The sequence below is a fragment of the Plectropomus leopardus genome, chromosome 6 (genome assembly GCF_026936395.1).
Source record: "Plectropomus leopardus strain MGB_pleo_1.0 chromosome 6, ASM2693639v1, whole genome shotgun sequence".
In the NCBI taxonomy this organism is placed as follows: Eukaryota; Metazoa; Chordata; class Actinopteri; order Perciformes; family Serranidae; genus Plectropomus; species Plectropomus leopardus.
Genome location: NC_142181.1, coordinates 30,971,659 through 31,076,646, shown reverse-complemented (window position 1 = coordinate 31,076,646; position 104,988 = coordinate 30,971,659). Strand labels below are relative to the sequence as shown.

Sequence of the window (104,988 nt, the reverse complement as noted above, 5' to 3'; positions counted from 1 at the left end):
TGCTGAGATAATAATCAAAATATAACATTAGGCGACTTGCATCAGAAACAAGTATGAAAGTAGAGCTCACACCTCTATCCTCAAAGCAGTGATTGATTTTTTTAAAAAACATTTGATGACTTTCCATTATAAATCCATTTTTTTTTTACCAAATACCAGGGTGGGCACTGCAGTGCACATTGTATTTATATCCTTTATTTAACCAGGTAAAAGACTCATTGAGATTTAAAAATTCTTTTCTAAGAGTGACCTGACCAAGAGGGCAGCTTAAAACATGTGTAACATGTACACTATGTTTATTCAGAAAATGTTTTATGCCCTTTGCCCTTAAGAGTGCCCCAGGGATGACACTTTCTGTAGGTCAGTCTGGAGATTAATGTCACCCCGGGTCCCTCGTCAAAAAGCCTACAGGATTTTTACATTGGATTTTGGATTATTGAAGAAAAAAGGTTCTATGGTAAATTAATGTTTATGATACTTTATGATACTGATGTTTTGTTCAGCCAGATAACCTTCATAAATGAACACCACTTTAGGGATTTCTGAGTCCTAAATGTAATAGCCAGAAGTAAAAATCAATCGTAGTGAACACTACGGTTGCATCGCCTCCATTATTACGAGGCTGTTCAGCGTGACCATTTTCTGTAGTCTCATTTAGCTACTTTTAGCAACTGCCTTTTTTAAGACACATAAAAGCTTCAAAGTTTGTGATTGGGGTATGTATTAACACATTTTATTTTGTAGAACAAAATGTGAAAGTCTTAAGCTTGTATTAACAACATACTTTATTTAAGGCTTCTAACCAAAAACCCATTCAAAACAACCCAATGACTGTGAGGCAAGAGAACTGTTATTACTGGGGTTCTTTATTTGATTGTTCAGCTACAGAGTGAGTGGAAAGGGGGAGATGGGGCAACATGTACCAAAGGGCCCCTGGGTCAGAATAAAATCTGGGCCACTGCAGCAAGAGCACAACCTTAGAACAGGGAACACATGCTCTATCAGGTGAGCTTCTGGGGCGCATCATTGTGTCGGTTGTTGCAGCTTGTTGTAATTCCAAAGTCATCAAATACTGCCACTTTCACAGTCCTCTCAGCATTTGATCCCGATGCCAAAACCACCACAGAGTCCACATGATACGCCTCTGGACGGCATCAGTGGAGAACGTGGCCAGACAGAGCTGGCCATGGCGTTATTAGACGCCACTGGAGGCCACCTACCACATCAGCCTGATATGTGGACAGGCGGTGTCACCTGAGAATGTGGACAGAAGGATTGTTGTGTCCGTGTAATAGAACGCCGTCAGGTTGAAACGCTGCAGGTTATGACATATTATAATGAGCATGACGGTAGACAGAATAGGTGGAGGATGGGTCCAACAAACCCCAGACTTTGTTTTCTTCACCTTACCATGTGCCTCCTTTCCCTTATCTCAACCATCTGTGGCTGCATCTGTGTTTGTTGACATCCCGACATTGGTTGTCATGTGCTTGTGTTGCTTAAACTTAACTACATTCAGCACAAACTCACTGTGTGCTTTGCTTTGACATCATAGTTATGGCATCCCGGAAAGTAATTAGCAGACACAGAAGGACACCTAGAGCATAATATGTAGACGTAGAAGTATACAGCAAAGCAGCAATATGTGACATCTTGGGACAAGAACATGTTGATTGTTTAAGTGCACACAACAGTAAGTAACAGGAGAGAAGTTAAGGCAACAAGCACTGGATTTGTTAATGACAACAGAACTTTGTGCACATAGACAGTTTTACTCTTAAAATTCAAATGGGTACAATGCAGAAGAGCTAAACTGATCACTTTTTACTTCAAAACAAAAGAATCATATCTGCAATATCAATATTTGGGTATAAATCCACCTAATAAAGACACCACTCTAATATTTGTCTGGACGGCTTAGCTTTGCTTAAAACAGGTAGAAACAGCCTGCTTGACTCTGTCCAAAGGTTAAAAAAATCATTCAAGCAGAAACTAGAAAGCTCAGTGTCATATTATTGTAATATCATAATAACATTCCTTGTAATAACTGAGACGCTTTAGTTTTAAGTGGATGAGCTCAGTTGGCTTTCAAAGATACATTTTTTCTCACAACCGAACTAGAGAGGATTTGATGATCACTTCAACTGCACAAAACTTAAATCATAGCAAGTCCTTTAGTTTAATATTTAGTGTTGACATCTTGTTTTTCTCAAAACAAGAAGAAGAATTTGTCATTGGGGTAAGATTATTTAACTTGTTCCCAATTAAAATCAACTTGTGTAAACGACTGACTTGAATCAAGTGTTGTCTCTTGAGACTAGTGGGGAGATATGCTTATTCTACTTTGTTTCAAGATGTTTACACTCACACAGAGTTCTGTAACAAGAGAACCCACATTGGATCGAACAGGAGTCTCACTCCGCTGACAGAAGTTTTATTGTGGTTGCAGAAGGAGGATGGATGGAAGGATGTTAAGACTTAGTGTAATGCTAAACTGGGTCTGGCTGTGGTCATTTTTTACAGTGTGCTGGTCTGAGTGGAGCTTGCGACATGCTAGGTTGGATATGTAAACCACAGGACTACAGAGGGCCTGGCACTCTCCCCTCCTGTGAAGCAGAAAGCAGGTCCATGTCAGGGAACGTGTGTGAAGTCCTGGACAAGCTGACCGGAAAGAGCCAGATGGGGATTGGGGTTTAAGCACCATAGAGGCCTTTTGCAAACAACATGTGGAAAGGCTTTGGCGGTTAATGTAGCGTGGAGTATTTATGTACTGAGTGCAGACTTGACCACTGTCCATCAGGATCTGTAGAGCAGATATGCCACATACAGCCACGACCTCCACAACCATTTCCACAAGACCACCTCGTCTGGACCAGCCGACTCCCAACCCCATCCCCAGCACCTCCCCCCTTCTCTAGTCTTTCTCCCTATGGGACTCTCATACTGCTCCTGGTTCAGCTGTTTAGTGTACAGTAGCTCATACCCACAATCCTCTCTGAGCAGGTGGTCTGTCATAGGCCTCTTTGTTTTCCAGAGTCTCGCATGGCAGCTGAGGGCAGAGAAAAAGAGGAACATGCGATAATCCAGCACTTGAGGCTCCTTTGGCTGCCATTTTTCTGGTTTAATTCATTTAGTCAGAATGTCATCAGACTGGGAGGGCAAGTTTGACACTGTGGTTTTCTCAATGAATATTTAATTTAGTGGTTTTACATACGGTGTTTTATAAAGCTTATAGGGCCATATTGAAACCAGCAGTGACTGCAGCAAGTTCAGCTTTGATGTTACTACAACGAAATGTGTACATTGTACAACATAACGAATTTAAACTTATTCCTCTTGATCTTAATGATTTTTGAGTGTGTCCTGTAACTATTGTAATTTATTGGGATGGAGTGGTGGTGAGGTTAATGAGACGTACCAAAAACTCAGAAACCGAATACCTGTTTATATTCACAAGATGCCAAAAGATCAGATGAAAAATTTTGCCCTAGGTTAAATGCGTTTGTGCCTTATCAGAACCTGCACGGATACCCACAAAGGATTATTTTGTGTAACATCAAATTCCTACATGAAGTCTCATTGTGAAGAAATACCCAAGTTGGCACAAAAAAGTATTGTAATTGAGACTGGTGGGCATGGTGATAATTTAATTTTGCATGTTTTAAATGAATAGTTTTGGCATGGCTTTCTCACTGAGAGTTAGATGAAAAGATCACTTTTGCTTTAATTCATTTAAAGTGTAAAATCACCTAAATTCACCTAAAACGCCTATCCAAGGCTTACCCAAAGTAAATTGACAGGTGCTCCATTTTTAGTACGCATTTTCTCATTAGAAATGCAACACTCACATTTAGCTGGGAGTTAGTTTAGTTAGCTGGGGAACACAATGGGGTCACAGAAGAAAGCCTTACCATTCCAAATTCATAATCACAGAAAATTGACATTTTACACAAGTTTTCAGGTTTTTTCATAGGCTAGCTGTACAATAAATTTGACTATAGCTAGCAGCTGGTTAACTTAGCATAAAGATTGTAAACAGGGGGAAACAGTTACATTTTAATTGAAAACATTGAGATTAAAACATTTTAATGACATCAAACTCTTTCTGGAAATATTACATTAAGTCATAGTATATTGATTTGTTTGCAATACTTGTATGATGCATAGTGCACTTTACTTTTAAACTCAGGTTTTTCAAATATTTGTTTCCAATATTTGCAGGAGGTATAATGCACCTTGATTTTAAACTCAGGTTTTAAACTTAGTTCATTGTTTCTGCTTATTTTTTTTTTTAATCTAATGTTTATACTACTTTTATTATTGCTTTGCATGAAGGAAGACTGGCATTTTAAGAATTTCATTATACCGCTGTGATTTTATTGTGCACATGACAAAACACTTCTTAAATCTTGTTGCTGGTAGTGCACTCAATATCCCTTTAGGGCAAAGTTGTCTGTTGAATGACAGATGACAATGACTTCATATTTTATTTTGTATTGTCTGCAACTGTGATGATGATGTGTGTAATGCAGACTTTTTTAGTCAATCTGCATTACCATCCAACAGTATGACAAAGCTGAAAGCCTTTGCATATTGATTTTTATTGTGTTCTGAAGTGAAAAGGGCTAATGGGAATACCTGGAAGTTGGTAAAAACAGTTAAAAAAAAACTTTAACTATAACATTTCAAAACTGGTTAGCAGTAATGTTAAATGTAAAGCATTTGATGTGTGGTAAATGGGATAAAACATGGAGAAACACAAGTGTTTAAATAGCTTTGGGCAGACACTAACTTAATTTTTTTCCTTCAGTGTCAGACAACATATTTCACTGTCACCGTGACCCTCGTTTTCTTGTTCAAACTGTTTATATGACAACATTTGGGGAACACTTTGTATTATTATCCAATTTATCACCAGATGTACAACAGTAAATTATCAGACTCCCTCAACAGAAGCCAACACTGTAGCATGTCGACAGTTTAAATGTTGAGACGTTTCCCTAAAACCAAAAATTAGCTTCAAAAATGCTTCAAACATGACAGTGAAATTACTATTTTGTTTCTACTGGTGGAATGGAGTTGTCAAACATGGTTTAACTCCTTCGTCCGATGGAGAAAACTATATTCTGTGTGTAATTTATGAGCACACTACTAATTTGTGCAAGCGAGGGTGTGAACGTGCAGGATGCTGGCTGGCATAATGCTTGCTTATCCCGAAGTGGCAGAAATCTGAGAGTCCCTTCTGCAGAGTCTTAATAACATCTCCCATGAGTTCACAGTTCACTTAATATGCAGATTGAATTCGTTTCTGAAATTTCTCTCTCTCTCTCTCTCTCTCTCTCTCTCTCTATATATATATATATATATATATATATATATATATATATATATATATTCATTTTATCAAAAAAAAGTTTAAAATGCATCAAAATAACAGTCTTTTAGAACTTCTTCCATTCTCTGGTTCTCCACACTCAAATTCACAGGAGGACAACTTTACACTAATTACGGGTTCATGTGAATTTCCGGACCTAACAACACGTCTTCAGGCTAGAAAGTGTTGAAGCCTTTCCAGCATTGAATAAATATATCTGTAATCTATAGTGACTTAATGGAACCAACTATGATCTCAGCTAACATCAAGTCCCTTCATAACTCCCAAGCTGCTAGCTGCTAATGTGTGTATATATTTCCCCACCCATTTGTTGGCTCACATCTGAAGTACTACGACTAGTGATCAACTTTCAGGCTGAGATATTAATAAAATACAGCCGATGCTGTTACTGTGAAGTAAAACTAATGAAATCCCTTTTTTTCTGCAACAAAGGGAACATAAGAAAATGATCTTTAGCATTTGAACCATATCGTCACATTTAATGAGTGAAAGCAGGATAAACACACACGCCATTTTAAAAGAAATCTGGACAGCAGGACAACAGGGGATTGCGTTTCATTAATTTAAATTTTAAACTGATGCTTAATGCAGAAAAAAGAATATTGTCATATTCTGTTTGACATTTCAATACTGATGTTAATGCACTTAGCTCAACTAATTGATGACTCAGCCTGTAACATCTAATATGGAGGTGCCTGTTCTGCTGCTCTCTGCCTTTTAATTTTACTGATTAACATCATAAACTTAAACAGAGGCGAGGCTGCACGGTTTATGGCAGTATTTTATCAATGTTTAAAAAGTTAATGGCTAGCTGGCAATTTTGAATTTAGCTGCCAGCTTATTATTCTCAACTACAGTAAGAGCTTAACCCTTTGAAACATGGATCCACACCACTTTTCTTGAGCTCCGTAAGGATTCCTCCGTAAGTATTTGAAACCTTTAAACTTTGAGCAGATTGGTTTTATTTCTTTCAGAAAGATGAGAAATAAGGCAATAAGCAACTTGGCAAGAAATATGCTGCAAATTGCAAGAAATTAATAGATTTAGAAAATTAAAAAGCTAGAGAAACATTTCCAGATAACTACATTTAAGAATATTTTATAGAATTATCATTATTGTTGTATTTATTTATTTATTTTGCAAATCATTTAGTTGTTTTTTGTTGTGGCTTTTACTTTCCCATTTGTTTGTTTGGTTTTTTTTTAAAAATCTTCTAATTTTCTTGTACTTTCATAATTTCTCGCACATTTCTGGGTAATTCATTAACAGGTTCATTGCCTTCTTCCCATGTTTTAAAAAAAAATCAAGCCAGGTTCCCATGTTTTAAAGGGTTAAAAGCTATAAAGCTTCTGAAACTACAGTTGTACATTGTAATTATACTTTTCAATGAGTATTGCCTCAAGGAGTTTCACAAAGACCAGTATACAGTGCATTATGACTTAAAGTAATCCTCTGCACAGTCATTTATACATTAAAAGAAGATGTTGATAGTGGGAAAAAAATCACTTTATTGTCACATTTATCTTCAGGACTCTGCTGGACTCTTTCTTGTAATCTAAAACACATCAGTGTAACACGTGACAGATGTTTCCATGTAAAACAAAGGTTAAAACCTACCATAGATTCCTCCCGTCTTTTTGTTCCCTTTAGCTGCTTTACAAGCTTCTTAAATGGATACTTGCTCATTCTGAGTGGTTTCTGCCATTTATATGAAGGAGGTCGCGAGAGCCTTTTGGGTGGGAAAGGTGACTGTTAAGTGGTTGGTAACTGTTGCTTTTATTTCTCCTCTTATTATTTGGACCATACGAGTGCCAAGAGACTTATGTTGTCACAGATGGAAAATGTGTATATTGTTTTATCTTTTGAAAAACTGAACTTTGAATGTTTCCCAGCGTGGATTCCACACTTATGAATGAAGGTATAAATATAAATTAGTGGAGCTGAAGTCTTTTTTACAGTCCAGTAAGTAAAGACACACATCTTACTTTTATGTTCAACACCTGGATTGCCATCACTTTTCTTGTGCTGTGTTCAGATGCCTTTTACAAGCATTTAAATCTCTAAAACCTGGGAAAACTGGTTTGATTTCTTTCAAAAACACAATGAACAACTTGAAATGTAATGCAAACTGCAAAAAAATAGTTAAAGGTGATAAGGAAACGATCTGTACATTAACTGTGATGATTATTAGATATTATCAAAAAGGGGAGAAATGTCCAAGAATATTTCATTTATAATTCTATTAATTATATATTTAAAAAGAAAAAAAACATTTTATAGTTCTTTTTGTTGAGGCCATTTTAACAGAGTTAAAACAAATTAAGTTAACAAATCTGGAAGACTTTTAACTTGATGTTTTCTTTTTCTTTCTTGCTTGCTTATTTTCAAGTGTTTTACTATTTTCTTGCTATTTTAAGGCCATTTCATGTTAAGTTGCTTGTTGGCCTCCCTCCATGTTTTTGAAATAAATCAAGCCAATTTGTATTAAAGGGTTAATGTGCCCTTAAGATGAAATCTAAAATTAAAGATGTGGATATTGTGTAAATAATTTCACCAGCACCTTAAGTGTGCACAGCATAAACTGTACTCAAAGAGGCTGATCTGTTCCAAAAGCTCGTAAACCTTTTCCATAATTACTTACACAGTCACCAGGATCTTCTGTTCACACGTACAGTAGCCATGTAAACAAACACCAACAAGGATAAACTGAACTACATGGCCCATGAGTTCAAGAGAGAGACAGTTCTGTGATTGGCTGCATCATGTAGGTTTCTCCTTTTGCTGCACGGTTTTTGTAAGGTAAAGACATTAAAGCATTACATTTTTTTTCAAAAACAAACTTGAACCCCAGAGTGCCTTTCCCATCTGGAAGCAGTAGAGGGCTTGTCTAAAAGATAAAAACGATATGAATCGCTGCTGGCAACTCAAATGTCCAGTCTGGGATCAATTACCTAGACAGTATTCAGCGAAAGATAGAGAGAGAGAGCAGGCAGCACAGATTCTATATCACAGCTACAGCCTGGTCCAGCATAGGCATGTAGCCCACATACACCCACAAACACCCCCCCACCACCAACACACACACGCACGCACGCACACACACACACACACACACACACTAAACAAACTGCTCTGTGACCTGCAGCTTGTGCACACGGCTCCCAGTGTCTGGTTATGGATTGGCTGAGACCACATGCTGCCATGTTCCCGCCCCGCTCGCACACTGCATTTAACAAGCGACTGATGGCAGTGCCAGATGAGGCCACTCTCAGCCAGCTGCTCTGTCATGTGGGTTGGGGCAAGGATTTCTGCTAGGATCAATAGAATGAGATGGCTGTCTCTTTTACAGTTCTGTGTGGCTTTAAAGTATAAAAGTAATCTCATACGAACATGTTAATTATTCAATTTTAAGGATTATTTTCCGGCTTTATGTTCAATATCCAAGTTTGTCTAACATTTCTGTGCAGAGGATTCATATGGTTCAGCACCATGAAAACATCTGCCCAGCAGCCTCAGCGAAATGCATTGTGGGATGCTGTGAGATGGAGGGGAGGAGGGCCGTAATGGAATGAATATGAATAACACAAAGTAAAAACAGACAGCACAACCAGGAGGGGAGAATGGGAGAGAGACAAAAGGATTTAATAGGATCCAGATTGTTTTGAGCTCTCACTGTTTCAAAAGGAGACGCTGCCATATGTATGTCTACACTCACTGGGTTTGTTGCAGGCCAATCCAGGCATTCAGAGCTTTACAAAAGGTCACGGCAACACCTCTAGTCCTCATAACCTTTTTAGGGTCAGGCTTCAATTCACAAATAGTGCGGGACCTCACCTCATGTGGCCCCTTTAAACTTCATAGGCATGGCCTGCATTGTGTCTCCTATTACCCTCACAAGTGAAGATACACAATTGCAATCAGTCGGTTGTTACACATTATCGCACAGTGATATTTTGATTTGTATGCCACTTACATGGACTATCAGATTTGTTAGATTAGTCTGAGTTCAAATAAAACATAGCCTATTAGTATAATGAGTTATTCTAAAACAGAGCTACACCTGCAAAGCAAATGTCCAACAGAGGATTTATATCCCTGTCTTGTTTTGATGAATAATATTTATACTATAGGTATATTTGTTTTATTTTTTAACCTCTTCTTTTTCATAACTTAAGAAAAATGAGTTCAACATTAGTATTTATACATCTTAATTATTTGTTTAAATTACCGGCACCTGTTGATTTTACGTTTTTATTAATGGTAACAGCTTTATTTATATAGCGCCTTTCAAAATAGTGTTACAAAGTGCTTCACATTACACAAAACCAAAATCCCCCCCACCTCCAACCGCCCAAGAAAGAAACGAAGAATTAAAAAATGTTTCAGAGGTAAGTTACAGAGAAGCAAATTTATAAAAATGAGTTTTAAGTAAGTACTTAAAAGAAGCTAGTGAAACTGCAAGACGGATTTCAACAGGAAGACTGTTCCAAAGTTTTGAGGTCCTGATAGCAAAAGCACAGCCTCCTTTAGTTGTAAGCCTTGATCGAGGGACTGTTAGTAGGCTTTTGTCGAATGATCTTTTCACCTTTTCACTTCATTGTTTCAAAACAGTTTAATATGAATTTATCAAAAACGTCTAATGTTTGTGAACTAGTTATTAAGTTTATCCTCAGATATGTTTGTGTACTAACCCAAGACCTAGTTTTGTGCAGTTGGATTTTTAGATGAGGAATTCTGAGCTAACATGGCACCAAAAAAGCAGTTTATACAAAATCTGAATTTGCCCACTTTTGAAAGACATTTGGATCCTGATGTGAATATTTTTGGAATCTAACTTTTTCTGCTTGTCAGTGAGTCATACCTGCAAAGCAAAACTGTCTCTACAGAGGGAATGAATGTGGCCATGATGAAAATTCACCAGAATAACTCCACTGCCATCTACTGTCTGCTCTGGTTTTCCACAGTGAGAAGTGTGCAAATGGTCTATTGTGTTGTGGAGTTGAATGTTGAACATTAAGTAGGAGGAGAATACTAAAAGAAGAGCAGCATTGGTTTTAACTGACTGTTATGATATGGAAGAGCCTATATAAGCTAGTTGTGCCCAAATTGGACAGAGTATATGTGTGAAAGGGGGAGAGTGGGGGGACAACATGCAGCAAAGGGCTGAGGTCGGAATTGAACCCGCAACTGTTGCAGCGAGGACTCAGCCTCTTTACATGGGGCGCCTGCTCTATCCACTACGCCGCCCCACCCCATCTGGGTTCACACTTGAATGTGTTCCTGTAGTTTAGTTATAGTTAGGGATGTACAATATTGGATTCTTTGTTGATATTCGACATGCAACCATGTAACAACTCATCTGGCCAGTAACTGATGCCAGTATAGATATATTCACTTTTATTCTAACACTAATTTTAGTGATCATCAAGTCTTGTCTGTAGTGGAATTCATCATAATATGCATGCATGCTCTCATCATAATGAAATAAAATAAAATGAATAAAAAACACAATAATTTTCACTGTAAATTCTATTCATTTATTGTGCACAAAAGAAAAATACTTCAACTTGTTTTGTAGATGTTCACTTTGTCAGTTAAAAAAAAAAAAAAACATAAAATATTGTTTTGTCATATCATTAAAAATTAGCATGTCCGATACTGATATTTCATTTTAAAGCCAATATCGGTTGATACCGACGACCTGCCAATATTATTGTGCATCTTTAACTGTAGTAATTGTGTAAAACATTAACATTCAATCCTATCCCTATGAGGGAGTCAAAATTTGAACCTTTGTGTTTTAATGACCACTGTGCTGTCAGTGTGAAAATCACTGAGCCCACAAAAGCAATCTAAAATTTCCTTCATTCACCTCCTACCTGGGCCTAATCCAAAAACAAGTTGGCCATTTACTGCAGAGAATTGGTCACATGGGTATTTACGTGTGCCAACAGCCTTGATCATAACACAAACAAGACTGTGGAGATTAGATTGACTTCCTCAAGAACCCAGATGCTTATCTCCCCCCCGGTAATCAACAACACTACCTCTTGCACACAGCTGAGACGATTAAATGTATCCAAGACTGAAAGATGCTCTTCCTGTCTCAAACATGTCATAGCAATTTGTCCAAGTTCTTAACAATCATCATCATCATCATCATCATCATCATCATCATCATTCATCACTGCTCACTCTGGATCTGCCCACTTCCTCTCTGAGCAGTTTGTCATTTCTTTGTCTGTTGGCTGCCCTCCATCAAAAAGCTGCATGATTTTAGAGTAAGAGCAAGAGGAAAACATGATTGTTGCTGACTTTGCCCATCTGGGAAACCACCTGTTTGAGATATTGCTCCTGTGCATCCGTGCCTGCACTAGCCGCCACGGCAACCGCTTCTCCCCAATTACAATTACGCTCTCACCAAAAACATACACACCCTGCCATCAGACTGACTGAACAAACAAACAAATCTGAACATGACTGCTGGTTATTAGGTTATTCAAGCTATTTATCAATGTCAGCCACTGACGCACCATTGCCACTTTGTTTTGTGCTTCACTGCATACTCAAGTTGATCCTTTTCTGTTTGACATATTTAGGATTATGACTGATAATGGCAGCAAAGTATGTCAACATCACTGTACTGTTTCTGTTTACTCCAGTATTTTACATGTACCTACTGAGTCAATTCATGCCTTTGTTACTATCTTGCATGTTATGTGTTTTGTTATTATACGCACATCATTTTCTGCAACTATTGTCGATGAAATTCAGCATTAACCTTAAATATGAATCTTATGCATAAAGACGTGCACTGCATAAAGAAAAGTGTCTTTTATGCAAAATAAATATGACAAACTAATCTGCAAATGTTTGATACTTTTGCATGCACACACACACACAGACGCACACACACACACCAGAGCACAAGCTATTGTCTATCGAGTACATGCTGTTCTCAGATGTACTCTGTTTTTCACTCTGAGAGCAGCGGTAGAGATTGTAGGTGAGGGACTTGACTTCCTACACTGCTATACACAATGGCATGGCTAGTGTTTGTCACCACGGAAACCATTAGTTTCTTGGCAACATTCCTATCATCTCTAGCTGACTAAAATCAAATGTAATGATGGGATTCCAGCAGTTGACTGAAAGATTGCTGGGAAATGCTTTAGCAGTGGGTAAAAGTGTACACAGGTGAGAGGGAAAATGATGAGGTGTTGCAAACTTTCTCTGTTTTGGTCTCTACACAATGGGTTTGCACAGACTTCCTGCTGACAGGTGGCTTTCTAAAGCACAGACATTTAGGCATGAATCCTGTCATTTGTAATGTTCTTCAATGAAAAGCATGAGCAGACTACTGGTAAACTCCATCACTAAATGTCACCCGACACAATACATCCCTTTCATGCATCTTGGTCACTAGTGTGGACAACTATCTCAAGACCATTTTCTTGTATATGCATGAGTTTTGATTTTATAGGTGCATGTAAGCTGCTACAGTGGATCATGTTACATCTTTCCATACACTGCCACCCACTGGCCAGGTGTTGGAAGTGCATCACATATCTCTTAAAATGGCCAAAGATATTAAAAAAAAAATTTGCAACTTAAAATGATCCTTCTTTAACAAGCAACTCCTGCAGGTAAATCACATTTGGCATCAGCAAGAAACATATAAAGACTAAGACAGTTGTTAAAATTTCCAAATATTGTTTTATGTTGGAAGGAAACAATGATTAATCATCTGTCCACTGAAGTGGACATCATGCATCACTGGCTGTATTCAAACTACAGAGAGGTTCCCACCTGGTCCAGTCATGGGGTCTAGATTTTGAGCTTAGTCATGATTTCAAGGTCTACACATAGGACAAATTACCACATCTTCATTTTTATTTCACCAAAAGTATGCAATACGTTGGGCTTAGAATACAATAAAATAAAACATTGCAAGAATAGAGTGAGATTACTCAAACCTTGGTAAATAAAAAGCTCTGCAACCAAAAAAGTGCATGTTAAGGCACAGCATGTTAATTGTACATATAATACCAAGAACATAGCAATACAATAGCAGCTGATCAGCACAAAATGGCCATTCAAAATAAAAACTGTGCTGCAAATTCACTGTACTTTGAAATAAAGTGTGTTTTTTTACAAACATGATATAGTAGCGAGTCATTTACAGTCCATTCAAAATGACACATGCCCCACTTTTGGACCATGACCCACCATTAGGAACCACTGAAGAACAGTTAATACTATTTCTGTACCTTTGTTGTTCTTGAAAATACTATTATCTACAGTGACTCTTCGGCTTTTAATCAAATGTATCGCATCATTAGAATATAACTACCAGTTGTTATTTTAATATTTTAATATTTTTTGTGTTTTAGTGGAAAATGTTCACTGAAAAAATATAGATAGTTTAACAGGGGGAGGTGTGAGGGGTGGGCTAAGGAGTCAAGCAGAAGGTTCAAGGCTTTTGATTTGCTTTGAACACTATAGAATATGTTAAAATATGTGATACACAAATTTACAGCATTTAAAATATGTTTTTAAAGTTTCACATAATATATTTCTGTTTTTCTTTGGTTTTTATTTCTGTAGTTGAAAATTTTATTCTATGTTGTCCACCCAAGTGGGCATATGAAAAACTGAAAAATATATTTTTAATTTTTTTTGAATGTATACATCATAACTAAAGAGCAGTAAAAAAAACTCGACTGAGGTAGTCATAAATCATGCATGAAAGCGATACAATTCCTGACATGCAGCAGTAACCGAGCCACAAGTTGCTTCCCCAAATTAGTAATTCACACAACCACACTGACCTCTGCACCTCACAAACTGATACATTTTTTAATTAGTCATTTGTAAGTAACTGCTCAGACAGAGATTAGGGCTGATCCTCCCAACTACCACCATCTCCACCTACTATGGAGTCACACAAAGCTCTACATTTAAAGATCTATCTCTCTGTCATAAACATTACTAATATACGTTTTTTTGTTTCACATCTCTTTGTTTTCATAAAATTTTATGGAGGGTCCTCTCTTAAATACATCTCCCTGCTTATTTCTTCCCTGTAGCACCATCACATTCCCTAAGGGTAAACCAATTTACATTCTTGTTTTGCTCTTCAGATCCATGCCAGTTTCCATGACAACATAGTTTCACTTTCTCATCCTCTCTGTCTCACTCCCTCTATCTCCCTCCTCTCTCTCCCCTGTTCTCTCATTCCCCACTGCTCCTTTCTTATGTTCTCTTGACCTTCCTCCAATGTTTCATTTTCTTTCTCTCCAAATACTGGGCTCCAAATTCCTCCTCTCCTCTCATTTCCTCACCTAATTGAGCTCATTCCTCTGCTTGCCATATACCAGCAGAGAATAATGGACTCAGATAAAATATATCTCAGGGGGGAACAGTGGGATGGAATTCACAGCATCTTTTTGTATTTTCGTCATAAAATACAAATGCAGGCATACTCTGTCTGCAGGCTGTTTTATTTGCTCTTAAATATCCCTGGGCTGGTCTGTTTGGCAGGAGTGATGCCTGGAACCACTATGATGGAATCAAAACAATGTGCCACAGAGTATTCTTTCCTTTGATTGAAATAGTATTTTTGTTTGGCAATTAGTGTCCACACAATAGCATACACAACTCAAAGACAATGAGAAAAACAAGATGCCTCTGTCAAATATCCATATACATTTCGTAATCCTTTAATTTAGTTATTCAAAGCTTTCATACTAAATCCAGTTTATTTCCATTTTGATTTGGCATATGACAGAACAATGTCTAGTGCACATCTCTACCCAGTGGCATAATTAAAATCTCAAGCTTTTTAATAACTCAATGATTAAAAATGTCTGCTGCCAACAGGTGTGATGGTCCTTCCTCGGCTGATTAATACCAGTCCCTTCTGCCTTATCTGAAAAGAGAAGGTCATGAAGACAGTGGTCCGTCTCCTGCACGTCTTTGACCAGTCTGGCTGCTCTCGCTCTGTGTCTGCAGGTCAGAGTCTCAGTAAGTCACCCCTGTGGGCTGTGATTACTTTCACTGCTCCATTCTGACCTGTCTTCACTGCATATCTGCATTTTATTCCTCTCACTCTCAATAGAAAGCATTGCTGCTTCCTCCTCAATTATTTATGATTTTATTGTATGTGTCCTTCCCTATAATCAGCTGGTCACCTCATAAAAAAATTAGGATTTCTTAAGAAAACGGAAACATCCTTACACTATCATCCTAGAGCGGTCATGTCCATAATCTGGCCTGGGGGCTACTTGTGGCCCTCAGACTAATTTCAAATGGCCCTCGGCTTGTCTTTCAAAATGTTCTATATGATTAACACAATAATTGTTAATAAAGCAAAATCACTTTATATTTTTTTTATTAAACTCAAGATGACTGGACAATCATACACTTTGTAGACATACACAAAGTAGAAACTATGGGGCAAAACTAATGTGTCTTCATAAACAGACGGTAAAAAAACAAATAAACGGTTACCTAACAACAGATATTTCTTGCAATATAGTAAACATGGCCACAACAAAGAAGCATAAAGTTGACAGTGAGGGCTGCTGCTTTCAGGAGCAATGGGAAGGTAAATACTTTTTTACTCAAAGATGAAACTGTTGTGTTTGTATCATTTGTATGTGATTTTTTTTTAATAACCCAAAATGATGCAAGATGCAGTCGGCCACCAGGTATTTTCACATTATCTAATCTGGCCCTTATTCAAAAAGATTTAGACACCCCTATCCTACATTATGGGTGGTCTATAGACCTAGATCCTAGAGATTATAAGCAACTGTTGCAGGTGCAAATGTGGCAACATCGTGACTAAAAAGCATGTGAGATGTGCTCTTTGCCCAAACAATGTCACATGTTGATTTGATTATGGCCATTACCTTGGTAGGGCTTAGTATCCAGCAAAGGAAAGGTATTGATGTCTTATACTCCTAGATATAGCCTTCTCTAAGCTCTAAGTTCTTAACTGTATAAATTGCTGAAGTAAAACAAATGTCAGCATTTACTTTGTATCAAACAATGTATGACTCACATCTGAATTTAAAACACAGTCAGTGCACCTTTATCCCAAGTTCACTTGGATGCACGTTGCGCAGACTACTCCTGCTACCCACACCACCAGAGGGAGTATTAAACTGAAAAAGGGCTGGTTTAACAGTGCAACAACTGGATCTTCTCTCTGATTAACTTTATAATGGTTCCCCCAAACCTTAAGCTCAGTTCACAGTGTTTCTGATTTACATTGAATTTGAAATCTACTGCAGGATGGTGACTGATTGAAATATGGAATGAAGTGGAAAGAGTGTTTATTTTGATTAAGATATGCTCAATTAAATGGAAATAAAACATGTACAATCTGTTATTTTAATGATTGATTGATTCTCCCAAGTTTAGAAAAAGGAATCTACAGTGCATTTAAGTTGGAACATTTTATATCAGGATGTTGCTATATTCATCATCTGAAAATATCATAAATATTAATTCTGTTTTTCAAGTGTCATTCATGTAACCTTTAGCAAGATTATAGTTTCAGTTTCAAAGATCTTTAATAAACAATAAAATACAAAACATATAGAAGTGATATAAATCAATCATGATTATATCACAGGCTATACAGTAAACAAAAAGAGAAAGACAAATGCCAAAAGACAATATTCATTCACACAAATACATAAAAGACTAACACTACCAACATCTTAACTGCCTTCTTGTTTTGTATGTATTGTTTGGTTTCAATTTCAAATGTAAAGAATGAGGTTATTGTACTTTGTGGATTTGTGGATATGATATTTTTGCCCAAATATTTTTTGAGTTAATAATATATTATTTGATTTTACTGCCACTGTATCATTGAAACCAAACAAAAAAATATCTAGGCATGAAGTGAAATCAGATCACAATAACAAATCTTCTCAAGTCCAAAAAAAAAAAAAAAAAAAAGAAAAAAAAAACCAAAAACTGAGCCACCACAGAAGTCCAGTATGACATATCAGCACAGTGACATACGGATACCCGTGTGGCCACACTAATTATTGTCAGCGGCTGGGAGTGATATGGACTCGCAGAGAAATGCAACGTCCTGCCCTTCTACATCTTGAATAGTGGGAGTCATGAACCGCTGCAAGGTGACGCGTCCCCTGATTTCAACCGAAACTTCAACCTAGACACGCCGTGTTATTTATCACCATCTGAACCTCCCGTCAAACTGCACCAGCTCCTTTCTTATCAAACATCGGGATCGGGACCATCTTGCGCAGTGGTACGGCGAGCGGAGCAAGCAGTGGCGGCGGCGGCCACTCCGGGGAATGTCGACTGGCCGTCAGTCCTGACATCGGCCTCTTCTGATCTCACACACCAGGTAGAGTACACAGCATTTCAAAAACACTGTCACTGCCGAGACATGCTAGCTCTTCGCCTATTTCAGAGCTGTCTCCCTAACGTGTGGACTCGTGTAACTTTCTCTTCCTTTTATGAAGTCTTCGGCTCGCTAGCAAGCCAATAACAAAGTTCAAATCCCGTTAGCTAGCATTGGTTCGCTTGCAGATGTGTGCTACGTCAGTTTACAAGCAAGTAGCCTAGCGAAGACATGAATTAGCATGCTAAGTTAGCCCGTGGACCTGGCTGGCGCAGCAAGTCTCCACTCAGGAGCGCAGGGGTTCACACCAGGGGCATGTGTCCTTAAATTCTCCTCACAAGAATGCGGTGCTTGCTCAACTTCTGTGCTTTCAGGTGCCGATAAGAGCGTGTTAATCCATGATGTGTATACAACTAATATTAGCTTGTCAGGAGGCTAATCTGACAGATGCAGGCAGAGCAGCATTTGAATGGTTTTTGTGCTAAGCAGCCACACTGTGTTCAGTAAGGTGACAGACTGCGTAACGATACCTGTCACTTCAACACAGACTCAGCGTGGGCATGTGGAGACCAACATGCTGTTAATAATACTGCCACTGCTCAACACTATCTGCCTCTTTACTGCTGCCGTGGTCAACCTTAGCTTTAATGTAGAAATATTACATGCAATTCTTGTTTTAAAAATCTATATTTTAGTAGGCATGTTCTGCTCCCGCTGTGACTCCGTTACACACAGCATAATGTGCAGCTGGAGTTAATACCGAAAACGTTTCCTGGTTAGCTGTCAGAATGTATATGTTGAAATAATCATTACCACAATAAGGATTGTAGTTATTTTAATTATATAGCTAAATGCTGCCCCACAGACTGTGTGTTTAATCACACAAGTCGAGCTTATTTATATAGCACATTTTATATGACAGGCTCAATGTGTGTAAGATAAAATAACATCATAAATGACTAAAGTCATATAAAATAAAAGCATGTACGATAGGAAAATATTACATATATAAACAAAAAAGATTTTAAAAAACACAGCACAAAACATAACAGTTAGGACACTATAAAGGAATCAGATAAAAAGGCATTATTATTATTATTATGCCTGTTAAAAAGTGAATAATAATGTGGCAACTTCAGCGAATGTAGAGACAGGAAGCCATTCTATGTAGGGATACACGATATTGGATTTTTTGCTGATATCCTTTATCAGATATAGAACAACTTTTTGGGCCGATAATCAATACCGATATATAAACTTTTTTCCACACCCAATTTTAGTGATCATCAAGTCTCTTCTGTAGTGGAATTGATATCATATTAAGAAATCTCTTATCGTGATGGACCACCAGCAGATGAAAACATAACACTTAGTGTTGATGTTTTGTGCATGTTCATTTTATCAATTAAATATTAATCTGTCTGTGATATCATCAGAAATCAGCATGCTGTTCAGTTCCGCTATTTCATTTTGAAACCGACATCAGCCAATTCTGATAGCAGGCCTACATTAATATTCAATCCAAATTCCACCTGATGGTAACTATGTATTGATAAACAACACAATTAGCATTGAAGTCAAAATGTAATGGGAAAATACAGCTGGAGAAATGAAAGGCAACCGTCAACTCACTGATAGCGTGAACTACAATTTAACACAAAAATTGTATTATTCAACATAAAGCACAATGTTATGTATAGGCACATAACTAACACTAACAAAAGTGCCTTTTGTATTTTAGAACATCAAATGGCAAACCAAAAAGCAACCTACAAACTTCTCCGTCCAGCACAAGGCATGATGGGAGCTGTTGGCATCACTACAATAAAACAATAATAGTATTTATAATAATAATAAAAGTAATGTTAATAATGACTACAGTACTAATTCTTAATTAAAGTGCCACCAGTTATACAATCATTTATGTCCTAGCAAAAACACGCTTTTCCCTTTTCACCCTTTCTCTCTCTTTCAGCGTATTTGTGTGTGGTCTTAGTCCAGTAACCTTATGACAACCTATGACCCTGCTCACTTCAGCCTGTTGAATATGGTGTGACAATGCTTCACTTGAACCAGTTCACAGAGACATACTACAGCTTTTCTCTTTAGCTGCACATCATTTCCCTGTGTGTGTGTGTGTGTGTGTGTGTGTGTGTGTGTGTGTGTGTGTGCACACACGCACGCACGCACAGGCGCTTCATGCTGTTTGTGTATCTACAATATCCTGGTGAGCTATATATAGCACCTAACAGAGTTTGCAACTTGATCTGAATTGTCTTTCAGGGCTACAGTGCACTGTACGTTGCTTTCCACTGGAAGTGAGATGTCTTTGAGTTCAGAACATCTTTTTCTTTTTTGACTTTTTGTCAAAACGGACAGTCCACTGAAGACTTCTAGTGCAAGTTTCAGTTTGTGCTTTTGTTGTGTTTTATTCTTAGGAGTTCCTGTGAATGAGGTTGAAGTGGATAATAATGGAAACTTAATCTAATATGTCAGGGCTTAATGGAACAAAGTATATTTTGTTTTTGTCCATCCAGTACTCAGCATTTTGCAAATTGACATTTTAGAAATCAACTATGTGCGCTTATGTGGGCTACATTTTTCTTGGATACAACACATGACAGAACAGGTGATTCTTATGACAACAAGAAGGCTAATGTGTCTATAATTGTACAGTAGAACAAAGTTTAAGCCTGCTTGTATTGACCGACATCCTCTAGGTGTGACTGAAAAGTCTATTTCCTGCGTCTTTTGTGTTTGTCCAGAGTTGATTTGAATGAATAAGCATGTGGCGGCTGCTGCATGTCCACACAGACTGCTACAGTGCAAGCAGAGACAGATTTGGTGAGCTGCTGACAAAGTGTTTCTTATCTGGTTAGGTGATCTGAGAACTTTGGGGTGAGTTACAGAGAGCACTGCTAAGGTGTGCTATGAAAGAATAATGTGACATTGAGAACGATTCCACATGACAGAATATACTAAGACACGTAAGCACTGGACTCTGTAGGCCTAGTGAAAAAAGCAAGGCCTTTCTAATCCTTAAATAGGAAGCATTTAGTCCAAACATTTTTATGTCACTTGCATTATGGTTCACATTAATGTCCCGGTGTCTGGTTCTGTGCCTTTCTCTGTGCTTATCTTTTTGCATATTTTTGCATACAGTCTTTGTAGACAAAAGTACTCTGTCCACACTGTTGCTGGTCCTCAACCTTTCAAATTGCATAATATATTTCGTCACACCAGGCGGTGTATTCAGGCTCTTAATGTTAGCTTGTTTGGTCAGGTGAGAACAAAGCCATTTGAACTCAGGTGTGTTGCAAATAACCACACTGAAACCTTGCAGGTCTTTGGTAAACTGTGCTGCTGTTCACTTAAAGTGAAACTGTAATATGAACCAAATATAGGATTTAACCCTCAGACAATGTGCACAGCTTTATGGGTGCAAGAGGACAGATTTTCACCTCTCTCTCGAGTCTGTCAGCAATTACTTGCGCTTGGAAAGCCTTGTGTAACAAATTAAGTCTCAGTGGAAGATATTAAGATATAAGATATTAAGATATTTTTTCATGTGCTCAAAGCTGATGTGAACCCGAGAAAATGTATGATTTACAAAAAAGCAGAGCCAAGTGCTTACTTGTTCCGCATTCCCACCAAAATTAGCGTGTGCACATAGGAGTTTTAAATATGGGTTAACCCGCTAAATATGAGTGAGTGGCTGGATTCCAACTGCCACTGAACTCACCTCTGGAGAGTGTGTTGGCCTTTCTGTCAGCTGGCATGTGTGTTGTTTTGTTTGTGTGTCTGTGCGACGTCACAGACAGGCAGGAGAAAAGGTGAACAGTAGACAGCAGCAGTAACAGAGGTCTTTAAAAACATTTTACAGTGGTTTCTTCCATTTAAATATCTCTTGCATGTTCAGTCTCTCTTTCAAATTTGGTGCAGACTAATTTGGAACATTGTTTTAGTGCTGCTTTGGAGGACACAGACAGTAATTGGTGATGGTACGTCATTGCATCTTGCCGGTTAAGGAGCTGAAATTACCGCGTTCATGGTTGTCCCATCAAAGCTGATCGGAGCCAGAGGCGATAAAAACCTGTGCACTGTCTACTGCAGAGTCAATTGACCTGGGTGTGAATGCTGTTCGTACGCCTTCCCATTGCGTTTAAAAGCCAGATGTTAGCAGATGTTGGTGGGTTTTTTGTGCAGTGGGAATGAGGCTTTGGTTACAGGGAGAGGAATTTTGATTTGTTTCAACTCCTGTCACAGCCACAATGTCCTAATATCCAATAAATATCATACTTGATGGTCTGTGTGACTTTTGTTTACAAGTTTGAAACATGTCTGTGTTATTAAACTAGATGACTCAAGCAGGAAAATGCGTCAAAGTAAACTTTCCAGCTACAAACCCAACCGTAGGTGTGATGATCACAGGCTTGGTGACCAACAAGGTCACATTCCTCCTTTACCATGAGGCCTGAGCTCTGATCAGATATAACCAGTCATCACAGCCACCTTTTTAAATAATATTATAAACTGGGTAAGCTAAGTTTGCTCTGTTAAAGAAAAATGTGGGAACTGAGTGTTGCCATCACATTTCCCAAGATTGATATAATGAACACAAGTGTGGTTGAGTATGTATAGAGGATCTTGTTTGCTGTGAAACATTATATTTTAAAGTGACTCATTGATGTCAAAACAGGTAGCTTCCAAAACTTGAGTATTTAAATTACTATGGCATAATATCACTTGGATTTTCATCACCTAAAATCATTTGCAGGATTCTGTGACAGCATGGTGCTGAAAGCTGCTTTAGAGTGTTTAAGCAATATTTGATAACTGTGCAGTGTGTATTCTTTGGCTTAACTGTCGGCTAGTCAGTAATCCTTTATCAAAGAAAAGAAAAATTGCAAATATATTGAAGGCCCCTTTAGAGTCTTCTACATTCTAGTGGTGCTTCTTAGGGCCCTTTCACACTAAGCTGATGATCGGCCATTGGTCAGTGTCAGGCTGTCTGTGAGGTTCTGTCACACCTATTTAGGCCTACACCGTTTGCATTGCTTGGCCCTTGTTAGCCCTTGTTAGGCCTTGTTGGTCCTTGTCATCTTTTTAGATTCTGCCTGTTAAATCAGCGTCTGAGATGGCGGAAACCTTTGGTGAGTGAAATCACTGATTGGCAGTGCAGCTCAGTACGCAATTGCTCGAGTCAAGAGGGCATGAGATTGGAACAAACGTTTCATTTTAGGTAAGACTATTTGAGCTCTTCAGAGGAAACAGAATGTAATTGTTTTTGATATTGTTCGCTATCTCACCATAAATATCCTTTGTGCTTTCAGGTTGTTTTGTGAATGTGGTTAACTAGAAGCTTGAATCAATCCTGTTGGTCTCGTGGTCTCCCTTTTTGAATGATGAATACAGAATAACGTCGCCCGCTGGAGAGTTATTTCCTCGCAGTTGGAGAACGTATGTGCTAGTTGGCCATTAGCTGTAATCTTTGCACTTTTCAGGTGCAACATTCTAGTCCAGACACAGGTGACGATAGCAGATGCAGCAATCATCACTAGGGATGTAACGATGCATCGCAAGGCAGTTAAAAATTGATAAAAAAAAATATTTGAGATTCAAAATGGTGAGATGAAAAATGAACCGCTATTTTTTTTAACAGCTGAGGGCGTAATCTACTTTTGGCTTTGCTTGCTCGCTGTGCACGTCATTACGTGTTTAACGTCCTATGTCATCACCGAGACAAGAGAAAGTTCGCCAACATAAGTAAGACGAAGCAAAGGCTCCACCACAGGCGATATTGAAGTAGAAGACGCACCCTCCAGTTTCAAACGGAAGTGTGGTGGCATGTGAGCCGCATCATAGTGAGGAGCTCCGGTCAGCCCCGCCTGCACAAGTTACTTGTAACGACAACTATGCGGCCAAATCACATTGACAAGCGCATTTGCAACCCCACTCGCACAAATGAGTGCAAGAGCCAGAGAGAGAGCCCGTCTCATCACCCACGAGTAGGAAAGGGCCAACTTAGTTCTTCAAACACGCCCTCTCTGCTTTCGCCTCTAGCAAAAGCAAACCTTTCCACACCAGCCACCTCAGTCCCATGTGAAAGGTTTTTTTGTTTTTTGCTTTTTACCAGCAGGGGACATTGTGAATGTCCAGAATGGCATTTATTGCATAGTTTGTTTTGCATTTATACCCTACCTCAGAAATAATAAGGGACTCTTTAATTTTATATGGAAAAAAAGAGAAAATGCAGTATTTTGTACCATTTTTGTTTGATTGAATAATTAATAGAATATTTTTCAGTCATAATTCTTGTAATCTCATTTTATATTTAAAAAAATCATGAGAAAATCATATCGTGAAGCCAGTATTGTGGATTGTATTGAATCTTGACTTGAGTGACATGTTACATCCCTCACCATCGTCACAGCTAGTTCTTTGATGTCGGTTTGGTGTGTGCCTTTACACCCAAACCAATCTCAGTGTTTTGAACAGAGCAGCTAACAGTGCCATTATAATAATAATACCCATAGCAAGGCTAAAAATGCTTAAGAACAGAAGCTGTTGATAAACATGTGTAGGAACTCTCTGGGTGAAGAATGGGTTTGCTCAAGTTTAATAACTGTCTGACTTTTATAAAAACCAAAGAACTGTAATTGCAAGCGCTGTTGGAGAATCAATACACAACATCTTAATCCTGCTATGTGAATGCTGAATTCTTCACAAGTTGACTTGTGCTGCCTGCTGTATGAATGCACAATAGTATTTTATCTTTGTGTGGGTCTCGTGGAGCTCTGTGTGGCTTTAACAGTGGGTACCATTATTCTGTCTAAGCAGTGTGTTCTACAAAAAATGTATTACAAACAGACGTACAAACAAACAGGCTCCAACAGGGATTCTACACCCGGATATTGCGTCTGTCAACACCTCTATCCTCCTTAAACTTTTTAGTCCTATGCTTTTGTAATTATGCCATTACTTACAGTTGGTGTGTAATTGGCATTTGTTAAAAACTCTTACCCAGTGAGTATGTTTTTATGAAAGAACACCAGTTTTGAACAAAGGTTTGTTACTCTACGTAATCTCTGTTGGAGTGCATACTGTAAATTGGCCTGCAAAGGCCAAACATATGTGAACACTTTGATGATTTGGAGGTAATTTCCCACCTTGTTTATATCCACTGCAATAATTACAAGTATGCTTGTTTAATCCAGGTGATTTTTCCTATTTATTTTGCCTTTTAAAAAAATATCTTTTACATCTTAAGTTCCTCACAGCTTGCATCTTTTCTTCAGTTTAGGACACTTACCTTTCTTTTCTACCTTTACCTCTTTTCACTCAGTTATGCCTTGTAGTAGGGCCATGTCTGGGTTGGATGCAACTGGTGTCAATTTTTACGTTCCTCTAATTGGAATCCTTCTCTCCCCCAATTTCTTGAATTCTAGGGCATGTTATTTTAGTTAAGTTATGTTTGGGCTAATGTGTTGGTCACTGTTTATGGTTAGTCTAGTGTTGTTTTGGGAAGAAGATGCTGTATTTAATGCTCCACAGGCATCCAGCAGTTAAACCTTTAGTTATATTTGGTTAATTTGCCAAATCTGAATAAAAAGGTTCAGATGTGAAAAACATCTTCTACAAACCCATATATTGTATGAAAAACCATGTGTGGAGTGCATTCTTAAATTGCTGATTATGATCATTGACCTGTGGGACAAATCAAGACACTATCTGGTTGAACAGACTGGTCATCCTCTCTTGAGCAGACTGGAAGGTGTGTGTTCATTTTAACACTTGATGGCTTCTGTCCATCAGCTTACTGCCTCTGTGCCATAATGCCTGCCTTCTGTCTGTTCTAAGGCTGCAGTTTGGTCTTTTTCCTTGCTCTAGTTGGCTTTTTTCCCAGAATGTGTTGGAAAGGATACAACCCTTGACCCTCTGTACAAAATGAGCCCAGTACTTCCCTGTCCCTGAGCTGAGGCAAAACCAGGGACTAGATGCCCACAGTCTGCTTACTACTTAATATCCAGCCTGTTGGGGAGGTCTTTATCACTGTTTGTCTGGAGTAGCCAACAAATCCTGCATAAATTGTCCACATTTCCATGCCTACCTCAATTCAGCCAGTCCTGAACACAAAAGTTACAAACATGTCCAATATATAAACCACATATAAACCAAAGGTGGCTTCACTGAATCAGATATTTTAGCTTAAAGCCATTTTTCTTCCTCTGCTCAACTCTGTACTTTTTGTACAGTTCACAGTGTTTCCACTTGGTGTAAAGAGAAACGTACATCTTAGGTCATCTCTTTTGCCATCAATGTTCAGTGAGGCCGGTTACATCAAAAGACAGCGATGCTTTAAGATCTTTACAAATGTCTCACTTTTCCTTTTTTCCTTTGGCCTTTCCTCTGTTGCAGGCCCTTCTCTCTGCACATCGCCTACTGGTTAGCCTATATTTACTCAGCCCCATGACATGTTTTGTTGCCACAGCAACCTGCCACAACCCCCCTAGTGTGCTGATTTTTTTGTTGGCTGTCACCTGTGTACTGTCCCACAATGCACTGCAGTTACCCCCAGCAAGTGCTATGAGCAGACTGAGAAATGTGAGTGCAGAGAGAGCAGCAATGCAGATCACAGACTTACATATAGAGTTTGTGGGTAAACTTCTCCCAAAAGAAAAACTACCTTTTAACACAATAAATGAACGAAGCAACTGAATACTTGGATGCTGACCTTCTGTAACCTCCTGTTATGCTTGTAGACTAATACATTCCAACAACACCAGGCTGCAGAAAAACAAAGTGTTGGAAGAAGAGAACAAACGTGTGATTGAAAAAAAGGCGAGAGGAAAGAGAAAAAAGTTATGACAAGGACTATAAAAGCAAGAAATAGATATGGCTATTGGGCTGAATGTGGTCAATAATCCATGAGCAGGGTTCTCCCGCCTGTTACACTCTTAGCAGGCCCACTTCAGTGCTCTGACCAAAAATGCCAAACATCCAGTATTGTTTTTTTTCCTCCTGCAAGACTTTTGAACAAGTTCCAGTTGTGTCCTTTCCTTGCCTACAGCCCCTGACAGCATACAAATATAGACTTCTCTCTACTTAAAAGTTCTGAGTTTTGAGTGTACTGCCTCTGTGCAAGAAACATCCACACAGTCTGCATCAACACCAGATCATTTCCACAAGAGGGATAGTAGTTTCTGAATTTATCTTCTGGAATCAGCTGCTCAGTGTGATCAGACATGGGTTGGGTTGGTTCCAATTAAAAGGGTACTTTTTAGTGCCATTAAACTCCGTGCCTCCCCCTGAAAAGGCAAATTTTATTTTATTTTATATATAGTGTCAAATCACAACATAAGTCATCTAAGATCACTTTTCACATACAATAGGTCTAGAACATGTTTTTTTATTAAATAAACCAAATACATTTATGTTATTTATCAAATATATGTTTTAGTCTCTACGTCGTTGCTGTCATTTTCTCCTCCACTCTGTCGGGGCTTCCCCCCCAACACGCACACACACATGCGCACATGCCCACAGTCAGACAGAGAGTTGAGCGGGGCAGAGAAGAGGTTCTACATGTGTTGTGTAAGTCTGTTGCAAAGAAGTGCCATCCATCCATTTTCTTTCGCTTATCCAGAGTCGGGTCGCGAGGGCAGCAGCCTAAGTGCAGCTTCTGCGATTGATACGTCACCTGACAAAGACCCAGAAATCATTAATGGAGAGATATCGACCCCAACCATCTGAAAAGAAGGCAAAAATAAATGCAATTATTGAGACACACACAGCATGAAACTAGCATCATTGGCAAAGATGCAAACATTAGCCCTGTTGCTATAAAGTACCAGCCTGAGTGCTAGCAGCTCTCTTGCTGCTGGTTCAAGTCCTGCACAGAACACTACCAGTTCTCCTGCTGGAACTTCATTCCCTGGCAAGCACCACAGGACTCACCACAAGATGAGGACAAGAGAGGATGAGGGACTATCCTCAGTCAGCCCAGCCCCTTTTTTTTCAGTTTTCTCTGGTCATTTAACACCATTTTTTGAACAATACCAGACTGAGAATTACGCAAGTCAAATGAGATTTGGCTGTTAAATACGAATACTCGACAGTTTGTTTTGTTTCTCCATATAAAGTTTTTAAGTTTGAACAAGCTCTGCGGGACATTCAGTGTGACAGCAGCATTTATGTCATATAGTAAATTAACAAACTAATGGTGCTAATGATGGGCCATGAATGTGCAACAACATTTTTTTCCAACACTAAATATCAAACAAAAGCCAGAGTCTGTTTTTTACTACGTTGCTGTGAGCTGTAAATTCACCACTTCTCTCTCTCTCTCCTCCTTTGTGCCACTGCCTGCATGTCTGCTACTTCCCTTACCAGAATAGCATTAAAGTTAAGAGTACTCACTCTGCAGCAAAAACTCAGGGCCAAAACATACTCAGAGGCACACTATACAGCACACTGACTCACAAAAAAAACACCAAACAAGCAAACAAAACCCTCCGCTCGACTTGAAGCTATCTCACTCGATTTAGGGCTCTCAGACTGATGATTCAGATCCCTGACTTTCATTGGGTGGCACTAACTGATTTCAAATGGATTTCCCTTTTTCAACTGCATAGGCAGCTCAGGTTGGTGAAAAAAAATCTTTCCAGCAGTGAAATATTTCTTAAAGTGCATTTTCAGTGGTCACATTGTTGTCCATTAGAGACTTTTTTTGCCTGCAGAATCTGAAACTGTAGTCATTAAAGAGAGTCTGAAGGTTTTACTTTACTGGATGCTGGCACCAATGATCTCTCAAAAAGTACTGACGGCTGTCACTTGGAAGCAGTGTCACGTTATTGGTGTCAGTTGGTTTTTCCATGAGTGAAAGTTGGCAGGGGCTTGATAGCTAATTCAACATCTTTAAACCTAGCAGAGCTCGCCTGTCACCATCCTTGTTGATTTTTCTAAAGTCGCATGGCTTGTAAATCAAGCCGGCTTTTGCATCAGAATGGTTGCTGACAAAACCATTTCAACTGCAGTAATTTTAATGCGGGAAAGTACAGCTCGCTATAGATTTCAAATCAGTTGTGATGTTTGAAATTCATTAGCAGATCTCTAGACAATTCTCACTGAGTTGAGGGGTTTATTTTATAAAGTGTTATAGTTTTATGGCACTGAAGCATACTTATTTAATATGCAGGTGGGATTTGAACCACAGGAGACAGTGACAGCACTCTTCTGTATTCTTTGTCCACAGGTCTAATCTAAATTAAACTCCTTATACCAACAACAGACTGGTCATAGCTTTGTTTTCTGTTTTACTGCAGATAGATTGACAATCCTTTTTTCAGTTTCAGTTGTGTGCTTTAGCTTTGTTTAGCTGTGATCAAGGATTGTAAAGGTTCTATTGCTGATATGTGTTCACCTTCACTCGTGCTGCAATCTGTAGTTTTGGTATTTTCAAAAGTAAGATATGAAGCAGCTTTGCCAGTAACTTACACAGTTTTGAGAAGTGACTCCAGTCATTGCTTTCCCCCTTAATTTTATAACACTATATCCCATGTTATAGCAGTGTGTCCCAATCAAACTGTTCTCTCACAGAAGCTTCAGTGTGGTCATGGTGGATATTTCTAAGATAAAAAAGGTTCAGAGCTGTCCGCGTCACATCACATTTCCTAAAATTTGTCATGGTCCTCTTAAAGGTTGATTTAATTTATTAAAGAAAGAGCACAGGTAGATCCACCAGCAGAAATTGAAATATTCAGCATGTCTAACTCAGTGGGAAGTGGAGATAAAGGTGACAATTTGGGCTTGTTTGAAACCTTTGTGTGTGGACATGAAGGGAGTCATTACACCAACCACACAGCCCACATTACATTTGTGTAACTTAAAAGCAGGCGAAGAAAAAACCCCTTCAGAGGTGTGTTGTGTGCTCCATTTGGGCAGGTTGTGATGAGCCCGACCAGCATGTTAATGTTTTAGAAAGCGTCACTTGAGCAAAGGAATTTCAGTTTTTGGTGGCACATACAAAAATTTAGTAGCACAGTAGATTTACAGTTAAATTAATGCTTTGTCTAAAAACCAGTCTTTAGTTAAAAAATTTAACTGTAAAGAAAAAAAAACAGCAGAAGATGAAAGTTTCAAACTTGATTTAATAATCAAAAATGTAAGTAAGTGCACTTAAAGTATTCAGTGATAAATGATAAATAAACAATAAAACCGTTTTGTAGAATGTCCTGCAACTCAGGATTTTGTGTTTAAAACTGAGATTTTGTTAAATATATACTATCCAAGATTTTCCAAAAAAACAACATATTGACTCATACAAAAGTAGTCTCTCTTAACTACCACTTATGATCCACTAGAAGTGTGTGGCAGTGTATTTATCTGGAGAGACTCTGCCCTCTGCCTGCATTTTCTTATTTTCCTTACTATATTCCAGACATTCCTGTGTACAGTGCACAGGTGAGGTTGGGACTTTATAAAAAGGTAGCAACCAGCTGCCAGACTGTAAGCAACCCCATCAGACAGGAAGCTACGACAATCGCAGACATAGTGCTGAAAAAACATATATTGCAAAGCGAAACACCAAGCAGATAAATTTCATTCCAAAAGGAATCTGGTGTTTGCTTTCACTTTCACTTTTACTGGTGATACTGTTAACGAACAGTAGCCGACAGTTCCTGCACAGTATAACATTAAGTCCTGACTGAAGTCTTCTTGAAAGTGCAACTCAGACTCAGGGACTTTCTCATTAGTTTCAAAACAACGCATTTACCATTTTCTGCAGTGCATGTCCCGACAGGTTTTTCAAAAATAAGGTGTTGGAAAATGAATGCAGTCATTCCGGAGGGTGCGACTAGACTTCAGATGAAGAATGGAAATATTTTGAACAACTTTATGATATGGTTAAGTGGAAACTATGCCTTAGATGGTGAGAATTAGCAGTGAAGACTCATAAACACTTGCCAAATATGAATGAGAAAAAGTTCAAATAGATAGACTTAAAAAAAAGAGTAAGAGCATGCTTATAAAAAAAGATAAGTACTGAGAAATGCATATTGTCACCTTAAAATTGTTTTGATATAATAGGACTGAACATTAAAAATATTTGGGCAATCTTTTGTTTTTAACAATTTCATGTGTTGGTGCTTGTCGCATTAAAAAAAAATCCTCAATCAATCCTGTTGCATACTAAGTCAGTTATAGCCGATAACTCACCACAGAGATCACCACAACAACTGATAAAAACTGAAGGACTTGGTTGACCCTGCAAAGTAACATTTTTATTCAAGAAGTCCTTCACAGAGCATTTATTTTGGTAACAGTCATACATGTTGTGTTAGCCTTGTGCTAAGTTAGAGAGTAAAGTGGCCAAGCACATTTAACTTATTTTCCTTCTCTTGACTGGCGCCACGAGCAAATGCAGTTAAACTGTCAAAAAAATCTGAACTGTGTATCTTTGTGTAACCATGTGCGCTCCTGCGTCATACACATTATTCATTCATCAGTACTGTTAAACACTTTGGCCTCAGTGTTTACTGGTGTCAATCCACAGAGCAGCACTGTGGCATCTGTGTTTTGGACTTGGCTTCATATTTTGTTCTCACTGTTGGCCCTGACTTCCCAGGACTCTCTGCCTCTATTAATACCAGCTCGCTCTAAAAATACACAGTACTGTGTGACCCACTGGGACTAAATAGGAGCTCAACCTCTTACCGTACCGTAGGTACACTGACATACGCATAAACAGCAGACATAAATTCTGACCTGTAATATAGTTGCTGTACTGTTGTCCTGGGATTCACACTGAAACCTAGTAATGAAATCACCCGTGAGTTTTCTAAAATACCCGAATGGTTGGCTGAAAAAAATAAACAGAACAAGTATTTTCCACACTCAAAGACAAATACCATTTGGCAAATTCATTTAAATCATTAATCAAACCTTCAGGCCAACAGTAATGTTTGTTTCAGTTGATGTTAAAGGAATGTAGGGGTGTGTCTTAGTGTGTGTTGGCCTGCTTTGTGTGCACATGTACTTATCATGGCCCTAATTGAGCTGGCCTCATACGTAAAGACCATGTGCCATGAATTTTAAAACTCATTGGATTATTTCCTTAATTTGTTTGAAGCGATGGTTGGATGCATCTGGAGAAGGTCCATCTGTTAAATTAAATTCTTTTCCCAAACAACTTGTGAAAATGTCAAATGAGGAAAGGGAAAAAGAGAACATTTTATGCCCCAACACATTTCTTGATTGGATAAGAGCTCACCTTTGCATAAACATTTGGCCACCTGATTGAACGGGAGCAACATGTTTTATATAAGGCTAAAAATGTATCTCACATAAAAGATGGCAATAACACAAAACATGTACATCAGGATGTAAACATGGTAGTGCCAGCCATCATATTTCTGTTTTCAGTTTGTCTGCTGGCTCAATGTGTCATGGACGGCGATTTATTGATTCAGAAATCTTTAAAAGGAGGTCAGTCCGACTGGATTCTCTTTACTAGATACATTTTGGTAACTTTGGCAGTTATACGTAGTCATGAATAATTTTTGTGTGGTATGCATAATGCTTTGGTAGGTGTAAGACAATAACTTTTTTGTTGCATCTAAAGGCACCAGCATATTTAATACCATTTGATACCAGCAAACAGTGATTATCTCTAATGCCTCAGTTGGAGATATCTTCTTTAAAGAATTGGCTCCCCCTTGACATAACGCCTCCAGTGCTGAAATATGTTCAGTTCACTAATGGTGTAAACTGTTCTCCACATACAGTTTCTTGTACATATGCTGCACTACACAGGCTGCTATGGAATGAACAGGGATGACTTTAGGTGGTCTGTTTGCAACAAATCACCTTTTGCTATCTAAAGATATAGCAGAGCAATGGTGAGCCGTTTGGGACAGTTTTGTTAGTTTCGATTGAAAAATTTCTGTCGGGTTCTAGAGAACATGAGAATCATTTCTAACAAGGGGAGACTAATTGTAATACCCCTTTTCCACCAAAATTTGGTACACAGTTTTTACATAATCATGTATACATGATTAATTTCACTAAAAATAGGCTATAGATTACTTTAACATTGGTAGACTAGAGCTGTGTTCACGGCTCTACAGAGGACCAGCATGTATGTGTGGGTTTTTTGGTGTGTCACGTTTGATGTCATGGACAGGCTGGAACACAGGTTAGTAAACATTAGAAGGCAGCATGGAGGCCTATGAAAACTTTATGGTGGTTACTTTTCTTTATATCTATTCCTTATTCAGTCTATCTTTCAATCGGTGTGCAGACTAATTTGGATCAATGTTTGAGTGCTGCTTGGGCCAAGACGAACAGTATTTTGTGTGTGTCATAGCATCTCGCCGGTTAATGGGCTTAGATTAGAGCATTCACCCAGGTGTTGTATTTCCATCAATGCCAAGCCAGAGCTGATAAATACCTGTGACTGCTGCAAAGTCATTTGACCCTGGTGTGAATGGCAATTATAACCTTTCCCATTACATTAAAAAGCCAGATGTTAGCTGGTGTTTTTGTGCAGTGCAAAATCAGCTTAAGAAACACCTTAAGATGATGCAATATAATTCAACAGCACCATGCACTGCATGTCCTAAAATGACCATTCCAGCCGAAATTGAATATTATAATCTCCACATAATCTTCATTTATTGTTATAGACTTCTTAAATTTAAGCCAAAAGTGAAATTTTCAGAGATATTTGACTTGAGAGGATTCAAACAAGAGACACTATTCTAGACTGAAAGACTCCACTGTTCCAGTCTAGTGTTGTCATAACAATTGACTGATACATATGGATTTTGATATTTGAAACTATTTCAGTACTCATTTTGTGTATTGATACACAGGTGCCAGCTGCGTTTTCTCACTCTCTTTTATTGTTAATGTTTTCTACAGTCATTCTGCTCTGCTACTAAAAAGAAAAATAATCATTGTCATGTTTTAGCCATGTCATATTTGTCTCTAAAAAACATACAAATTGTATGCCCCCAATGTCAACCTTTCCCTGTGGGATCAAAATATTATCAAATGTCAATATTTTTCAAGGCAAAATTCCAGTATGATGACAACACTATTTCAGCCAGTCAGTATGAGTCTGTAGAGTGTACATTCTATTGAAGTAGTAGTACATTCTGGGATGACTGAGCAGACGCCTGAATGAAAAGGTAGTATTTCTTGGTTATCTGGAAAATTCCTCTGTACCCAGGTAGGTGTCAAGGGTAACATTTTTTGAATGTGTGTAAAAAAACAGTATTACCCTTAAATTACAGTAATTGTTTGCACTGTCAAATTCTTTTTACAATGTGAATGTATGTTTATTCATCGTTTTTCTCAAAAGAATACCATCAAACTGTTCGGCAGTAAGAACTGAAGAGACAGTTTCCACTCAAAAACCCAGAGCAGTTCTTTTTTTCTTCAGTTGTGAGTGCCAGACTTTAGGGGATCCAGATAACCAAGAGTTTGTCTATGGTAGATTGTCTACATTTTGAAACACTGTTTTTGAGTGAAAACACAATTTTTCAGGTAGTTTTTGTCGAGACTTATGTCCCCTGTAAAATGCCTGAACAACATGAAAACTGCTAAATCTCCTCTTCACCCTCTGTTCATTTGGCAAACAACAAAAATGCACATCACAGAAAACATCTGGTAAGGAGTGGGACAGACCGCCCAGCTGTGCAAACCATTATTTCATGGTCGGGACATCATCTGACAAGATCAACAAAATATCTACAGGTTAATGACAACATCTGTGGTGTATGATCAGCTATTTTGATATTTAAACAGTGTGATTACAGAAAAAGTTAGAGACAAGAGAAAGTTGGCTTAACTTTGTTGTCTTACAGCCTGTTTCTCTGTCGAATGGCCGCCCGTTGCACCTCCATTCAGTTTCCTCCTGCTCACTGTGGTTACCTATACTGTGTTGTAATACAACCAAATTCATAATATTGTTCTCATTTACAGTTTTTTTCTGTTTCTGTTTTCAGATAACTAAGCATAGAATTATTATTTAATTGTGGTGCTTTAAACATTTATTGTTAACAAGCAGTGATTTCCAAGCTGTAGCACTACACTGATAAAGCCTTTATTTTAGAATTGAGAAAGTTTAAGACAACTAAAGGTTGCCTTTTTGACTCTTTTGACTTTACTGCTACACAGCCCCTGACCCTCAGTATGCTGGTTTAGGTCATCGTTTTGCCAAAGCTCTGCATACTCCATTACATACTGAAACACAGAGCCGGTATTTCAAGATTTACTTACTCTTGAGGCTTTTATGGAAAAGGTCCCTTTTTGGGAGAGAAAATGCTTCTTTAGTCAACAAAGAGTTGAAACTGAGAAAAAGATACGTTTACAAATTGAACCATCTTAAAGTGGACATAATTCCAGCAATTCTGCTTTGAGATAGGCCCCTAATCTTTTCTTCTACACAGCTTGACCGCTAATAAAAGTGGCCTCTGAGCAGGTGTGACCAGGTCCTGTATTGCTATGATATAGGTAGGGCTGTACCTGGCTTAGAATTTGGCAAGTCAAATCAGATTTGGCTGTTCACTGTGAATATTTAAGAAATCTTCTGTTTTTTCATTATAAAGTTTAAAGTTTAAACAGGGCTCCGCAGGATGTTCAGCATGTCAGTGGCATTCACTTAATATAGTAAACACGCCAACGCCACTAATGATGTGTGCGCAACAACATATCAAACAAAAGCAGAGAATGGTGAATTTACCACTTCTAAGCAGAGGAGAGAAGATAATGTTATCACAGAAAGTTACAGTCCAGAGCGCTCCCCCAGCAGCAAAATCTAGGGAACACCCTTAGAGGAGGGCAGAAGGATAAATTATTTTATGAAATGCATCAGATAAATGGCTGTGCTTGCAATTATTAGGTAAAGGTTAGTAGATAGTCAAATAGTCACAAAAAAGTCCTAATTTTCAGAGCATTTTTTGTCAACTTTTACTAATTTCCCCTGTCTTTGAAAGAAATTACATCATTTTGTAAGTCATGAGATTTTTTAACGGGCTGTGACCTTCAACATGAAATGGTGATGGCACATACAGTTTTTCTTGCACAAGAAGAGCATTAGATTTCCATAAAAAAAAATATTTTTGGTAACTGCTATCTATCAACTACAATACAAGACTATTTTTCACAGTTGTTCCCATGAACCAGTACGGTACTTGGCAGTCGTGCACCTTATTAGGAATTACTTTCTTATTTTTTTTCTAGCTACTGGGAGCTGACAGTGTGTTATCTACTGAGCGATGTACATTTAAGTAAATCCAAGAGTCAAATGTCACCTTACTTTAGCTGTAATTATTTTTTTAAGCTTTTAGAAGTGTGAGAAACGATTACAGTGGTGTCTTTTCTCAGCAATTGGTCTGCTGCGAGTCAATATGGGTGATGCCAGATTTTTGATTAGTCAGTCTCTGTACATACCAGGTACTTGTGATTATTAATCATAGGAGCCAGTGTTCTTTACATACCAAGCTAAACCGGAATTTGTGCATTTCCAAGTGTGTCAGCATGCATCTATCTATCCATCTGTTATCTCCTCTTGCTTATCCTTTTCACGGTTGCTGGAGGCTGAAGCTGATTCAAGTTCAACTTGGATGAGAAATTTTTCAGAGACTTTCACGTCTAGTGTCAGATATTACCTCTTGTCCAAACTATCTTACCCATTTGTTAAATGATAGTCTGAAGAAGTGCAATAGGCATTTTGGAACCACAGATTCAAATAAATGCAAGCAACATATTTTCATTGTCACTGAGAAGTTGTTAAACCATGAGAAGAAACTGCAGGAGACCCTGTTTGATAAGGAAAGCTACAGTCTGTCAGGCCAGATGGAGATCTGCAACCTTGTCAACATGAACACAAAAGCTAGACTTAAAATGAGTGTTCCAACCTGCTTTGGCAGAAACAGTTTGACTGGGTAAGGGGGAGGGAATGTGAGAATGCCTCCCCTAAGGGACATGAAGTTTGATTTTACAACCTTGATTTTATTGCAGATTAATTGCATAGCAGCCAGGCTGATTTGATTTAATTAATCATTCAAATGTCACCATGATTAAGTACTAATCATTTCTCAAGCTTAGGTGTTAAATGTCTTGTTAAGTTCACGTGTTGAGGTCAGGATGTAATGAATGCAGATGACACCAATTAGGTTGAGTGTTGGTTCTCCAAGTGTGTCTAGTTAGTCAACGTTGATAAACAAAAATCAGAGCTGAACATGCAAATCAGATTCTGCTTGTATCTTTGCTACTGTTCAATGTACAGAACAGTACATGTAACAACTATTGAAACATGTGGCATTTTCTTTTTTCAGTTCTACTGCATTGAATCAAAGTGGGTATAATTTGGCTTATCATTATCATTATCAAAACAAACTGATGGAAATTAAGGACAAATACAATACAGTAGTACCATGACACACCCAAGTCATCACAGGTGCAACCAGTTGTTTTATGATGTTGCATAATAAATTAGATGGAAATCACTCATGTGTAATAAAGGTGTGACAAATGAGTTTTGAATTCATAAGCTTCAAATTAATAACTTGTTTAGTTAATCATTTGTATTAAATTTGTTATTATAATACTTTGTAGGATTAGTGTGATATATTGGCAGAAATTGAGTATATTTTCTTCAGTTTATAATCACCTGAAAATAACAATCAATGTGTTTTGATAATGAAACGTCAGCACCTAGTCCAGGTACTCCTGCAGAAGGTCAAGGAATTACATTTTTGTAAATATTATTCATAAAGGTCAGAAATAGTTGTAGTAATTTTCATATATTACAGAACCTAAAAAAACGCTTATAACCCTCTCAAACAAAAACTCATGCAGTTTGAAAAAAGCTTTAGCTGTTCTAAAGTCACTGTAATGTTCCTTGAGGCTGATTACTTAAATACAGACTCCATACACGTGGCATGGAGTGGGGATAATAGTAGTGCAAGGCCTAACTCCAGGTTTACAAAATGGTCAAGTGAAACAAAACATCAAGTGCCTTTAACCCTTTGAAACCTGGACCGACACCTTCATAAGTATTAAAACCCTTTGAAGTGTGAGCAAGTTGGTTTGCTTTCTTTTGGAAACATGGAAAAAAGGCAATGAGCAACTTCGCAAGAACTGTTGTGCAAATTGAAAGAAGTTAGTTGATTTAGAAAATTGTTCTTAAAAAAGCTTGGGAAAAAAAATGGAAAAAAACCCACTATATTGATAATTACCATAATGATATATTTAAAATAATTTATAAAAGTATTATTAGCATTAAGAATTTCTTTAGGGTTTTTTTTTATTTGTTAGTTGTTTTTTTCTTTCACTTTATTTTTCTGTTATTTTTTTCCTCTCTAATTTTCAGGTATTTTAAGTGTACTTTTTACATTTGTTCTTTGCAAATTTTTGGGTCATTACTTCCCAAGTTTCTCATTGCCTTTTACCTATATTTTCTGAAAGACATCGAGCCATTTTGCTCATGTCTTCAAGCCTTGAGTGACTTGTTCCTGTTTCAGTGTGCTTTTACAGCCTATAGTGGACTCAATAAGACTTCCTCAGGCTTCTCCAATGTTGATCGTATCAAGTACAGCAGAAATGACTGGGAGTCTCCTGGATATCTCTTAGACTGGCATTCACTTTAGATAGGCCTATCTTTTCTTGACTGTCAACTCGAAGGTCAGCGACTCACCATATGATTAGTCTGCCTCCACTCTGTGTCGCACAAAGCAAGTGAGTCACACTTTGTCAACAGGAGCGACGTCTGACTGTCCCCGTTTGAGTTAATGAGTGATGAAATCCTCAGCCAACGAACAAGGCACCTTTCTGTGCTGACATGAGCCGGTGATAGTTAATGACTAATTACAGCATTGTGTTTATCATTACCTGTCAAGGTGAGTGAGTGGTACAGATGGTTCTGTAAGAGCGTGACAGCTGACCTGACTGACTACGCCGTGTGGGATTGTGTCATTGGCCAAAAATGGAAACCAGTGGAAATGTTTACATGAGATCTGCAGCGTGTCAGCCAAATATCTTGGCTAGATGTTTTTGAGCAGGCTGTGATGACTGTTTTGACCAACTATTGTTCACCAGCAACAGGTGTGGAAGGGTTTTGTTCAGACCTGCAAATACTGAGGAACTGTTTAATGCTCTGTGCACACGCAGCTTTTGTGGGATGCACAGCAAGAAAATGTTGTGTTTAACAAGTTTGTTGCCTACATACAAATTCTTTGACACACAGAGAAGCACACCCCAGTTGCAAAGGTTAAAATCTGAAGCTTGGGGTTATGGACACAGGCAGGTGGTGGTGTCAGGAGGGCGTCAGCTTGCAGCTATGGACTTGAACCCAGAATGAAGCCTCGTGTGCTGCAAAGTGTCGTCCATTCTTAAAGTTGAACTTGAATCCTGCTCAGTTTAAGGCTCATTTTGTTTCCTCACATTACTAGTAAACCTAAAATGAGATATCTGAGAGCTGAGGACTTATCATCTGGGCTCTTAGGTCACACTTAAATAGTTTAAAAACAAATGCTGATAAACCCATGGGGTCTAAACAGGCCTAAATTAAAATCTGTTATAATCAGGTAATGAGTGCTTGCCTGTTTGTGCTTTACACAAGTGTGAAACTGAGAGAAAGAGTCTCTCTGAGTGAGGGAGGGAGGGAGAGACAGGTATTGCTACAGACAGTGTTGTGGAATGTGTGGTGGAGTTTTTGTGGTTTGCAAAGTGTTTGGTAGAGGGAGGGACCTATAACACTGCTGAGCTACTTCTGAGCTGCAGATCCCTCCCCCCAGCTCAAACTCACTCTTTGCTCTCTTTCTCTTAAAGGAACAGTCACCTCACAGTAGTCCCTTTTACACAGTTCGTTGAAGGTGGGACTGTGGTGCTGTTATTCCTCCACTCTGTTCTGTATGAAAGCTACGGACACAGAATTGGGCGGTCGTAGTCACAGGGCCAAATCGGCGTCTATGTAAAATAGACAGTGGGCATGAAGGGACAACGCACACAGATAGATGCTGATTGTTGTGTTTACACTAGGGTTGCAGCGCTCTACTGGTTTTAAGGTATACAATGATATGAAAGTTGAAGATGATTAAACTGATCAAGCTTTGCGCATTTGCATATCTATGATTTTCAGAAAAAATGCAGCCAGATAGAAAATTTCACCTTTATTTTAGTTATTATCAAAAGGGAGACTTTTTTATAGTGATAAAACATTTGTTCAACTAAATTTAAGCCTTCTGTTTTCATTCCGTTAATGGTCCTTCTGAAAGATAATAATGATAATAATACCACAATATTTTCTGAGATGGCTATCATACCATGAAAATCTCGCTCCGTTGCATCCCTTGTTTACAAGTTACACCTCTTTTTGCTTCTTAAACACCGGCATGCTATCTAAAATCACACACTGGAGCAGCATTATGCTGGCATTATTTGGTTCTGTGCAACCAATTTGGTTCTTTGCTCCTGCTCTCTTATCAATCTTTTGGTCCCTTCTCTCTTGTCTGTCTTTGCTCATGAAGTTGATGTTGACCCACAGATAAAGCTGACTGTAAAGGCTGCTATCCGGCTCCAATGATGAAGTTTCTCATTTGTTGTCCCCAGGTCCATGTGTGGTCAGTGAAGCATCCTGGAGAGCAGCATGGCATTGTATCAGCTGAGCGTCTGGTTGAGATGAGGTGAGTGAACAGGCGAAAAAGTTTGCTCTCAAAGCCTAACCTGGAAGCAAAGTGTGTTACTAATCAGCCACTCAGTTAAGGCACAATATCAAGTTTATTTTTTTGAAAAACGTAAGCTGAAATAGATCTATAAACCAGGGTTCAAACGAGGTGCTCGAGATGCTTGAAGTGCTTGAATTTGACACTCAGAAATTCAAGTTCTGGATTACTTTGAAAATCAGACTTTTTTAACTTGCTCCTTGAAAAGCTACTTGAATATCAATGAGAGGAGGGCAGAAGGATAAATTATTTTATGAAATGTATCAGATAAATGGCTGTTCTTGCAATTATTATATAAAGGTTAGTAGACAGTCGTAACCAGGATGTTTTGGTAGCCTCCACAACACACACAGTGTTGCAGTCAGCCATTAGCACAAGGTTGAGCTTTGTCAGTAACATGCCTGAAAATTAATAACAAACTGATTAATAATTACTCAATTGTAGGCCTTGGTAGCATGTTTGCTAAATTTGCACAATTCTTTTGCAATTGATAGTTGGGTGGAAAAAATTTCATCCCTTAAAATAAGTGCTTAAACAGTACTTGAAAGTCCTTGAATTCGACTTCCCCCATCTGTATGAACTCTGATCAACTCTGTCCTGTAGCAACTGTGTGATTAGTAGTTTTCATTTCCAAATTGCTGCTTGTGCAGTGGTCAGATTTGTATTTACTCCCAGGTCAGGCCTTGTGGAGAAATGGTCTTAAATTTTCTTTCAACTCCTAGAGGATTTATGTCTGAAATACTGTCTCTTGATTTTTCTTTTCTTCATCAGTGTCGCTTGTAAGCAATGTGAGCTTCACTGACAAACAGCTTTTCTCCATACCAGACCTCCACCTCAATCACCAGCCAATCAAATGCACCCAGACAATAAACTGGCCAATCATGGCAAGCAGGTCACCAGTGACGGCCGATCCCAAATACCCAGTGTAAACCAGCAGGCTCAGCAGCAGCAGGGAGCTGCTGGCCACCTGGGTCCAAAGGGCGTTGGTGCCGGGAGCCATGGAGTCAAAACCAACCAGATTTCCCCCGGCAACCCTGGACTGAAGGCTGTAAGCCAATCAGTGAGCAGCATCGGAGGGATGCTGAAAACCAAATCCAAGCGGGAGCGGAGCGTCTCAATTGACTCTGGCGAATCAAGAAATGCTGTTCCTCCAGCTCTTGAGACTGATGCCAAAGGAGGTAAGACATGAACACACAGATGAAACTGTGTCAGCGTCTGGGACGTATACACAGTGTGTCTCTGTTCTAAGTATGCACAAGTTCACTTCCTTTGCCTTCCTATCAGCCAAATCTTTACCCGAAATAAAAGATTACGTGCATTCACCTCCTCCACAGCAGGAACTTGTTTTCTTTCTCGTTGAAATGCCCTGACCTTTCAGTGAAGCGTCAAAATTTCCCCCTGGCTTTTGATAGTTTTTGCTATGCCCGCGCTGCAGTGACGTGCCTCAGATGAAAAAGCATCTGGGCTTTCAGTAGTGCTCAGAGGGAGAGACAGGTCATGAGGTTGCGAAAACTTAGTAAGCCTAGAGAGCTTGTTATTAAAGCAGAGACGGTGAGTGGGTGGGAAGAGTTAAAGTTTCTAAGTTCCTTTTGTGAGTGTTTGGTAAACACTTGTGTTCATGTGGTTCAGTGCAAAGTGTTTGATTTGCATTCGTTTGCTGTTGCTTATTTAAGCCTCCTTGTGTTCATGCGAGTGTTTGACTGTAGTTGATAATATGATTTTGTGAAACTCATCTGGGCTTCCTGTTCATGACTTGAACTTCATTAAACACACACACACACACACACACACACACACACACACACACACACACACACATGTTGACGCACTGTGAGGGAGAGGTGTGGTTCCAACACAAAGAGCGGCAGAGTAAAAGAGGGAGAGAAAGAAAGATAGGGTGGATCATTTTAGGGAAAATCTTTTTTGGCTCTATTTGACCTCCACACACACACACACACACACACACACACACACACACACACACACACACCCACACACACACACACACACACACACACACACACACACACTCTCCTGTCTGTCTGTCTTTGTGTCTCACTCCCCGCGATCTAATTTCTGCTTTTAGAGAAGTGCAATCAAATAAACCACAAGCCTTAAAATCACTCTGCCATCAAACCTGTAGAGAGTCAGTGACAAATAGTCTAGTTAGGTTTCTTTTCATACTAGGTTTCTTGTTAAGATAAACCAGTAAATGCTGTAGCGAAAACATTCACAGAAGACAAGGTCAGCTCTTTTATAGTGCCTCTCTGTGTCAAGGTAGCAGCAGCCCTCCCTCTGCTGTCCTTTTCTCTGTATTGTCACTGCACACTTCCTTCCTCCCTTACTGTACATTTGTACGTCTTTTAAGTCTGTGGTTACCCGAGCTCATCTGATGTGTTTACTGCAAGGTAGTTTTCTGCCACAAAGTCAGCAAGATGTTGAGTAATGAACCTGAAAAATCTTCTCTGTTTTGTTTAAAGAGCTTCTCTAAATATGTGACAGTAATCAGGGACATTTCCAGTGTGCTCTCCTCTCCTGTCACTATTTAGAGTTTAAACCCGCCGTTGTATTTGCTGTCAGAAGTTGGTTCTTCCTCTTCTCCTGCCAGTTTACCTTCTGGAAATGTTAAAGCTGCTACATGTTTCCTGCAGCTGCTAGCAATCACTGCTGCATAGCAGCTTGTGCATCCACAAAATCGTAATTGCACTATGTGAGAAGGCTCAGCACATGCTTCTCGAAACATTGCATCTGCAGATGTGATTAGCATGCACGGCATTTTGTTGGGAAAAGAAAAAAGAACCATAATAGAGAAGAGCAGAACTGCAAATGATTTCTAGTGTTTCATTTTTACCTGTAAGTCCTTTGATAATTCAGATGTGTATTTTTTTTTATTATTTTATTTAACCAGAAAAAAACTCCTCCTGGCCAAGGCAGGCAGCAATTCAAGTTACAGACACAAACACAGAACAAAAATACAAAATCAAAAAAGCAAATCAAAGCAATTAAAACACAAAAAGAACACAAAACGAAATTCCTACAAAGAAAGACTGAGAAGTACAGTACAGTACAAGTACACCCTGACATTGGCATGAAGGTGATGATTTACAAAATTCCTGCAACAGTGCTTTGAAACACCCTAGAGGAAGCAAAAAGAGCAACTTCAAATCCTGCTGCAGAAAGTCAAATTTTTAGGAGCTCTAGTTAACATAATTCATAATTTAACATGACTTTGGTACATTTTACTAACATGACTTCATGATGCAGCTAATTGCCTTTTTTTAAAACTTAAAGCATTGGATAATGCTTTAACTGATTCTGACATCCTTTTCAGATTTAAAGTGATTTGTTGCATTTGTCAAGACAGCTGTTAGCTGGGACGAAATAACTTCTAGCAAGTAATACAAACTGCAGCAGTACATTACCCAGCTAGCAGGGAACATTCCCACAACATTGGTGTACTTTACCACTTTACCTACTAGGTGTAACAATGTTTTAAATAAAACATTTTAATCCAATGTTCAAAGAACATTCTAAGGATGCTTATCATGCTGAATAATGTTCCTGTAACATTAAATGCTGAGTAAGACGTAACGTTTTAACTGCAACATAATGAGGATGTTTTGGTGATGTTGAGAGGTGGCAGATCATAGAATGTTCTTTTTATTAAACAGTCCCACAATGTTACATGAGAACAAAGGAAAAACATTTTCAAAGCAACATTCAGAAAAATGTCTGTAATGATGATAATGATAATTATAGAGAATGTTACCCTAACCATGAGAAGAACTTTCTAGGAACTATAAGAAAACATTACTAAAACATTGCATAGTACCATTCTTATAATCTTTTTGTAACCAAAAATTGCAAGCTGGGTAGCGTCTGGCTCTGGAAAATAAAAAAAGCAGTGGGTTTTGACCTTTTGTGGTGAATTATACAAACAAAGTAGTTTTGATAATACCCTTTAAAGAAACAATACTATAGAAGTTAATGTTGATGTGTGTGTTTTATCCTTTAGAGGGTGTTATGCGCAGTAAGCGGCGCTGTGTCCTGGAGAAGAAACAGCCGTACAGTGGAGATGAATGGTGCTCTGGACCTGACACAGAGGAAGATGATGACAAGCCGCACACTGCGACCAACCGTGAGTCTGCCTGTCTCCACAGATAGGGAAACACACTGCCAGTTGCTGTTGTCTAAATGTAGTGAAGTCCTCCCTAACAATTGTGTCATTGTAACCACAACTTTGAGGTTAAATCCATAAATTATCCATAGCTGTTTTTAGGTCCTATACACACACTCAAAGGAAGATGATGTAAACTTGGAGTGCCATACTGTTACTTTCCACTGATTTGACTTTACATGTTTTTTAGCTCCATCTAGTGTTTAGATGTTGCAGCCAAAAGGATGTACTGCTATCACAATTATAAACCAGGACACCACTTAAACTAAATTAAACCAGTGTACTGCTGATTTTTCTCAGGAGAGCGTGGGCTGGCAGGTCCTATCCAAGGGCTCTCTGACCGCCTGTCTGCAGGACCAGTGTCTGAACCTACTGGTGCTGTAATGGGATGTGGAGTGGGAGCAGGGCTAAAGACAGAGCCACCTCAGCCTTCACAGCAAGTGGTGTATGTTTTCACAACCAGCCTAGCCAACAGGTGATAACCATTCCCAGGCCCGACATGCAGGTTATAATTCTCAGAAGTGGAGAGGTCTAGATTTTATTTATCTAATCAACCAGCCTATTTGTTTTGGGATTTTTTGGATTCAGATAAGATCTTCAGTTCAAAACTGAAGTATTTAACTGCTGTGATCATATGATTTGTAATACTGCTCTTTGTTTGACAGTGCTGCAGAGGCAGTAATGAAAGGACAGACTGATTCCATCCTTCTGTTTCACCAGCAAAATGTTTCACTCACCAAGTTGGACCAGGTCAGAGGCAAATTAAACAAAATGTCAAGTTTGTATTAAACCATGGGGGAGTTAAAAGTGTTTTCCACAGTACAGACCACATGTGCAAAGTATGTGGGGAGGTAAATTTGTTAAGCTATTTTGGTCTTACATACCTCTTTGTTCCTGTTTCTATTAGCAGCTGATATGACTGCTGTTGGTGCTTGCACTGAGAAAGTCAAATGCAGTGTGTTGTTTTGACAAATAAAGTATATCTATCTATCTATCTAAAAATACCAAACAGACAATTTACAGTGTATAATAACTACAATTACTGCTGCTATTGCTACTGAAAATGAAAATAATACACTTAATATAAATGTTTCTTTTTTTGTCTGTCACAGGGCCACACATCAGGGAAGCTTGCTAACCAGTCTGAGAAGGTAAACTCCAGCAGCTCTCCACCCACAGGCACCCCAAAATCCCAAAGTGGAACTCCGCGGCCGGCCTCTGCAGGAGTTGGAGGAGCGTTACATCCTGCAGGGACGCCATCATCAGCAGGACACTCAGATAATGAATCCTCTCAGACCAGACCTGGCGGAGCTTCCAGCAATAACAGCATCAGCGTCCATAGGTCAGAGGGAGGGAGCACGGCCGCACCTGCAGGCTCAGTCCCAGGAACTGGAGATGGGGAGTGTGCAGGAGCTATGTCACTTCCTGTTGCTACTGTTTCTCCCTCTGGGAGTCCCTCCATTCTTTCTGCGCACCTACAGGGTGATGCAGGCCAGAGGGGGGGGTCAGGGCACACGGATGGTCTGTCCAAAGAGCAGCTGGAACACAGGGAACGCTCTTTGCAGACACTGAGAGACATAGAGAGGCTGCTTTTGCGCAGTGGGGCAAGTGGAGGTCCTGGAGACACAGGAGGCCCCAACAACAATGCAAGTAATAACTCCTCCAACCTTAATAATAACAACAATACTGATAGGAGCGGTATTCTAGAAGATGGTGACAGTGGTACTAATAACTCTAATATGCTATCGTCAGCCTTGGCTCCGATGGGAGGTATGAAGAAATATGAAGAACCCCTGCAGTCCATCATTTCTCAAACACAGTCCCTTGCCGGACCTGCCCTTGACAGCCCTCAAATGGACTCTCACCATAATTTACCACAACACGCCCATCACCAGCTGTCTTCACCTGGGGTCGACATGGGTCCTTTACTCGGACCAGAAGGGCTGACCCCAGAGCAAATGGCATGGAGGAAACTTCAAGAAGAATACTACCAAGAGAAGAGACGGCAACAGGAAATACAACCTCCAACGCATCCACAGCACTTTAGAATGATGAGTGAAATTGGTATGCATGGAGGTCCAATGATGATGAGAGGACCCCCTCCACCCTACCACAGCAAGCCTGGAGACCAGCAGTGGGGTCCTGGCAATATGATGGGAGGAGGAATGGGTGGAAATGCACGAATGGTAGACATGCACCAAGAAGGGCCCCGTGGCCCAAGGTTCCTGGGACAGATGCAGAGAGGGCCACCTGGAGGAGGTGGTTTTCCTGGTAACACTTTATCAGTAGAGGGTTTAGGGCCCCAAAGGCCCACCAGGTCAGGGATGATTTGGCTCGATGATATGTCCAACAACATAGGTGGTGGAGGTCCCTTTCATGGCTGCTACCCCGGTGGACCTCCTCAGCACTTGCAGGGCGACCCAGAACATCTGTTAACACATGAGGAAATGTTTCGCCTCATGGAGAAACGGCAAATGCAGGGGCTTCCCAGGTTTGAACTTGACAGATTAGCTAAACAGCAGCAGCAGGGCAACCTAGGCTCAAGAATAATAGATAATCCCGGGGGCCCAGACTTTCACAATTTGGGAATGGGCCGAGGTCCACCCTCTTCACGAGGTGATCCAATGGACTTTCCTAGTTCACGGGAGATTATGGGCTCTCCTGGAGGGGGTCCTCAGATAAGAGACCTGGTGGATTCTCATCTGGGGAGCAACCTCACAATGAACATGAACCCGCAGATGAATGTTCAGCAACAACAGCAGATGATGCTGTCTCAGAAGCTCAGAGGAGCTCCTGTAGGAGGGGGGCCTATAGGTGACATGTTTAGTCCTGGAGAGATTTCGCGAATCAGGGCATCACAGAATGGAAGAGGGGGAAATAAGGGAATGATCCCAGGACCTGATGGCCCCTTCCAGTTTCCCAATCAAGGGCCCTTCTCTGGAGGACAGGTGGAAGGGCCCTATCTTCAACAACCTGGCCCTGAAATGTTTGGGCCTGACCAACAAGGTCATACTCAAATGGGAGGTACGTCCCGGCTTAGTCATATGCCGATGACTGGAGGCCTCAGGGGAATCGACCTCGTTTCGAGGCACCCTTCTGACCTATCAATCAACGTCAACCCCCTGACCTCTCCTTCAGTGCCTCGTCCTCATCAGCTCAAGTCTCCATCCCTCAACCAAGAGCCATCTCCTCTCCTACCTTCCCCCTCTGCTCCAGGACTGAAGTCACCCTCACAGGTCTCCTCCGCAGGGCATCATGCCACTCTTCCCCCTGCTTCTGGTGCTGGGACTCCTTCCTCCTCTTCCATGAAGTCCCCCCAGATCATGGGGTCTGTCAACCTTGGGTTGCACTCTCCGTCTGCCTCTCCTGGAAGACTCAAGTCCCCTGCAATGGCTGTGGGCTCTCCAGGGTGGGCATCTCCCAAAACAGCTCTTCCAAGTCCAGGTGGTCCAACCAGTGGGAAAATTGTGGGCAATGGAGGAAGTAGTTCCACTGAGACAGGTACAGTCAAAATCCACAATGACATTTGATCATTTTAAATGCTTTTTTTGTATTGCTATAGCATTAATCAGTTATTTTTAATGTTCTTTGCAGGCCAATCACTTCCCCCCAGGAGTTCCAATTCTACACCTATAAGCCAGCCAGGCTCTATGAATCCTAGTATGCCATTTACTTCCTCCCCCGATAATCCTCCATCTCAGAATCCTTTATCTCTTATAATGTCTCAGATGTCCAAGTATGCCATGCCCAGTTCTACTCCTCTTTACCATGATGCAATCAAAACAATTGCCACTTCAGATGATGAGATGCTGCCAGATCGACCTCTTCTATCTGGTGTCAGCATTGGAGGTATGAAAAAAACAAAACAACGACCCTCATTTATTAATCAAACGTGAAGCCCAGCTCAGATCTGAGTGCTGAAATCATGGTGGGATAGGGTTCATGTCCGATTCATCAAATGTTCTTATCTCACCAATCAGTGTACGAATGACTCGCTGTTGATAAATGTGGTCGCTGAAAACAGTCGTCATTTACAAAAAGTTACCCCAAAAGTTTACAACAGGGAGAGGTATAATACGTACAAAAACAGAAACTTCTCTGGGCTAGAAATGGATATGCCGAGGTCCAATTTAACCAACTGGTTCTGTTTAGCAGTCAGAAAAGTGTCATCAAAGGAAGTCAAAAAAACACAGTATGGAAAGAAAACAGAGCTGCATCTGATAGCGTTACAGTGGACAATCGAACTCCAGCTGAGGTTTAAGTATTTAATTTATACATCCATATTTACCAGTCGATAGACAACATATATTAATAATATTAGCCCATATATTTTATAACACTGATATTGTTGTCGAGTTCATATAAAAAATTTTAACTGACCAAGAACGCAGATCGTGTGGCCATGCGTATCAGGGTTGCATTCATAACAGGTAACAAAGGTGAAAGACGCACCGCTTGTGTCTGAGCCGGACACCAGTAAAAATCTAATTGCCTAGGCTGCTGAAATTTAGATAATTACAATGTTTCAGAGTTTATTTCCTTGTAATGAAAAATGATATAGATATTTTTTGGCTTATCAGTGTTCAAAATAAAAGTTTCACATAAATTAGAACAGGTTCCAGTGCTTTTCAGCTTTCGGTCAGCATTTGCACAGAGCCAGGATACTGCCAGCTGTGATACAGACCGCACAGATGCAGGCCTTTACAAAATATATTTTCTCAGTTAACTCTACATTTTCCAGTGATTAATATGTGACTGCAAGTACTTAGATGCCAGTCAGAATGTGGTCTAACAACAATTCTCCAACTCAGCCAGATTTACTGTGTTGCATCTCATGTCCACGCTGACTCAAACCTGCGTACACGTGTTGACTTCACTCACATCCATATTGAATTTTTTTTTAAATTTTATTTTAAAGGGCCCATGTACAGTAAAAAAAAGTAAAACATAAATGCTACCATTTGATGCACCGTACCAGATTATAGCTTAGAGCTAATGCAGCTCTGCAGTCCCTTGGCAGGTCAGTACAATAACATGATTATATAAATTTGTACAAGAAAAAAGATGAAAAAAAGAACCACACAAGACAAATAATACACACAATAGAGTGGTGAAGTAATGAGTCCTAAAACGCGGCAGTCCGTCAGCCTCTTAGCACTCCCGGTTCCCTCATCTACAAATCTTTGGGGTTTTTAAATGGGTTTTCAGTAAAATGCCTTAAATACGGTCTGTGGTTAACAGGCTAAAGGTATTGAGATGTTTTGTTCTACAACATAAAATACGCCCGCTTAAACCCAATTTTTGCTTACTTCCTGGTTGGCCTACAAAAATACGTTATTCCTTCACCACTCTATAGAACATGATATAAAATGATACAAAGACAAAGACACAAGGCAGACGATACCTAATAAAACTACACAAAAAAACACATCTCTTACAAAACACAGAATAAAAAGCTACTCACAATAGCGCATCACAATTGAAATTGTCGATTTTAAAACAAGTTATAAAGTCCAGAGTTCAAGGTCAGTGAATACAGCGCTGAGTAGCTTTTAAACGTCTTTTCAAGGCGGTTTTGAAAGTCCTGATAGAGCTTAAGCTCCTCACATGGTCAGGCAGTCTTCCACTGACTTGTAGCTCTTAAAGAAAAAGATGATTGCCTAAATGCAGTGCGACAAAGTGGTATGTTAGAGTCTTGTATAGAGGATAAGCTAGAGGATTGAATAGAAGCTCAGTACATTGTATTTCTCCAGTATCCCACAGTGATGATAGTGCAGGGCCTTTTGCCCAAAGTTTTTAAGGTTTGTAAAAGGACTCAAGGGGTCTCAGGCTGTTTTGCCAGCCTGCCGCCAGCACATAATGCAGTTAGAAATGTGTGAGAGGATCATAGCATGCATAAACACTTTGACTGCATCAACAGAGAGACAGTTTCTAATTTGTCTGAACTTTATAGTTTTCACCATTGTATTTATATGTTTCTTGAAGTTGAAATTTTTATCCAGAATCACACCAAGATATTTAAAATCAGTAACTATGTGATAGAGAAACTTTGCATGGAAATGACTAAAGCCCAGTTTTGTGTTGTACGTTCGTTTCATAAATGAGGGCCATTGTGACATAGACAGAAAACGCATTATACACTATACACTAGCAGCATGTAGAAGGGTGGTAGTAGAATGACTCTGCTTCATTGTGTCATTTATAGATACCGCCATGCCATTAAAGAAAGATTGCCTGAATGTATAAATAAAGTGTGTTTATTCTTAGATCTATTTAGCTTTTCCTATGGAAACCATCTCTCAGTCTAAACCTTCATATTAAAGTATTGCTGAGTGAAAATATGAATACACCTTCATTGATATTACATCAGCATAATGGGTTAAGAAAAGGGCAGTCTATTCTTGAATGTTAATGGTGTGATTTTTCTTATTTTATTACCAGGAAACATGGGGAACCCCCAGACCTCCCAGATACTTGTCTCCCAGGGCTCCATTGGTCCCCACAGTGATCCCCAAAGCCCCATGAGTATTGTAAGCCAAGGCCAGCAACACCTGCCCCATGATGCCTCAGGACCTGTGCTCTCTTCCCCAAACCAAATGGGCATGCCTGCCATGAATTCTGCCATGATGGGAGGAGGTGCACCTGATGGAATGGGGCCCTGCAATGTCTCACCTATATCTCAGAACCAGATGACTGGTTTCCCTCGCATCCAACCGCCACCTCATGGGCACATGCACTCACCTATTGGAGGAATGTCACAGAATTTCTCTCAGTCTAATGAGGATATTCTCTCTCCTCAACAGTTACACCTGCTTAGAAAAGGTCATCCTCACCAGCGTCCCTCTCATCACTCAGACTCATTTGCCTCTGTGCCCATTGGGGACGGCCCCGATCTAAGCGAAGTCATTCGGCCCTCTCACACAGGGATACCAGAGTTCGATCTCTCCCGCATCATTCCTTCTGATAAGCCCAGTAGCACTCTTCAGTATTTCCCTAAGAGTGAGCCACATCAGAATCCACATCAGGGGCCACCATCCCAGCAACCTACTCAACAGCAGCTCCTCAAGCAGCTGTCGTCTTCTGGCCCACCGCACAGCAGCGGCCCATCATCCAACCCCCACTTAGCAAACCTGCAGAATATGATGGCTGAGCAGCAGCTGCCACTTCATCCCTCACATGGTGGAATACGCCAAAACATGGGCATTCCTCAGGGGGGCTCTAGGGGTATGGTGTCTGGTGGGGGCATGGGCCCAATGTGCCCCCCTGGACATATGATGGGAAGGACAGGCATGGGGCCTCAGCAGCAACTCCAGCAACAGCAAGCCATGATGGCAAACAGCCTTCTCCACCATCCTTCCAATCCTTACCCCGGCATGATGTCCTCCCAGCAGCACCCACACAATCTGATGGCACAGCAAAACATTATGATGATGCAGGCGAAGCAGCGAAGCATGCCAATTCCAGGGGATCCCTTTGGCCCCCAGGGTCCTCTCATGTCCCCTCAGGGTCCCATGATGGGCCCCTCCCACCCACAGTCTGGTATGATGGGCCCGCAGTCTCTCAGACAGCGGGGAATGTCTCTGGACAGTCCCATTGGCTATGGCCCTGGAGGTATGGCCAATATGCCGTTTTGATCCAGCTTACATAAAATGTAAAAAAAAAAAAAAACACAAAAAACATGTCCACTAGGTCACCTTCCCATTGTGTCTGATTTTTTTCATTATTCTTGCAGTTATTTGAAAAGAGGAACTGTAAAAACAATATATCCAATGATAATCTTTAAATTTTGGAATACAGCTAGTTAAAATTGAATATTTAAAAGCACTGTAACACAGTTCAATAACAAATCTGAAGCCATTTTCTAAAATACTGTAAAATATGTATATTTCAAAGATGTGTGTACTTGTCATGGGAACAGAGTGGCAGTCGGGAGAGGAGTGCCTCAAATTTCTATTTGTTTTAATATCATTGATTTATTTTCTCCAACTACCAAACTGTTGTGCAAAGGAATTATATATAATATATACTTGCTGTATATAAGATGCAATTTGTGATTGTTTGCAGTTGTTCTGTATAACAGTGTTTTAATAGAAGTCTAAAAATAGAATAATACTGATCTCTAAGGTGGTTTTAGTTTTGGTTATTGTGTTGTCAATTATTGTTGTTTAATAACATTGACAAAGGGACACAGTGGCTGTGTAATATAATGACATCTTTATTAAATTCAAGCAGCAGAAGCTAAAATACAAACAAAAACCGATTCCATGCAACAAGAATTTTTTTTCCTTGACTGGGTAAATAAGACATATTTTAAATGCAATCATAAAGTTGTAATGGGTGTTACAATGTCAAAACATCTGATAAAATTTAAAATATAATTCCAAACGAAATGCTGAAGAACAGAACAAAGGCATTTAATTACAGCTGATGTAGTACAAGAGTTAATTAGATGAGGATGGTGCTGCTGGTTGTTGCTCCATCAGAAATGGACGGTCGACTGTGACCCTGAGCTCTGATGAAAGGCAGGCAAACGCGGCTGCAGCCCAGCTTATAAAGTAATTGTATTAAGTCTTTGCGGAACCGCACTCCCACAAAGGCATACAAGAAAGGGTTCAGGTAGCAGTGTGAGAATCCCAGTCCCTTTGTCACATCAAGGGCTGATAGCAGTTGGACAGAAAGTTCACAGGTTTCAATTAATTTCAGGTCTACCATCGTTTTTATCAGTAAGGTGATATTATAAGGTAGCCAACAGTAGAAAAACGCAAGAGTGACAAGTAAAGCCAGTCGAATTGCTCCTTTTTTTGCATGGCTTCTTTGACTGCTGCGCAAAGTAACCACCACTGCCGTGTAACAATAGCTCATGACAGCCAGAGGTAGGAAAAAACACACATGATCAAAGACTCTGCTGGCCAAAACCCAGTTGTTTGCATTTATGCCATGAAGATGATAGGAGCAGGAGAGCCTGTGTGCGTGTGTTTCTTCTACAGAAAGAAACACAACATTAGGTATTGATAAACCAAAACACACCAGCCATAACAAAATGCATGTTTGGTGCACCGTTCTTGGACGTCGGCTCTGCATACTAGGAATAGCATGAACAATAGCCAAATAGCGATCAAACCCAATGCACGCAAGAAGGAAACACCCACAGTGGAGGTTAAGATTTCTCATCAGGCCTGTCAGCCTGCAGAGGAACTCCCCAAACAGCCAACCTTTGATACTGTCAACTATATCAATAGGAAATGTAATAAGGAGCATGAGGTCAGCCAGGGCGAGGTGCATCAGGTAGATCTCAGTGATGCGCAGGAGGCGCCAGCGTCTCAGGAGGACGGTCATCATCAGGCCATTCCCTGCCATACCCAGCAGAAAGATCAAGCTGTACAGCAGGGGCTTGAACACGACACGAATGGTCTGCAGGCCGATCCCCTCATCCTCTGCACAGAAGGTTTCCTCTGTGTCGTTTAAGTAGTCTGTGGAATTCCCAAGATCTATTGTATCATTCAGCTGTAAAATATGAAGAGAGACATGTTCATTTGAACTACCTCATCACAGTTTGAGAGTTATGTTGCTTTGCAATAATACACAATTGCACACTCAAATGATTCAGGCTAAATTTGCATATCTTTTTAAAACTAAATGAAATAGTAATCGTAACATAATCTTAAATCAGCTTTAAAAGCACTACCTTGATTTTTTGCTTTTTCTTCCTTGTGGTTTTCTCTGTAAAATAATTGGGCAGGAAACAGGCCAGATTTTTTTCACTTCCCCTTCGCAGTAGTAGTAACATTTAATGGCATATATGCCAACACATCCTACTATGGCTGTATATTAATAAAGTAAAACTTAAGACTGTTTACCCCCATTCAAAAGCTAAGTTAATATTCTATCTGTTGGAGAAATCACAGCTATTAAAACTGTTGAAATATCAATTTCTTCTTTTTTTAGTGATGGCATTAAGTCAGTAGCTGAGGAAAACACCAAAAATACATTTTTTTGTATCCTCTTAAATTTAATTGCATTCAAATGTAATATTAGTAACATATCTGTGCTAATTACTTTCTTACTTTCATGTAATTTGTAATAAACAGAAAATGTACATGTATGCATGATAATTTTCTGATACATCTCCCTTCTTATAAAGTGAAAATTCTGTTTGACGAAACAAAACTTTACATTGTAAACTATATAAACTAAGTAGAAGTTACATGAACTAATTATTGATATTTCAACTTATGTTAATATTAATCCTTATTAAGGAGAAAATATTAGAATAGATTTTTTCGACAATCAAGTTTATACATTTGATTTATGTTACAAGCAATAATTATTAGGATAGTATAATACGTACTTTTTTTTATACTTAAATCAGTGCGATGATGAATGAATGATGAATGAATTGCAAACCATTTGAAGCCTGCGATTAGACTCTCCGTTAATGACAAACCTCTAGGATGCATTACAGTAAATTTCTTCCTCGCTTATTTCCCTGGTGAGTCAACAGGAAAGAGGCAGTATGTAACAAACCCACATCTGTTTAGGTGCATTTTTACGGTCCAGTAATTCAAGCCAAGGAAGTTTTATGAATTATGTTTCTCAACTTCGTATCAATGTATAAATATCGTAGTTTAATGTTGATCACAGAAAGCAGCTACAGGTTGCATACTAACTTAAAAACTTGTACTTTAAAATGCAAGATGCTGCAGTGGAGGCTTAGAAAATGTTTAGTAGTTAAACTGTCTAAACAGCAAGCTGTAGCAACTGGAAGGTGTCAACTAGCAGTCAAAGGATAATTGACAACAGATTAAATTAAATTAAGCCTTTTGCTATAACAACCAATCAAAATTACAAAGTAAATATACACATTTTACACATCAGAGAGAAAAAAAATCTACAGCAATTTACCATTCACTTCAACAATTCTTGTCTTACCTCAAAAACTGTAAAAGTGGTTGTTACAGCCATGTGGGTAAATCTTGGTCACTTGATTGTATATCTTAATAGTGCCGTAGTGAAATATGATTGCACTTCCTGATTCTTCTAAATGTGCTTTGCTGATGTCTTCGTTAGGGGGTGCACTTGGAAGAAACAGCAAGTCAAATCGGACAAAAGCTTTAAATATCAGGCTTTCTGTAGTAAACATGAGTGAGCACTAGTGCAAATCCAAGTAACCACACCCACTACACACTAGTATAATCTTACCATTAACAAACGAGAGGCAACCATACAGAACTAGGCAGATTTTATTTATTTTTGACAACTCTCACACACTCATATAAATTTTACAACATCCAGCCATCCAAACAAGAATAATATGTGGGTGTGAAACATCATCCAGCTTTGTCACTGGTATCAGTTCAATGCTTTTGATTGCAATAAATAATGTACCTCAAGTAGCTATTTTGCACATAATTGGAGGGCAGTGTTTAGAGAAATTGGTTTGCGACCAGAAAGTCAAATTTGTTATAGGTTGTTGGTTTGCAGGATACATTCAGGTTGGGAAAGCCTCTGAGGAAGTCTTTAAGAGGGCCCTGAACCCCCAGCTCTGCCTTAGAGCTGCTCCATGGCCAGCAGATCAGACTGTGGTTGTACTGGACTGCTTTTAGGTGTGAGTATGTGGGTATGAACGCAACATTGACCACATTTATTTCAGTGATGTGGCCCTAAAGTTTTTTTTTAAAAAAGAAGCTGAACATGAATATTCAGTAAATGTCACATACTGATTTCAGCACCGTTATAAAACTGTCCCCCTTATTATCTGCATGCTATTTAGGAGTTCTGAGCTACTCAGCTGTTGAATCAAAAAACTACAAATGTAATATTTATGTAGACCTTGAAACGTTTGGTAATATAAGTGACAGAGCAGAGTGAAGGTTAGGCTACTGAACTGTAAGAAATTTGAAATACTGCCAAGGTATTTGTCTATGGAATAGCAAAATATGGTGTGTGAAAGAGATTTAAAAAAAAAAAATCAAAATATACAAACATAATCTACCTTAATCACCTTAGGGTGTTTCCTGTGGGTTTGCCAGATATTTCCATCATATTTTTTTCTTCACAGTTTTCAAAAACATTTTTTTTCATCTCAAATGTTGTTACAGATAAATACTGCCATGTTGTGTGTGTGTGTATGGAGTGTGACAGAGACAAAAAAAATACTATATATATGTGTGTATGTACTTTTGTGTAAGTAGTGATATAAGTAATAATAGCGGTTAAAATTATGTTGTTTTTGTTGTTATTCTCACACTTATTTTATTTGGCAAAAACCCAAAGAAAGTAGATCAACATCACGTGCACACATTTAAGTGAAAGAAAACACTGACAGTACAACAAAACTCGTAAGTGAGGTGGAGTTAGTGAATTAAGATGGTTTTAAAGTATAATTTTGGCCGGACTCTCGATAGTAAATTCCTGATTTGAAATGAAATCAGCTGATCAGTTGGTTGGGGGCGGGCTCAAATACGAGTGGAAGCCATCTTGAACGCTTGGTTGACAAGACTCTTTCGTAGTCAGCTAAAAAATTGAGTACATCTTACAAACACCGCACAGGGAACCGGTTATTTCAGTTATCCAAGGTAAATGCGTGTACATCAAAACAAGTTGTACTTCTGGGGATGCCTTAGCAAGATATGTTATTATTTTGTGGCGAGTTTTACAGCCAGCGTTAACTGTAAATGTTATTTCGCCATCTTTAGCCAATTTGTTAGCTTGCTAGCAGCCTTAGCACGACGGTCGGGTCGGCTGAACTAGCTAATATTAGCAAGTAGATATCATGTTTTGTATGTTAGCTAACAATGTAAATGGTGCCGAGTATTACCTACACCAGCATTGTAACCTGCCGACTGGATTACAATAATATCATTTGGGAATTTCAACGTTAGTTCACGGAACCAGCACAACGTAAGCATGAAGCTAAAGCTACGTGTGCTAGTTAGCCAGATGTCGGTGGCTAGCTAACGGGTAACATTAACTTGGCTCGCCACTAGCTGGTTGGATTTAACAGATAGAAAAGACTCCTTGCCCTTCATGTGGTCAAAATATTTATCTGCTAGACTTTTTAGACTACAAAGTTGGGGGTAATTGTACAGACTATGCATTTATTTAACTAACTTTTCGAATATTTACGTTGTCTCCACTATTTTGGCAATGGTTACCTAAATAATACGAGCCACCGCTGTGTCGGTTAACTTCTTACGCTAGGCCATCAATTTACTGATACCCTTATTGATCAGCGAAATATTAACTCGACAAGTATAATTTCCCCTCAAATACAGTATATAGTTTTCTGCCACACAGTATCATGACATTGTTATTTTTCTCTGTGTCTCGTGTGTTTCAGGGTTGGAGAAACCTGAGAAAGGACGCAGCGGCTCAGTCAAGCTACACAAGCCGGCTTGCTTAACAGTTTGCCAACACTTGAAAGCTAGCTAAGCCCTCCTGGTGTATGGTTTTCCTTTATAACAATGGAAGATTACTTCCGTATTAAACCCGAATTTGTTTAATAAATCCATGCTTAGAAGATTTAGAAAAATTGTGAGGAAGAATTTGTTTTTTGACACTAGATGTCTCAGAGGCAACAGTATTGCTGAGTAACCTGCTGAAGCAAAATATTTGGAAAACCTGTATTTGGATATTTACTAAAGTCTCATCAGGGAAGGACAATCTTGAGTTTTGAGTGGTCCGGGCATATTGGACCCACTTCAACCATAGGTTTTATTGCTGTTGTAACAGAAAAGTTAAGCTAGGTAAACATGAGCACCGCCAGGACAGAGAACCCAGTGATTTTGGGCTTGTCCAACCAGAATGGACAGCTCAGAGGCTCAGTGAAGCCTGCTGGAGCACCAGGTGGAGGTGGAGGAGGCCCGCAACAACAGCAACTTAATCAGATGAAAGGCACAATCAACAATGGCAATTCCCAACCAGCCCCCACAACTAATGCTGTCATCAAGTAAGATATACAATGCTATAAATCCTGAATTTTGATTGTATGTTTTCTGCATTTTGGCGCTATCATTACTGTCAGTTCTTTGTTATGCTTATTGCTTACTATAACTTAACCCCTCACAGGCCTGGAGATGACTGGAAGAAAAGTTTGAAATTGCCCCCCAAAGACATGAGGATGAAAACTTCGGTTGGTACAAGAAAGCTGTCCTTAAATTGAGTTGAGAGTCATCCAGTTTGGGACTAGAAATTGCAGATATGTTACACTTTTTGCTTTTGACTTGTCCCTCGCCAGTCATGTCAATGATATGCAGTGATTTTAAAATTGTGTTCATTAAACACCATGCAAATTATGTGGTTTTTGCTGGCCTCTAGCCATGCTAGACAATCCTCCTAAGCTTGGCTCTTTTAATAAGGAGACATATTGTCTGTAGTCTTAAAATAAACAAGGCACAGATGATAAAACTTTTGCTTTAAAAAAGTGCTGAGCAATACACAGGTGTCATTTTTATTGGGATCACCGTACCTTTGGTGTATGCCTTAGAGGGAATTCTGTACTATGATTCCTGTGCTTTACTATGGATTTTTTAAAGTATATATTTGCATGCCACTGTTGTACTCACAGTCATACAGAAAAAAAAACAAATTTTTTTTGGCTTCTTTGCAATTGTTGCAGTTGCCTGCTAAGTTTTCCTAACATTGCCTCTCGTCGAGCTCTAAGAGAAACATGCTACATAACAGCAATTTACAGATTTTAGTCAAAAAAATATTTCATTTCTATTGTTGTCGTTCAACTCATGAGAATTGAATTGCTAAAATTGCTTTTGTTTTGGGGGGGGGGGTTGTTTTAATAACATTAGTTTACAAGCTCATGATCTGTTAACATTTGTTGTCACTAAATGCTAATTAATCTACATTTTATATGATGATTACAGGATGTGACTGCAACTAAAGGCAATGAGTTTGAAGATTATTGCCTAAAGAGGGAGCTGCTCATGGGAATCTTTGAGATGGGCTGGGAAAAGCCCTCTCCAATTCAGGTACATTCAGACACACAACTCAAATTTGATCTCTTTCAAAAGCTTAATGAGAAAGTGTCTTTGTGCTTGAGGAAGGGCATGCTTTCATAATAACAGAATTGGGTGTATTTGACATATCCTGGCAGTCATTCCAGTACGTTGACTTTAGCATGCTACCAAGCTTTTCTTTGATACCTTTGTTTAATTAAAACAATATGAAATGCTACTTTAGTAAGTCACACTCTAATTGTCTATCATTAAATGACTTCAGTGTCTCAACTAAAAAATTAAAATATAATATAATGTACTGGGTTTTCATGTGAAAGAATTGTTCTTTTAGTTCAAAGTTAATCCTAGCGATGGGGGTTGTCTAAAATCTGGTTAGTGTGGGGTCCAAGGCTAAAATTTTTTTTAAAAAAAGGTTAGACTTAGGTTTGATCCTAAATCAGACTCCAATGCAACAAATAAGAGAGATACTTGAAGTTTATCTATTTTTAGCCATGCTAGTGAAGTAGCAATGTAGGCTGGCTCAGACTTAAATCTCAAAAGCTATTAGATTGATTGCCATGGTTTCTAGGTTTTCTACATGAATGTTCCCCAGGTTATGTATTCTTCTATCCCATGATTTTTCCTCATCTGACCTATTCAGATAGATCCTCTAAGCATGTATAACCTACATTGTGGAGTGATCTTAATGGGGAATTAGTGAGCAATTGACCCCAGATTTTAAAAACGACTTTTCATTCTGTCAGTACATGCCATTAATGTGGCCAAACCTCTGAATTAAATATTTGAATATATTTTGTTAAAGCAGACACCATCTGGTATTTACCAAACATGCACTGTCTGTACCAAGTTAAAAAAACTAGTATTGTGTATGAATCTGTTGTTACTGATTTTGTGCAGGAGGAAAGCATTCCCATTGCACTGTCAGGAAGGGATATCTTGGCCAGAGCCAAGAACGGCACGGGAAAGAGTGGAGCCTACCTCATTCCCTTACTTGAACGCATTGACCTGAAGAGGGACTGCATACAAGGTGAGAAACTCATTTTATGGCACAATAACTGCTGGGAAGTTGACTTTTGGCTGTGACCTAATCTCAGTCAATGTCAGTCATAATTTTAAAGGCAAAATTTTCAGCTTTTTAAATATGAATATTTGCTGGTTTCCTCATTTTTGTGTATACTCAATATCTCACAAAATCAACCAATAGGTGTAAAACTACTTTCTTTTGGCACTGTATTTAATATCTAAGTAAAAGCAATAATCAAAGTGTCTTTGTGACATTGCTTGTTAAATATTCAAGCAGTTTCTACCTGTAGTTGTTGTAATTTTATAGTTTTGAAAAGCTTTGTTCATGTGTCCACTAAGCCGGCTGGTTTGAGGGCTCTATCACAAAAGTGTTTCTCGTTTTTTCCAGCTGTTGTCATAGTGCCCACCAGAGAATTGGCTCTGCAAGTAAGCCAAATATGTATCCAGGTCAGCAAACACATGGGTGGAGTGAAGGTAATGGCAACCACAGGTGGCACCAACCTCCGCGATGACATCATGAGACTTGATGAAACGGGTAACTCCACAATTTTAAAATTTTGTAACGTTCTGTTGGGCTGTGTTTTTTTTTCTTTGTCTGTTTTCTAAAAGCTATGTTTGTATCAATCAGATGTGACTAAATATTCATGTGGGTGCTTAAGCTGTCAGTCTAAGCCATCCTGTTTGACAAAAGCCAATCAATGTGTAAATAATATTTCAATGTAAGCAAATAGAAATGGCATCTTATCATTTAAAGCATAATTCCTAATTTCTATGTATTGGCACTGCACTGCGGAGAAGAGTAAAATTAAATGCAGGGTAGATATTTTGAGGTCCAGATGATGGAGGTCAGTCTGGCTCATGTATTATGTCTGGAGTCTGGAAAGTCTGTCTGATCTGTCAGTATCAGACACAGATAATGAAGGGGCTCTGTCTTGTTTTCTTGGATATTGGCAATCCAAGTCTCCCAAAAAGCAATCTATTTATAACTTACTGACCACATCACAAAATCACAATGTGAGGTGGTTGATTCTTTCTATTGTTAATTATTGACCGTACTGTTTGTTTTACTATGGAATATCAGACAACTTCATCGTGATTTTTTTTTGTTTTAATTACTGGTGGATATACAGCTACATTTTTGCCAGACAAGGGGTGCTGACTATTGAAATATGTCAGCTAATAAAAACACATGCTCTGTGGCTGAGTGAGCTGTGCCAGATAAATGGATTTCCCTTTACTGCACTTTGATCATTGTCTATATATTTCCAAAACAGACACAGAATCCTTGACATTCAAAATGGTACTCTGTAAGCTATACAAGCTATATTAGTCCTCAGCCAAGTGGTAACACTGCTATTATTTTCTGCAAATCCCATGTATATGTGTGAGTGTATTTATTTGCCAATGTTTTTATTTTACAGTACATGTGATCATTGCCACTCCTGGGAGGATTTTAGACCTCATCAAAAAAGGAGTGGCCAAAGTCACTCAAGTTCAGATGATCGTTCTGGATGAAGTGAGTTAAATCGCTCAGTTTTTCATTTTGTTTGACCCATTTTGCTTTTTTTCTCCCCTAAATAAATCAGAGTGCCTTTGATATTTAACAGCTGCTTAAGGCAGCTCTCAATGTGTCTTACCCTCGTGTCCCTCTGCTCAACAGGCTGACAAACTCCTGTCTCAGGACTTTGTGGTTATGATGGAGGAAATGCTGGGCTTCCTGCCCAAACAGAGGCAGATTCTGCTTTATTCTGCAACCTTCCCTCTCAGCGTGCAGAAGTTTATGGTGCATATTGCTCATTTTTCATTTAAGTACTTGTTTCATCATTTCTTATTGCTGATAAACAAACCAGCCTTCATAATGTGTAGCACAAGTTGAACATAACTCCTTTCTTCACCTGCTCTGTAGAACGCACACTTGCAGAAACCCTATGAGATCAACCTGATGGAGGAGCTTACACTGAAGGGTGTGACTCAGTATTACGCTTATGTAACTGAAAGGCAAAAAGTCCATTGCCTTAACACCTTGTTCTCCAGGGTAAGTGGTGCCTTATGCGTGTCATGATCCTGCTTTAATTAATTTCAGCTGTTAAATGCAAACAGCTGTAAGAGGATTTTAATGCAGATGGCTGCTGTCATAAATCAGTTATTTTTGATTCAGTTTAAACACTTGTGCTTTGCATTGGACATTGAAGTATTTATTATTAGATGCTTAAAAGCATTGGCTGGAATCCTCTGTTCTGTTTTTTCAGCTCCAGATCAACCAGTCTATAATCTTCTGCAACTCTTCTCAGAGAGTTGAGCTCCTTGCCAAGAAGATCTCCCAGCTTGGTTATTCATGTTTCTACATTCATGCCAAGATGAGACAGGTTAGCTCTAACTACTGCCTCAAAAATACCAACTCTACCCGCTTCAAGACCAGAATACACACAGGTGATGATGGATGCATGCCAGAACAGCTGCTGCAGTTACTTTTGGTGTGCGTCAGAGTGGTGCATCTTGTAGATGTGCATGGACCTCTACTTGATGTGTTGCTACAGTTCACACCAACAATCTATTTCTGGAGTGTTGCTGTTGCCACTGCCAGTTTTTCCCCAATGAGACAGTCCTGTTGACATCTGAGTAACTGGACGACATGTACTATGAACAACAATTTTTGGACTGTACATTATTTGTTATCAGCTGTACTCTCATTTGACCCTAGTTTTGCAGCTTATCTTGTGCTCTACATAGTTTTACAGTCTATAATTTTAGGCTACATAGCACGGTTCTTTTCCAGAGCAAAAAACAGAATTGCGCTGCAGAATTCACCACATACGAGATTTACATGACATCTCTTTTCTGCTCTTCAGGAGCATCGCAACCGTGTGTTCCATGACTTCAGAAATGGCCTCTGCCGGAATCTTGTCTGCACTGGTAGGTGTTGAAGCCATGTATCAGGGTCCCGGCCGATCCTTAAAAAGTTTTAAAAGGCGTAAAATTCATGAATCTAAAAATAAGGCATCGATTAGTATTAAAATATCTTAAACCAGTCTTTTCCAAAATGTCTTCTTAAATACAAAGACACTGGAAGAAAAATGCTATGAATTGCTTTTTTCTGATGTTACATTGTAAAATCAAAATAATTCATAACAATTCCTCTTTTTAGATTCTTCATGATAAGAATTAAAGCAGTGTCAGGTTTTTAAACTTCACCACTAAGATGCATGTTCAGATGACTTTAGTATCAACCCTGCTTGCCACTGATTTTTTTAAAGTGTGTCCAATCAGATTACATGTGACCTAGATTCTGAAAGTGTCTGAGATGCCAGAGAATTAACATTTGTCTGTTTAAAAAATTAATATTTGAGGTGCTGGAATTTCAGTTCTTGTTGAAAGTGATGTGATGACATATCAGTGTTGAGCTGAGCTAATGGTACCAACATAGTCCAACGCAGCAGCGAGTACAGCTCATGTGTGAGAAGCTGAAGTTCACCCAAGGGGTCATCTACCCTAAAGTTAGGACATAGCGTGATTGATGCATCACTCAAGGTGGTGGGTAAATCTTTGTAACTGTGCTGCTCCTACTTGTAAAAATATAAATATTTGTTGAAGCTTTTGCACAGAGAAGAAGAATAAAGAAAACAAAGAACACGCAGATAGTATTGTAGTACACTCAAGGCCGCATAGAGATCTATACAAGATCCAGTTGGCACAAATCCTTGTACTGGAATTACCCATCTTATCATGGAACAGTGGAAACATGCTGATAGATTTAGCTAGCCAGCCTGAGTGCACTGATTAAAGCCAAATGGGGTGCCACAGTTCAGCCACAATGACCTCACGTTGCCTCTGGGAACACACCAGACAGTTTTGTTGAGAGTGTGCTGTTGGCCTTGGTTTGGCACCGGGAGGGCTCTGCAGTTATGATAGGATTGTGAGAACCGAAAGAAGGTGAAACGAAAGTATGACACATCCTCTGTGTAATTTGGATGACAACATTCACACGAATACTGTCATGGTGCCTTGTCAGTTAGACTTAACTTTTTTTCCAAACTGATCTCTCTCTATTGTTTGCTTCTTTTGTTTTTAGTTTGTAGTGACTTGGTTTTAATAAGCTAATGCTTGTTTCATGAAATTCTTTTTCTGCAGATACTCAACATTTTAGTCCAGATGTATGACATGTTTGTGTTGCTGTGAATTGATTTATTTTCTGTAGACCTCTTCACAAGAGGAATTGACATTCAAGCTGTGAATGTTGTGATCAATTTCGATTTCCCCAAGCTGGGAGAAACATACCTTCATCGCATTGGTAGATCTGGTAAGAGAATGTGTTTGTTTTTCAACTATGCAGCCTCTTCTGTTATACAAATATTTATTTTAGGTAGCAAACAATGATAAAATAATAATTTTCAACCCTCACATCCTTAATATCCAGGCCGCTTTGGACACTTGGGTCTAGCCATCAACCTCATCACTTATGATGACCGCTTCAACCTGAAAGGGATTGAGGAGCAGCTTGGAACAGAGATCAAGCCTATCCCTGGCATCATTGACAAGAGCCTATATGTGGCAGAGTACCACAGTGAGAGTGGCGAAGAAGTCAAGCCATGAGCCAGTGAGTACACAGACATTGACAGCCAATATACACATATATTTACTTTTTCAGGATAATTACAGTATAATTTACCTGCTTTTCAGTCTTCTCATTTTCATTTTGATGTCAATCTGAGCATTTTAGCACAGGAATGGATAGAAGATTTTTATAAGTAGACTCATTAATGGCAGACATTACATTTTGCTCTGCTAGTGTTTTGCTATTGGGCATGCTGGTATAACTCACTGGCACAACTAAAGGTAATTAAGGCATTATTACTGTCAATACTTGGATGGTGCATTTCCTGCTGTGCCAAATAGAAATGCCCCCCGTGTGAAAGGTCTTTTACCTTATTAAACATAAAGAAAGACTTGAGCAAAAAAAAATGAGCAATAACTCCAGTCAATCAAATTGTCCTTTTAATGCAGTTGTTACTGTGCTGTGACAAGGCTGTGTTTAAGTCCCATGTAACACAAGGTGTCTGACCTGAAGTGTCCTTGAGCCAGATATTTGATTTCCACCAGCTATATTCTATGATATTCTCTGTTATTTTTAAGAGGTTTTTGTTGCAAAAGTTAAAAGTAAATCTGAAATGTCATCAAGTGTTTGTTTTTTTTGGCCCCAATTCGAGTTCTTAAATATTGGGCATTTGCTGATATCAGGACCGATCTGCTACTTGGTGAAATATGTATTTGATGCATTGAAAAAATTAAAAAGTGTACAAAGTTCCCATGGATCCTTAAAAAGTCTTAAAAGGTATTAAATTCATTAATTTAAAAGTAATACCTTAATTGATATTAAAATGACTTAAATTAATCTTTCAAAAGTCTTAAATACACTCAGACATGAGAAGTGGGATTTTATGAATTCATTTCTCTGACGCTGAGTTGTTAAGTCTCAAAGAAAGTGGTAATATCTCTTTTTTTTCTCGTTTTATGCCAAACATTTGGGCTAAATAAAACTGTCTTCAAGTTTTTAAAAGATTTAAAATATAGTTTTAAACTTCATTACAAGTGGCATTACAAAGTCTTAAATGTACTGTGCTTCCAGCTGCAGGAACCCCAGTGTAGCTTGCTAAAGTTGTGCCCCTCATTTTTCAAACGTATTCTGTTTGTAAGCTTAAATTAATATATGAATTAAAGTTTCACTGGAAAATGCGCCTGTTGGAGTTTTAGACTGATTGTAAACTACAAGTAATCTTCAAAATCCTGCATACTGAAATCATTCCAAAACTTTAAAAAAGCCTCAATTAAGGGGCACTGCTGTAGATACCAAATTTTGTTTAAATAACTCACTTATTTTCACTCTCCTCTCTCAACAGATCAGTCCATCCTCCATTCCCCTTTGTATCTTTTTTCATCCCTCCCCTGTCTTGGAGTTCTCTTTTTTTTATTTTATTTTTTAATGTACAGTTTCTGTCTGTCTTCCTTTTTTGGATGCCACCATAAGGAATGTGTATTTTGATGGACGCGTTTCGGAAGAACTCATTTGCCTTTTTAATAGGGCTCTGTGCTGCACCACCACACCCTGAAGACATAAAGCACCGTGAGGAAAGCATGGGACCAAGTCGAAAATATATCAATGCACATTATGAAGATTCATATCCACCAATGACACAAAGCCAGCACCAATAGACCGCTCTCTGACACCCTCCATTCTCCACATTTTATTTTATAAGTTTTAACCAATTTGTATCAAGTGCCTTAACAAGCAGTTCAACTCGTTCTAAAGTAATAACCCATCATTATTCGTCATCTTGCTCACATCATACCACACACTCACATTCACCTAATTAAAAATTTGTTACACTAATTTAATGTTCAATCACGTAGGTGAATTCATTTTTGGTTGGGTCATCTGTTTGCAAACAAAGGAGATAATTAGGAGGGAGGCTGGTCTGAAATATCTTTTTGCTGGCTTGGCTGCACTTGAGTCTGGCTGATAAATGTGGACAAACTTGGATGTTCCATGGACAGAGATGCTGGATTTTTTTCCAAGAGACAGCCAGACTGTCCAGTTGCTTGTGAAGAAGCTTGTGCTTCTAAAAGACCCAGACCCTTTCCTCTGTCTTCAGCATCAGAACACTAAAAATGAATAAGCAGCCTCTCAACACCATGAGTCATGAGGATTCCTGTTTCGGTGGAGTTTAATTGTAGGGAAGGCGTTTTTCCTTTTTTGTCCTGTGTTTCACCTTCCTATGGATGGCCATACTTACATCAGCGAGATGTGCACCCAACATGTGGGGTGCATCTTACACCTTATGTATATACCTTCATTTTAAGATTGTTTTAAACAAGTTCAAAAGGCTGGCCAACAAAGTGAAAAGCTTTTTCTCCCCCTTTCTCTCGTTAGCACTGGAGACTGTTTCCTTAACTGCCAGTTTGTTTGTTCTGCAATATTGGCCTGTGAATTTATTTATAATTTTAGAAATTGCAGAATTTATTAGGATCCAAAACATTTAAATGACCTTGTGCATGAAATGTTTTTGGAGGCAGAGTTATTACTGATCATCTTTTAGCCCCTCCAAATTTGATTGTGAGTGCAATTCTTCAAAGCTGCACTAAAACTGAGATGGTTTAAATTATTGCCCTTATTCTCCTGCTACCAGTGTTAACAAGTGTTCAGTCTAGACAGATGGCTTTGTTAAGCTTGTGCATTTGAGTAATGAATTCTTTGTTGTCACCAGCCTTAACTTGTGAAACCGACTCTTGAGAAACACTCTAAGATCTCCAGTTGTAGAGTGTTGCTATTGGAAGAGAAAATAATCATGTAGTAGTACTACTTGCTGCAGTGCAGCTGAATTGGCAGAGAATTTGTTTTCTGGGGGAGGTTTTAGCTGTTACATTGATCCACGTGCTCTTTAAGCACAGCTACATTGCTTCACAAATGTTGAGGAGGAAGCTGTGGATTTATTTTCCCCCTTTTTAAAGAATGTTGGCCAAATGCATCAAAATGAACCATTTGACATAAAATGTAGCAGGAATTCATTCTCTGTGCATCACAAGTTAGCTGGCTTTACTGAAAACCAGCTAACAAAAAGATGCCTCACTTAAAACAACCTGAGCAGGTTGGGCTGCACTTAACGCACAGAGAGATGGGTTCAGGCAATAACACTGACTGCACTGCTTTTTGTACACCCATGATGCCCACATGGGAGAGAAGCCTGATGCAGAACATACAAAAAAAAAAATTTAAAATTGGCAAGGAGGGGGAATGGGCATGAAGGATAAAATATTACTATTAGTCGGACTGCTTGTTTAAAAAATAACCTGGGCACCTCAGACTGCTGAGTTTATGGCTTATTTTGCTGCCCTTTATTGCTTTGATATTTTTGGGGTTTGGGTTACAGTTGTTTTTTGCATTTTTATGCAACATAACCTTATTTTGCATTAAGGTCTTCTGACCACTTGTTTGTTCAGCTGAAACCTGTCTGCATATGAGGTTCCCCATGTTATGGTGAGATGCTCTCTTCACTGTTCTAATCAATGAGAAGTACTATTGCACATTTAATTGAGGCTCTTTTTAAAATATAAGTGACAATGTTGATCAGTTTGAAATTACATCATTTTATTTCTCATTGGTTAGGACTGTGATTCCTGTTCACTCAGCTCTGTTGTTGTCCCAGAAATACTTGCACATATAATTTGGCTGTTGTGGCTTATGGGTTGGGTGGGAGGGCTGTACTTGATCAAAATATTAAGATAAAATTAATCATCCGTTGAGTGAACAGGGATCTAATTGTTCAGGCACTTGGCAGCTGCTTGTTTCTTGTCAGTTCACTGGCAGTAATCGCCACAGCAAATGCTGTCATGTCTAAATCTGAAAGTTTTAGAGTATTGCTACCTGCGGCTTTACTGCCAGGGGCTGCCATTTTGATAACCTTAAAGACTGAGACAAGAGCATCTTGCCCCAGATTGGGTGTCTAAATTGGATAGTTTGTGTAACTAAATTGTCTCATTTTTTAAGGTCTTTTAAAAAAAAATCTTGTGGGGTGGTTAGATTAGCGCTTTTGCTGCCCTGATGCACATGTTCATCCTCTCTTGATAGTTCAGATACATTTACGATAACACAGCTTTTGTGTACAATCTGGCTGTCCTATTACTCATCTGTCGAGGAGGATGTGACAGGAGTCCCTCAGGGATTTCTTTCAAAACTGATGCGTCGGTCAAATAAAAAGGAGAAGAGCCTTTGGGCATTACAAAAACAAAATATGATCTAAAGATCCAAAGTTATGGTAATGGGTATAAAAAGTTATGGAAAAATTGCCCTAAGATTTGGATTTTTTTTGTTCAAATGAAACGTTCAAGTGGAGTAAAGTCTCCAAATTTAAGTGAAGAATTTAAAGCCTGAGTTTTTTTTTCTTTTTTATGGGAATTTGGTCGTTATTTAATTGGCTATTTTTTTCAGTGAGGCAAGTTTTACAGTGGATTAAGTTTAATGGATGTTCTGAATATTGGATACAATTGGAAAAAGTTTTGTTGAGAATAAAGCTCACTGAAATTTATTGTCTGAAGTTTGTGTTTTCCCTTGTAACCACAGTGTGGTGTTAAACTGCTGTTTTAAAACTAGGGGTCAGTATCTTGCTGCTATTCTGTTTAGATGTTATGCCTTAGTATGAACTCTGACCTGGAGGAAGTTCTCAGATCACAGGCTTACTTTTACACTGGTGTCACTTCAGTGTATAACTCGAGATGCAGGAATTGGTGTTTTGCTTTTCATCAGTGGCTCTTTTCGCCTGTGTGAACAGTGCTTTTCCACCACCATGTGACAGGTAAGAAATGTTTTTCTGAAAAAGGTATTTGTATGTAAGAGACTGTATTGAGACAGTTCCCTGTCATTGAACTTTTGTTCATTATTATAAATTCTGGTTAATTGATGGCTGTTAAATTGTTCGGTTAATCTAAAACCTTCATCTCAATACATAGGAAATCTCAGATTTTTTTTTCTTCTTTTGATTTGAATTTGTCACAAAGAATTATTGATCTGTTTGATTGAAAATTGTGATGCTTCCAGTCTAAAATATTGGAATATCTCCATTTTGTCAAATCTACTTATCCTTTTTTTTCATCTGATATCCTAGATACTGTGTGTTTGAATTTTTTTCTAAAGAAATTACACTGTGGTGGCAGAAAAGCATAAAGTTATCTTGGCAGCAGTGAGCCATTTTTGCTTTTCTTAGGCAAAATGTTTATGGAATAACATCAGCCTTTGGCTGCTGAACTCCTGGAATGGGTGTTGTTTTTTGTAAATGTTGAGTCGACACTCTTCTGCAGCCAGCAAACAAACATTTCTCATAATTTTTGTGTTGTATTATCTCCTTCAGCTTGTATTATGTTGTCAGCAGACCTTTGCCCTCACCTGCTTTTTTTCTTGCGATATGGTTTAATTGCTTCCTTGCGGGACTCTGTAACAAGTGGTCGGTAAATTGCACTGATACACATATTTTCTGTCTTGTCTAACGATTCACAGCTCTAAATGAATTTAAATGAAATATACTGCACTGGGCCTGTCTTACAGGTGCAGAAAGCCAAAGTGTTCGATGATGACAAGCATTTTGTTGACATGAAGCTGAAGGAATTTCCTGGTGAGTCATAAGTCAGTCAGTGATTCCTTTATGTGTGTTTAGCTGATCATAACGTGACTGCTTTTGTTGCCCTCTGTGTCTGTTCCTGCAGATGTAGTTTTGTCTGCTTTTGTCAACCTTTCGAATGAATCGCCAAACACAACTGGGATGGAGTTTGAGTCATGGGCACCACATGACTGGCATGACAAGTGAGAATCAGACTCGGATAGTGCTGTATTTTTTTTGTTAGTGTGTTTGGCTGACATGGGCTGATTTTTATGCAGGCTGAAGTTCCTGGGAGGAATAGCAGACCAAGAACTATGCAGGTGGGCTAAAAAGTCAAAATCAGACAGAGCACAATAAGCAATGAAAGAAGAAATTACCCCAAAAATGAGTTAGGAAGCTGTAAAAAAATACAAGAACATTACCTGAAAATTATGGGGAAAAAGTTGAAGGAAAAACAAAACACAACAAGGAAATGATCTGGAAAAAGTACTTTAAAAGTTATTATTATTTTGTAACATAATTCTGATAATTATGAATAGAGTTTTTCCCCTCACTTTTCTTTATTCTATTGACATTTTAAATCTACTCATTTCTTGCAGTTTGTGTAGCATTTACCAAGTTCATTGATCCCCCCCCATGTGTTTGAACGTAATTGCACCAATTTGCTCAGAATTAAAAAGTTTAAATACTTGTAATAGACATATGAAAGCAGCACAACAAAAGTTAAAAGAAAAGTAGCTCCAGGTTTCAAAGGGTTAATTGACTTTATTTGGCCTAACCCTAACTATTTCGTAATAATTTTTAATCGTCATTTTGAGCAAAATGCTAAAAAATAACTGGTTTCTCTAACGTGTATTCATTCGTAGTCTGTCAGTAAGCTGAATGTCTTTGGCTTTTGTGCTGTTAGTTGGACAAAAACAAGTTATCTGAGTATGTCAAATTGGGCTTTAGGAAATCCTTATCGACTCTTATTTAAAAACCAAATAGCCCTTTGAAAAATAATTCAGATTCATCAACCATGAAAAATTATTGTTAGCTGCAGCCCTGATAATATGGTTGAAGCATCCATGTATACCATGTGAGACCAAAGCTTTTAAATTTCAAAAGGATTTCTCTTCAAGATCCACACTGGTGTTAAAGATCACCCAGAACTCTACTTGCAGATATACACCCCACATCCTGTTGTTGTGCCGGGGGGACGCTTCAGGGAACTCTACTACCGGTGAGTGAATGATGAAGCCTGTCTCAGCTGCCTGTGTGAGAGGAAAGAGTCACCAGGTCAGAACGAGGAGAGATCACAGCCAGGCTCAGTCAGGGGTCTCTGCTGTTGAAATCCCACCCGGGTGCCATGTGCCGACAGTGACGTGCGCCTCTCGGTGCCCCAACAGGGACTCCTACTGGGTCATCAACGGGCTCCTGCTGTCAGAGATGACAGGCACGGCCTCCAGGATGATTCAGAACTTCCTCTGCCTCGTCAACAGGTAAGCCTTACAGCACATTTAATCTTTCATAGCACTTTAAAGTCCAGCTCGCTGCAGGTTGTTCAGCAGGCTCATTTTGAATAATAAGTCATCTAGCAACCCAAGTTGTACACTTTGGATGCGATGCTCTTGGGGAGATTTCAAGACTTGTGGAATAAAAGATTTTTTCAATCACTCCTACAGATATGGCTTTACTCCAAACGGTGGGAGGATTTACTATGAAAGGCGCAGTCAGCCTCCATTCCTCACGCTAATGGTAGAGAGCTACTATCAAGCAACCAAGGATAAAGACTTCCTCAGGTGATATTTAGGCCTGAGCTGATGTCTTGCAAGACACATTATCATTTTTCAGCTACCTCGCGTCTCTTCCAGAATAGAAAGAAAGGCACATTTAACATCAAAACCTCAGTGCTCGTGTCTGCCTGCGCCTCGGGTGTTTTGTTTTTTTTCTGATACGCTTAATTAGACTGTGAAACCCAAACTTTTGTGTGTAATGATATTAAGGACTGTGAAAAGTAGTCTGAATTAAAACATGGCTCTCTGCTGTCTGTAAAAACATGTTTGGTTTAGAGCAGCTTTCCCAGCTCTGGAGCAGGAGTACCGATTTTGGATGCAGAATCGCTCTGTGGCTGTGACAGTAAATGGGGCAGAACATGTACTGAACTGGTATCGTGCAGGTGGGCTTGCCAAGGTGCGAAAAATATATCTAGAGAATAATAAAACAAAATCAAGATATTGATATTTTTTAGTTTGTGCCTTGACCTACACTAATCATGTCCTTTACGAATGAATCCTACACCGATGATCTGGAATTAGCCAAAGGTCTTGCTGATGGTAATGGCTTATTAGTGTTCTTTGTTGCTGAATAAATCCCCCTTCATGAGCCCTGCTATGGGCATTTTATTCTATGAGAGAAAATAAGGATAATGCTGTAGCGTACACTGTCCTGAATGAATGTGCTTTACAGTTTATAATTGATCTTCAATAATAAAGTAAAATATATTCCCCTCGATTCAAGGATCCCCTGTACAAAACAAATTTGTCCTGAGAACACTTCATTACCATGTTTGAATGAATATATATGTTAAACACATTCATTTTTTAATATTGCAGCTGAACAATTTGACCACTAATTAAATGTAATTTGTTGTTTGCTTAAATGTACAATTTTGTCTGCCAGCAAAATGTTTTTGCTTAGATTTCTGAGGATTATTCCCATTAATGTAAGAACATATCAACAAATAGTCAAGGTCAAGTTATTTCCTCCTCCAAAGAGGAGACATTTTAGCTTTTGAAAAATGTTGCAAAACTGAAGCAAACATGTTGTTCAGGGGCTGCATATTTTACTTCCACATCCAGTTGACAAATGGCACACACATGAATAAATAACACATTTTAGATGCTGATTTGTTGTGGCTCTACTAGTGACTTAATGTTTTTTTCCCCCCTTGCCCTCAGACCGTAAGGAGCAGCTGTGGATGAATCTGAAAGCGGGTGCAGAGTCTGGTACATAGACAGTGACGGCCACAACAACGGCACCCCGGGGGGAGACCAGCACCAGTCAGATCCTGCCCACTGACCTCAATGCTCTTCTGTGCCTCAGTTTCACAGGATACTAGGCGAGTACATGAGCAGCCTTTGACCTTGGAACTGACTTTAGTCTGCACACTGCTTCTAGCTCCTAACTGGTGTTACATAACATTGATGTGCTGTTTCCTGACAGGTGATGGTGACTCAGCTGCACTGTATAACTGAGCTGCAGCCTGCAGACTGCAGGCGATGGAGTCTGTGCTGTGGAATGCTGAGAGGGGAGCATGGTTTGACTACAACCTGGTGACGCACTCCAAACACATTGAGTTTTACCTCTCCAACCTGACACCTGTTTGGGCACAGTGCTATTCTCGGCCTGAGATGGGAGAGAAGGCGCTGCATTAGCTGAAGGTCAGTGGACTTTCTAGATTTCATTGCGGTCTCATAGTATATAACTAGTTTTTAAAAGGTTGTTTCATCAAAATTACAAAAGATGCATGCGTATTTCCTCCACTTACCTCCAAAAATATCTGCTATTCACTAGTATGTGGAAACTGGGAGTCTGAAGTCTCCAAGTTGTCTATTATTTTGTTTGAGATAATCGAAGTTTGTTTTTTTTTAAACAGCAGTTCACAACAAAAGTTCCCCTGTAATGTATGGTACCCACTGTCAGTGGTGTAATCATAGACTTTTAAAAAAAAAAATAATTTAAAAAAGTATTTAGGTATTAGTTCCAATGACAAGACGAAAATAGCCAAATTACTACTAACCTTCATCTCTATATTGGAGTAGCATCCAAACCTGTCTAAAATAAATCAAAAGATGTTTTTTTTGTTGTCTTACCTATTTACATAAATGAGGTTTGGGGGCAAAATAATAGAAACATCTCTGAATATAATGCAGTCCAAAACCAGAAGCAAACATGTAAGTGCCAAAAACTACAGTTCCACAAACACCCACTTGAGGTTGGCTCCAAGATCGAGTCAGTAGACCCCATGTTAAAATGCCCAACTTCACAGCAGAAATAAATATTTTTCAGCCTTGCACAAAAAAAGTTTTTGGTCTAGCTAATAGCTAATTAGCTAATAGCTAATTTTAACATTCACAACAACTTTACAGGGGCTTATTTGTATAATTTACCATTTTAATTTTATTACGGCTATATATACAGTAATTAAGTGCCTGGACGCTTTGAGTGACAGGCTGTCTGCGAATCATTGCTACAGTCTGAGTCAGATCCAACCCTTGCTCTACAGCTCCAACTTCTTATCTGTCACCTCAGGTCACCTCTGGCTCCAAAAATCCAAAATGGTGACAGCTAAAATGCTTCCCTTCTTTACAATACATCCATGCCAGAATGCCAAGCTTTAGGGCTCAAAACAGAAGTCAACAAACCAATGGGTGATGTCATGGTTGCTACATCTATCATTCAGATAGTTTAATTATAACAGTATGACAATACTAAACATTATAAGCATCATAAAAAGAAAATTTGTTGCATATCTGTTGTGCACCTAATAATTTGACCACAGAGTGTATGTATTCATATGTAAAATAATTCTTTAACCTGTATACGTCCTGATAAGGTTCACAACTTTCCAGTATGATTAGTAGGACTGTGCCCAACTGGGAATTATGCCCAGCCGAATTGGGCTGTTCAGTTCAAATATTCAACGATTCATTTTGTTTTCCATTTCCATTCATTTTGTTTCCGCAGGACGTTCAATGTGACAGCGGCATTCATGTCATTATAGTAAACAAGCTAATGGTGCTTACAGTGGGTCGTAAATGTGCAACATTTTTTGCACACTAGGATCAAACAGAAGCCAGTACTGTATTGTATTAAGTTGCTGTGAGCTGCAAAATCACCACTTTCAAGCATGAGGTCTCTTCCGTGCCATTGCTCAACTTGAAGCAATCTCAGTCAACTGAGGGGTCTCCGACTGGTGATTAGAATCTCAGACTTTCAAGAGGCAGCCCTTATGATTTGTCTCCTCCTCTGTGGCCACTGCAGCTCCTCTTACAGATACAGCAGATCCAATTAACCACTCAGCTGTGGCACATTAAACACATAAACATACCTGCAAATGTCACTTCAGGCTTAGATGCTGGTGTGGTCCTTATTCATCAACACCGGTAACATGAAACTGTATGACCATGACACATTGACATTTTTTATTACAAAAAGGGGAATGGCTAAATGTGATTTTAGTTGGACTTAACAATGTTTTGCTGATGTTCTTGAAAGTTGCTGAGGGAGAATAGATTGTTACTCATTTTATTTCCCCACCATGTTTGCTCATGAATCTGCCCCCTGCTCAGAAACCTAAGATCTTACATGTGCTGCATAAACTGTGCTCATTTGGTCCAGCAGATGGTGCACAAACACCGCTCTGCTATAATCCATACATGCTCTTACAGTTGCTGGTTTTCATGTGTGTTCAGGGGAGTGGTGCTCTCCAGTTTCCTAAAAGAGTTACAACATCGCTGAGAGAGTCAGGGCAGCAGTGGGACTATCCTAATGCATGGCCTCTACTACAACACATGCTCATCGATGGTCGGTGGCAATAAATTAATCTACTACTATGAGAATTTCTTAACACCTGTACTGATGATGCACCAGCTTTTCAACGTGTAACCAGGCCAGCCATTAGGAATTTTGGGCAGGGGGACAAAGTTTGCCAAAGTGGGCTTCCCTCAGAGGTAGTCATGTGGGTCCTGGGTTGAAAAAATGTCCTCCATTGAGAGGTTAGGGAAGTAAAATCAAGTTAGTAAAATCAAACAATACCCAATTTATGCAATTCCAAGACTGTTCAGGGACCCAAGTACACAGAAATATTAAATGCAGTGTTTTGTAAAATGGTAAGGAACTGTGCTTTATTTATCAGAAGAGAGGAGTGGCCGCGGCAAAATGCATGCACCTCTTTTCACCATAAATGGCCACATTTCATGGTTTCTGGCTGTGATAAATGGTGTGATTTTTGATTTTTTAAAAAGAAAACATACCTTTTAAACCCAGCTGCAAGTTTTTAACCCTGTGAAAGCTGGAGTGACATCACTTTTCTTTTGCTGTGTTCAGACACCTTCACAAGTATTTAAACCTTCAAAATATGAGCAAATTAGTGTACTTTCTTTTGAAAACGAGGAAAAAGGCAATTAGCAACTTGGCAAGAACTGTCCAAAAAATTCAAGAAATTAATAGATCTGGAGATTTATTTTTAAAGAAGCTAGGAAAAATGTTCAAGAAACTGTGTTTGTGATTATCATAATTATGCATTTAAAATGATTGTTTTAAAAAAAATATTTTTAAGCACTTTTTTTCATATCATTCCCCGCCTTTTTATTTGGTTGCGTATTGTATTTTTATTAATTTAATTTTCTCAGGTTTTTCAATAATTTTCATGTACTTTTTTTTTTTTTTTTTTTTTACAAATTTTTGATAATTTTTTGATAATTTATTTTTAAGTTGCTCATTGCCTTTTTTACCTATGTTTTTGAAAGACATCATGCCAATGTGCTCATGGTTCAAAAAGTTAATACAAAATACAACTGCTTCAAGTTGACTGTTCCTCCCCTAGGCCAAATAAAAAACATTATTCCCTCCTCAGTGTTTACAAAAAATATCTGAAGTGTCTCAGCTGTTTGGCATGGCCCTCTTCCCTCTCATAAATAAGGACCAGTCCCTAATACCACTCTTTCCCTTGCAAAAGTTTAGCATAACTTTGGAGCGTTGTTAAGCCCCCTATTTAACGAGATAGCATGACATTTTTGGTACCAGTGGATGCTTTAGATCATCTAGTTTATTGTGACATGTGTCCTCTAGCTGGCCTTAAATCTGAGCGCACTACAGCAGGTTTAATTTACCAACATTAGTCTTTCATTGTCTTTCATTGTTGTTCATTGCTTGTTCTCTCTGCCTTTCATAGACACCTTCTTGGCCTGGGCTCGGAGGTCATCCTTTGACCTCCCTAATAAGCGGGCCTGCATGTTGCTCTCTTGTCTTTGCATAATACTTTTTGAAAATGCAGTGGTTGTAGGGTAGTGCTTTATTTTATTCACTCTAGCTTTGTATTCTAGGACACTGGTTTAAAATAAAAACAAAGCAGGTTAAGCTACTGACCTTCATGTTTAATTTCATGCTGTTTACATTCACGCTCTTAAAGGTGCCCTGTGGAGTTTCCTTGAAAACAATTAATAGTTATGTTTCTGTTGAGTGTTCTTTACCAAAAAACACACTGTGTATCCTTCAGCTCTAACTAACATGTTTAATTTATCCCCTTATTGAACATTTACAAAGCAAGGAAAGTTTTAAACTGAAATTGTTATATTCATACTTGCTTTCAAGCAGTTTTCTTCTTACCTGCCTTTTCTGGAACATTGCTGTGTTTGTTTGCATTCCTATTAGTGGAATAGCGTGAAACCATTTGCAGAAGTGTGTATCATATCATCCACTTCTACTTTTAAAAACATTGCTGCATCCAGTGCAACCAGTGCTCATCACCTTTAGATCATACAGAAAGTAACTGGACAAGTTACACGAAGTTGTATTTAATATTTGACTTCAAATCCAACCACCCACAGTGATCTGCAGATACTTGATATCTGCCCTGGTGATGCTCTGCCAGGCCATTAATGCAGCCGGCTTCACTAGTTTCTTATTTAGAGTGTTTTTTCTGCCTTTAGCCTGGTCTTCAGTGAGTGTGACTAATGATAAGAGTGGCTTATTTTTGGCCTTAAAAACTCCTTGGTTGTTTGGTCTGTATGATTGGTCTGAATGTTCCTGTGCCTCATGCATGTTTTAAAAAACTTTTTAAAAAACTCTTTTTTTTTTTTTTAATGATTTAAATCTTCATATATTTTTAGGTTTATCCAAACTGCCTTCAGAAGATGCTAAACAGCTAGCTTTTGACTTGGCCCAGCGCTGGATAAAGACAAACTGGTTGGCGTACATGAAGGATGAAGCTATGTTTGAGAAGGTGAGTCTTTTAAGGTTTTGGTATGTCAGAGCTGGTGTTGCACAGTGATAACACAAATGGCTCAGAATGTGTGATTTTCTTCCTCCTGACAGTATGATGTGAATGGCAATGGCAAACCTGGTGGTGGAGGAGAATATGAAGTTCAGGTATTTCTTTTCATGTGCTGATGGTGTAAAACTAATGTGCTTATAGTCTTTCTAATTTCATAGAGCCCTGTCAATTCTTTCTACCTCACTTCTACTGCTTAACATGAACACATTTACATGTGCACAAATAATCTCACCCCTCCTCGCCTCTTTTTCATTATGCATCTTTATATGCCTCTGTGCTGGCAATAGTCAAGGCCGCAAGCATTATGTTTTCGGGTTGTCCATCCATCCGTCTGTCCGTCCAGCACATTCTTTCGAATGTGGTATCTTAACAAAGCCTCATCGGAATTTCTTTAAATTTTGCACAAACATTCATTTGGATTCAACAGTAAAGTGATTAGATTTTGCCATTCAAAGGTTAAGTTCACTGTGACCTCATCAGGCTTATTCTTGTGAATCTTGAGAACACCTTGGGGAAATTTCTTCAAAATTGGCACGAAGATTCGATTGGTCTAAATGATGAGCTGATTAGTATTTGGTGGTCAAAGGTCACTGTGACCTTGAAACTGCTGACTGTAGAGATCTTCTCTGCGTGAAGTGTCCATGTTTTCACAGATACGGAAGTAAACTGTAAGTGCGAGTTGACTTGTGCTTGGAGGCATATGCAACCGTGAGGCAGTATATCTATCTAGTTTTTTGGTATAATTTTCTACCCTGTTGGGTCTTGTTGTCGTCTACTTTTCACTTTGGTTTTCTTACGTATTTCCATCAGCACAGATTAATCATGTTTCATTACTGATAATTGTATTTCTTAGTGTTATATGAAAAAGAAAACATCCCTTATGCTTTCTTGTGTTGCCCTTTCTGTAGCTCCGTTTTGGCTGGACCAGTGGTGTAGCCCTGCAGCTCCTGGACCAGTATGGGGCGACTCTCGCCTCAGGAAACAGACAAGGGTCTTCTGGCCTCCTGCCGCCTCTCGTCATCTCAGTTGCTTTCATGCTCCAGTGAATCAGTGGTGCGAGAAGAGTCTGACTGGAGGTTAGATTGTATTTTTTTGGTCTCATTGCATTACATCACTCCTGTCCACTGACAGACTTCAAACAAACAGAGACTGACATTAAAAATGAGACTAAATTGTGCATATTTTAACAAAGTCTGATGTCTTTCTGAATCATATATTATCAGGATCACTCTTATTTGCAGAGGGAACAGGATATGACTTAACAAACTAAGAATTCCTTTGATTAATATTTTAGTATTTATCCTCAGAGGTAAATGATCTCTTAAGATATCAGAAGACGCAGATCATGTAGACACTTCAATAGACTCTCCCCAGTATTACAGACTGTTGGTGCTGGCTGCTGCTTGGATCACAACATTAACTTGTCCCAGATATTGAACTGACATTACAAACAGCTATTCACCTAATTCAATTATAAAGTTTATTGCTCTGCTGCAGCTTAACTCACTCTGAGGTCTCCTATTTGCATGCAAAATGAAGTTGGAATGTAAACAAGCTCATGTGAGAAATAAAATGCAAAGTGAATACATTAGTGATGTTTAAAACTTAGTGTCTTTATAACGTCTTTATTATATCTGTCTCCTCAAGCCGCCTTTATTCAATATTACAAATCAGTTGAGAAATTTCAGATTACAGTGTTTGTACAATAATCACATAATCACGTTATATATAAGGAATTCCTGCATACTGTCACACTAAGTTTATTTGAAATGCAATGTTTTGGTCTTATACCTTTATTGGGCATGGCTGGTCTGTGAAAGGATCTGTCAAAATCCTACACACCCCTCTACCAATACCAATCTACTTAACAGACAAGATTCAACATAAGATTGCATGTTCCTCTTTAAAGAGAGCATAGGTTCATTTGGTTTCAGTTTGGTGCAAAACACAACACTGCCAACCACAGAGACCAAACACATTGCCTGTAGCTGCTTCACATTAAAAGCCACCCTGTATTCTGCCAGTTGAAAGCTTTAATAATGAGCAGTAGGACGTTAGGTTTGCATTATTGTTAACCTAATACAGCTCTGACGTGATGGAAAGACAGTGAACAACAGTAAGGCCAATATCAATGAAATAAAATTACACTGGATTGCATCTATGCATTGTTTTCCTGTGAATCCCTAGTCCACGTGACAGTAAATTAAATCCAGGATGGGAATGGAAGATGCCACTAACAATAAAAATCTGCTGTATAGAGACATAATAACTAAATGTAAATACAATGAAAGGCTAATGCATAAAAAATATATAGAAATGGTATCAAAAACTGGCTGTGGTGTCTAAGTGACTAAAGGAGACAATTTTTCTAATGTTGTGCAAGAGGGCTGCAGCCAGCAGCCGCGAAACAGGCTGTGATGTAAACACTCTGGGCAATTATGCACTGTCAATATATAGTACATCCACTAAAACTTCTTGTTTGCAACTGATTCCGATTGTTGTTATAAGTGTCTGACATCATAATGGAAAGAACCCTAAAGAGAAATTAAATAGTTTTCTTTACCTTTCACTTCTGTTTGTGATTGTGTCTAAACAAGCTAGCACAAGAAGTCTTCTTCTGAAATCTCAGTTGAAACAGCTGAATTGCTAGTAACAGTTAGTGAAGATTGCAAGGAAGTTTGTTGAAGTACAGAAAGCATAGCTTAGTGTTATCTATTGTCAGTGTCTAGGGTGAATATTAGCTGGTTTCAATGATGTAAAAAATTCTGCAAGATTTCAGAATGAGACTTCTCCTTGAGCGAGATTTGATAACAGACTGTATCAAGCAGAAGCTAAAGAAAAACATTTTCTCTGTAGCGTCCTTTCCATAATGTTTTCAGACACCGATAATAAAATTCTGAGCCTGTCAATGGCAGAAAACAATGACTTGAATGGAAATTGATGGTGTATAATTGCCAAGAGTGGTTACATTTCAGCTCATTTCGTGGTTGCAGCGTTTATCTAAATACCGGACCAATTGTCTACTAGACACTAAACATGGGAAATGGGGTCGCGGTGGAGAAATACAGTAGTTTCCCTTAAAGAAAGACAAAAATCATACCTACTTTTTCCCCATTTTAGTAAAGGTAATTTTTGAAATGCTGTGTTTTGCACCTAAAGGCCACCATATTACACATTAAGCCCCTTTGATGTTACAATAGACTACTTTGACATTTTGGGTAATTGTGTTCTCACTTCAGTTTATACTCAGGCTCACACAACAGAGAGTAAGAAAAGTCAGGAACCTTGAAAAATGTATGAAGGCACTGAAAACATTTGACTGTAAACACACAAATGTATCGTTAATCTAAAAAGAAACAAAGACAAGTCAACAATTAATTTTTTTTCCATTTCTGATTGTTCAAAGCAAGTCATTTTCTCTTTGGCATTTCTGCTTACATCTATGGTAAAATGCAGGTCAAGCATGAAATTAGGTCCATATAGATATTCAAATGGTTGTTGGAAAAAAAAAGTAATGAGGCCTTATACTTAGCAGAGAATTTCGCTGCATCCCTCTCCTTAGCATGAGTGCACATGAGGGATTGACTGTGCAACTTAAATGGGCAAAAGGCCAATAGGTGCAGCAGTCTGTGCAACCCCAAAGATCACACCCTAGTAATGTGCTATTGTGAGCCTCCATCTACAAGTCATATTGTCATCTTTTTTTTTCTTTATCCCTACGCATAACTGTGACACCCACACAGTAGCAGCATAGTGTATTATGCTGTTTTTAGAGAGGTTTAAGCAGCATGCAGCAGTCATTATGTTTTCAGCCCACGTTGACAGCAGTAACTCAAGTAGAACCTGCTCCTTTTGATAACTTGCACATTACCATGCCGTTTTAGCAGAAATGTGTTGTGTTCTGGTAATGAGGTGGATCTGTAAAGTGTGGAATAAGTTGTCCGGCAGTTAAGTGGCAATGAGGTGAAACTACAATTTGTTGGTGTGTGCACGTGCATTTATGCCTTTTAATTGCACAAATGAGAGGACATTATTCTGAGAAGCACGTTCCATGGGCGGTCCATGAATTGTAAGCAGCGGCAACAAGTGTATTACATGTTGTTTTGAAAGTAAAGGTCAGGGTGTCTTGTCCTCATCAGTCATCCCATAACTCCCACAGCATGCAAACTAGCATGTACATACCAAATTGTTATTTCTTTTAAAAGTGTTCCACATAATAGATTTATTGGTCTTTGTGGAAAATGTACAGCTTACAGACAAGAAAATATGTTTGAAGTCGTGTAGCTAGAACAGTGATATCCTAAGGTGCAGGGTGGCCCCCAAACCATTTTCTAATTTACCATAAAAATAAAGTGATTTGCACTAGTAACTGCTCTTTTTACTTTCAGTATACATAAGGTGCCAGAGTATATGTATATATAGCATAAAACAGCGCCAAAATAGAGCTTCGAACTTATCAATAAAAATGCCAGTGGAGGATCCCCCGCACCCATGAAAGAGGTCCTAGCGAAGCCCCTAATGTCCTTAAGATACGAGAGACAATCCTAAATTCTTAGAAATGACCTAAAATCTGAGAAATGTTCTAAATTCCAAGACACATCCTAAATCCTAGACATGTCCTAAATTCTGGAAACGTCCTAAAATCCTAGAAATGTCCAAAAATCCTATTAACGTCTTGAAATCCTGGAAATGTCCTAAAATCCTAGAAAGTGCTATAATCTGAGAAATGTCCTAAATTCAAGAAATGTCCTAATAACCTAGAAATGTCCAAAATTCCTAGAAACATGTATGGGGCTGCTACGACTGGCCCCTGGTCCCGTCATTTTGCAAAAGTGTATCCCTGGGCTACAGACAGGAAAGTCTTTTTTGTTAAAGATTTCATTCATTCTTATGTCATTAAAATTCTACATGTATCCCTACAAGTCTTATATGATATGTTAAAAAAAGATACCTAGGTGTGTAACGCAATCCCTGATTTCCATAACGAGAATAAGATGCAGGATTATGTGCATAAATGTGTGAAATCTTATCAAACAAGTGCGGAAGTGAAAAAAAAGTAGATGTATAGGACAATGAAGGTGGATTCATGTCTCTGAATGTCTGTGTGGCTTTAGACGGAGGCCTGGGGTTCATTACTGTTCCCCAGCTCAGCCTTCACTAGCCCCTGCAGCACACATCACAAAGACTACTCATTATCCACTGAGTCCTCCTGTTGCCGCTTAGTCCTGCTTGGTGCTGCAGGAACCCAGCTCTGCACTGCCAGGATAATCCGCCCCACCCACCCACAACCCCGCAGTCAGTGAAGACCCACGATGGGACTGAGCAGGGAGGTTGTCTGTCCTCTGATGGTGAATCAAAGAGCCAGGGATGGTTCCACTGACTCCCATTCAATATGCTCTGATCAATAACTCATTGAAGGATCATGCCGGCCTTTCTGCGTAATGTATTTCCCTAATTATGACCATAGCCTCCACAAAAAATTGGTTTGTCTCTGGATTAGCAACTAAATTGTTTGGAGAATAGGCCATCTCCTTGACCTCTAAACTGGAAGCATTGGCTAACTGGAGGCATTATAGGGATAGATATGAGATAGCTTAGTAATATTGATTTGGCACTGTCCGGAGATATCAGGCTTTAATAATCGATAACTCTTGAAGAATCGTTCCTATAGAATTTCTCCTGCTTAAGAGGAGATTTTAAAATCCAATCTAATGGAAGGAAGAGCTATCAGCAAGAGAAAATGTAATATTGTCTCAGCTGATCTGCACCCTTGAACTCAAGACTGGGAGGAGATCTCTGAAAAAAGAAAACTGCATCAAAAGCATTTCACCTTGCTTATGCATTTACAAGTTGTATATCTCTTTGTGGGAGTCCTAGGTGGCTCTTACATATTTCTCTATGATAGTGTGAAGAGTGGCTGTGGGTATATTCATGCCTTTATGTTTTGGAATAAATGTATCAGCTTCGCTCTCACATGGCATTTCTGATTCAAGAAACACCATAAACCTTTAATATATTTTATATCATCATGTAAAGAGCTCACTTTGGTCTTATCTAAATATTTGATTACAACAGTCTGTATTTAAAATTACACTCGCCTAAAATTTAAAACAAAAAGTTTTTAAAGTCTTTAGGTACTTCTTTTACATTAAATATTTATGACTAAATATGCAGCAATTACAGAAAAAGTATCATTAGTTATTATCAGTTTAACACAGAAAGTCAGCTAATTTGCTTTTTTGGGATCATTTGGATGTGCTTTGATCAGATACGTGCCAGCAGCGCAAGCAAACAACTCTACAAATGTCATTGTATCCTGATTCACCTTTTTCTAACTGCCCCAAATCAGTAGAAAAAGATAAAATAAAAACAAAAACAAACAAAGGAGTGTGATCATGTCACATCACTCACAGTGAGATGCTGAGTGACAGAATATGTTTTAAGACCTTTAATGTAAATACCACTTAATTAAAAAAAATAAGATAATTTATGTTAAAATTAGAAAAGGTAATTGATGAGCTCAATATACAGAAATATATATTCTTGATTAACTAATGTTAGGGCTCAACAAACTCTTCTTGCTCTAATGTTGATATTTCAACAGTTTTCCTTGCTCAGAAAAGCCCATTTTGTTGAAATTTCCCAGACATCTCAGAAGGATAAACACACAGATTTACGACTTGATGTCCCTCCTCCCGTCCAAAACTTCCCCCAATAAATTAGGACTGTTGCCCAAATGTGCCACTGTGAGGCAGTAGAGCTCTGTGTTGTATAGGATGATGCGCCTTGTTTTTCCAGTCATGCCATTTTGTTCTGGTGGGCATACACATCATGGACACCACAAAAGCCTATCAGCATTTGCAGTGTGGCACAGTGTCCATGCCTGCTGCTTTTACCAGACACTTGACATGGCTAAAGAATGAGTCACATTCTGTGAGTTTGTCTTCAAAGATGGTTCTGTTGCTTGAACCATAAGCCAAGAGAATCACACGCAATATTTCACACTGATTTTTCCATTATCCAGCTGAGTGGGATGTCAGTATGATGACTGGCTCAGATCAATAGTGTGCTGTTGGTGTGGAGTTGAATTGTTAGATCTTGGGCTGTTCACTCTTCCCTGGGAGAGGGAGATGGTTTTGTTTTGTCTGAGTAATTGAGAGTGATCACGCATTGTGTACATGCCACAGAGAGAACACGAATAAGGTTATCACATCTATGCTTGCAGCCTGATTTCAGGGAAAGATGAAAGCAGTGTTGTGCAAACTGGCTGAGCTTGCTGCGTAATGGCAGGGCAGGACATTTTGTGTGTGTGTGTGTGTGTGTGTGTGTGTGTGTGTGTGTGTGTGTGTGTGTGTGTGTGTGTGTGTGTGTGTGTGTGTGTGTGTGTGTTTGTGTGAGTGTGTGTGTTTGAGAAAAGTGTCTGAGACGTTTTTGCAAACAGGGAGTTTGACTGCATGGTAGCTCTATCATGGGATGCAAACAAGTCAGTCAAACAGCCATGCAGGGGAGGCCATGCCTGGAGAGGGGGGATGAGTCCTGCTTATTACAGCTGCACAGATGGTGCAGCAGATGAGATGGAAGGGATAGATGGATACATAAGGAGGGAGAGTAAGACAGGGAGAGAGAGAAATGGTATGAGAGCACGTGATTGACAGTGTACATAAGGAGCGCCGGATTGGAGAACTTCCAAAGGAAACACTTAAATATTTATTGTTTTGTGGCTGGTCGGAAACTTTCTTTCCACCTCCAATACACCAGCAAGAAAAATGGCTGAGGAGCTGCTGTGAAATATTAATTCTATTGCGGGGAAGCGGGATGCTGAAGGTACGAAGGATAGAGCGACATATGGTGGGAGATCCTGAGGGAAAGAACACCGGCAAAGAACACTCCACAGACGAGAGAGGGTCGGTGCAGTGAGGATGTGAGGCGTAGTGAAGGGAAAGAAGGAGGGAAATCAAATTATTGGGAGGAGGATTCAGTGGAGCTCATGAGTCTGCATTTGCAAGGGAGCAATATTTGAACAGGCCAGACTTTGTGCTTTGTAAGCTATTATTGCAGGCACAGTCAATATTCATTCAGTCTGTCTTCCAGTGATAAATGGAGAAGTAATAGGGAAGATGACACTTCTCTCGTATTAAAAAAGGCAACCTTAGCTGACACAGAGGCTTCACAGTTCTCCTCGCTGGTTTTAAGTAATATGTTTGACAGTCAACCACTTTTGGTTTCTTTTGTCAGATTTTAAGAGTGCAATTCAGATACTCCAGATTTAAGTCGTATTTGTGTCATACAAGACAAGTTTTGTGACTTTCGTTGTACAGGGACGTAGACCCCATAGAGAAGAGTAGACCCCATAGAGAATTAATAATGCTCTCACCCCAATATATATATATATATATATAAAGAGCATATGGCTTGTGGGAGTCCACCTACTGAATGATTCCCAAGTTTACAGCCCCATATTCCCACAACATACTGTGCAAGAGTAATAATGGCCATATGTCTGGTATATAGCATTTTTAAAATGTAGAATTTCTATAGCTGATATTATGAAAAGTATGTTTAAACTTAGTGTTCAAGATGGACTTCTGTTGCACAATTACAAAGAACAAAAATGTGAGCAGTCCAATCCTTTATTAGTCCCAAAGTGGGGGAGTTTGCATTGTTACAGCAGCAAGGAGTGTACAAGATAAATAGTAAACACACAAGACGCCAACTAGGCAGTTCAGAAAAATGTGCATCAATTGCACATTTGTATAATAAAGTTGTCTTGTGTTGCTGATGTGTAAGGTTACATAAAAGCTAAATGCTAATATTCATGCTTCCACAAATGCCAACTTTGTTGTCTAATTAATGAAAAGTATGTTAACACAACTCTGTCTTTGTAAGCAGTTTGTTAATTTACTGAACAATTAATATTAAATTTACTACAGGTGATGTTTAAACAATTAAGGTAAACCATATAATCTTGTTTCAGAGGAATAGAAAAAAAGCTGATATGGCACCTTTCTAGCATCCAATTACAAATCATTTTTTTATGACATCATTTACTATGATTTTTGTAGAGGGTTTTTTTAATGACAAACGTTAATATGATTTTTTACATGATTGTAGACAACATAATACATTATGACTTTTTTAAATGATTGATGACAAATTATACCATGACTTTGTTGAAGATTTTGACATATACTATGATGTCATAGTATAGTATGTTGTCCAAAATCATGAAAAAACAGCCATAACATAATATGTCGTCCAGAATCATGAAAAAACAGCCATACCATAATATGTTGTCCAAAATCACGAGAAACCATCATAGTATGTCCTCCAAACTAATAAAAAAAAGTGATAATATGGTATGTCGTCCAAAACCATGAAAAAAGTCACACTATAGTCGGTGTTTCCCATACTCTTCCTGGGCGGCCCGCCAAGGTAAGCTGAGACCCACCCAGGAGGATAAAATCAGAATTCCACTGTTTTTTCCAATCAACGATGTAATTTTACAGCGCACACAGACCGTCTGCCCTCCAGCCCCACCAGTGTTTCCCATTAATTACAAAGACTGGCGGGCCGCCATAGTCTAATTTGTCCCACCATAGTCTCATTGGAGCTGGACTGTTAATTAAGAGCCATAGTAAAACACTGTTGAGTTATTTGTAGCGCAGCAGTGGCAGAGATCCGCAGCAGAACATCAGGTGCATTAAAGGTTAAACTGAACTGTTCATCCTGCTGGGCCTAAAACTGTCTTTCACTTACAAAAATCTGCAAATACCACCCCTATCTATTATTTTGATCAGCTGTGAACATTTCAACAGATTAATTATCCACCTCAGGAGTGACATTCACCCTGCTTAGCCTTGTATATGTGATATCTGTTTGTTAGCTTCACTTAGCCTCAGTAGTTTAGCTTAGCCTTGCACCTGTTATAGCCATGCTGGACTGTCACTACCTCGGGCTCGCCATTACGGAGCCTAGGTCTGTTGAACTGCACTACACTAATCCCGTTGCCTCTGCGGAGCAATCCTGCTTCCTTGTTTCCTAGTTTTCCCGGATCCTGGCCGCAACCTTGGCTGTGCCTGACCGTGGTGATAGCTGTGCTGGCGCTGTGACCCTGGCTTTGGTTGTGCTCTTGCTGTGGCTGTGTTGATACTGTACCCCCTGCTCGCCCTGATCGTGGACTTGGTCCTGGTTGTGCTGATGCCTTTGGACACCTCCCTATCAATATACACGAGACTCTCAACACCCACAATATCATCACAGAGTGCAATTAATAATTTCACACCTATCATTATTGTAATATGATATGCATCTGTTTCCATTATTTCTGTGCCTCTCTCCACCTTTCTCCCCTTCTCGCCCCTTCTCTTTCCCCTTTGCCACCACCTTATTTCATTTGTTATTTACGACATCTATTGCACGTCTGTTGTCCTGGAAGAGGGATCCCTCATCATCCTCTGCCGCTCCTCCTTAGGTTTCTTCCCTTTGTTGCCCCCGTTACAGGTGTTCTTTTTCAGAAGTTTTTCCTAAGTTGATGTGAGAGTCTAAGGGCAGAGGGATGTTGTACACTGTAAAGCACTCTGAGGCAAACCATGTTGATGATTGGCTCTATAAATAAAATTGACTTGACTTGACTTGACTTGACTTGAAAAAATGTCTGCAAAGACCTGGTTATACTATGGATAAAAATGTCAAAATATGACATGTCCCAAAAACGATTGAAAACACCTCAAAACAGCATATAAGAGCGTACCAAGACATGCAAAGACATAGAATCTTTGAAAAATAGCCAAAATCACCATAATAATGCATGTCAACAAAATGACCAAAAAGGCAAGGCTTTAGTATGGCAAAAATGTCAAAATATGACATGTCCCAAAAAACCGCTGAAAACACCTCAAAACAGCATAAAATAGCGTGCCAAGACAAGCCACATGATAGAATGTTGCAAAAACAGCCAAAACACCACAATGATGCAGGTCAAAAAAATGACCAAAAAGGCAAGGCTATAGTATGGTAAAAATATCAAAATATGACATGTCCAAAAAACAGCTGAAAACAACTCAAAACAGCATAAAATAGTATGCCAAAACATGCCACAGCAAGGAATGTTGCAAAAATGGCCAAAAAACCCATAATAATGCATGCCAAAAAATTGGCCGAAAAGGCAAAAATGTCAAAATATGACATGTCCTAAAAACGTCTGAAAACACCTCAAAACAGCATAGAATAGCATACAAAGAAATGCCAAATTAAAGAATGTTCCAAAAAATGCCAAAAACACCATAATAATGCGTGCCAAAAAAATGACCGAAAAGGCAAGGCTATAGTATGGCAAAAATGTCAAAATATGACATGTCCAAAAAAGAACTGAAAACACCTCAAAACAGCATAAAGGAGCGTACCAAGACACGCCAAAGCATATAATGTTGCAAAAACAGCACAAAACAACATAATTGTGCATGTCAACAAAATGACCAAAAAGGCAAGGCTATAGTATGGCAAAAATGTCAAAATATGACATGTCCCAAAAAACGGCTGGAAAGACCTCAAAACAGCATTAAATATCGTGCCAAGACACGTCAAAGCATAGAAAGTTGCAAAACCAAAAACACCATAATCATGCATGTCAAAAAAATGACCAAAAAGGCAAGTCTATAGTATGGTAAAAATATCAAAATATGACATGTCCAAAAAACAGCTGAAAACGACTCAAAACAGCATAAAATAGTATGCCAAAACATGCCACAGCAAGGAATGTTGCAAAAATGGCCAAAAAACCCATAATAATGCATGCCAAAAAATTGGCCGAAAAGGCAAGACTATAGTAAGGCAAAAATGTCAAAATATGACATGTCCCAAAAACGGCTGAAAACACCTCAAAACAGCATAGAATAGCATACAAAGAAATGCCAAATTAAAGAATGTTCCAAAAAATGCCAAAAACACCATAATAATGCGTGCCAAAAAAATGACCGAAAAGGCAAGGCTGTAGTAAGGCAAAAATGTCAAAATATGACGTGTCCCAAAAACGGTTGCAAACACCTCAAAACAGCATAAAAGAGCATACCAAGCCACGCCATAGCATACAATTTTACAAAAACGGCGAAAATCACCATAATCGTGCATGTCAACAAAATGACCAAAAAGGCAAGGCTATAGTATGGCAAAAATGTCAAAATGTGACATGTCCCAAAAAAACACTGAAAACACCTCAAAACAGCATAAAATAGCGTGCCAAGACAAGCCACATGATAGAATGTTGCAAAAATGGCCAAAAACACCGTAACCAAGTATGTCAAAAAATTGACCGAAAAGGCAAGGCTATAGTATGGCAAAAATGTCAAAATATGACATGTCCCAGAAACGGCTGAAAACACCTCAAAATAGCATAAAATGACATGTCAACACACGTCATAGCATAGAATGTTGTAAAAACGGCCGAGTACATAATAATAATGCATGTCAAAAAATTGACTAAAAAGGCAAGGCTATAGTATGGCAAAAATGTCAAAATATGACATGTCCCAGAAACGGCTGAAAACACGTCAAAATAGAATAAAATTACATGCCAAGACACGCCACACTATAAAATGTTGCAAAAACTACCAAAAACTCCTTAATTGTGCATGTCAAAAAAAAATTCCGAAGAGGCAAGGCTATAGTATGGCAAAAATGTCAAAATATGACATGTCCAAAAAAGAACTGAAAACACCTCAAAACAGCATAAAGGAGCGTACCAAGACATGCAAAGACATAGAATCTTTGAAAAATAGCCAAAATCACCATAATAATGCATGTCAACAAAATGACCAAAAAGGCAAGGCTATAGTATGGTAAAAATATCAAAATATGACATGTCCAAAAAACAGCTGAAAACAACTCAAAACAGCATAAAATAGTATGCCAAAACATGCCACAGCAAGGAATGTTGCAAAATGGCCAAAAACCCATAATAATGCATGCCAAAAATTGACCGAAAAGGCAAGGCTGTAGTAAGGCCAAAATGTCAAAATATGACATGTCCAAAAAAGAACTGAAAACACCTCAAAACAGCATAGAATAGCATACAAAGAAATGCCAAATTGAAGAATGTTCCAAAAAATGCCAAAAACACCATAATAATGCGTGCCAAAAAAATGACAGAAAAGGCAAGGCTGTAGTAAGGCAAAAATGTCAAAATATGACGTGTCCCAAAAAAACACTGAAAACACCTCAAAACAGCATAAAATAGCGTGCCAAGACAAGCCACATGATAGAATGTTGCAAAATGGCCAAAAACACCGTAATAAGTATGTCAAAAATTGACCAAAAAGGCAAGGCTATAGTATGGCAAAAATGTCAAAATATGACATGTCCCAGAAACGGCTGAAAACACCTCAAAATAGCATAAAATGACATGTCAACACACGTCATAGCATAGAATGTTGTAAAAACGGCCGAGTACATAATAATAATGCATGTCAAAAAATTGACTAAAAAGGCAAGGCTATAGTATGGCAAAAATGTCAAAATATGACATGTCCTGAAACGGCTGAAAACACGTCAAAATAGAATAAAATTACATGCCAAGACACGCCACACTATAAAATGTTGCAAAAACTACCAAAAACTCCTTAATTGTGCATGTCAAAAACAATTCCGAAAAGGCAAGGCTATAGTATGGCAAAAATGTCAAAATATGACATGTCCCAAAAAAACGCTGAAAACACCTCAAAACAGCATAAAATAGCGTGCCAAGACATGCAAAGACATAGAATCTTTCAAAAATAGCCAAAATCACCATAATAATGCAGGTCAAAAAAATGACCAAAAAGGCAAGGCTATAGCATGACAAAAATGTCAAAATATGACATGTCCCAAAAAAACGGCTGGAAAGACCTCAAAACAGCATTAAATGACATGCCAAGACACGCCATAGCATAGAATGTTGTAAAAATGGCCAAAACACCATAATAATGCATGTCAAAAATTGACTAAAAGGCAAGGCTATAGTATGGCAAAAATATCAAAATATGACATGTCCAAAAAACAGCTGAAAACAACTCAAAACAGCATAAAATAGTATGCCAAAACATGCCACAGCAAGGAATGTTGCAAAAATGGCCAAAAAACCCATAATAATGCATGCCAAAAAATTGGCCGAAAAGGCAAGACTATAGTAAGGCAAAAATGTCAAAATATGACATGTCCCAAAAACGGCTGAAAACACCTCAAAACAGCATAGAATAGCATACAAAGAAATGCCAAATTAAAGAATGTTCCAAAAAATGCCAAAAACACCATAATAATGCGAGCCAAAAAAATGACCGAAAAGGCAAGGCTGTAGTAAGGCAAAAATGTCAAAATATGACGTGTCCCAAAAACGGTTGCAAACACCTCAAAATAGCATAAAAGAGCATACCAAGCCACGCCATAGCATACAATTTTACAAAAACGGCGAAAATCACCATAATAATGCATGTCAACAAAATGACCAAAAAGGCAAGGCTATAGTATGGCAAAAATGTCAAAATAGGACATGTCCAAAAAAGAACTGGAAACACCTCAAAACAGCATAAAGGAGCGTACCAAGACATGCCAAAGCATATAATGTTGCAAAAACAGCACAAAACAACATAATCGTGCATGTCAACAAAATGACCAAAAAGGCAAGGCTATAGTATGGCAAAAATGTCAAAATATGACATGTCCCAAAAAACGGCTGGAAAGACCTCAAAACAGCATTAAATATCGTGCCAAGACACGTCAAAGCATAGAAAGTTGCAAAAACACCATAATCATGCATGTCAAAAAAATGACCAAAAAGGCAAGGCTATAGTATGGTAAAAATATCAAAATATGACATGTCCAAAAAACAGCTGAAAACAACTCAAAACAGCATAAAATAGTATGCCAAAACATGCCACAGCAAGGAATGTTGCAAAAATGGCCAAAAAACCCATAATAATGCATGCCAAAAAATTGGCCGAAAAGGCAAGACTGTAGTATGGCAAAAATGTCAAAATATGACGTGTCCCAAAAACGGTTGCAAACACCTCAAAACAGCATAAAAGAGCATACAAAGAAATGCCAAATTAAAGAATGTTCCAAAAAATGCCAAAAACACCATAATAATGCATGTCAAAAAATTGACTAAAAAGGCAAGGCTGTAGTATGGCAAAAATGTCAAAATATGACGTGTCCCAAAAACGGTTGCAAACACCTCAAAACAGCATAAAAGAGCATACCAAGCCACGCCATAGCATACAATTTTACAAAAATAGCCAAAATCACCATAATAATGCATGTCAACAAAATGACCAAAAAGGCAAGGCTATAGTATGGCAAAAATGTCAAAATATGACATGTCCCAAAAAAACGCTGAAAACACCTCAAAACAGCATAAAATAGCGTGCCAAGACAAGCCACATGATAGAATGTTGCAAAAATGGCCAAAAACACCGTAACCAAGTATGTCAAAAAATTGACCGAAAAGGCAAGGCTATAGTATGGCAAAAATGTCAAAATATGACATGTCCCAGAAACGGCTGAAAACACCTCAAAATAGCATAAAATGACATGTCAACACACGTCATAGCATAGAATGTTGTAAAAACGGCCGAGTACATAATAATAATGCATGTCAAAAAATTGACTAAAAAGGCAAGGCTATAGTATGGCAAAAATGTCAAAATATGACATGTCCCAGAAACGGCTGAAAACACGTCAAAATAGAATAAAATTACATGCCAAGACACGCCACACTATAAAATGTTGCAAAAACTACCAAAAACTCCTTAATTGTGCATGTCAAAAAAAAATTCCGAAGAGGCAAGGCTATAGTATGGCAAAAATGTCAAAATATGACATGTCCCAAAAACGATTGAAAACACCTCAAAACAGCATAAAAGAGCGTACCAAGCCACGCCAAAGCATATAATGTTGCAAAAACAGCACAAAACACCATAATCGTGCATGTCAACAAAATGACCAAAAAGGCAAGGCTATAGTATGGCAAAAATGTCAAAATATGACATGTCCCAAAAAAATGCTGAAAACACCTCAAAACAGCATAAAGGAGCATACCAAGACACGCCAAAGCATATAATGTTGCAAAAACAGCACAAAACACCATAATCGTGCATGTCAACAAAATGACCAAAAAGGCAAGGCTATAGTATGGCAAAAATGTCAAAATATGACATGTCCCAAAAAACGGCTGGAAAGACCTCAAAACAGCATTAAATATCGTGCCAAGACACGTCAAAGCATAGAAAGTTGCAAAAACACCATAATCATGCATGTCAAAAAAATGACCAAAAAGGCAAGGCTATAGTATGGTAAAAATATCAAAATATGACATGTCCAAAAAACAGCTGAAAACAACTCAAAACAGCATAAAATAGTATGCCAAAACATGCCACAGCAAGGAATGTTGCATAAATGGCCAAAAAACCCATAATAATGCATGCCAAAAAATTGGCCGAAAAGGCAAGACTATAGTAAGGCAAAAATGTCAAAATATGACATGTCCCAAAACGGCTGAAAACACCTCAAAACAGCATAGAATAGCATACAAAGAAATGCCAAATTAAAGAATGTTCCAAAAAATGCCAAAAACACCATAATAATGCGAGCCAAAAAAATGACCGAAAAGGCAAGGCTGTAGTAAGGCAAAAATGTCAAAATATGACGTGTCCCAAAAACGGTTGCAAACACCTCAAAATAGCATAAAAGAGCATACCAAGCCACGCCATAGCATACAATTTTACAAAAACGGCGAAAATCACCATAATAATGCATGTCAACAAAATGACCAAAAAGGCAAGGCTATAGTATGGCAAAAATGTCAAAATAGGACATGTCCAAAAAAGAACTGGAAACACCTCAAAACAGCATAAAGGAGCGTACCAAGACATGCCAAAGCATATAATGTTGCAAAAACAGCACAAAACAACATAATCGTGCATGTCAACAAAATGACCAAAAAGGCAAGGCTATAGTATGGCAAAAATGTCAAAATATGACATGTCCCAGAAACGGCTGAAAACACGTCAAAACAGCATTAAATATCGTGCCAAGACACGTCAAAGCATAGAAAGTTGCAAAACACCATAATCATGCATGTCAAAAAATGACCAAAAAGGCAAGGCTATAGTATGGTAAAAATATCAAAATATGACATGTCCAAAAAACAGCTGAAAACAACTCAAAACAGCATAAAATAGTATGCCAAAACATGCCACAGCAAGGAATGTTGCAAATATGGCCAAAAAACCCATAATAATGCATGCCAAAAAATTGGCCGAAAAGGCAAGACTATAGTAAGGCAAAAATGTCAAAATATGACATGTCCCAAAAACGGCTGAAAACACCTCAAAACAGCATAGAATAGCATACAAAGAAATGCCAAATTAAAGAATGTTCCAAAAAATGCCAAAAACACCATAATAATGCGTGCCAAAAAAATGACCGAAAAGGCAAGGCTGTAGTAAGGCAAAAATGTCAAAATATGACGTGTCCCAAAAACGGTTGCAAACACCTCAAAACAGCATAAAAGAGCATACCAAGCCACGCCATAGCATACAATTTTACAAAAATAGCCAAAATCACCATAATAATGCATGTCAACAAAATGACCAAAAAGGCAAGGCTATAGTATGGCAAAAATGTCAAAATATGACATGTCCCAAAAAAACGCTGAAAACACCTCAAAACAGCATAAAATAGCGTGCCAAGACAAGCCACATGATAGAATGTTGCAAAAATGGCCAAAAACACCGTAACCAAGTATGTCAAAAAATTGACCGAAAAGGCAAGGCTATAGTATGGCAAAAATGTCAAAATATGACATGTCCCAGAAACGGCTGAAAACACCTCAAAATAGCATAAAATGACATGTCAACACACGTCATAGCATAGAATGTTGTGAAAACGGCCGAGTACATAATAATAATGCAAGCCAAAAAAATGACCAAAAAGGCAAGGCTGTAGTATAGCGAAAATGTCAAAATATGACGTGTCCCAAAAAAAGCTGAAAACACCTCAAAATAGAATAAAATTACATGCCAAGACACGCCACACTATAAAATGTTGCAAAAACTACCAAAAACTCCTTAATTGTGCATGTCAAAAAAAAATTCCGAAAAGGCAAGGCTATAGTATGGAAAAAATGTCAAAATATGACATGTCCCAAAAACGATTGAAAACACCTCAAAACAGCATAAAAGAGCGTACCAAGCCACGCCAAAGCATATAATGTTGCAAAAACAGCACAAAACACCATAATCGTGCATGTCAACAAAATGACCAAAAAGGCAAGGCTATAGTATGGCAAAAATGTCAAAATATGACATGTCCCAAAAAAATGCTGAAAACACCTCAAAACAGCATAAAGGAGCATACCAAGACACGCCAAAGCATATAATGTTGCAAAAACAGCACAAAACACCATAATCGTGCATGTCAACAAAATGACCAAAAAGGCAAGGCTATAGTATGGCAAAAATGTCAAAATATGACATTTCCCAAAAAACGGCTGGAAAGACCTCAAAACAGCATTAAATATCGTGCCAAGACATGTCAAAGCATAGAAAGTTGCAAAAACACCATAATCATGCATGTCAAAAAAATGACCAAAAAGGCAAGGCTATAGTATGGTAAAAATATCAAAATATGACATGTCCAAAAAACAGCTGAAAACAACTCAAAACAGCATAAAATAGTATGCCAAAACATGCCACAGCAAGGAATGTTGCAAAAATGGCCAAAAAACCCATAATAATGCATGCCAAAAAATTGGCCGAAAAGGCAAGACTATAGTAAGGCAAAAATGTCAAAATATGACATGTCCCAAAAACGGCTGAAAACACCTCAAAACAGCATAGAATAGCATACAAAGAAATGCCAAATTAAAGAATGTTCCAAAAAATGCCAAAAACACCATAATAATGCGTGCCAAAAAAATGACCGAAAAGGCAAGGCTGTAGTAAGGCAAAAATGTCAAAATATGACGTGTCCCAAAAACGGTTGAAAACACCTCAAAACAGCATAAAAGAGCATACCAAGCCACGCCATAGCATACAATTTTACAAAAACGGCGAAAATCACCATAATAATGCATGTCAACAAAATGACCAAAAAGGCAAGGCTATAGTATGGCAAAAATGTCAAAATATGACATGTCCAAAAAAGAACTGAAAACACCTCAAAACAGCATAAAGGAGCGTACCAAGACACGCCAAAGCATATAATGTTGCAAAAACAGCACAAAACAACATAATCGTGCATGTCAACAAAATGACCAAAAAGGCAAGGCTATAGTATGGCAAAAATGTCAAAATATGACATGTCCCAAAAAAACGCTGAAAACACCTCAAAACAGCATAAAATAGCGTGCCAAGACAAGCCACATGATAGAATGTTGCAAAAACGGCCAAAAACACCGTAACCAAGTATGTCAAAAAAATGACCAAAAAGAAAGGCTATAGTATAGCGAAAATGTCAAAATAAGACGTGTCCCAGAAACGGCTGAAAACACCTCAAAATAGCATAAAATGACATGTCAACACACGTCATAGCATAGAATGTTGTAAAAACGGCCGAGTACATCATAATAATGCATGTCAAAAAATTGACTAAAAAGGCAAGGCTATAGTATGGCAAAAATGTCAAAATATGACATGTCCCAGAAACGGCTGAAAACACGTCAAAATAGAATAAAATTACATGCCAAGACACGCCACACTATAAAATGTTGCAAAAACTACCAAAAACTCCTTAATTGTGCATGTCAAAAAAAAAATTCCGAAAAGGCAAGGCTATAGCATGGCAAAAATGTCAAAATATGACATGTACCAAAAATGATTGAAAACACCTCAAAACAGCATATAAGAGCGTACCAAGACATGCAAAGACATAGAATCTTTGAAAAATAGCCAAAATCACCATAATAATGCATGTCAACAAAATGACCAAAAAGGCAAGGCTATAATGGCAAAAATGTCAAAATATGACATGTCCAAAAAAGAACTGAAAACACCTCAAAACAGCATAAAGGAGCGTACCAAGACACGCCAAAGCATATAATGTTGCAAAAACAGCACAAAACAACATAATCGTGCATGTCAACAAAATGACCAAAAAGGCAAGGCTATAGTATGGCAAAAATGTCAAAATATGACATGTCCCAAAAAACGGCTGGAAAGACCTCAAAACAGCATTAAATATCGTGCCAAGACACGTCAAAGCATAGAAAGTTGCAAAATCACCATAAACATGCATGTCAACAAAATGACCAAAAAGGCAAGGCTATAGTATGGCAAAAATGTCAAAATATGACATGTCCAAAAAAAATGCTGAAAACACCTCAAAACAGCATAAAATAGCGTGCCAAGACAAGCCACATGATAGAATGTTGCAAAAACGGCCAAAAACACCGTAACCAAGTATGTCAAAAAAATGACCAAAAAGAAAGGCTACAGTATAGCGAAAATGTCAAAATAAGACGTGTCCCAAAAACAGCTGAAAACACCTCAAAATAGCATAAAATGACATGTCAACACACGTCATAGCATAGAATGTTGTAAAAACGGCCGAGTACATAATAATAATGCATGTCAAAAAATTGACTAAAAAGGCAAGGCTATAGTATGGCAAAAATGTCAAAATATGACATGTCCCAGAAACGGCTGAAAACACCTCAAAATAGCATAAAATGACATGTCAACACACGTCATAGCATAGAATGTTGTAAAAACGGCCGAGTACATAATAATAATGCATGTCAAAAAATTGACTAAAAAGGCAAGGCTATAGTATGGCAAAAATGTCAAAATATGACATGTCCCAGAAACGGCTGAAAACACGTCAAAATAGAATAAAATTACATGCCAAGACACGCCACACTATAAAATGTTGCAAAAACTACCAAAAACTCCTTAATTGTGCATGTCAAAAAAAAATTCCGAAAAGGCAAGGCTATAGTATGGAAAAAATGTCAAAATATGACATGTCCCAGAAACGGCTGAAAACACGTCAAAATAGAATAAAATTACATGCCAAGACACGCCACACTATAAAATGTTGCAAAAACTACCAAAAACTCCTTAATTGTGCATGTCAAAAAAAAAATTCCGAAAAGGCAAGGCTATAGTATGGCAAAAATGTCAAAATATGACATGTCCCAAAAATGATTGAAAACACCTCAAAACAGCATATACGAGCGTACCAAGACATGCAAAGACATAGAATCTTTCAAAAATAGCCAAAATCACCATAATAATGCATGTCAACAAAATGACCAAAAAGGCAAGGCTATAGTATGGCAAAAATGTCAAAATATGACATGTCCAAAAAAGAACTGAAAACACCTCAAAACAGCATAAAGGAGCGTACCAAGACACGCCAAAGCATATAATGTTGCAAAAACAGCACAAAACAACATAATCGTGCATGTCAACAAAATGACCAAAAAGGCAAGGCTATAGTATGGCAAAAATGTCAAAATATGATATGTCCCAAAAAACGGCTGGAAAGACCTCAAAACAGCATTAAATATCGTGCCAAGACACGTCAAAGCATAGAAAGTTGCAAAAACACCATAATCATGCATGTCAAAAAAATGACCAAAAAGGCAAGGCTATAGTATGGTAAAAATATCAAAATATGACATGTCCAAAAAACAGCTGAAAACAACTCAAAACAGCATAAAATAGTATGCCAAAACATGCCACAGCAAGGAATGTTGCAAAAATGGCCAAAAAACCCATAATAATGCATGCCAAAAAATTGGCCGAAAAGGCAAGACTATAGTAAGGCAAAAATGTCAAAATATGACATGTCCCAAAAACGGCTGAAAACACCTCAAAACAGCATAGAATAGCATACAAAGAAATGCCAAATTAAAGAATGTTCCAAAAAATGCCAAAAACACCATAATAATGCGTGCCAAAAAAATGACCGAAAAGGCAAGGCTGTAGTAAGGCAAAAATGTCAAAATATGACGTGTCCCAAAAACGGTTGAAAACACCTCAAAACAGCATAAAAGAGCATACCAAGCCACGCCATAGCATACAATTTTACAAAAACGGCGAAAATCACCATAATAATGCATGTCAACAAAATGACCAAAAAGGCAAGGCTATAGTATGGCAAAATTGTCAAAATATGACATGTCCAAAAAAGAACTGAAAACACCTCAAAACAGCATAAAGGAGCGTACCAAGACACGCCAAAGCATATAATGTTGCAAAAACAGCACAAAACAACATAATCGTGCATGTCAACAAAATGACCAAAAAGGCAAGGCTATAGTATGGCAAAAATGTCAAAATATGACATGTCCCAAAAAAATGCTGAAAACACCTCAAAATAGAATAAAATGAAATGTCAACACACGTCATAGCATAGAATGTTGTAAAAACGGCCGAGTACATCATAATAATGCATGTCAAAAAATTGACCGAAAAGGCAAGGCTATAGTATGGCAAAAATGTCAAAATATGACATGTCCCAGAAACGGCTGAAAACACGTCAAAATAGAATAAAATTACATGCCAAGACACGCCACACTATAAAATGTTGCAAAAACTACCAAAAACTCCTTAATTGTGCATGTCAAAAAAAAATTCCGAAGAGGCAAGGCTATAGTATGGCAAAAATGTCAAAATATGACATGTCCCAAAAACGATTGAAAACACCTCAAAACAGCATAAAAGAGCGTACCAAGCCACGTCATAGCATACAATTTTACAAAAACGGCGAAAATCACCATAATCGTGCATGTCAACAAAATGACCTAAAAGGCAAGGCTATAGTATGGCAAAAATGTCAAAATATGACATGTCCCAAAAAACCGCTGAAAACACCTCAAAACAGCATAAAATAGCGTGCCAAGACAAGCCACATGATAGAATGTTGCAAAAATGGCCAAAAACACCGTAACCAAGTATGTCAAAAAATTGACCGAAAAGGCAAGGCTATAGTATGGCAAAAATGTCAAAATATGACATGTCCCAGAAACGGCTGAAAACACCTCAAAATAGCATAAAATGACATGTCAACACACGTCATAGCATAGAATGTTGTAAAAACGGCCGAGTACATAATAATAATGCATGTCAAAAAATTGACTAAAAAGGCAAGGCTATAGTATGGCAAAAATGTCAAAATATGACATGTCCCAGAAACGGCTGAAAACACGTCAAAATAGAATAAAATTACATGCCAAGACACGCCACACTATAAAATGTTGCAAAAACAACCAAAAACTCCTTAATTGCGCATGTCAAAAACAAATGACCGAAAAGGAAAGGCTATAGTATGGCAAAAATGTCAAAATATGACATGTCCCAAAAACGATTGAAAACACCTCAAAACAGCATAAAAGAGCGTACCAAGCCACGCCATAGCATACAATTTTACAAAAATAGCCAAAATCACCATAATAATGCATGTCAACAAAATGACCAAAAAGGCAAGGCTATAGTATGGCAAAAATGTCAAAATATGACATGTCCAAAAAAGAACTGAAAACACCTCAAAACAGCATAAAGGAGCGTACCAAGACACGCCAAAGCATATAATGTTGCAAAAACAGCACAAAACAACATAATCGTGCATGTCAACAAAATGACCAAAAAGGCAAGGCTATAGTATGGCAAAAATGTCAAAATATGATATGTCCCAAAAAACGGCTGGAAAGACCTCAAAACAGCATTAAATATCGTGCCAAGACACGTCAAAGCATAGAATGTTGCAAAATGGCCAAAACACCATAATCATGCATGTCAAAAAAATGACCAAAAAAGGAAAGGCTATAGTATGGTAAAAATATCAAAATATGACATGTCCAAAAAACAGCTGAAAACAACTCAAAACAGCATAAAATAGTATGCCAAAACATGCCACAGCAAGGAATGTTGCAAAAATGGCCAAAAAACCCATAATAATGCATGCCAAAAAATTGGCCGAAAAGGCAAGACTATAGTAAGGCAAAAATGTCAAAATATGACGTGTCCCAAAAACGGTTGAAAACACCTCAAAACAGCATAAAAGAGCATACCAAGCCACGCCATAGCATACAATTTTACAAAAACGGCGAAAATCACCATAATAATGCATGTCAACAAAATGACCAAAAAGGCAAGGCTATAGTATGGCAAAAATGTCAAAATATGACATGTCCAAAAAAGAACTGAAAACACCTCAAAACAGCATAAAGGAGCGTACCAAGACACGCCAAAGCATGTAATGTTGCAAAAACAGCACAAAACAACATAATCGTGCATGTCAACAAAATGACCAAAAAGGCAAGGCTATAGTATGGCAAAAATGTCAAAATATGACATGTCCCAAAAAACAACTGAAAACACCTCAAAACAGCATAAAATAGCGTGCCAAGACAAGCCACATGATAGAATGTTGCAAAAACGGCCAAAAACACCGTAACCAAGTATGTCAAAAAAATGACCAAAAAGAAAGGCTATAGTATAGCGAAAATGTCAAAATAAGACGTGTCCCAAAAACAGCTGAAAACACCTCAAAATAGAATAAAATGACATGTCAACACACGTCATAGCATAGAATGTTGTAAAAACGGCCGAGTACATCATAATAATGCGTGCCAAAAAAATGACCAAAAAGGCAAGGCTATAGTATGGCAAAAATGTCAAAATATGACATGTCCCAGAAACGGCTGAAAACACCTCAAAATAGCATAAAATGCCATGTCAACACACGTCATAGCATAGAATGTTGTAAAAACGGCCGAGTACATAATAATAATGCATGTCAAAAAATTGACTAAAAAGGCAAGGCTATAGTAAGGCAAAAATGTCAAAATATGACATGTCCCAGAAACGGCTGAAAACACGTCAAAATAGAATAAAATTACATGCCAAGACACGCCACACTATAAAATGTTGCAAAAACAACCAAAAACTCCTTAATTGCGCATGTCAAAAACAAATGACCGAAAAGGAAAGGCTATAGTATGGCAAAAATGTCAAAATATGACATGTCCCAAAAACGATTGAAAACACCTCAAAACAGCATAAAAGAGCATACCAAGCCACGCCATAGCATACAATTTTACAAAAACAGCGAAAATCACCATAATAATGCATGTCAACAAAATGACCTAAAAGGCAAGGCTATAGTATGGCAAAAATGTCAAAATATGACATGTCCAAAAAAGAACTGAAAACACCTCAAAACAGCATAAAGGAGCGTACCAAGACACGCCAAAGCATATAATGTTGCAAAAACAGCACAAAACAACATAATCGTGCATGTCAACAAAATGACCAAAAAGGCAAGGCTATAGTATGGCAAAAATGTCAAAATATGATATGTCCCAAAAAACGGCTGGAAAGACCTCAAAACAGCATTAAATATCGTGCCAAGACACGTCAAAGCATAGAAAGTTGCAAAAACACCATAATCATGCATGTCAAAAAATGCCCAAAAAGGAAAGGCTATAGTATGGTAAAAATATCAAAATATGACATGTCCAAAAAACAGCTGAAAACAACTCAAAACAGCATAAAATAGTATGCCAAAACATGCCACAGCAAGGAATGTTGCAAAAATGGCCAAAAAACCCATAATAATGCATGCCAAAAAATTGGCCGAAAAGGCAAGACTATAGTAAGGCAAAAATGTCAAAATATGACGTGTCCCAAAAACGGTTGAAAACACCTCAAAACAGCATAAAAGAGCATACCAAGCCACGCCATAGCATACAATTTTACAAAAACGGCGAAAATCACCATAATAATGCATGTCAACAAAATGACCAAAAAGGCAAGGCTATAGTATGGCAAAAATGTCAAAATATGACATGTCCAAAAAACAACTGAAATCACCTCAAAACAGCATAAAATAGCGTGCCAAGACACGCCAAAGCATGTAATGTTGTAAAAACAGCACAAAACAACATAATCGTGCATGTCAACAAAATGACCAAAAAGGCAAGGCTATAGTATGGCAAAAATGTCAAAATATGACATGTCCCAAAAAACAACTGAAAACACCTCAAAACAGCATAAAATAGCGTGACAAGACACGCCACATGATAGAATGTTGCAAAACTACCAAAAACACTGTAATTGTATGTCAAAAAATGACCGAAAAGGCAA

The 104,988-nt window shown here is 38.5% G+C and overlaps 4 protein-coding genes across 5 annotated transcripts; 3 read left to right on the top strand and 1 right to left on the bottom strand.

Annotated features, from left to right (window-relative positions):
• Positions 1–17,463: 17,463 nt before the first annotated feature.
• On the top strand, positions 17,464–52,823 carry bcl9l (bcl9 like). Of its 2 annotated transcripts, none has more exons than XM_042487386.2 (9): positions 17,464–17,789; positions 40,407–40,480; positions 41,345–41,697; positions 44,535–44,657; positions 44,997–45,171; positions 45,362–45,446; positions 45,809–48,197; positions 48,291–48,545; positions 51,138–52,823. In XM_042487386.2, exons 2-9 carry the CDS (start codon positions 40,476–40,478, stop codon positions 52,328–52,330), a joined length of 4,578 nt encoding a protein of 1,525 aa, XP_042343320.2. In that variant the 5' UTR covers positions 17,464–17,789; positions 40,407–40,475; the 3' UTR covers positions 52,331–52,823. The 2 variants fall into 2 exon arrangements, with proteins under 2 accessions (XP_042343320.2, XP_042343321.2); XM_042487387.2 differs by having other exon boundaries at positions 41,291–41,697.
• A 68-nt stretch (positions 52,824–52,891) lies between these two features.
• On the bottom strand, positions 52,892–55,917 carry cxcr5 (C-X-C motif chemokine receptor 5). The gene is made up of 2 exons (XM_042487391.2): positions 55,626–55,917; positions 52,892–54,200 (listed from the first exon to the last, which is right to left on the bottom strand). Exons 1-2 carry the CDS (start codon positions 55,656–55,658, stop codon positions 53,142–53,144), a joined length of 1,092 nt encoding a protein of 363 aa, XP_042343325.2. The 5' UTR covers positions 55,659–55,917; the 3' UTR covers positions 52,892–53,141.
• A 1,211-nt stretch (positions 55,918–57,128) lies between these two features.
• ddx6 (DEAD (Asp-Glu-Ala-Asp) box helicase 6) lies at positions 57,129–69,765 on the top strand. Its single transcript, XM_042487389.2, has 14 exons — positions 57,129–57,271; positions 58,036–58,644; positions 58,764–58,827; positions 59,573–59,677; positions 60,563–60,692; positions 61,077–61,223; positions 62,110–62,204; positions 62,349–62,471; positions 62,595–62,723; positions 62,938–63,054; positions 63,538–63,601; positions 64,884–64,985; positions 65,103–65,282; positions 66,583–69,765. The coding sequence occupies exons 2-13, from the start codon at positions 58,448–58,450 to the stop codon at positions 65,276–65,278; spliced, it is 1,449 nt and encodes a 482-aa protein (XP_042343323.1). The 5' UTR covers positions 57,129–57,271; positions 58,036–58,447; the 3' UTR covers positions 65,279–65,282; positions 66,583–69,765.
• An 83-nt stretch (positions 69,766–69,848) lies between these two features.
• treh (trehalase (brush-border membrane glycoprotein)) lies at positions 69,849–87,236 on the top strand. Its single transcript, XM_088078357.1, is given in 19 exon segments — positions 69,849–70,032; positions 70,748–70,845; positions 70,937–71,033; positions 71,697–71,703; positions 71,952–72,052; positions 72,219–72,311; positions 72,495–72,611; positions 72,882–72,980; positions 72,982–73,015; positions 73,109–73,145; positions 73,770–73,817; positions 73,820–73,851; positions 73,853–73,910; positions 73,913–73,930; positions 74,035–74,252; positions 76,287–76,398; positions 78,705–78,817; positions 78,910–78,963; positions 79,777–87,236. Coding segments are annotated over 19 exon segments (1,554 nt in total). The 5' UTR covers positions 69,849–69,952; the 3' UTR covers positions 79,915–87,236.
• The last annotated feature ends 17,752 nt before the right edge of the window (positions 87,237–104,988 follow it).

Coding starts and splice junctions, on each gene's coding strand:
- ddx6 (XM_042487389.2), top strand. CDS start 58,448: ATGAGCACCGCCAGGACAGAGAACCCAGTGATTTTGGGCTTGTCCAAC. Junction 58,828..59,572: donor ACATGAGGATGAAAACTTCG/GTTGGTACAAGA, acceptor TGATGATTACAG/GATGTGACTGCAACTAAAGG. Junction 60,693..61,076: donor GAAGAGGGACTGCATACAAG/GTGAGAAACTCA, acceptor CGTTTTTTCCAG/CTGTTGTCATAGTGCCCACC.
- bcl9l (XM_042487386.2), top strand. Junction 45,447..45,808: donor CACTCACCAAGTTGGACCAG/GTCAGAGGCAAA, acceptor TGTCTGTCACAG/GGCCACACATCAGGGAAGCT. Junction 48,198..48,290: donor AAGTAGTTCCACTGAGACAG/GTACAGTCAAAA, acceptor TGTTCTTTGCAG/GCCAATCACTTCCCCCCAGG.
- cxcr5 (XM_042487391.2), bottom strand. CDS start 55,658: ATGGCTGTAACAACCACTTTTACAGTTTTTGAG. Junction 54,201..55,625: donor CCACTTTTACAGTTTTTGAG/GTAAGACAAGAA, acceptor CATATTTTACAG/CTGAATGATACAATAGATCT.